Here is a 144,179-nt window from a genome sequence, read left to right as displayed (position 1 = left end):
TTTCATTATGCAGCAGAACATAACAATGTAGAAGTACTAAGGATGTTGCTCAGTAAGGGTGCAGACATCAATATCAAGTCCTCAAACAATATGAATGCACTCCACTTTGCTGCATTGCTGGGAAGTAATGATGCTTTAGAATATCTTCTGCAGGAGGGGGCAGACATAAATGCACAAACAAAACAGCTTGGGTGGTCTCCATTGCACATTACTGTTTCCAATGATAACTTAGAAGCTACACAAATTCTTCTGGAAAACAATGCATTTATTAACATCAAAGACAACATGGGGTTAACTCCCCTTCATGCCTCTATTCTTGGAAGCGGAGAAACAATGAAAATTCTGTTGGATACAATGACTATAGATGTTAATGCTAAAGATATTGATGGTTTAACTCCTCTTCACCATGCTGCAAGAGGTTCCACAGCGATATTTGCAAAACAGCTTCTGCAACATTATAAAACAGACGTTAATGCCTTGAGTAATAGTCAGATGTCACCACTCCATTATGCAGCAATAACGGGAAATGTGGAAATAAGTAGACTACTCATAGAACACAAGGCCTCTCTGACCACTACTGATTCAAGTGGTTCGACCCCGTTACACTATGCAGCTTTTTATGGTAATACTGAAGTTGCACTGTTGATGATTAAGGCAGATGAATCACTTCCCTCAATTAAATCTTCAAAAGGTCATACAGCACTTGATCTTGCAAATGCAAATAACAATGCTGAAGTTGCTTTGTTGCTGAATGATGGAAAGGAAGTAATTGAAGACATTGAAGTAATAATACAAAGAGGATTCCCGAATACCTCTGCTTCAGCAAACGTACTTCATTCACAATATTTCATCAAAGCAACTAACTGTGCACAACACACCATGGAAGAAATTGGTGAACACTCAGAGGATGCTTGCTCTCAGGTTGATAAAATATCAAATTATGTTCAGATGGTAATGTCAATGGTTCCCATACCAGTGAGAGGAGAAAGGGAAGAAGTATTTCTAGATATAAAGAACAACTATAACACTGTCCTGCAAGAAGCACTAACTCATGTTAGGCTGTGGGGCAATGGGAATAGTATACTTGGGGCAGTTCAACAAACGTTCGCGCTAACAAAGAGCTTTGAAGCACATTTTAACAAAAAGTATAATACATATCAAACAAGAGCCTCTGAAATATCCAGTGAGATAAACACAAATGACTTCATAATCAAAATTCAAGGAGATATTTCAGATCTAGAGAGTGATCTTCAGAAAACACAGGCTGCACTTGCACTGGCAGTTTCGGCAGTTACAAAACAATATTTACAGAAGAGAACACGTCAAATTGAACTCTTGTTAGAAAATAAAAGACAAGCACGTTCAGTTGACCTTTTAACTGCAAAGATATATGGAGAATTACTCTACTTCCTTGGTGAAGTAGGTAAAGATACTGATAATATCAAAGACACAGCTGCAAATGCTGTAAAACAAATTCAGATTTTCCAAGCTCACGTAGGTGAGGATAAGCAAAAATTTAACCGCATAGCACAACAGGCCAAAAGTAACCTTAGAAGGATTCAACAACAGAGTATAGAAAAAAATGCAGAGTTGAAAATCATTCAGGAGAGACAAGAACGTTTACAAGCAGAAGTTGATGGCCTACATCAAGATGTTAACTCCCTATATAACACTATCTATGAAACAAAGAGGAAACTAAGGGAACAGAGAAAGGAAATACTAAGGAAATATGAGAAAACTAGTACATTTGGTTATTTCGCTTCAGCTGCCTTGGGAATTATAAATAAGTTTGCGCCATTCGTTATACCACCACAGCTATTACAATTCGTTGATGTGCAACAACAATCGATTGTGGAAAAGTGGCAGTTGAACTTACAAGAGAGTCATGAACAAGACGAACTAATTAGAAGCATGATCAGAAATAAGGAAAAAAGTATCATGCAGCTAAGGGAGGAAATAATAAATGGTTCAAGGAACTCACAGTCAGTTACAACAGAGTTGAAAGCATTGAACAAAGTTGATTTCTACCTGAAAGATGTTACTAATGAGCTGCCATCTGTGCACAGATCTATAGCAAGTGTTCTTGGTGGACTACGAAATGTGGATAATGTATTTACGCATATCAAATCTAAAATCCAAGAAATGATTGACGCGGGAAAGTTGGCAAAAACGACAAAAGAAATCGAAGCTGCTTTGAAGCAAACCTTTGAAATGCTGACCACTCTGCAGTGCTACTGGAAGGATAGCACTCTTTATGTAATGAACTTGAGGCTCTGTTCAACACACGATTATCAACCATGAACATGAAAAATTCCTCTCTCCAAGAGATCTCATTTATCAGTTACAAGTACAAAGTGTAAATAGAAGAATTTCTTATTTTCTTTTCACCACTATTTAATCTCTAATTTTTTCTAAACTTTTCACTGTGAGGAGAAGCAGTCCTCAGTGTGTTAATAATTTATTAAGTAATGTGTGGAATTTCTTGTATTCAGCAGCACTACATAAAAACTCTCTCGAGTTTCGAAATAAGCGAATGTTGTCAGGTGTTCATACTTATATGTAAACGATGAAAGCCATTGACTTGAATCATTGTCATAACCTAAAATAAAGTAGAAAGTTTCATACGTCAGAGTATTCATTACCAAAGTCAACCATATTTTTTCTTTCTCTCCTCAATTAGATGTTATAGTCTCATTCATATTTCGAGTCTATACTAACACTACCATAACCCGATGCTGACGGGAAATCCCAAAAATATCTGGCAAGAGACATACAGAATGGCTCTGCCACTAACATCCATGCCGCCCTCCCTAATGCTGAGGGCATGCCGATGGCAAACTTCCTGAAGAAGGCTGACGAGATGCTGGAGGCCTCCAAGGCCTTGCAACGTACCACCCACAGCATCTGCTAAGCCCGGGAAGGCCAGGACCAGTACCAAGATATCTATAATCAAGCCAGCACTGCGCCGAAGTGCCACTACCCAGACAGATGCCAGCTCTACCAGGTTCTACATCACCAACCATGCATTCAGCAGGAAGTTCCTGGTAGACACGGTGTCTTCCAGTCCGAGGACCTTGGTAAAGTCCCGGCCTGCAGCCTATACCAAGAAGCTGGCAACGGCACCCCATCATATCATACGGCCATCAGACTCTCACCCTCCACCTACTGGAGAAGAAATTCTTCCGCACCGTAATGAAAAGCTGGGGGGAGGGGGTCTGTCCCTCTCGATAGGTAACAAAATCTGTTAACCAACGATCACTGGCATAATGCATACATAACAGAGTACCCTGGAGCAACTTACTAAGCTTAGTGTGCACCAATTCCTCATAAATTAATTAACAGCCTATTCAAACTGGTATTTTGTAATTTTCGTTTAATTTAAAATATTAATTTAACTATCATTCAATTTCATAAAAATATCTGCAAAATGAATTGCTTCTAAAAATATATGCAATACAGTACATTACAGTTTAGATGAAAAAAGTAACTGACTGAAGTTCTACCTACTTGCCAAGTACGCTTACTAGTTATGTAAAGTACACAAAATTCATACAATATAAAAAAAGTAGATGATAAATATCTTTGAGAGTCTGTTTTAACATTATTATTAGTTGCAAAACACTTCACACTTACTGTGGCCCACCCCCAACCCCCTCTCTCTGGTACAGTGTTTTTGCTGACATGTAATTACTGCTTTAGAGTATTGTTAAGCAGTGTTACATACTTATATCTATACATATGCATTGCGTTCAGGTAAACTTCGCAAGTACTGTGCTCACTCTCTCTCTCTCTAAATTAAGGGCAAATACACAAAGGGCACAGTTTTTGTTTACCTGATGCAAGATGTACATGCAAGCATAAACACACTGAAAAATATATATAAATAACGTAACATTACTGTATTAAGTACAATACCGTAATGCATTGAATAAATGTCAATAAATATCTTGTACCAGAGAGAGAGAGAGAGAGAGAGAGAGAGAGAGAGAGAGAGAGAGAGAGAGAGACGACGGCGTTACAGTGTATAGTTTCTTAACGTGATGTTCGTGTGTGTATAGTTACCCGCACGCAGGCAGACTAACAAATAATTTCATACAGCACAAAACGTTATCTTGAAGACAACAAAATATAAAAAACAAGGCATTACGTACAGTGCATGCCAATCAAAATACCAAACTCTAGTAGAGACATGCTCAGTAAATTTCGTGTATTCTAAACTTGAAGATGACAATTAAAGAGTAGTGAGGCCCCAGTGCAGTTGTGGTGACGCGGGACTTTTAGTCAGAGTCAGAATAGCTGAATTCCATTGGTATGTAATGAAATACAAAGCAATGTTTCAAGCTCATGGGGTGTGAAGCAGTAGTCTGAGGCAAATGTACTGTTTTTAAGCGCAGATCTTAAGAGCTCCCATACACATTCCGGCCACTGGAATCTCAAGTAAAAACGACTAAGTATGGTGGAGTCATACTGCGAAAGTGAGCGGAGTCCGATCAAGGTGACAGGTCGAGGGAAAAGCCAGCACGGCAGAGCTCAAGATCTGCCAACGCCAGATGTTTGGTGTCCAGCTCGACATCTAACCTGGAGAGGAACTATCAAGGCTCCAAAGAATAGCTGGAAATCAACACCTATGCATACAAACCTTCAGAGAATGAATGCAAGATATGTACGGAAACGCCTCCACCTGAGATACTTTATGTTTATGGGAACGAAGGTCCCCAAGCCTTCACTAACGGCCCCATACAGGCCCCACGTTCAAGCTTCAACTCCATGGACAACACGACTGGCCTTCCATTGACAGGCTTAAACCTGCCAACGAAGACTCCATCACCCTATCCAACTTAGGCAGTCAAGCCCGATGTCCTTGGAAACTTGATCTGTGAAGTGTCTGTGCAACTAAAAACTTAGAAGCTTATCAGTATACTGAAAAGCACCTGGCTAGTAAGGATGTGGAATAGTTGCATACCTTATATTGTATCTGCAAAGCGTAATAGTCTTGCCTTTAAAGCAAATTATTATCTTAATAACAGCATCCTGAACAGCATCTGCATAGTAAGGGTGTGGAATAGTGTAATTTCCATATCTTGTACCCAAAAAAAGTAACGTTAATACTTTTGTTCCATTTCTAACAACCTAGTACCTTATCAGCACACCAAAGAGCACCAACAAAGTAGGGATGTGGAACAGTGGGGTATTTATTATAACACATGATATTTGTAAAAACTATATAAATTTTTGTAATCTATATTTTGTTTTTTCTTTGTCCCTTTTGAGGGGGAGCCCTGTGAAGCACTGAAGGTTTGCTGTAAAATTGTAAAATTCTGGCTGGGCTGCCAGATTTTGGCAGCCAATCATGAAGCAACCTTGTGATCAATCATACCTGCTTTCCCCCTGCATGTCCTGTCACTAGTTTTCCACTAAATTCTGTAATGAATATTTTTAAAAAATGCCTACAACCTCAAGAATACTTCCCAGACAATGGCTAAACATGTACTTACAGCAGCTCTAGTCTACAAGAAAAAAATAACATGTTGAAACCAATGTCCAACTCCAAAGGAAACCATACACCCACTCCCCAGAGTGAAAGCTTTCAACAGCTGGGAAGAGGGTAATGAGAAAGAAGTGTAAAATTGCTGGTTAAGTATAGAAAAAGTCAACAAAACAAGCTATCTGGGGACTTGATTACCGTACAAATAAGGAATCTGGTGGCCTGGCAAATGATTTGGATTCTTTTACCTTAAGTAAAATATTTTATATAAGGTTAAAAAGCTAATCTTTATATCTCTTGTTTCTTAAGATTTAACAGTGGCCCTGGTTAGATGGATCAATTTTAAGCAACTTACGGTAATATTTGAAAGATTGTAAACTTCTGAAGTTTGTTCCATCCAGATAACTGATGCTGCCTACATAAATATACCCTCAGTCTCATAACTTGACACTCAAATATAAAATTGACAATACATATCCCGGGCTCTCTAACAAAATAGGAAGGTTAAAACTATTAATGAGAATATCTGATTCATTTTTCCTCTGAAGCAGTGTCTGGCAGATATTTTTCTATTTAATCACAATATCTCTGTCAATCAAGTCAAGTAATGAATGTTTATTTTATATTACCATATTATTTTTGGTCATATAATATCAATATTCTTCTAAATTACCCCACATTTCACTAAATAAATATATTCTCAATAAAATACAGTATCATAAAATAATAGAAGTTAAATAAAGTTCTAGAATATAAGGGCAAATAAGTCTAAACTTTTTGAACCTCGTACTGTACTTCTCCACTGTTACCTTAGCAGCACAGAAAACAGTACAGTACTAGGAAGGGCAATAAAAAATTATCCTAAACAAAAATAAAATGGGAAAATCACATAAAATCATACTTTGACAACACACCCCTTAAAAAAATTCTCATATTTCTTAATTCAGTTTCATATGCATCAGCGTAGAGCTTTTCTGGGATGCTCTCCACTTGAAACTTGTTAGCTCTGGAGTCTATTGTCCACCTCATAATCCTCAGACTTTCACTCTTGTATCTTTGTATGTAAGCAAGTGGAATGTGGTCTGTCTGTATCATAAACCCACTCCATACATGTAAAGCTGAGATCTCTTAACTGCAAATACTGTGGTTGGAGATTCTTCTTCAACTGTGCATATGTTGCATTGTTTTTACTAAGATTTCTACTTGCTTATGCAATTATGAAAATGCCATTGGCAAACACTTGCAGGAATATGCCTCGCAGTCCTTCATTCGATACATCTGTCCTCGTGATGAGGGTCTTATTGATGGCAGGTACTTTCAGTATCAGTGCATTTCCTAAAGCTTGCTTCAATACATCAAATGCTTTCTGCTGAGTTTTTTCCATTCTACTTTTTTTTTGGTCATCCCTTCCTCACCAGGTTGGTCAAAGGAGCTGCAAGATTTGTGTAGCTGTATACAAGTTCCTTATAGTAGCCTGTTAATCCTAATCTGAATTGTGTCTTGGTCTCTTGTGGTGATTTATATTGAAGCTTCATCAGTTTCACTTCATCCACTGCAACATTATTACAGCTGACCTTGTGTCACATGAATTCTACTTTACTGTAGCCAATGTACTGCTTAGAAGGTCTGATAGTCAGTCCTCCTTCCCTCACTCTCTCGGATAGGTCTTTCAAGGTCCCTGAGATGTGTACTTCTCATGATGCTGTATGAGTTGGCATGTCCATAAAATGGTGTTCTTAGCTCTTGTCAGCATTTTCCTCATCACTCTCATGAAAGTTGCTGCTTGAGTTAATTAATCCAAATGACATCTTGAACTAAAAGCATCCACTCAGCACTGTGAAAGCTACCTTTCCCACTGATGCTTCCCTGACATGGGTCTGCCACTATCCCTTCATCAAGTCCACCTCTGTGGAAATTTTTCATTAAACTGTTTCACCATCACAACCTCTGGATCTACCATCAACTCACTGCCATATTTGGTTATTATGTTTGGTCTGTGGTAATCCAACCAGAATTAGATCCATCCTTGGTCTGTTGTAATCCAACCAGAATTAGATCCATCCCTTTTTACTGTGAACCATATGTAGAAGTTGACCTTTCAATGTTTCCTGTTTCTAATAACTCAACTTCTTTCTGGATGAGTTCCCTGGCAGCATATGATAAAAGATACATTTTTGTTCTGACTGGCTACTCTGTTATCATTTTCATGTAATGTTCTCTCAAAATTTTTCATGGATTGCTTATTGATATGTCTTGATATTCTTTCAGTAACTATAATAACTGCTACTTCTGCTGCCTGCTTAGGTCACTGCTAATGTTGACATCTTAATGTCTCCTCTTCCTTCTGTAGTTGAAATTCTAGCTAGCCCTCATCTGGAATTACCTGGTCCTCATCCACTACTCCCTTATGACTATTGCACCCAGACATCTTTCTTCTTCAAAGACAGTTTCTGCTGCTTCATTCACTTACCTCAGTACTTTAAGTGATCAGTGCCTTTCCATGAAGAGTCTTTAAATCTCCAAAACTTCAACTGTGTAGTTTGGATGATTAATTCCTTTCTTGACTTCATATGGTTCTCTCCACTGCAACATGAGCTTGTGAATGACACTAGTACTTTTTGTCCCACCCTGAACGGACAACCTCTGGTCCTCTTGTCATAGTGATGCTTCTGGCTCTCTCCCTAGCAAGCTGATACATCTCTTCAATGCAACTACTTAGCCCAAACACATAATAGTAGGTGCTGCATATTTCATCATCAGTCTCTGGTCCAAAACTCCTTGAGACTCTGCAACAGCCCTCTCACCATCCTTCCTCACAATAGCTCAAACAGTGAAAATCTGGCAAAACAACTGTGTACTTCTTGAAGTACCACTACTTGACATACTTTTAAACAACTAAATGCATCAGTTAAATTAACATTTCATCAAATAAATTCATTTTCAATACTATATATCTTTACAAAATAACACACCTTAATGCAAATTCTAGAATATCACAGTAAATAATTAACTACTCTTTAACACTGTACACTGCACCTTACCTTAGGAAAATGGAAGATGGTTCTAAAGGAACTATACAAGACTGTTCTACAGGAAGTATAATGTGAAAATCAGATAATTTATACTTGACTGAATTAGTCATCAAACTTTTAATACTGAATGCAAATTGCTGATTATTATTTTTACATGAATACATATATGACTGCTGTCTGAGTATATATTCAAGATATCAGTCCCTCAGTAACAAATTAATTACTTGAAACTGCTTTTCTCCCTTGCTCTCCTCATTTGTTAAATCCCAAGTAACCTTCCATACAATTTGTCAAGTAAAAATTGTTGCCATTCTGTATGCATTTTTATCATTTGTATGGACACACGTTGCTTAATGCCCTTTATCAGTTCTATCAGAGATAACAGAATAACTTGAGTTTCTCCAAACACACGCTGCATGTCCTCTCAATGTTATCATTAATAAAAGCCTTGTTTTTGAGTTCTGGCTCTATCTAAGAAGAGTCTCACATCAAGTGTTGTAAAACTCCAATAGCTTTGCTGACAAGATCAGGTTTAGCTGCCAATCATGAAGCTATCCTGTAGTTACATGTTTACATCCTAGATTTACTTTTCACTAGTTTTGTACCTGCATGCACCATCAACTACCTGTCATTAGCTTCCAATCTGCATGTCCAATCAAGACAGATCAATTTCTGGGAACAACGTTTCTCACTCTGAATTTATGTATGTCTTTCATTTACAATGGTGACCTCTCAGAGTGCCCAGCAGTATTGCCAAGCCCTACTGCTAATGAACTAGATATGCAGCTCAAGTTCTGATTTCACTCTCTCTCAAAAGCTCAAAGTTGTCCTCCATTAACCTGGGAGACCCAGTATGGTTTTTGCCCATGTGAATAATGGACTCTATACAGTCATACCTACCAACCACTACAAAACACTACTAACAGACTCAACACAGCACTCAAGTTCTGGCTCTGCTCTCCCTTGAGAGCCCAAGATGATCATCTTCTAGCCCAATGGACCCAGCATGGCATTTGCATAAAGCCCATGGCAATTAATAGGCTCAATACAGCCATATCTACGCTAACAATGCCATTAACAGACTAATTATAGCACACCAATTTTGGCCTCGTTCCCCAAGGACATAAAGACAAATCATCAGAGTACTGTAAAATAATTGAATGGATAAATCACACAGAATGACAATGGTCTAATAACCAAGCACAAACACCACCAACCTCTATCTGCCTCCATTCTAAATGACAGTACAATGTGCCTGGTTCCAAAGGGGGGACATACAATTCTGCCTCCGTGACATTACAAGTTCCACAAAGAAGGCAGATTACACATCAGAGTTGCTCCTGGATCATGCTGGGATGATACTCAAAGCAAGAGAATATCATATGAGGGTCTGTACAAATATCTGATTATCAAATTCTCCATGCCTACACCCACCTGCACCCTGTGGGCCTTCAACCTGCTAAACACTTCACTGGGGAACACGACAGTAAACACAGCTGGGGATGAAAAAGAAACACTCTCAGAATACAATGCTGACAGAGGACCCAAGAAGGTCAACTATGGAAGAGAAATTTGGCATTTTTGTTTCCCATCCAACATCCAAGCAGCACTCCCCTACAGAGGGCATATCAATGGTGAACCTCCTGAAGATGATGGCTGAGTTGCTGGAGGGCTCAAATGCCCTGCAACATTCTACCCAAAGCATCTCGCAAGTCAAGGATGACCAAACCCAATACAATAGAAACTAAGCCAACACTGTGCAGAAGCACCCTTATAAGCCAAGACAAAAGGGTGTCCCCATTCAAAATCATTATCTGTGTATACCACCAAAGATTCGGAGAAGCTGGAAAGAACTCCAACCCAGGCTGGAACTGAGAAAAAGAGAATAAGGCAGCCACCCAAGAAAGTAATGGTGGTCACCACAGCCCCAACAGGTGCCCACTCCACCAGGTTCTACACTGTCAACTGCACCTCAAGCAGGAAGTTCCTGGTAGACATTGGCACCAAGTCAATCCCCTCACATCACCAGACAGTGGCCTACACCTATTGGCTGCCATTACCAGCACATGGCAACTAAACCCTCACCCTCCTACTACTAGGAAAGAAATAGTGGAGGGAGTTCACTGTCACCAACATCCAGACACATTTACTCAGCGCCAACTTACTTGGGCACTTCAGCCTGCTGGTGGATGTCACCCATCCCCAAGTTTTGGACCTAGCACCAGCTCCAAACAATTGTTAATCTCTTCATATGGTACCACAGGCCTCCAAACCCTCTTCCAGGAGGTTCTGTTTTTTTTATTTGACTGCACATAAACAAGAAGAACCAATTTCTTTTAATAGTGCCAATAATGCAAGGCTAAACTTAAGACAAAATTAAGGTGTTAAATATGATTTTAGCACAAAAAAGGTATACAGACAGGTATTAACTACATTATTATAATACTGCAGATAGTTTTCTTCTATGCAACTAAATGCAGCATCCATTCCTTCTTGGGATTCTTGAGAAATAAAAGTTTTCCAATATGCCCTCAAAAACAAATTTTATGCTCACAGAAAAGAAAAAATATGAGCTACATAATTGCAGATGGCATGTTGGAGCAAAATCACGAAAAGCCAGAGAAAAGCGGCAGGCATGCAATACAAAAACAGTATTTAGAGCTCGAAATCTACACTTACAGGACATTTTAAAAGAAGGAAAGTGTGACAAGAACTGTGGGCACGGGTGAAAGCGTTTGAAAGATAAAAGCTAAAATTAATCACGGGGAGTTAGATGTGAATGGCTCTTATTTCTCTTAAGTGGTATCTCTCCAGATTACAGCAGCAGAGTAGTTTTTAAAGATGTATACATTTAACCACTCCGAGCCGTGCACTTGGTTATGCAAAGTAATTGTTTGTTCATTTAAAGATAACAAAGAATATACCTGATAGACATTATTGTCATACACGGCAAGGAAACATAATAATACTTTGTTTTCTCTTTCCTAATGTTTCCCGAGATGCTTCCTCTAAAAGGAAAAGAGAATCAAAATGCTTTCAAATCAAGGTTCATATAGAATAAGTAAACAGACCTTTTATCAAATCTGCCAATCTGCCTGAAAGCTCATTTTACAATATTTCTTTACAAGTGTTTTAAAGACCAACTTAGAATACAATCTGAAATTCTTCAAATGACCTGAATCAACATTTTCTCAGTGTCACATTCTTACCTTCAATGTCAAGTACAATACTAAAGTTTTGAAACAAATGTTTTATTAACCCAATAGACATTCTAACTTTGCACTCTGACATTTCCATTTACCAACAAATAGTCCCATAGGGCAAGTAGGCCAATCAAAAGGTGATAACAGTGAAGGCAATAGAAATTACAGGCGGTGTTAGTGAAACTACGTAGAAGTCATTATATTATTATTCACTAAAATTCAGCAGCATTCATTATGCTATATTTCTCAAAACACATTCCCCACCTTTCAAGCATTACAAATCATGAAATCATAAAATCTAGCTCAAAACAACGTACTACATTACAATATAACTTTAAATACCATAAATCTTCACTGTAATGCTTACACAGTGAATAAATAACGACTTCATTACAGCAATACCATACTCCACAATAATGACAGTCAAAAACACAATTCTGAATAACATGATCACCATCATTCCCTCAAATACCACGTGACAATAAGGTCCTCTGTAAAAATCCTACAGCTCATAGTCTTCCTTGTGCTTTATTTTCCACAATTATCTGCTCATCTCCAGTCTCACGATACACAGTTCTCAACTAAGTAGGTATGAGTCTTCCAACTCGTAAGCTGCTCCCTGGAGGCCATTTGACACTATCAAATACTATTCTACCTTGATTCTACCCCCGGAGGTATGAAGGACATATCCAAGCCATCTCCATCTTCCCTTCGCCTATAAATTTTTCTGTAGAATTACCAAAGAGATGGCGAGATCTTAGAATTTAATGAAATGAGTACAACTTATTGCAGGAGAAACTAAGCTATTTTCTATGAAATTTGTTGTGTATCTTTTGATTATCCGGATTCACCTTATCAGGGCCTTGACATTATCCGACACAACTTGACCCCAGGGACTCTATATGATTCCAGAAAATACAAAAAAAACTCTCTCCAATGACTGGCAATGCTGCACAGTCTAAGGAAATGTTGGTAACGGTGCAGGTGGCTGGGCGCCGTGGGAGAGCAGCGGCAATAAGGCTGTTTACAAGAAGACACCAGAGAAAGATTGTTTTGGAAGGTGGGTGCACAGGGAAGGTGCTTCCCCACCTTGGAGGTGGGTGGGGAAAGCCATGTCAGATGGTTGGAAAAGGGTAAGTAGGAGTTAGACTTCACCTGGGTTTTTTTTTTTTTTTTAATGTTTTTAATGTTTATGTTTTTTCCACAATTTATTAAAGGATATTGCAGTACTGTACTGCAACATGTAAAGAAATAATCATGCACGACACAAAAGACAGAAAGAGAGAGCAATTCATATGCATAAGTTAAGGCCTATAACAAACACGAGCACAAACACACTCCTCTCTTTTTTTATTTTCATATTACATTATTCCCATCTTTATTTTTACTGTAATTCCTCATTTATTTTATTTTTGTGTCTTTTCATAACTTTACTGCAAGAAAACTGAAAAATGAATAATATTTACATCCCAAAAGAGACAGAGAAACGTATTCAATATCCCCTAGTGTGTGCGTGTGTAGTTATGCTCACATTCCTTTCCTTCGGTTGAGGGAAGCGAAAAAGAGTTATACAAAGCTCTGTGTGTCTCCAACATCTAAGCAAAATTCATGACAAATTTCGCATTGGTGTAAAATTATTTTCAATTATTATTTTACTGTGAATGTGGACATTACATCTGAGATGAAATATATGACCAGTGATGAAATATCTTATGTGTGATAATCATATTAATCAACCAAAAAAAAAAAAAAAAAAAGAGCTCAACGATGACGTCAAAAATGATGAAATGCCACTCGTAGATGTCGTTCAACAAACACACAAGTAAAGCTTCTGTGATATTATGAAGTGAAATGACAAATAATTAATTCCATTAAAAATAAAATGATTACCATAATTACTTTTAGTAGTGTTCTTAAAATGAATTTGCTTTGGACACATCATCACTAAGAAATGCCATTCGTACTGAAGATGTGAACACAGGGTGTTTTACACACACACACACACAGTTTCTAAGATAAGGCAAAAGGAAAAATCAATGACCTTAATGACACAGAAGATGAATGATAACCTCTTACAAGTCTAAAATTAAGATATTGAAAGTCTTTGAAAGAGCCCAATCTACAATGCAATATGAATGATGCAATACTTGGCACAATTCAGGGCAAGGGATTTAAGTAACACTACGAATTAATTTTAAATGTATCAAATTATGAGTAAAACAAATAAAATATATCATATATACTCATGTATCATCTGACCTCATGCATCATGCGACCCTTAAAATTTTGTCCATAAAATGTTTTCATTACACTGTGTAGTGTGTAGCTACATATCTCATGTATCATGCGAGTTGCATTTTCGATAGCCCAGATAACATTAAGCTAACCCCTTTTCCTCTATAATCTCAACATCTTGTTAAATAAATAAAAGTAAAATAATAAAACTAGTTGTTACTTATTGAGCAAATTTCATTTTCAATAGACAAAAACTGTACTAGGCTATGTTTGTAGAGCAAATTTCACTTTTGGTAGATTATGCTAGGCTGGGCTTTCAAACAAGATTTCCACACTTGTGGCTTGTGCATCAATTCATAATTATCTCTCATAATTAACAACCAATTACTGTTGCATGAGCACCCCTTACCTAGAATATGGACATAAACATCAAGAAACAGCTGTTTCACCGTTTTCTGTTGTAAGCCTCAATCGGCTGATTTTGAGAACATTAACAACTTTGCTTAGCCTACTTAAATGCACATAGCGGATGATCAATTTTTTTTTTTATGTAACGATGATGATGTAACACGATCACAGTACAGTATAAATGGATCCAGTAAGCAAAATATATTAAACACAGCTGTAATAGTCTATCTGACTTATGCCAAGGGATGCTATGAATGCAAGACCCTACCTAGGCCAACAGTTAACAGTTCACACATATACATTTTATATCTCATGTTTGGCTTTACAATATGGTAACAACTGGTAAGAAAGTTGCTGTATCAAAATAAATAAATGGTGATAAAACCACAGTAAGCAGTGGGTAAACACAGGTAGGCCATTTACCTACGAAATGTGTTATTTACAAGAGAGAAAAAGGGGTCTGCTATTTTTTCAAAGTGCATTTACACAGTATATGTTGTTATAAATATCATAAAAAAGGTAGGTAATTGCCTTTTGCATACAGTTTTCAGTTTAAAGTGTGATGGTTGTTGTGTACAAGCATACTGAGTGTTTATAGTTATGCGATGTTGACACGGCAGGTGGAGTGAGGGTACGGAGTTAGTGTTTTACACTCGTAGAGTTTTCTACTTGCACTTATCCAGATCTCACTCTTATCCAACGAAGTCTTAGCTCTATCAGTCTGGATTACTATTGAAGTAAATCAGTCACACTGGAAAGTGAAAAGAAAAATACGAAAGTTCTGCTCTACAGAAGTGGAACATGTGCTCTACACATAAAAATAAAGTCACTTCCCTAATAGAGGAAAGAACCCAAAGCAAATCCAGGTCAAGGGGACTTTATTCACTCAGAATCACGTAAATAAGAGGGAGTGGGAGGCTAACTCACACTGCGAGTTAGATCATGACTGATCTCCCGCAAACAGCAATGGGGAGGAAATAGTACAATCTTACAAAGACAATGATTTGGCAAAAGGAGACTGGAAACCAAGCACCTTCAGCAGGGAGCAGAGAAAATACAGTAAAGAATGGCAATAAACATGAAAAAATTATTATCATGGCCATTTTAAAACAAACACATTGCTTACAGTAAATCCTAGGCCTGTCTTCTGCTGGTAAAGCAAGCAGTCAATGAGGAACAAGATTCTTCAAAGTTTCACAAGCATAAAAAAAAACCCATTAACCCATCAATTCAAATTGATCAATAATTTACACAGTAATAACTACTAATTCTCAAAAGTCTTGTGCTTATTCCAACCCAGCACACACCTAAATCCCTACAAGACCAAAACAAGCCAGGTTGTCCTTTTGAGTGTCACACCTAGCATGTGGCGAAACAGCATATTTTTGAAACACCTGTAACAGGATGCAACCTCTCGAAAAAAATTCTTGCTCAGTGAAAGTGAAAATGGAGTACGCTCTCACCACTTTACACCATAACCCACTTTCATGCACTAAACTAATAACTTGAATGCTGCAGCTCATAGAGTAAAAATTCGAACTTTAGTACTCTGAATGCATATTTTATTGGACCCATCTAGGTTATTTATGCTTAACTAACTAGCCTAGCATGCATCTCACATATGAACTGATTATGAAAACATTAAATACTTGGAAATAATACTCATCATAACATTTGGTCAGTCAAGGGAAATGACAGGCCATGCACATAAGGTATATCAGGAATGAAGTTCCACTAACTTTTTCAGGTGTGGCATAACTTTCTCTCTCTCTCTCTCTCTCTCTCTCTCTCTCTCTCTCTCTCTCTCTCTCTCTCTCTCTCTCTCTCTCAAACAAAGTTGCTTTTAGCTGTCAAATAACAGCAAAATAGTAAGTTACCTTCAAAATTTTTTCCAAGCTTCTGGTCCATGCTTTTCTAGGATTGACACTACGGGCAAACTAAGAATGTCTATGTTACTTCAAAAACTCACTGAAAGGAAACTTGATCTGCATGAGTTACTAGACAAATATCTAGAAATCTAAATGAATTGCAAACGAGCTCTACGGCTAAAGGATGACTACTACTACAAACTGGCAGTCCGTTACTGGTCAATTTCTATCCCAGTGATGAAAGACCAGCTGGAATGCAACTAAAAATAACGCCAGTGACTTTGCTCTTACGACAATGACAACTCTGTAACTATAGTAACAATGTATCGGTCATGTGGGGGCAAAGTTTAAAAAAAATTACAAAGAATCATGCAAGAAAAGACAACCTCTGAGGTGAAAACAATGGATAGTGACCTACCTATATCTTGTGTTAGCAAGGGCTCTTGCTCCTTGATAGCCCATAGCATAGTGGCCTGTGCAAAGGGAGATGCTTCTTCAACGAGATTTCTAGAAACAATTACATCTTGTTACTATGGGACCAATCAGTTTGATGTGACTTTGCACTTAGGTGCACAAAAAGAACATTATTATTTTGGCTATTTCTAACTGAATATTTATGTACATGTATGAAAGTATATATATATATATATATATATATATATATATATATATATATATATGTATATATATATATATATATATATATATATATATATATATATATATATATATATATATATATATATATATATATATATATATATATATATATATATAAAGTGAATTTAGTTGATGGTGCTAATTCATTTTACTTGTCAAAGAAATTATTTACATTTTCGTTCTCTAGCCATATACAAATCATACCATCAACATACCTGAACCATACTACAACACATGCACATAATCTTATCTTCACTGTTAAGTGATTTGCATAAGGGATTTCTTTAAAGTAAAATAAACAAAATTTGACATATGGGCATGTGACTGAGAGAGTGCTTTGTGAGAGGCTGCAAAACTGGCATATAAACCAGGATCTGTCTGGAAAGCTTACAGGGCTCCCCTACCAAAAGAGGCAGCAAACAGAAAAAGGTAAGTGTGCTCATATGTCAGTGAGAGTGTTATATGACATATACATGTGATTTTTTTTATGAAATGCATGACAATTTCACATTCTTATAGGCTGGCATCTTCCAGGATACCGACAGGGTACTAGGTCATGCAGAAGAATAAAATAACATATAAATTTAAAATGTAACATAAATACATATAGGTACAACATATGAATTGGCACAACTGTTCCACTTTTTTGCACAGGGTTGCTTGTAAGGTACTTGGTTGCAAGTATATAAAACATTTTACAAACAGGCTGTGGGGTTTGAGACAACTGATAAGGTACAAAGTTTTTTTTTTTTACATTCAGTTCTGTCACAGAGAGAGTTTTCTTGGCGGCTGGATTTGACGGTTTAACTTTGATAGGTTTGGTGGGGGCGAGTTGTTGTCATCTTCTAGGTATGACGGTTTTAGCCCGTTGATGGAGGTCAAGTTCTTGTGCCCATGTAGCTATATTTTGAACGTTTTATTTGCTCATTCAAAGATGGGGTAGGGGGTCCTGTATGGGGGGCGGTCAGAGGGAGGTTTGTTGGCGTCATTTTGTTGGAATACAAATCAGCAAGTATGCAGTCTTCTGGTTGCCTTATTTCTTTGTATCTTTCTATATTTGTGTACAAGGGTAGACTTTTTTTTGACTTCATGAAGTCTTGATAGGTCTTCTTTTTGTTGGCCAGTGTTGCCATCAGAGAAAGATGCCTACAGAATGCAGATGGTTTCACCAAATACCATTTCTGTGGGAGAGGAATAAGTTCTTTCTTTGGGTGCTTTGTGTAACCCAAGGAGGATCAAGGATAATTGTGACTTCCAGTCATGTCAGCTTTCTACCACGTCTTGGAGATGAATGCCAGACCTCTGTTGGATGTTATATCGTCAGACACATTAAAATGTTTGATCCAACCCTTGAGGAGTGCCTCAGCAGAGGCATGCTCTGTTCCTTCCAGCATAACCATTATTTTCAGCCATCTTGTACATCATTCCATCGCTGTGAACATGTATCTGCATCTTTTGGTTGGGGATGGGCACCAACAATGTTGATGTGTAAGTGATCATATGTCACTGAAGTTGGGGGAAATTGCCAGTGCCAGATTCTATGTATTGGGTAATTTTGCTTCTTTGGCACTTTATGCACTATTTAGTCCATAATTTCGAGTCTTTTTGCTCTGTCCTAGACGAATTCCTGTCATAAACTCTGTTGTGGTTCTCTTGGAGGGGTGGGAAAGGCTGAGGATGAGACTAAATAATTTTTCCCAGAAGGCTCTGGCACCACAGAGTGTGGGCAGCTAGTGCTGGTGTCACAGAGGACTGTCCATTCTGTTACCAAATGGGCCAAATTCCTATTGTAGATCTGGCCATGCGACTGTCATTTGTTTTGGTGTCATGGAGTCTTGTATTGGTCAATTCATAATTAATCATTGGCTGGACACTGTTGATCTGTTTTGGTAGTGCATCTGCTAGGAGGTATTTCTTGCCTAGTACACAGTGTACAGTACAAGCATATTTGGCAATTGCTTAAAGTTGATGTACTGGCGAATGGACTTATGTGTCATGATTCTTGGTGAGGGCATGTATGAGTGGGTGATGATCTATTCAGATCATTAACTACTCGTACATACCCTTGCAGGAGTACAGTACCTTCAAGGAGGTGTCTGAAGTGTCTGATACTCATATGAAGTTAGTTTTCTGCTCAAGAAAACCTAAAGACTGAGATGCTCTGTTAAATTAATATACTATTACAACAACTGTTGCAACAGTGCTTACATCTGTTGTGAACGTAAGTCTGATCCAGAGGTTGGAGGATGCCAGAGTGGTTGCATTTGTTAGGTTATCTTTAGCAAGGAGCAAATTAATTCCTGCTTTTTATTGTCTCCTGAAGGCTGCATAGTAGCTATAGGTGATCTTGACCACAAGAGTGGTCAAAAACGCATCCTGGCAACAAGTTACATATGGAAATATGGCTATGGGAGCACTTTGTGAGAGGCTGCCAAACCCGAGTTTGGCAGTGAAGCTGGGAAGCTTACAAGGTATTCTTTGTGACACCATTCACACAGTTTGATCTTATACTGAGGAAGGTGCAATCAAAGGCATAGTGTGGATTGAGGAAATTCATATATATATATATATATATATATATATATATATATATATATATATATATATATATATATATATATAGTGTAAACCTCCCGGATTCGCAGACTCAGCAATTTGTGGGATTTTCTGTGGAGCTTATCTAAAAATTATTCGCTGGAAAACTCGCCCATTCTTGGGTTTTTCTGTGGGGCGTATCTATAAAAATATTCACAGGAACTCGCTATTCGTGAATTTTTTCATAGAGCAATATTCTGTATTTTCATATTATTTACTGTATAATAACATTAAATAATAGTGTACAGAAATAATAATACTACAGTACATAATAGTAATAAGATTAAATAAAAATAGTACAGTAATACTAAATAACAAGATTTTAAATAATAATATTTAATACTGTACTATACACTGGGTACTACCTGTAATAATAATACATAATAATAATAAGATTAAATCATATGGGTACTCACCGGTGATGAATGTTGATAATAGATGACAATGATGGATTAGCTGTGCAGTTCGATGAATAACGATGAAGATATGACTGCTCAGCAAAGTAGAGGAGTGACACCTCCTCTGAGGGCACCTCTTCACCTTCTTCAAGAGGCGCTTTGTCTGGGGTTTTGGGAGGCGCCGTCATGTTAAGGTATTTGAACATGGCAATGAAGGTGGTATGTTAGGGCTACATGAGCTCATTAATGGCATTGGAAACATTTGTGGCTCTTTCTTCATTATCATTCTACGCCTTTATCATTGTCTGAAGCTACCTGGCTTTAAGAAATTTGTACAGACCATGAAATTCTTCATCATCATGGTCTGTTGGTGGGACAGAGAGGGCGGCGAGGTCTTCTCCATTAAAGGCCATCACAAGGTTTCTACCATCTTCATATTCCTTCTTGATGAAGGCGATTGCACTTGAAGTCACGCCATAACAAGCTGCTACTTCTCCATAACTTTTGCTTTCATGTAACATTATAATAATGTCTGCCCTCTCCTCGAGTGTCGTGACCTTCTTCTGGCGCTCAGGCTCTTTGTCAGAAGCCTTAGAAGGAGTAGGGCATTTATAAGGCATCTTAAGGCACGATTCCAAAAAGTATGCTTAGTCTGTAGTACCCTACACAAAACACTCACAGCCGAGAGATAGCAGTGAACTGAGATGCTAGGTCATTTGCCAAATATCAGTAAACACGTACGTTGGCATGTACACACGGCACTAATGCACATACGTATAACATTGATATTCTGTACATACTGTACATTTTATTAGATGTTTTGTTGTAGTATGATTTTTAAATATTACATACATAAAGTGTTTTAGGATGATGGGACTAGCAGGGAACGAATGTTTATGTACGTCTGCGGAGTGTATGTACTAAGTATATTTTTGTGACTAATGTAAATACATTTTTCATGATAAAAAAAGACTTACTAATTGTAAATATTACATTACTGTAATATATTAGTGTAAACACAGTAAAATTTCAGTAACATGTATTTTTTTCTTAAAAGGTGCTTTACCCAAGCCAGGATCTGCAGAGAAAGAAAATGCATCCTGGGATGCTGTATACCAGGCGCAATGATACTTAACACGTTATTGGCTGTCGTCTGCAAAGCAGCCAGTCCAGGCGCACCATTCATTTTCCTTGGTGCTCATTGGCTGTACACTTGGTGTTGATTGGCTGGATCCTCAATCCCATCTTGCGGAAGGTGGAATTGTGGGAGCCGTACCACCGCATCTCAGCCACTGCTCTGCATAGTACATAGCATCTTTTCATTGGGTGTAATCGTGGATCTTTATGTGTCAGTTTAAATCTCTGTGTATCAGTGCTATTTGTGCCCTAAAATGCCTCCTAAAAAATGCCCTGCTCCTTCTAAGGCTTCTGACAAAGAGTCTAGATGCAGGAAGCTTGATGAGGAGGTAAAACTTCTCGATATATTAAAGGAAGAGAAGAGTTACGCCACGGTAGGCCGCCAATTTAATGTCAATGAAAGTACAGTAAGGTACATAAAGAAGAAAGAGGCTCAGATGTGTAAGGCTGTAAGTATGAGCTTCTTCGGTTGTGCAAAAACAGTTTCGACAGTGCGGCATAAGACAATCTTTAAAACTGAATCTGCACTGGCGTTTTGGATAAAGGACTCTTGTAAGAACATCTCCCTCCACTCCAACATCATCTGTGAAAAAGCGCGACAAGTACACCAGCAGTATTCAACTGCTGCAGAAGGTGACGAAGTACAGGCACAGGAAAGCAGCGACAGACAGGCACAGGAAGGTGATGACCAAGGGGAATTAGAATTCTTAGGCTTCAATGAACCCGTGCCAGAAGAAGAAGAAGAGGAGGAGGAGGAAGAGCCACAAGCAGGACCATCATCAGTTCCTCAAGGTTTCCAGGCCAGCAAGGGTGGTTCAACCAATTCCAGAAGCGGTTCCACCTCAATTCTGTTTCTCTGTATGGGGGAAGCAGCATCTGCAGATAAGGAAGCCGACACAAAATATCCGGAGACCTTCAAGAAACTCATAAAGGAGAAGGGCTACCATCCACAACAGGTCTTCAATATGGGAGAGACTGGCCTGTTCTGGAAAAGGATGCAATCCCGTGCATACCTCATGAAGGACGAAGCCAAAAGGATAGGGTTACCCTCCTAATGGGTGGGAATGCAGCTGGCTTCATGTTGCAACCAGGCTTTATTTACAAGGCTGTAAACTCCAGAGCCCTCAAGAATAAGAACAAGGCATTGCTGCTTGTGTTCTGGATGCACAACCCCAAGGCCTGGATCAACAAAGCCCTTACGGATCAATGGTTCCATCAAAGCTTCATCCCTCAAGTTAGGAAATACCTGAGCAACTTGGGCATGGAGTTCAAGGTGTTGCTGATTATGGATAATGCTGGTGGCCACCCTCTCTATCTTTATTACCAGGGAGTCCAGCTCGAGTTCCTCCCTCCCAACACCACCTCTCTCCTCCAGCCTATGGACCAGGCGTGATCCATGCCTTTAACGGCACTCTACACCCAGAACTCCCTCGAGCACCTTGTGAATGCAATGAATGCTGACAGTGAATTTACGCTGAAGGCTATTGGCACAAATTCACAAGTACCACATCTGTCCATCATCGATCGATCATTGAAGGAAATGAAGAAGGAGACCTTGAATGCAGTTGTGGCCGGAGTGTGTTCATGATTATAAAGGCTTATCTCCCGAACAAATTCAACATTTGGCCATTGGTAAGGCGGTCCTCTTGGCGAGGATTCTAGGTGGAGAAGGCATTGAGGACATCACCAAGGATGAAGTCGGCACCCTCACTGATGCCTACTCTGACCTGATGGACCAGGATTTGGAAGAGCTAACGAAGCCTGCCAGTGAGGAAGAAAACACACCAGGTTCAGGGGAGGAGGAGGAGGAGGAGGGCCTGACTTTGGAACATCTGTCCCAAATTAAGAGGATAATTAAGAAGGTGCAGGAGATGGTTTCAACATGGGATCCTTATATGGAATGCTTCTTAAAGTTGTCAAATATCCTTGATTCAGCATTGGAGCCCTATAATCAAACCCTCATCAGCATGAAGAAGCAGTGACAGCAGCTGTCTATCACTATGTTTAATAAACATATGAAGAAGGACCCTCCAAAGGCTCCCCAACCCTCCAAAGCAGTGCCTCCCCAATCGCCTGAAGTAGTGCCTCCCCAAGCCCCTGAAGAAGTGCCTTCTGAAACCCCTGACAAAGCACCTCCTAAAGTTGAAGAGGCACCCTCAAAGGATATGTAACTCCTCTGCTTTGCTGTGCAGTCATATCTTCATTGTCATTCATCTGGCTGCAACACTAATTCATCATCATCATCTTTAATCAATATTCATCACTGGTGAGTACCCGTAAGATTTACATAATTTTAATATATACGTATTAAATTTTTTTTAATGTGCATACATATTTTTGTTCTCTCTCTCTCTCTTGTGAATTACCAATGTTTCCCCTGTAAAAGAAAATGGGATGGCTTGAATAGTAACTGTCAGAAAGAAAATGTGCATGTTGAATATGTAGGGAGGACTGGATTATTTTCACATGTAGCTGTAAGCCATACAGCACGTAAGTATATTTCTAAGGGTAAAATGTTTAAGATGACTTTAAAATTATATTAATAATATCATATCAATGATTAATACAGTAATAGGATAATAGTTTAAGGTATATTTGATGTAGGATGATATTTTTAGGTATAAATTTGGTGTCTGAACTTTTAAGATAGGCAGTTATAAGTGTTTTTAGAGGGGGGTTTTAAGTATTTGTGGCTTTTAACTATACGAGGAGAGTCTGGTATGCATCCCCCCTGTGAATACGGGGTTTTACTGTATGTATGCATGTGTGTGTGTGTATATATATATATATATATATATATATATATATATATATATATATATATATATATATATATATATATATATATTTTCTTAAAAATATTTATAATGTTTGACCTCTTCCTTTATCTAGTAGAAATATATATATATATATATATATATATATATATATATATATATATATATATATATATATATATATATATATATATATATATATATAAATTCCTTTAAAAATATTAATAATGTTCGACCTCTCTTCCTTTATCTAGTAGAAATATAAAAAAATTAAAAACCAAAGCTTCCCCTTTGTAAAGCAGTTTAAGGAGGCAAGCCACAGAGCTGGCTGTTTTTCAAAAACACCAACCGTCATCGAAGGATTTGAAGTTAAGTTTAAGGACCTATTCAACATGGTAGGTTTTACATGAGCCACCTTTAGTTAGCATGTACCTTAAGCTCACTTTTCTATGCTCTTAGTACTGGCGAGTTTTTTGTCATTTTTCAGACGCTGCCGCAGCCCATCCAGTGGGAGGAGTCTTCCAAGCAAGCACCCACGCATTTTGACCCAGCTTGTCAGTTCAGAGATACTCTTGAGTGAGAGCACAAGCACTGTGTGTTTCTCTGGGCCTCCTCCCTTTGTTCTTCCCCCTCTTGTGGAACAGCCAGAGAAATTGCCTTTTCAATGGACCCCGGGGCTTCTGATGCAATTGATCGTTGCATTATCTACTCCAATGGTAAGTCTGAAGATGACAATTACTCCCAGTTCCTTCGTTTAGACTTCCCCCTTATTTCCTGTTTCAAGTTTCTCTCTTGAACAGTCACTGACTAAGGAAAATCCTAGTAAAACCATATCTTATTTGTGAAGTCAAATATATGAAGTACAATTATTGTTGCCTAGTGAGATTGCATAAATTATCTTCCATGGTGTTAACGTAATATCCTTGATCTAAGGTACATCCTTGCAGCCAATTAATAAGTGAGAGGTCTTTGAATTCGAAGTTTTATCTGGATACATCTCTTCCAGAATTGGGCCATAATCTTATTTGGAGAAGGATTAGCACAACACTGTACTCGAGCCCTGCGCTTGAAATTGCTTTTATACGCATCACAAAAGTTTTCCCAGCCGCTCCGCCATCCACTAACTTATGTTGAAACATCTTGTGTCCAAAGTGGGACGAAGTTGGAGCTGTAATTAGCTCCCGTAAAATATCAGCTCACGTTTTTATTTCTTTTTCTTTTCGCTGAACTAGTTGTTTGAGCAATGTTATTTATTTTGATTCATGTGTTCAGAATAAATCAATATATTCAGTAACCTAGTTTCAACTGGAGACCGAATCTAATAAGTTAATTATCTGTCCTTTTTGGTAACTTTTAGCTTTAATTGATAGGATTACGAGGGTCTTAGATAAAGCAAGGCTATATAAATCACAGCAATTAATAATCAAACTCATCAGCCAAATGACCCACATAACAGCGGTCGATCTTGCCACCATCTCTAATTAATTCACAGAGATAAAGAACTTGGAATAAAATTAAATACGAATTAATTCACACAGATAAAGTCAGATCATATTAATTTCGTGCTAAATGGATACAGGCCAAGGTAAGTAATATTAAGAAAACCAATGTTATAAGAATAAGAAAAGTAGGAAGGAAAGTGTGCATTAGATGCGAGTAGCTATAATTTACAATTTACAATAAAAAGGAAACGTTTACCGCGTTTGGATACCAAGCCAGCCACTTTCCAGCCAAGGCCATGTAAGTTACCACGTCAAGATTTAATATTTTGCTATTTACTGGCCAATGATTAATGCATGATATTAATTTTTGAACTAGTTAGCTACTGCATGACAGTACTGGGAGGGCGTGTATCTAGCGCTTCTCTCATAGGATAGGACAGACAAATTTACACAAGTCCATCAGATTTCTTGCAAAACAGCAATGTGTCAGCCATAGAGAGAAGGCAGCCAAGTATGTGTTACAAAGAGAATTACTTTCCCTCATGCAAAATCATATAAAATTTCCTTGCCATTAATATCGCAAATGAACTGTAACAGTGTTAATTTCATAATTTGCCTTTTACATTAACGTAAATCAGGCCAGTAAGGACGTCACAGGTCCATTCCTATGTATCTTGAACGGCCCCACAGTAAGCATGGCAGATGCTTGTTGTGTCTAGTTCGGCACTGAAAAGGAAAACACATAAGGGCAAATCATACCAAATTCGTTTTCTGTCCTCATAATGTAAAATAACTTGAATTTCTGGTATATTAAGTTAAAACTTGTATTCCCACATTAACTTCATTTGTTTTGTAAGAGGAATTCGAGTGTTTTGTGGTTTTTTTTATCGTAATAACATCGTGGAGACGGGAGGCTGTGTATTCCTCCGCCAGTCGGTCTCCCGCATTTTGCGTCCAGTAAGGCGTTGTGTTTGAATCATCAGCTGTGTGATCGTGTGACCCATCCAACATTTTGGGGAACGGGTTGCCTGTGAGCCAGTAGCTGCCATCTTAATACCTCGTTATTGTTTGTTACTGTTTACCTGTGTGCTGTCATGAGTCACGAGTAACGACTGCCTCATCTGCTCCACTTAGCGAATTACTTTGTCTCGCGCATTACCATACTCGCAAATCTTAGAAAGAAAAAAAAAATATACTTCAATTATAGAGAAACTAGGTATAGGATTTAATGCAACAGATAAAAGAAAGTTAATAATTTAGACAGGGAATAACTTATTTAGGAAATATAACAAAAAAGTTCCTACACAAAATACATGTCCGCAAGGAATTATATAAAAAGAAAGAAAAAAGAACTTCATAATTTAACCATACTTATCATTATAAGACGTAAGACGCAATGGTAATAGGGCAAGATAAGATTGGCAAGACAATCCATTACTAACATAGCCCAAGTATGAAGTATTTCAAAAAGAAGAAACCTGCTAGTGTGCATTTACAACTTTACTTATTTACTCAGGCAGTGCAAACTTTTGCTGGATACTTTCTTCTCTCTCTCTCTCTCTTCCACTTCTTTTATCCATTCACATAAGCTTTTAAGACATCTTTGAAGGTGTGTGCACTGTCTTCATTGAAAGAACGGGCTGACATAGGAATAATTAACTGAAATAAAACAAATAAAAAGAAACATCTCTGTCCCACAGATGGATGTGGATAAGATTAACCACAGTGTCTCCATGGATCTGGGGAAGGAAGCAGATCTCAAGGGACCAGAACTCACCAAGGAACTGTTGGTTACGAGTGGGGTCTGTTATCCAGACCTAAGCATAAAAATTAGCCTTCCTCCCTCCACATGAAAGGAAGTAGCACAGCTGGTACTAGGAATTAGTCACCTACGAGGGCCAAAGCAACCAAAACTTGATTTTCCTTTTCCACAGTGCCACTAATCTGAGGCACTGTCACAAACTGAAGAGCTTACCTATCTCTTTCTTCTTACCTTCCCTTTTTCTTCTACTTATTAGTTACACTCTGCTTGGGCAGAGTGCATTTGCCTCTTAGTACAATTAATTTAGTTGTACTCCAAGTCATGTGTTGATTCCTAGGAATGCACTGGCACCATAGTGCCACCAAAGAAAAAAAAGAGAAAAAAGTTCTTTTGTGACTACATAAGCTACACCTGTACCTAGAGATACAGAGTGCCATCAGTGTGCCCTTTGCATGGCACACTCAGCCACAGTGCCACCTCACTGAAAAGGTGCCACACCACTGAAGTGTCACCCAAATCTGAGGGGGCACTTCCTCAATTCCCAAGTATGTCCAGTCAACCCAAAAAGACGCCCTTACCTACCAGGACCATGGCGACAGAACATTACAGTGTCTTCATGGATCTGGGGAAGGAAGCAGATCTCAAGGGACCAGAACTCACCAAGGAACAGATGGATGACTTGGCCGGGCAAGAGAGGGAAGAAAGAGAGGAACAGAGGAGGTATGAAGAAGAACAAAGGCAGCTGGAAGATGCAAGAGAAGAACGGAGAAGACAGCATGAATTAGCCCTCAAGGAAAGTGAGCTGGTTCTCAAAGAAAATGAGCTAGAGCTGGAGAAGGCTCAAAGGGAAAGTACTGAAGCTATGGCTATCCAACAAGCCTTCAACCCCACAATTGTAGTGCCAAATGCTCCAATCTCAAGTATTAATTCCCTAGTCCCCAAGTGGACTGAGGAAGAGCTAGAAGCACGGTTGGAGGAAATAGAGTCGCTCTTTGAAAACTACAACACCACCAAGGCAGAGAGGGCCTTAGTGCTTGCCAAGCACATGGAAGGAAAAGCTAAGGCAGCCCTCCGCTCACTGGAGAAAAGTCAAAGAGGTGACATGGTAGAAGTTCGTAGGGCCATGACGAAAGCCTACGATATCACCCCAGAGAAATGGAGACAGCAGTTCTGAGGTCTTGACAAGGAAGTTGGCTGGTCCTGGACTGAATGGGCCTGTCACAAGACCCAGTCTGGTACCCGCTGGTTCGACTCCCTGCCATGCACTATAGTCGAGTACCTAATCAATCGGACCATGCTGGAGGATCTTTTCCAATGTGTGCTTAGGCCCCTTGCTGTGTATCTCAGTGATAAGCAGCCCACCACACTGATGGAAGCCTGCCGTACGGCTGATTCATGGGAAACCTACAACCAGTCCCACAGCACATCTTAGCAGTGCATAGTGCCACCCGGATACCTCTCTGGCTCGAATCAACTGAAGAATGGACTGCCTAGCAAGCCTACGTGCACCCACTGTAGGAAGTTGGGGCACACCAAATCTGAGTGCTGCTACAAGCTGGGCAACAATAAGGAGCCTTCTACTAACAACCAGAACTCCTCTCCCTCTACGTCCACTCAATCCTCTCCACCAACAGTCACTGCAGGTCACCGAGCCCCTACAAAGGGGTCTTGCCAATCCTGTGGTGCTGCCAGCCACTATAGTACTGGACATCCGGCCTGCCCAAATCATGTCCCAGCCACCAAGTTCGTCAACTTAATTAGCACCTCATTCTCCGCGGGCAGGCCGCAGAAGATGCTTCACCCCGAGAGGCTGGATACCCAGTTCATCTCGGTGGCACCCCTTAATGGCTCTAGCCTGCCCGTGGCTCTACCAGTCATGGTAGACACTGCAGCCTATGTTAGCCTGATCACCAGGGTCCCAGTGCCAGCCAGTGCTACAGTTACCGAGCAAACTCAGTGGGAGATGAAATGGGTAGAGGGCCAAACCACAACCGTTCCCACAACCAAGCTCCATCGCCTTGGTGTGGTGAGCGGAATTAGTCCTGGAGTGGATTTCCTGTTGGGTTGGGACCTCCTCTGGGGAAACCCTTCCCCAACGCCACTTTGCAGCCATGCTACCTCCTCCATGGAGGCCTCGACTGTAGGATCACCAAATCAAGGCACAGCCACTTTGACTGGAGTGCCACCAAAAGAAGAACCACCTTCCCCCAGCTGAAGTGGTCAGCGAAAGGGGCACACACAAAACAATTCTAGACCTAGTCCTCCCTCTCCACAAAAGGACACTCCAGAGAAGCAGCCCCACTGTAGAGCATGTAAGGTGACAGGCCACTCCAATAATTGGGAGGGCTGCCCAAATAAGCAACGCCCAGCGGACGCTCCCAATCAAGACTCTCCAGGACAGGAATCTCTGTCTCATACCAACTCAAGCCATCTGCGAGGTATTGCACCTCCGGATCCCTCATCAGGCATGCCTGACCAACAATCGCTGCCAGTGCTATGCTCCGTCCGTCTTGGACGTTGAGCCACCACTAGAAGAAGACCCTGTGCCAGATCCAGATCATGAGACGGATCCTCCTCCGGGAGATCCAGGACCCATCACTGCACTAATCTTAGCAACCTGTGAGCTTCCGGCACCCGACACTTCTTCCTCAGCAAATCCGTCCCCAGAGGATGAACCCCTGGTGGATCAAACTGCTACACCTTCTCTGGGAGACCAGGACCTGGCCTCCCCAGATGCAGAGGTCGAGACTGCTCTTACTCCGGTTGTCGCAGCAGCCGGAGTGGGGAGACCTCCTGTAGCCTCTGAGGTTACCCCTGACTTTGCACCTGCTGGCCCTTCTGGCCTTTCCCCAGAGTTGTTGCCCTCACCACCTCCTAGGACTGACATAGATAGGCCTTGGAGGGACCCGAAGAAGAAGAAGAAGGGCCAGAAGAGAGCCAAGTAGTTGCAAAAGTCACGAGCTCATCCTGGCACTCGTGCCCTCTTGGCACAGTGCCTTTCCCTCTCAGAATGATCCTGGCTCCTGTACAAAGGAGGCAGCTGGCATGATCTCTATCCTAGTAACAGCCTAGACTAGATTGAGTACATAGGAATAGTAACCTTGTCACTTGCACCTTGCAACGAGCAGCAGTGACCAGTAAGTATGTTGTAATTGTGAAGCCAATAATCCTAACTACTGTGAATAGAGCCACTGAGCTCATGACATGCATGGCATAATACCTCAGTTGAGGCAAGCATTTACCATATGAGGCAAACCTCATTTAAGGAATGCAAGTTATATTTTTGTTTATTGTGATTGCAAATTCTAGTGTAAGACATTGCATACTTGTAAGATTGTAACTTAGCTAGTTCATTGTCCTTTACATTTGTGTTACGGCAGTGCTCTAATAGGTTATGTCATAGAAGATACCATTGAATATGCCATTTGGCTAGGACTGAATATCACGATCATCAGAGGTAACACGTAAATATCCGTAAACACCTTTAAGCAGTATTAGGAGTCTGTATAAATAAGTGAGTTGATGTCGCCAGACAATGCCTCCTCGACACAGGGACGTGCCATTCCCGTCAGCTCTCCATCGGACCCGGGATGCTCTCCATCTGCTCCACAGCCCCCAACAGCTACACGTCCTTCCTACAGGAGTTCCCGGACGTGTTCAAACCAGAACTGCGCCAGTCACCTGGGGCTTCAGCAAAGCATGGCATCTTCCACCACATCCCCACGACGGGCACACCAACCCATGCCAAGTTCCGTCGTGTCCCCCCAGGAAGTTACAAGATGCCAAACGGGCCTTCACAGAAATGGAACGCATGGGCGTCTGTAAAAAGGCATCAAGCCCGTGGGCATCCCCCCTCCACATGGTAAAGAAATCCAATAGTTCATGGAGGCCCTGTGGGGACTATCGGCGCCTGAATTTGGCAATAACACCAGACCACTACCCCCTCCCTGACATGCAAGACCTGACAGGCACCCTCCAAGGAGCGAAAATTTTCTCCAAGATGGACCTACTGAAGTCGTACTTCCAAGTCCCTGTACATCCCGACGACGTCCCAAAGACTGCCATCATCATGCCCTTCGGAAGCTACACATTTTCCTATTCCACCTTTGGTCTCAGGAACGCAGGCACCACTTTCCCACGCCTGATGGATACCATCTTGGGAGATCTGCGCTTCTGCATCTGCTGTGTCAACGATATCCTCATTTTTTCCAGGTCCCCTGAGGAACACCTTCAACACGTCCATGCTGTCATGAAACGCCTACAGGACAGCAGATTAGTTGTCAGGTTTGACAAGTGCATTTTCAGCAAAGAAAAAGTAGACCACGAGATTTCCCCAGCAGGAGTGCGCCCCACATGCACAGCCTCTAAAGTAAAAGCTATAGAAAATTTCCCGGAACCCCAAACCATCAAGTCCCTTCAGGAGTTTCTCGGGATGATAAACTACTACCAGCGCTTCATCCCAGATGTTGCCCACATCATGTACCCCCTGACATCAATCCTGAAGGGGAAACCAAAAACACTAACGTGGGAAGCTCTGCAGCAACAGGCTATCATTCAGACAAAATGGGCCCTCTCCACCTTAACTCACCACAACCCCACACGTTTGCAAAGCAAGGCAACAGCGTGGTCGCCATCTCCGAGAGGGCACCACACCGTCCCTGGCAAGAAAAAAAAAAGCAGCTCTCATGGCACGCTGCACCCATGGGAAGAGGTGGAAGGAACAGCTGCCCTGGGATGAAGCATCAACAACATCTGCTGGGTCTCCATACTGCACTAGACAGCATCAATGGCGATCAGAGCTTCCCCTGCTGAGAGAGCACTGGCATACGGGAAACATTGGCCGTTCCTGGAGAACATTCTGGGTTCTGCTGGGTCCAGCCGATGGCTACGGGGAAACATTGGCGTTCCCGGAGAACCGATGGCGCCAACCCTCCCAAGGTTGAGGAAACTCGCACAAAAGTTCGCGCCCTGCCACAAGACCTTCACCGACAGAATCATCACCTACAGCCCACCTGCCTTACACTCCTGCGCCTTCGTCTTCGTCAGGGTGGACGCCCGCTGCCCACCCTTAACCAGGCCCCACTGGACATCCACGGGCGGGAAGACTGGATCACCATCGACAGACTGAAACCCGCATTCCTGTTGGACAGCAAAGTTTGCGAAGAACTACGCAGGCACCCCAGAGTTCCCCCACAATACCTGCCTGCAGACGTACCTGCTTCCCCACCAAGGTGGGGCCCGGGCAGCCCAGGAAACAGATCCAGCCAACCCCAGATGTCAGCTCCACCCTGCATCCACAGTTCTCCAGAAGCAGGGGCCCACTCCGACTGGCCCAGCGCCTCCATGATTAATATTGTTTCATCCAATAATTGCTCCTCTAATTATTGTCTTGGGGGGGGGAGAGTATTTGTAAGGGTGACAAATCACGCCTCTCCTTCCTTGTGTTTCTCCTTTCAGATGTACACTCGGCAAGAAAAGTGAAGATACAGTTTTCTTTAGATTTCGTTCATCGAATTTTTATTTTTTTCTTACAGAAAACACATAATATCGGTAAGTTTACCCTAGAATATGAAAATACAATGCAAATTATATCATATATGTTAAACTTGCAAAACAAAAACGTTCAGATACTTAAAAACACCATGCATGTCCGAAGTAATCAGAATTTCTCAGATGACTTCGTTCATAGAGATCTAAAAGATAGTGTGTGGATATCTCGGTGTAGTACTATTTATCAGAACGGCAATATTTACTCGTTTTCCGTTATGGACAGGCTTATTATTGCATCATCATACGAGATAATGATAATTTCTTTAATTTTTACACATTCATATTTGTATTTCACGGTGTTAAAAGTCAGCTGGAATTAATGGCAGTAAATGTTGCGACAGCTACGGTAAGTTGACCAAATCTATTTAAATCCGCAAGAGCGTTCTCTATGATGTGTGGAGCGATTCGGCGCGAAAACACAAGTAACTGGATGTTTCTTGACGTTACCATAGTCTCTCTCTCTCTCCATTGCTAAAACATACTATACAAATATAGTATCGCTCAATCTCTAAAAGAAAAAAAATAATGAAAAGAGTAGCTCTACATATACTGTAGGCCTAGGCTTACACAACAGCAACTCTCTCTCTCTCACCGTAACATTGCATTCGTTCCTTTATTGTTCCCCACGTTTTTCCTTGGACATTGCTCAAATTTAACTCTTGATTTCACTATGGAAGATCGCGTTTCCGATTATGCAAGCATTCCGTTCATTGTGGTGTCATAAATTTCATTTGTGTAAGGTTAATTGGTAGGTAAAGTCGAAAAATGTTTAGTTTGCTCAGAACTGTCGCTGCAAATTACAACTTGAACGAATACTGTAAAGCTTACTACTGCATTTAAGTATCAATGATGAGAATCGTAGAATATGATTGAAAGTTATAGGAGGTCAAGCAAAAACCAACACACCAAGACTGAAGCTCCCCCCTTTCTAAAGTTGCCAGATGTCGCATTATTGAGCAATATATGTCCGAAGATTTAAAAAAACTGTATCTTCACTTTTCTTGCCGTGTGTACATTAATCACATCATGTATTTTACCTGCCTTTATTTCAGATTCTTTATGCACCTCATCTTATGTATCATTGTACGACCTTTCTGCCGATATGTATATCTACCTTTTATGTGCCGTGTAACGATTATTGTATGTATTTTTATGCTTGCCAGAAAACAAATTCTGTATGGACGCAGTGGGGGACCTCTGGTCACCTGCTACCTTTCCGTCTGCTTTTTGTCTTATAAACACCTGTCGAGAATAATAAAGAATCAGTCTTTCACCCCTGACATTTCTTGAACCTCACAGCAGAAATTTTGAGGGTAAACTTCATCCAACAGCTTTTTTTTTTTTTTAGCAAGAAGTTCAAAACACGTGGAGATAACGAGAGATTAATGGCGACGGTGGACAAAGAGGCTTTTGCAGTAGTGTCTGGTTTGGTTCGTTTTAAGATGCTGCTTATGGGGAATAACGTGGAGGTTCTTACGGATCATAAGCCATTGTTGGATCTTTTTAATAAGCCTGATCTTTCTCCTAAGAGGGCTAGGTGGTTTCTGACAACTAGAGATTTTGATGCCAAGCTTCAGTACATTGAAAGTAAACATAACGTGGTGCCGGATGCTCTTAGTAGGAATTTTGTGGACACGGATGGTGAACATGTGTGCAAGTGGTGAGTGTGTGGATTGGGATATTAATATGGTGGTGAAGAAACAAAATGAAGATGAGGTTTTAGCGGAAGCAAGGGTGTTTCTTAAAGGTGAATTAGTGAGAAAGGGTTGTAGGTTGCCTTATTCAGGTTTAGAATTAGAGGGTAATTTGTTGGTGAGGGAAACAAAATATAAGTTGAGGAGTAGTGAGGATACTGGGGATACAATACAGACTGTGCTACCAAAAGAGTTGATGCCGGTGGTTTTAGAGATTACACATTGAAAATTTGGTAGTCCACATCTGGGGATTGAGAAGAAGTATCAGAGGGTATGTAATAAATTTTTCTAGAAAATATGTTTTCTTCAGTGGAGAAATTTGTGAAAGAATGTTCTGTGTGTAATTCATGCAAACTGGCAAGGGTGCCATTGTGTAAATATGGGTCTTTTCCTATCCCAAGTAGGCCTTTTCAGAGGCTGCATATGGATCTGCTAACAATCTTTTATGAATAGGGGTTCGGTCACAGACATTTGTTGGTGATTATAATGAAGTTAACGAGGTTCATGGAGATTTTCCCGTTAAGGAATAAGATGGCAGAATAGCTTGCGGTTACATTTTTCAATAAATATACATGCAGATACGGAGTACCAGAGATACTTATCACAGATAATGGGAGAGTGTTTGTGAATAGAACGTTAGAGTGTCTTGCAGAAGTTATGGGGATACAGAAAGTAAATAATCTTTCTTATAGGCCGGAAACTAATGGGTTGTGTGAGTGAGCTAATAGGAAAGTGCTCGAAGCTCTTAGGGTAACAATGGGTGGTAATGATGCTAACTGGGATAGATATTTGGAAATGGTCAGGCATAGCATAAATACAATGGTTAGTGACGCCACTGGTATGTCACCTGTGGAAGCATTATTTGGTTACCCCGTTAGGGGCATGTTTGATTTATTGTCAATTCCTTCATGTTGCGATGTTACGATTAAATTATTAGTTGCTACAGCTAAAGAAAGACATGCACGTCTTAGAAGCAAACTTGAGTCGAAGACACAAGAGGTGGTCGAGAGACGTAACATGAACTCATACGGTGCAAGAGTTGCAGTTGGGGATAAAGTGTTTCTGGAGATTAATGTCAAGAATGACTTAAATTATAAGTTGGGTTTTAAGTTTGAAGGGCCGTTTCGTGTTATAAAAGAGAAAAGGGGAAATAGGTTCAGAGCTCTGAATGAAGAAATGGGAGCAATGAAGTTAACACACATATCTAAAATTAAAAGTACAACTTGTTTGGGTTTTGGGGGGTTTATTATTTTTTTTTGGGGGTCTTTTCGTCGGGGTTAGCAATCATTTATGTTCTTTTTTTTCTCTCTTTCTTCTGTTTTCAGATGTGGGGATTTAGCATACTTTTTGCCTTCGTGGCAGCTGTGAATGCAGTAGGAAAAGTTTATTTAGGACCTAGTGTGATAATTGAAGAGGACCATGAAGCTTAGCTGGATGACAACAAAATTGTGATGAGTGTCGAGTTCGAGGATCTTGCATCAGCCAGGACAGAATTGGAGTGTTCTCAGGATAGTGTTGAAACACTAATGAGGACATTAGAGGAGGCAAAGCAGCTTAAGAGTGGGGGTCCTACATAATTTTCACAGGTAGTGAATTATGTAGATATTATGGGATAATAAGGGTATATTTGTAAGGCAGAGGGTTGATTGTTGAAATTCCAACAAGCAATAAAGAACCGTTTCATAGTTATATATTCAAACCTTTTCCTAGTACATATAATAACATGGTAGTGATGTTAGAGAGGACAGAGACTATGTACGTTATGGGCAAAAAGTTTCAATCTTCAGCTATAGATTACACAGATGTACATTGGTACGTAATAAATATATTTGTGATAATACGGGTTTTCATTAAGAGATATAGCTTTATGGGGTTGTGAGTTTCAGTTGACACATGACGTGACAGTTATGAAGTGTAACTTTAAGCCAGTTCCTAACGACTACATGGTGATGCCGTTGCAAACGTCTACAGCAGTCTTTTGCAGGAGCTACAAAATCACGAAGGTCTGTGAGAACACATCTACATCGTTACTTTTGGAGGGGTCCCTGTTGTTTGACGGTGGATGCAAGGTAGTCTCCACGGAGTGCATCGTTCTCAGCAGGAGGGTTTATAATTCAATGGCAAATGCCTTTCCTCAACATTTTCGTTATCATCATGATATAGTGGAATTACCAGCTGCAGCAGAGATTACAACATTGCCAGCATTAAAAGAAGAGGAAGAAATTAACTATATTGAACTGTGATAATGGCTGTTGCTATTTTTCTGAGGTGCAGGTGCATGTGCTGTTTTAGGGAGAAACAATCTCTAAGTGTGCAAGTGACACTGAATCATGAAGCAGCTTGAATAGGCATGGTTTGTGTTGAGGTCAACGCAATGTGGTGGCCGGGCCCTGTTTCTATGATTCGTGTCACTATGAGTCAATGTAAGATTTTTGTGGAATTCAGTGCATTCCAGTGCGGAGATGAACACTTGATGATCTGCGAGTTCAGCACAAAGTGCCCGGACAAAAGTCTCTTGGTTACAGCTCTGGGAACGGAAGTGCCATCAGCATTCTGTATCAAAAGTTCTAGAAGCTTCTGCCCAGGCATAACCAGAATCTAGGTGTGTCGGGAGAAGTTATTTGTGTGTTATGTACAATGGCTCATAGGCTAAGTGAAGGAAGCTTTTATGAAAAGCCTTTTATTCGGTTTGGAAAAGCCAAGTGAGAAAGGACTCCTTAGGACTCTGGGATCAGATTCCCTTGCTGTATGGCGAGTGTTACGTTTAAACAGTACTTATACTGAGGTGGCTATCATTTTATTTTTTTCAACATTTATTTCTATGTCATGAAATGTTGTGGGTGTGAGCTAAGTTGGCTTTAAAATTAATGAGAGATAATTTCTCTCTTTACAGATGTTTCATGGACAGCCATAGGTAGTCATGGCATACAGCCACTTAAGTGAATTGGTGACTCACAGACTCTGAAATAATAAGGGTATTTAGTGACTGGATGGGGACTGGGAGTTAATCCCACATTTATTATCATTTATGACTGTCTTATGCTTTGAGGGAAGTGGTTCAATAATTTGCTATTACCATATCTTTCACTTAACCTGTCATGCTGTTGGATTTACAGAATAAACTTTATTTTTGTAAACACAGTTTAATTTACACACACTAGATTAAATGTGGGATTCTGAGAGAAGGAGAGAGAGAGGGAGAGGAATGCCAGATCACTCGAGAGAAAGGGTGAGAGAGCGAGAGAAGTAAAGTCACAGCTACCAACACTTTAGGGTAAGTGTTTTACAATGTTTTTTGTGTAACATATACTGTATATGTAGAATCTACTGGTCACTTTTTATCAGATACATATGTAATCAGAAGAGCCACAGTGCCCCCTTAACTTCACGAATTCTTCACACTTTTTTTGGATATGCTTGTCACTACAAAGCCTTAAGATCCAAGTGCAAGAAATTTGAAGTGGAGGGAAATGAACTCGTGTTACCATAATCGTAAGCGTATCCAAAAAACGGTGTGAATAATTCAAGAAGTTAAAAAGTCATTGTGGCTATTACAATTACATACCTATCTGGTAAAAAGTGACCAGTAGATTCTACATACAGACTTTTATCCTTCTCATAGTCTGGTCGGCAATGTCACCTCGTTATGCTTTTGGTGACGCTGGTTCGTTTCCCGCTACCTTTCATCATAATCACGCCTTGCACTTGGATCTTAAGGCTTTGTAGTGACAAGCATATCCAAAAAGGCATGAAGAAAATTCAAGAAGTTAAGAGGGCATTGCGTCTATTACAATTAGATATATATGTATGGATGTATATATATATATATATATATATATATATATATATATATATATATATATATATATACATATATATATATATACATATGCATATATATATATATATATACAATATATATATATATATATATATATATATATATATATATATATATATATATATATATATATATATATATATATATATATATATGCATATACTGTATATGTATGTGTGTGCTTATCCACTTATGCAAGGGTAACCAAATGAGGAAAAATTTTTTTAAAACGAAATTCAAACTGCACACACCATATCAACAAATGCACCTTACCTTTTGCTCTGCTCAGCATCTACCCATGCATCACCAATTGTCTCCCAAGCTTGAAGCACCACTCTCCATACTCAGTGCAGTCTGTGTGCCCCATTGTTTCTTTGTTAAACTTATTGTTTTGCTCTTCAGGCCACAGAAGTACACGTTTCATGAATGCTTATCCTATGTTTGAAGATTGTGTGAATCAATGGTTCAATCTTCTTTAATTTCATAGCAATCTCGGAAAGATTTCTTTTCAATATCAATCATATCTAACACCATCACTTTTTCTTCTAGAGTAGTGACGTCATGTGCCTTCTTGGGCTTGGGCACACTACCACTAGCAACACGTCTAACATGCTTTGGAACTACTGTATGGTTTCAGTATAAACTAAAGCCATGCAATGGCTCCAAAGTGTGTTAGACATGTTTCTAGTGGTTGTGAGAGCACGCCCAAAGGGGATCGTGATATGAATACTTTAGTAGAAAAAGTGAAGGTGTTAGATATGATTGAAATTGAAACTTGCGCTCACAACCCCTAGAAACACTTCTAGCATGCTTTGGTTTACCATAAAGTATGTAAGAAGTGTTTCTAGTGGTAGTGAGAGCATGCACTAATTTAGTAGAAAAAGTGAAGGTGTTAGATATGATTGAAATTGTGAAGAATTGTTTTGTTGAGATTGCTAGGAAATTGAAGAAGATTGAATAACCGATTCACACATTCTTCAAAGATAGGAAAAGCATTCCTAAAAGGTTTTCTACAGCAGCCAAGTGCAAAAGAGGGTTCCACAGTGTGGGATAAAGTGTTGGTTAAGATGGAAAAAGCATTATGCATGTGGATAGAAGACATAACAAAAAAGACGGTCCCTATTGATAGAAACATTCTACGGCAGAATGCCTTATCCTTGTATGAGTAATTCAGAGATAAGGCTAATATTAAATAGGGACTCAAGGTATTTGCAGCCAGGATGGATTGGTTAAAACAACCCATATATAAATTTTAAATGAATTATATATAAATTACAAGAAAAGCAGTCTCTGCAAATAAAAAGTCTGCCAATATGTTTCCTGCCTAAGTGGAATAGCTGGCCATATGATAGTCTGGCAATGTGTGCGAACAAAAAATCCCTTCCCTCTAAAGAACAAGAAATAGGGGTTTCTTCCCATTTACTGGCAACACAACATCAATTCATGGATCACTGCTTTATCCCTGAAGTCAGAGTTATTTATAAAAGGAAGGTCTCTCTTAGAAAGTCCTCTTAATAAATGATAATGATCCTGGCCATCCTCAGTCCGTCAATATCGAAGACCCAGATGTGCAGGTCATGTTTTTGCCTTCCATCACGACCACGCTTCTCCAGCCTCTTGACCAAGGCTTCATTCACTGTGTCAAGGGCCAGTCATGGACTGCTGACAAACATTCACCACTGCAGATGCAATAACATTTATATGGGGGACAGTGAATGAACTGAAACCGAAAACGGGAAATGCTTGCTGGAAGAATCTGTGAGGTGAGGTTGTGAATGATTTCGAGGGCTTCAACTGCTTGGGTGCCGCAAGGAAGAATGAACAGCGTAAGGGAAGTTGCATGCAAAATACAGAAGGAATAATGAATAAAAAAAGGCAGAGGAGCATTAAACAACGAAGAATGGATTCAGACACATGAAACTAAATATATAAAATTAAACAGATATATAGACACGAGTTTCTCCTAGAAAAACAAGTATACCATACAAAAAAGCCACAAATAAAAGGTGTAAAAATGAATAACCTAAAATGCCTTATAAATAAAAAACAATAGACCCAAACGGAATAAACCCAATACTATACAAAGCAATAAGCTAATATTGCATATGCACAGAAACATTTACTAAAAGCCTGCAAAGCTACACAGACAAGATGAGGAAGATAGCAAAAGCAAAGTGTCTGGAAGAAAAACAATGCAAAAATTCAGAAACCCTACACTGAAAGACATAGATAGAGAGCACTTACAAGCATATTATATAAAATACAATAGTGGCGATGATGAAGGATAAAACAGAGGAATGCCTTGAATGGAATATGTAAGTAAACAAATTATAACAGGAGGCAGACACAAGATCATTTGCGTATACTGCAACACTATGTTGAGACATACATAGGGTTTAGCAGTAACATCAACAATGGGAGACAAAAATAATTGATGTCACAAAAGAATATAAAATACATCCAAGCGCAATTGGTACAATTGCAGATAAATCACAACTGATACTAGCAAAAATTGATATAGGGTATGGACCATGAAAGAGACAGGAACCAGTGTTGCACAGGCTCAACAGCCTAGCTAAAATTGATACCAGAAGAGTTAGAGGAGCAGGGAAGAGTGTTTAAAAATAGGATAATAAAAATGTGCATACTATACTTCACAAACGATGGGCTAATAATTACTAAACATACTGAAAAGGCTAAAGAAACTTGAAAACAGTAATATAAGCAAGTAAAGACTGGTTAGGAATAAAGATAAGTTTATGGAAGGAACAAACGATGAAATTATAAAAGGAGAAAACAGCTAGCATGGCATTTTTGGTAATGACTAAAAGCTTCCATAAAGTACTAGCTGGAATTCACACGAGGAAAAATTAGTGTACCGAAAACACTACACAGTACGGCAGTAATGAACAATATAGAAACAGAAGTAAAAAGGCCCAGAGTCAGTTATGGAGTAGGAAGAACAATTTCATGGGCTCCAAAGAATGCAGAAGAACCTATACTTCAGAAAGGAAATAAACAGGTTAAGATAGTGAGCAAGAACAAAAAAGCTTTTTCGACGCCTACATGGAAAGAAACACAGCATACAAAACCACCTAACGTTAAACATATTAACAATCAAAATTTAAGATCAATATTGAGTCTTAAAGTCCATAACAAGAGGTAAGGGATGACCTAGCTTGCTTCACAGATTTGCACTGAGAAAAGACATAGAAAGTTACCTGGACCTAGAGTTAGCTAGACTGCAAAAACTGGTGTTTTCAGAGAGAACGCTAACTATACTAATGACTTGAAACAGTTAACTTGCTATAAACCTAGAAAATCTACACTGAAAACACTGCCAAGAAACACCAAAGAAACATAATTGGATAATCGCCATGCGTTCTTCTCTTGACAGAAGGAAATACTGGTGCTTACATACTCTTCAGTCCAATTACTGGATGGGAATCGAAACCATTCATCTTTAGCCTACAGTCTTAAAACTGGATATTATTGCGTGAATTATAATAAATTAAGAGCACAAAAAATCAAAGAACAAACAGAGAAATTAGTGGACAATCAATGCATACGTGTGCTTGCACTTCTGCCGAACAACAAATGGGCTTTTGTCCTACGACAAATCTAAAATTACTACAGTTCTTATATTCATATGTGTTTTACTGCACATTATATGGTTACTCAAGTTACTAAAAACAATGCAAAGTAGTGGTTAACATTGCATTATCCATCATTCTAAAAACGTAGCAATACCGTATCTCTACCAGCAGCACTTTACCAAGCTTGAGGTGTCTTCAAAACTAATCTTAAAAGAGCACTAATCAATACACTTTAGTCACTCACTGAATATGCAGTCACATACTAAAGACAATTCACTGGACAAGAAAGACACTAAGCAAATAAGAACTTTGGTTCAACTATTAATCAGTCACTATAAACAAGAATAATCCGAGAAATTCAAAACCTCCATTTTGTTACAAAACTAGTTTGTAAGATGACTCGAGAGATTATTCCTCATCCACCATACAAGGTGGTTTCTTTTGATCTATTTTGGCTTTATACTTCTGCCACTGGCTCTTTACTGTACTGCCATTTGCCTCTTTAGTATTTTCAGGATTGTGAATAACCTAAAGGTTTTATTGCCTACCTGTCACGATAGATTTTCATAGACGATGGTTACAATAATTCTGTATGTCTTCACTTATAGCCTGAATCATAAATTTACAACAAGCACATCTGATTAAATTTGCAAATAACAATCACATTGATCATTCATTAAAATTTTTTTTTTCATAAGTTTTAAAATGTTGCATTTTCACATAAAGGCAAAATCAGAACACCAAATGCCACAGGTACAATTTTCCTTACTTTCAGCATTGTAACGCTCGAATCCTGCTTGACAAGACATACATGATAAATTACTATTGGATATTTTAATAATGGACTGAGCCATCTTTTACTGTGATGTTATACATTCAAAATTTGTTTTACTAATGATAACTGTATGCATATATCTGACTTTAAAGATGAACATGTTCGTTAATTTTGAAATTATATATAGGTTTTAGAACAGTAGTACTCATCAGAACAATCGTAACAATCATAGAATCCATCACAAACCTGGTAGCCCCTAATCCACCAACCATCCCAACACTGCCACATCCTTGGAACTATACGAAACAAGAAAGGAAAACTTATATTCAATGACTCTGTCTGCAGAAAACTTATAAATTATGAACATATTACAAAAATATACTGTGGTAATGAGTTTTATATAAAATAAAGTCTCACCAATTTGGTACTGATTAAAATGCCGTTAACTCACGAAAGCTAAAGCTACTCACCCATACAATAATTTTCATCAGAGGCATAAGGGCAGTGAGGCACTCCATCACATACAAATTTTGCAGGGATGCAGCATTTCTCGCAGCAAGGCCACATTCCAGTTGTACACTCTAAAAGATACGATAAAATAATAAATGTAAATAAAAAATAAATTACTGCTACATATAACTGGATATATCACAACATTAGTGCCCTAAAATACTGTTTGTAAACAAACTCCGTGGCCTTGTTATTTCTGTGTTCAGCATAAATTTCTTGAAATGAGAATACTATCACAAGAAGAAGCACAAAGAAATGGAACTTTGAATAATTAGATATGGCTTTCCTGAACGAGAATTCTGAGTTTCAATAGGTAAAAGATTAAGTATTTGGATCTGGGCCCATTAGATATATGATTGTTACGTGTAAAGAAGTCAAAAGCATTGAGACTAACCAACATGTAAAGACCTCAGAATAATGAGCTATTATAAACCGCGTCAGATTTGTGAAGGAAAGACACCTCAAGGTATGGGTGAAAGGGTAGCATTATGAACTGCTCAAACAATTGTGCCAAAAAATACTCTGCTTCAGGACTCAAAGTCTCCATTTTGACACAATGATCTAGTGGGTATCAAACATGTCACAAATAAGAAGCTGTATGGAAGGTGAAAGGAAGTCCCATGGGTTGAGACCGTAGTAATATCTAAGATACAACAATGCTGAGTAATACCAGCAATACTATGACAATTAAAAAAAGAGCAGAAAAAATGGAAATAAAGACAGAAGAGGCTTGTCCAATGTGAGAAAATGTGATGGGAGCTTGGACAATAATTCTCTACATATAAAGCAATTTGTTCAAGCCCATTCAGCCGCACATGTTACTGAGGATTCCATATTAAAGAGGAAGCCTCCCAAATAGATATTCCACAAGAGAACCCCTAGGAAGTGACTGCCTGTAACCGTCACCAGATGTCAACCCACTTACTAAGTCAGAGGATGGGAAGCTACAAGTTAAGTTAAGTATACCTTAGTTTTACCAGACCACTGAGCTGATTAACAGCTCTCCTCGGGCTGGCCCGAAGGATTAGACTTATTTTACGTGGCTAAGAACCAATTGGTTACTTAGCAACGGGACCTACAGATTACTGTGGAATCCGAATCACATTATAGCGAGAAATGAATTTCTATCACCAGAAATAAATTCCTCTAACTCTTCATCAGCTGGCCGGAGACTCGAACTCAGGCCTAGCGAGTGCTAGTCCACAGCTCTACCGACTTTCCCAACGAAGAGCTTAATCATCAGAGTTATCTGGAACAAGGAGAGGATTATTTGCTCTATAGCTTCTTTTGGTATTCCTAAACAAGGACTAAAACTTACCTAGTTCTGATCTTTTACCTGGGTCTATGAAAGGTAAAGATTTTTTTTTGTGACCCCTAGGAAAATGTTCCTTTTGCAGAAAAATATCATCATCTATGTTACTGGAAACTGATTTGGTATATATGTCAAGTTCCTCAAGGCTTCAGCACAGGACACAGCTTTTGAGAGATACAGTGGAAAATTAGACTAATTGTCAATCTACCCATGGGTTGCAGCATGACTATGGTAAGTACTCACAGCCTTGGTAAAAATACTTGATTTCTAGTAAACACTCAGAACTGGAAAGATCTTACCCCATATGGTTTGAGCACGGGGTGGCAGGATACCCAAAAAAGTTAACAATGCCTTCCAAATCACTGAATTATCTATTTGACAAGCAAAAGGCACAGGTACTTAAGTGTTATTATTTGAAAATGTACTGGATTCATGACTTGTTACAATGACACTGGTGTTGAATAGCTCCTACTGATGAACTCCTAAGAACTGTGTGCGCTAAGAGATGCTGATGCTGATCTGAAAATCATTTATCCAGCCTCTGAAGAGGCAGAGGTACCATCAGTCATTGGTTCTTCCTCATACATCAAGGATACTGTCTCAAATGAGGATTTTCCTGTTACCTGTCTTAAATGAGGATTTTCCTATTACGTGATTTTCTGCCATTGAATGATTCTAATATCTCTTGAACTAAACGTCTTTTATTTGACTCTTCATGATTCATAATTGACTTCCTTTAGCAAGTAGTTTAGTGTCAGCCTTCTGCCTTGCTATTGTAAATGTTTAACTTATTCCTGCTGCCTGGATTCTCTTTCAGACAGATGTTGCACTGGATTTAAAAGATGGGATGACCCCCACTACAGTGTCGGCACTCAAGAATTCCCAGTTATATATAACTACGTTCTTTGACAAAATTTATATCCTTGTGCCCTAGGCATGCATGAGGGTTCTGGATGCCTGTGGTCTTGGTAACAATGCATCTAAGTCCAGAGATATGTTATTTTTTTTCATGTGTCTCAGGTTGCTACATGTATAAGGATTTGGGATTATTTAGTGCCAAAACATTACTAGGATTTCCAAGGATACACTGCATTATCTACCTTTGCCACACATTTAACCTTTGTAGCTTCAATCAATTTCTCAGCATAATTCATGAAATCTGAAACATATCAAATCTTAAGAAGTGTTTAAACTAAGAAGTGGAGGTTTTGATTTGATTTTAAGCTTTTGGCATCATGACATGAAAAGATCATTAACTTGTTATATATATATATATATATATATATATATATATATATATATATATATATATATATATATATATATATATATATATATATATATGTATATATATATATATTGTAATGCCAGTGTCGTATCATTATTCTTTTATTATAATAATTTTTGCTGTAGGAATAGCATGTGGGAGGCCGTGGTTGTTTTGAAATCATGTGGCAATGAACAAATGAGAAGACAACAACCCTTGTTGACTGGTCAGAGCAGGTAAAAAGAGATAATTTAACCGGAGCCTTCAGTTAACCTTTCCCTCAAAACTTTTTCCTCTCTGTTCTTATATAATTCCTTCGAAGCAACACCACAACTGCTCGACTATGTTCTAATCCTCAGATACTCTAACAAGAATGATGGCTGTCTGCTCACGTGGTGATAACAGGCATAATAATTAAGAGTAGCAAGGAGCCAAAACAGCGGAAACTTTTAGCAAGAGTCATGTCTCGACTGGATGAGGGAGGACACTTTCTCTAATAGGGCTGAATGTCTCTCAGAACCTGACGAGTATGCTGTCAATGTGATTGGAGAGGTGACTAATGGGGGGCTCTCCAAGAATGGGATGACACAGCCCTCCTTCAAAACACTGATAATCCAGGGCTCCGGTCCTCTTCAAAACACTGATAATTGAGGGCTCCGCTCCTCTTATCAGCCACTTCTCCCAAAACTCTAGAAGTCTGGCTCCTACAGGTACATGAAGGACTTCTGTCTCACTTTTTCTGCACTGGCTTGGAAGAGCTTTCTTGATGGCCCAGATATTTGCACGGAACCTAAATGGCGTTTGAGATCTCCCTCCATGAAAGGGCTGTTGCTGGAGAGGGGAGGTGGTCCTAGATTGAAAAGAAGACGAGTCCTAAGGGCGCTGAGAAGACTGGGTCAACAAGTCTTATGTCGTCTTCTTCTGCAAGCCTGAAGCTATATCCTTCACCATGTCTTGAGGGAAGAGATGATTTTTGTCCAGGGGCGAGAGCATCAAAGCTGACTTTTGAGTCTGGGTAACTCCCTTGGAAGTGAGAGCACCAGAGCTCTTGTTTCTTTAGTACCCCAAAAGTAACGAGGGTAAAAAGCTCTAGAGAGCCATCTCTAATGGCTTTGTCTGCAAATGAAAAAACTCCCGAGCCAGTCAGAGGCAATATCCACAGCAAGATTTTGATGGTCTTCGATTTTCTTGGCCAGTGTGCCCACAACCCAATCAAGGAAACTGAGGACTTCAAAAACTTTAAACATGTCCTTGACCTGATGACCCAGTTCTGTGGATGAAAACATGATCTTGGCGACGAGAAAGCAGAACGACGAGACACATCGATTACCAGAGAAATCCCCTTGGCAGGAGGCAGCGACTCCCAAAGAAGGGCCTTCTCCAGTCACATAGGACAGGTACCTCCTGTGAACCAGACGAGAAGGAGGAAAGGTGAAAGACGCTTTACCCTGTTCTCTTTTGGCAGAAAGCTAGTCTCTCATCTTAAATCCTTCTTAGAGGAGGATGAAAGGGCAATTTTGGGGATGCGTGTCCTGTCATCCAGCTGGTTCCTCATTTAAAATGTCGAAGCAGGTGAAAACAGGGCAGCTGAGGCGAAAAAGGAGGGAAAATTCACCATCAAGTACCGCAATAAGGCAATATATGCCAAAAGAGCAGCAGGTTCTTGGTTGCTCTCTTCCTCCGAGGAAATCAGAGACAGGATGTCATCCTGAGCAGGCTTTGGAGAGGAAGGAGCTTTCTTCAGTAAGTCCATAATTAGAGCTACAGTAACTGTTGTTTAAAAGGAGCCAGAGCAGACTTGTCAGGGAGACAACACTGGAGGTCTAACTGGGGGAGGCAAATGAGACCGTGGCCTCTGAGAAGATGAAACAGGTGATGGGTGCCTTGGAGTGGGCGCTGGGCACTCGGGATGGGGCGCCAGGTGCTCGGGATGGGGCACCAGATGCTTGGAAGCGGACGTTGAGCGCTTATGAGTAGACACTGGGCACTTGGGAGCCAAGTGTGTGCACTCAGGGTCATAAGTCAAGTGTTCAGGTGAGAAGGTCTCTGGACTATCCAAAGGAGACAGAGGTGGGTGCTGATGGACAGGAGCAGGAACAGAAGGGTTCACAGAGCAACTGCAAGAAGGTCTGGAACTGTGTAGAGACTGCGTGTACCACTTAACAGGTAGTGGATCTGGACGCTGACCAAGGTTTTCAGAAGGGCACTTAAGAGGTCAGGAAGAGTCCAGGAAATGTTTGCGGCACTTCCAGCCCACACAGTAGTCGTCGGAAGAGCTTGAAGACAAATGATGGATATCCCTGGACAAGCCTTTCCAATGGCTGCCTGCCAACATCTGGGACTGGACAACAGGTGTGGCTGAGGGGGTGACTACCTGTGGGCAAACCCCATCGGCCTCTCTTGGACTTTTGGTATGTCTTCTCCCAGGTTTTGGGGAGCAGGGCAGGGACCTCAGTCTAGGAGAACCGACAGGACAAATAACCACCTCCTCCAGTTGCATTGTAATATCACTTTGCACTTTTTCCATAATCACTTTAAGGGAAGCCCCCAAATCAGCAAGTTTTTACAACCAGATTAATTTTCTTATCAAATCTAGACTCGAGACTGGCGACGGCATTAGGATTGGAAACAAGGGAGCCAGGCACAGGAGTAGAAGGTTATTCAGTATGAGGGCCAGTAGCAGGAGAAACAGTTGGAATATAGGAGTAGAAGGGAGAGTAATAGAGCTAACCTCTAAACTTGGTGTAGCCTCTAAACCATGAGAGCATTTTTCAGCTCCAGAAGCTGCTTTCCTCTTTCTATCTCTCTCTAACTTGTCTAAATGAGACTTAAGAACCTTCCACTCTTTATTATCCCATGTTGAACATTCACTGCAGGTCTTATCAATACTACAATCTTGCCCCCTGCACCTAGTACAGATCATATGAGAATCATAGCAAGCTTTAGTTAGCCTAGCCTAACAGCCTAACTCACTGCAATAGAGAATACTAGAACTACTAGAATCCGACATAATTCTAACTAATCTGTTTTAAACTAATAAAAATTATAACAATAAACTGCCTATAGCCTGAGCACAACCAGAACAAAACAATTGTACTTCACCAAATACGAAATAACAACTGGAAAAGGCCAACAAAGCTGCTGCAAATGGCGCGATGTTTACACCACAGCCGGCAGAAACAAATTGAGTAATGGCTACCAGGTTCTTCCTGTGTTCCCCAAAAGTGGGCGGGGCCATCACCTAGATATAAACAAAAATAAGTGCTACGGCTAATTCAAAAAGTTGCCACACAAGGTAGATACATTAGCTATGTAATTACTTGGTAAGTTACTTATATGAAAAATGACACTACTACTTTGATTAAAAGTTTTATGAGGCACATTACTAACTTTTTTCTATTTCTTTAAATTTTTCCTTCCATAGGGTGTCCACTTTTGTCAACACATGGGTTTCCTAGTGGGAGAATTTTGGGATAACTATCTAACAATTTACACCCTCTGTATACACTTCAAGGACACAACAACCTTCTGTTAACTCATGAAATCTAAAGTTGGCAATTTTACATAAGAAGCAGGCTCCAACACTCCTAGCTTGACTTCTGTTTCCTCCATAACATTTTTCTCCCTTCCAGTATTCTTAATCATAAGGTCCAAACCTTAACTGGTTTGGATCAGGAGCATAAAGGGCCCATCACCATCAATGATTACTTTGCATTATTCTGTACCAATTTAACCTGACCTGCACCAGTGGTCATCAACTGAATAGTGATTTTGTCATGGGGCCTAGGTGTACAATCCTTAACAGAATTATACAGAGATAAAATAATAAATGCAAGCTCTGAAGGACATTCATATTAAATTACCTTAGGTCCTAACATTTACAGGTGGATGACAATCCCCCACAACAGCTTGAAAATGGAATGCATTCTTAGCAACAACACCGCTTTTTAATAGACAGTCTAAAGAGAAGCTATGTGAATTAAGTTAAATAAAAGGGGGTTACAACAGCAACTGGGGGAAAACCATGCAGATGCACTTTGAAGTGATAAGATTGGTTGGGCAGCAAGAAGGGAAAGAACTGATAGAGTATGAAAACGGCTGAAGTAATATTGAAAAAGAGTTGAGAGATATTTAGGTCTGAACTGGGGGAGAAGAGATTCCTACGTTCAAGAACCCTCTTGCCTGTCACGCATCTTCACCACCATCAATGAATATTCCATCAATGAATATTCTATGGTGAAGCCAGGTGACTTCATCAAGGCACTCTCTCAATTAGGAGGACATCAACATAAAAGAAATAATAACTTTCCTACGATAATTGCAGATGGCACAGTCCAAGGTACTAATGATGTATTAGTAAAAAATTGCTATCTTAATCGCTATTGTATTTTTAATGGTAGATAATATTTGGGCTTCCTTTGGTCTTCAAATGGTGTTTTTTAGTCAAAATACTTATTCCCAAAACAAAGTGATCGGTATGAAAACTTGAGTTAAAATAAAAAATAAAATTGCAATGCCTAATGATAGTATAACGGCAAAGGTAAAAATTCACCTGGATAGGATGAATACTTTTTAATGAAATAACCTGAGTCAAGAAGGATGCCCATTAATCTTTACTGTTACCTAATGTTATAAATAATACATACCACTTCTACAGTATTTCTCATCCGAAAAATCTTCACAGTCGGCGCTCCCATCACATCGATTATGAATTTCGATGCAATGACCATTGTTGCATTGCCATTCTCCCACTTTACAACCTAGAAAAATCAAAATACAGTACATGTACGAGGAAAAGTGTTTGTCAGTATTTAAATTTACTAAAACTCACTAAGGAATACATATTTGGGAAGTTAAGTGTAATATTGTGATTCTGAGGCAGATAAACTTTAAACATATATACAGGCTGTATTTTAATGCACACTTCTATATACTGATTTCACTGTAGTGCAAGAGAGTGAAACTTGTTTAATGTTCAACAATCGAATTCAGTTAGCATCAGTACAGATAATTCATTAATGTTAATTTCTTTTTATTTTGAAACAATAAATACTTAGAGCACTGATAGTCACAAAATTCACTATAATTTTGTGTCTACTTATTTAAGCTCTCTGATTAGAGATCTTTTGTTGAAGGAAAACATTAACACTTCTGAACTGGAACTGACCTGAGAAAACAAGCTTTTTGCAGTGTTGTTAATTCTTTATAGATAAAACAATTAGATCCTGATAACTACTAACAAAATAATTCTCTTAGGAGCATCAGAGGAACAATGGCAGCCTGCACCATTACTTAGTACCTTTATGGAACATCCAAGCACCCTAAATGGCATTCGTATCTGAAAAATTTGCTGTTCATCCTAGTAATGAAAACTACAAAGAAGTGCAGGAAAGAATGATAGTAGCTGCTATATGAAGGATCTGAGGATGAGATTGTGGAAATGTTTCAAAGGTGGAAGAGTGGAATAAAGAGGAAAGGACTGAAAAGGAGGAGAGAACCGGCAATTAAAACGAGGAAAACGTGGCTGCTATGGAAGGTGTTGGGTTGAACTCTGAACCTTGCACTAAATGCATCAGAGGATGCCACAGGAGATACTCAAGATTGCAAAATACATTTGAAGTAAATGACTTCTGATGCCCAATATATATTAAAAGAGCAAATGGGGAAGAGAACTAAGCAGAAACTATGTTGTGGTAGACGGAAAAATCTTAGAAGAGGTTATCTTAGGGAGACATTAACTGTAAAGCAAGAATTGAAGGGGCAGTAGGAAACAGAATAGCTGCATCCTAGATGAAATGGAAAAAGATAGCTAGACTACCGGTAAAAATATTGCTTTATTAGAGAGAGCAAACAATTATGACTGGCATATAAAGCCTGTACTACTCTACGTTAAGATTAATGGTCAAAGGGGAGCGGAAAGATTGCATTACAAATGAAAAAAGCGGCAAGAATGGAGTGAGGCCCAGAGGCTGGAAAATATATTGTTACGAATTAGAAAAGTGATGAGGAGGGATGAACACCACTTGGTCAGATAAACAGTAGGTTTGGAAGTAGCAGAACTAAGACCTGTAAAATGGCCTACTGAAACACGAATGAGGGAATAGATGAAGACTAAAACTAATGGGAGATCAGGCAGAAAATGCACAGGACAGAGGCGAGTGGAGGAACTTTGTTCATGTATGAAATTATAAAGGGAAAAGCGGATGTAAAAATGCTTTATGATCTCCCCTTTAACGATTCCTTCATTTTCTTTTATTACGAAGGCAGTTGAGTAGATGCCACACATAAAGGACTATGTACAGTACACTCAAACTGTTGCTTAATACATCCTTATTTGATGTGAAGCAAAGAGTTCTGAATTTTTAAATTGGCGTTATATACCACTAAGCATAGGCAACCCCCACTGGTGATACAGCTATATGATAATTCTTTGGTCATTTTGTACCTGAAGACCAGGTATAGTCTTCAATCAGTAAAAAGACGTACACTAGAAAAAAGCCGTTTAATATGTTTTACAGAGATTATAACTATTACTTGATTGAGGATGACTGATCGATTCCTTAGCCCTCCATGTCTCCATTAAGAAAGTCGTCTCAGTTACTGGGAAGATACATCAAATGTTTTATGAATGTCTGACAGTTCAACCTCTACAGAGGCAAGAGCACTAACAAATGTTATTGCTGGTAGGCCACCTTCTGTTGGTTTTACCTCTAAAGAGGTACAACAACCAACGAATGTTGGCACAAGACCAAAAGTCTTTGGCCCAGCCTTTAAATAGACAAAGGCACCAACAAGTATCCCATTCACTGAGTGATGACACCAGATTTGCTATGGAACTTCTTTCATCCTCCTTTTATACGTTGAATATTTTGTTTTAATATGCCTACTATTCTCTCAGTTTTTCTTTTCTAATGAGTTACATTTTTCAAATATATCTGCAAAAGGCAATCCCAGTAAAATAATTCTATCCCATGTCTTCTGTACTGTCTCTCTAAAGGAAGTTCTTCAGTTATTCACACTGCCTAAATTTCCCTCTCATATGGTACATGCCACAGTTATTTAATGAAGGGTACCCCCTCACCACAGTGAACACACTTAGATTCTACAGTACAAATACCATGCTCTTATTAGCCACTTCATGCATGATGCTGGCTTTCCCCTGGCTTTTTTTTAACCTAAAGATTACAGTTATGGTATGCAAAATGTTTTGACAACAAAAGCACCTTCTAGGTCTAGGTATATACTGATCAATACAATATGGCAGGCTTTATACAGGAATCCTGGAAGTCAGTGTTAAAAAAATATGATGAGGGTGGGCTGTGGACTGAGGTAAAATAACCACAATCACCTTCTCCCTCATCCTTTCAAATGTAGCATTGCTTTGGTCCTGAAAATCCTTCAGTAGTTTATCTTCTGCATACGTCAAACCCTTGGAGACTTTCACGCTTGAACATGATGTGCATCCAACGAAGGCCAGATCAAGAGCAGACAAGCCCAACAACTTCACGCTTTCTTCAGGTCTACTTGATTGAATGTCTCTATTAAAACACCTAGGTTATTGACGCCGTAATAAAAATTGAATAGGAAACTAAAAATAAAATACAGTAATTGTTTAAAAGAATTTCATATAAAAAATATCTATAAATATATATGTATATAATCATATCTGTTCGAGTATATCAATACTTACATATACTTTATATGCATAACCTGAGTTTTGTTGAGGAGGCCAGCCTCCCTCACAAAGATATGTAACTGCTCTATAATACAATCCTCACCGAGAATTTCGTCTAGGATAAAATGTCCTTCTCTGTCCCATCCCCAAGAGAGGAACCTATATCTAAGATTCCCAACACTGGGGCATTCGACCAGCAAATGTCTCAGAGTCAAGGGCACAATACAGTTACCACAGAATGGAAGATTTTCGCTGGATACCAAGAACCCATGAGTGAGTCTTGTATGTCCAATCCTAAGCATGTACAACATCGTTTCTTGTCTCCTTGGCCTATAAGGATATGACCAAGGAGACACTGATGACGTTATACTGCGCATTTTTTTTATTCTTTAAAATATTTTCCCAAAGGGACTGCCAAAGCATTTTAATTTTCTGACCTCCTAGAGGATATATATCTGGGCTCTGGAGAGGTGACTGCTGACTCTGCAAGTTAATCAACTTGCTCGTTTCCAACCACCCCAACATGGGAAGGTACCCAGCAAAAATCCACTTCTCTACCTCTTCTCTTCACTAAAAGCAGCCATTCCAATATCTCTAAAATCAGTGGGTTTAAAGTTAAATGATTCTGATAACCGAAGAACACTTCTTGAGTCACAATATATGGTGAAACTATTTCCATTCGGAGTTGACATTTCCTTTAAAGTCTTTAAAATTGCGTGCAGTTCTGCTGTAAAAATAGGTGCAACAGATCGTAATCTCTTGCTTCTTTCCATACTAGGGAAGGCCACTCCAAAGCCGATGCCAGCACCTGACTTTGGGGCATCCGTGAAAACTGCAACAGAGTTATCATGTTGCAAGGAATGATTTAAAAATATTGACCACATGGGCTGATTAGACAATTCTGTCTTGGTAAAATGGAAATATCTACAAAATTTTACCTCTGGAAGGTTCCAGTAGGGGCTAACTGAATACCTTGCTGGTAAAATCTCCATCCTTGGCATGTTTAATTCCTTGACATAGAATTTATACTAAAAGCAAATGATTGAGGTTGCTTGGAGTGATTTTCATAAAACTGCCAAAACCTTTCATTTCTTATACAAATGCTAGATAAAGACTTAGGGAGTCTTTGAAATCTGTACCAGCTCCGAACCAGCAGATGCTGGTAAAGAAGATCCAGAGGCATCTCACCAGCATCTACAAGCATGCTCTTAGTGGGAGATGATTTAAATGTTCCTGTACACAATCTTACTCCATGATGAATTGAACTGAGCATTTTGAGACTATTAGGCTTCGCTGAAGTATACAGGCACACCCTTAAGTTAATTTTGAAAAGACCAAGGCTTTGTATAGTCTCAACATCTGAGTTCGGTCTGCACCCCACGAAATATGAGACAGAACTTTCAGGACATTCATTGCTTTCAACCATTTTGTCTTAATATATTTCATATGTGGAATCCAGGTCAGCTTGCTATCAAAAATCAACCCAAGAAACCTTGTTACAACAACACATGAAATTTTATGATTATGTATGAACAGCTCCGGATCAGGATGGGATCCTCTTATACGGCAGAAGTGCATGGTTACCGTTTTACTGGCAGAGAATCTAGAACCATTCATCTCAGACCACTTTACTATACTGTATTATCATTGCACAGCCGAAGGCGGAGTTCAGCCACTGCCATCCTTGTTGCTACAAAAGATATTGAAAGGTCATCAACAAAAAGAATATATGTTAAATCTGGGAGAATTATTTTTGAAACCACATTGCTAAGGCGAACAAGGTTATGCTTAGAATACTACCTAGTAGCACTCCATTTTCTGGGCTGAATACATTTGTCACTGTTGCCCCCTACCTGAACCTGAAATAAACTATTTTTTAAAAATGCCTTGATAAAAAGAGGCAAATTGCCTCAGGTTACATTCATAAAGAACCCTCAGAATGCCATATCTCCAAGTTGTATCATAAACCTTCTCAAGATCAAAGAAAACAGTGGCGTGATGCTGTTTGTTAGCAAAAGCACTACACATTGAAGATTCCATTCAAACCAACACATCAGTTGTGGAGTGCATACTTCGAAAACCACATTGTGCAAGTGATACATATTTACCACTCTCCAAGTACCACATCACACGTGTGTTATCATTTTTTCTATGATCTTACACAGACATGATGTCAGTGCAATGGGACGATAGTTTTCTGTCTGGAATGGGTCTTTCCCCGGTTTCACAAATGGCAGTAATTTTAACGTCTATAGCTTAGGGAAGATAATGTTCTCAGAACATTCTGTTACTGAGGCTTAATATGAAAAATCTGGTATTTTCGGGGGTATGCTTAATCACTGAATGTTATATTATCCAGTCCTGGAGCTGATTCACTACATTTACTTAAGGCTGATTCAAATTCTCTCATAGTAAAAGGTACACTTTATTGTTCATTCCTTGATGTATTAAAATCAATTTCAATCTGTTCCATTAGCCTTCTTTGAGCTGAATAGGGTCTGTCATAATTTATCTTTGCAATATTAGCAAAATGTTTACCAAACTCATTTGCCACTAATCAAGGATCTGCTTCTTCACAACCACTGATCTTGATAACTGGAGGTTGACAAGGAGTAAATTTGCCTGCTATTTTTTTAATTCTCTTCCAAACTAAAGTCAAGGGTGTTTTCGAATTTAGTGAAGATATTAAAATTGTCCAAGATTCCTTTCGTGCTTTTTTTACTTTCCATGCAGAAATGAACCCTTGCTTTTCGAAATTCAATATGGTACTCACATTTTCGTCCGAGATATCTGGTGAAAGTTGATTTCAGAGTTCTATGAGTTTCCTGACATTTACGAGTCCATCAGGGAACTGGTCAGTGGATAAATATGCCCAAAGTCCTATGTATTGACTGTAACCCAGCCAAAAATATAATCGTATTCAAGAAGTCACGAGCATCATCTACACAGGGAAAGTCATCAGCCAAGTCTTCTATTGAACTGTGTTCCTGGAATGTTGACCAATCAGCTTTACCAATGTTCTATTTAGGAAGCCTTGAAGATGGAGGATTTGAAGCTACATTCACCACTATTGGAATATGGTTGCTGGTAAATCTATCATTTATCACTCTCCAATTAAAATCAATAAGGCAGTCATCACTATACAGCGATAAATCAACTGTAGATAATGTGCCTGTCTGAACTTGAAAATGTGTAGACTTCCCCGTGTTGAGGATTCCCACATTTTCACTTTCTATGATGGAACACAGGCAACTTCCTCTTTGATTGGTGATGATGTCACCCTAAAGAGGGTTTCTACTATTCACATTTCTCAGAATAACAAAGGGACATGGTAGCTGTTGAGTGAGGGATTAAATTCATCAATAGGGTAGACTTCACTAGGTGGTAGATAGAGAGAGCATATTGCATATTTTCTTTGCAAATGGACCTGCACACCTATTACTTGCAATGCAGACTGGATACTCATAGGATTAGGTGGGGTGTCGTTAAGAACATAAAAACTAACCCCCATGGCTTCCTATATTTATGTCACAGGTGGAATGATAGGCCGTATACTCTCGTGGGCTCGGACATGTATTATTGACAATCATAGCCTCCTGCAAAGCTATACATACAGGAGACACATCTGATATGAGCAGACTTAGTTCTTCCCATTTAGCTCTTAATCCCTGACAGTTCCACTGGAGAAAATTAATGAATTCTACTTTCCTTGTGAGGCCATTAACTGGAGCCTCTTAAAGGTGCTTTCAACTTACTGCCTTGCTCCTTCTTTTTCCCAGAAGGAGACTGATTATTTATGGCTATTTCCCTTTTCAGAGGGTTATCAATCTCAGGAACACCAGACAAAGCTGGCGCTGCCTGAGGATGGGTGTGAGGGTCAGACAAAACTGATGTATCCTCCATAGCATCAGGAGAACCAGTTACAGCTAGTGCAGGCTCCAAGGAGACACAAGCACCAGATACTGATAATACAGCTGCCAACGAGGAGCAGCCCTCAAAGAAGCCGACACATTAGGTATAGCTGCAAATGTGAGGTGTAACCATAATGTGAGGTGTAACTATAATGTTGCAAATGATACTTCAGATACATCTGAATGAGAATTTCGTCACACTAAAGGGTGACACCAAGCATCTTTAAAATCTTGCGTTCATTTCAGGCTTAAAAAATGATAATGAGACAGTGCTCGAACATAGTTAAGATACTTTGTTGTCATACTCCATTATAATCCTGCGCTTGTATACTTTTCAGTAGCATTATGGTGTCCCTTTCCAAGATGTAATATTGATAATAGCCCAACAGAAATGCTAGCAACAGATTCTCTGGCCTCACAAATGTAGGCATAGATAAAAAGTTCATGTCTCTATCTTTCTTAGTTGCAGAGCTATCAAGCAAAATGTTTCATGGCAGCCATTTTGTACGCCATCTTTATCACAATGGTAAATATAGTAGTAGGAGCTCTGGTGGTATCTTCAATTAACCCTTCTACCCAGGAAGACATTATCTGAATAATGATCAATGTATTTATTTCGACAATGATTTACTCAGAGTGTCAGAAATCGAAACAACTAGCAGCTATCTTGAAAAGTGGCAGCCATATAGAAATTTTGCGTGGACACCCAGACTTTTCAAAAGAGGGTGTTAAAATGAGCACTTGTGCCATATTTCATACTTGTATCACAAACTGAAGTATTTTTATACTTACCTGCTGCACTAATGCTGCTTTCATTACATCAGGTAACTGTGTTGAATTAAATGTAATAATTAAATTTGGAAGTGGAACTATGGCTCCACTGATCATCTTCTTCATTCTTTCAACTCTAATTTTACCTAGATCCTTTAATTCTTTTACCAGCTTCTCTTCTGAGTACGTCATCAGTTGGGGTGCAAATATTATTTTCTTGGTGTGATTCCAAAAAGCATGTACTGAGCAGTCTACTTTAACTCCTCAAGATGCGGTAATGCTTTTAATTTTTCATTTTCATTTGCTGAAGTTGATTCTACTGTCACTTTACCCTCACCTTCAGATATCTTAGGCTCTCAGGCACAACACTTCACAATCTATCTATCTATATATTATATATATATATATATATATATATATATATATATATATATATATATATATATATATATATATATATATATATATATATAAATGGATGTATGTGTGTGTATTCCAGCATAACTCTGAAATACATTAAGCAATTTCAACCAAACTTAGTATATGTATGACTTACTATCTGGGAAAGAATACTGTGGGGTTAAGACATCACTGGCACCAAAGGGGGTGGGGGTGGGAAGGGGGTAACATGTAAAAATAACTGAAAACGACAGATATTACTGTCTAATCCATAGTTTTCAAGGTTGCTGAGATGGACAGTGACACTCTTGGTGCCCTTTCAGTCCAAGTTCAGCCCCGATAGGAAGGGGGGTGAGAAGGGGTGGGAAGGTGGTGACATGTAAAAATAACAGAAAACGACAAATGTTACTGTCTAATCCACAGTTTTCAAGGTCGGTGAGATTGAGAGTGACACTCCAAATGCCCTTTCAGTCCAAGTTCAGCCCCACTAGGCATGGGAGTAAAAAGGAGTGGGAAGGGGTTGACATGTAAAAATAACTGAAAACGACAGACGTTAATGTCTAACGGTCTAATCCATAGTTTTCGAGGTTGCTGAGATGAACAGCGACACTCCTGATGTCTTATTAATCCAAGTTCAGCCCCAATAGGGAGGATGGGTGAGAATGGGTGAAAAATAAAATTTCAAAAATGACAGATATTAGTGTCTAATCCATAGTTTTCGAGATCGGAGATGAATAGTGACACTCCTGATGTCCTTTCAATCTAAGTTCAGCCCCGATAAGAATGGGGGGTGAAAAGGGGTGAAATATAAAATGTCAAAAATGCTGGGCAATGTAATTGAAGCAACTATCTTAACAAGAGAGAGAGAGAGAGAGAGAGAGAGAGAGAGAGAGAGAGAGAGAGAGAGAGAGAGAGAGAGAGAGAGAGAGAGAGTTTATTGGTTGTCATTCAGAGTTTTCCCAGGCATCACTGGGTTGGTCAGCTAGTATCTCTATGTACATTAAAAGTATCACAATCAGAATCTTCCAGATTAAAGGTTGAATACTTATCAAAAGAGGTTTCAAATATTTCTGGTCCTATTTTGCATACATTTCTAGTAAATTTCCCTTTGCTCCATGCTGGAGAATAGGGTTCCAGTGTAATAATTACACTATAAAGTTTCCTAGTCTTTTCCAAAGAAAGGTCGCCAGAGGAAGTTGAAGTGGTCGTCAACTGTGCCGAAATGGTATCATCAGAGGGTCCAGGGGTACTCAAATCTCTATTCCTACTATTCATAAAGATCAAATATAAAAAAAAAGAAAAATTAAACTTGAAAACTTTAAAAAGATATCATTAGCCTTTCATGGAGTTTATTCTTTTACCAATGGCACAGGTGAGAGCCAACTCCCAAATCTCTGCCCCCTACCCTACCCCACAGGGGATGGCACAGCACAATTTGAGTTGCCCAAGTGTAAGCCAAAGAATACAATCATCCCCACCTTAATCATATTGTGGGCAAACTGGACAGAATGTTGAGAGTCCTATCCCCAGAACCAGGCACTCCTCGAATCTGTGGCCCAGCCCTAAAGAATAGCTGTAAAGATACAGCACAGGTGTGGTGGAGTGGACGAAGGCTGAATTCCGCAGCATAGACCAGAAAACTAGAAAGTACATGACAATACACAAAGCACTACACCCAAGAGCAAATACAGACAGACTATACATAACATGAAAGGATGGGGTGAGATGGCTACTAGGCACAGAGGACTGTGTCAACATCGAGAGCAGAGCACTGGGGCAATATCTGAAAACCAGTGAAGATGAGTTGCTAAAGTGTGCATGGACTGATAAAAGTAGATGAAGACACAGAAATATACAGAGACAGAAGAATGAAAAACAGAACAGAGGAATGGTACAACAAACCAATGCCCGGACAGTACATGAGACAGACAAAAGAACTGGCCAGTGATGAAACATGGCAATGGCTACAGAGGGGAAAACTCAAGAAGGAACAGAAGGAAATGCTAACAGCGTCACAAGATCAGGCCCTAAGAACCGGATATGTCCAAAGAACAATAGATGGAAATAACATCTCACCCATACGCAGGAAGTGCAATATGAAAGATGAGGCCATAAATCACATAGGAAGCAAATGTCCGGCGCTTGCACAGAACCAGTATAAAAAGAGGCGCGATTCAGTAGCAAAAGCCCTCCACTGGAGCCTGTGCAAGAAACACCAGCTAGCTTGCAGTAATAAGTGGTACGAATACCAACCTGAGGGAGTGATAAAAAATTATCTCGCAAAGATCCCCTGGAACTATGGTATCCGAACAGATAGGGTGATACGTGCCAATAGACCAGACGTGACGTTGATTGACAAAATCAAGAAGAAAGTATCACTCACTGATGTCGCAATACCATGGGATACCAGAGTAGATGAGAAAGAAAGAGAAAAAACTGATAAGTATCAAGACCTGAAAATCAAAATAAGAAGGATATGAAATATGCCAGTGGAAATTGTACCTATAATCACAGGAACACTAAGCACAATCCCAAGATCCCTGAAAAGGAATCTGGAAAAACTAGATGCCGAAGTAGCTCCAGGACTCCTGCAGAAAAGTGTGCTACTAGAAGCAGCGCACATAGTGAGAAAAGTGATGGACTCCTAAGGAGACAGGATGCAACCTGGAACCCTACACTATAAAAACCACCCAGTCGAATAGGATGACTGTGAGGGACAAAAAAAAAAGTAGTAGTAGTAGCAGTAATGATGACAACCTATTTTAGCAAACACCAGGAATATGTAGTATTATGGAGTTTGGTTAGGTACAAGTACTGGTAGTCTACAGTGCCTGGGTAAACAATAGGCTACTGGATATCTTAATTCTGTAAATAAGACCCTAGTGTACCATAAAAAATGGTAATCAAAAAAGTATATTCACTGGTAGGGCACTTGGATAGCATAGCAACTAATTCCTCACTGGTAGGGCACTTGGATAGCATAGCAACTAATTCCAAGTGCTCAAGAGTCCCTCACCACAACTTAGTCAGTTGCCAAGTTGGTATTTAATATCAGGAAACTGACAGCAGGGTTATAATCCTGACAAACAATTCTGAGTGTACTGTAAGCTGGTAATGATCTATCTTCTGTTATAATGGAATCATGCATGTACTTACTCTGAGCCCTGGTTCAGTAATTGTTCTATCAATTGCTACCTGAAAGATTGACAGTAATCTTGAGAGGGTAGGTACATTAGTCTATGCTCTAGTCCATGTTCTCTGGGCATGCTCCCTGGTGTAAAGATAACCTTGGTTCTGACTGACTGGGAAGTCTATCCTTTTTGCCTGAGCAGCTAAGTAATTTAGGTTCTGCTATGGTGTTTCTGCCTTACATAAGTTCCCTCCCATGGGATTTGGGATTGTCCTGAGACTAAGCCAGGCAATGAAGGAAGTACAGTACTGCCTGTTCGGGTTAATTTTGTCTGGCCAACATAATCAACCTATACTTCATTTCTCAGTTGATGACTCTCTAAGTACCTCTGATACGGTCCTTCATTTTTCAGAGTAAGCTGTTAGTCTTTTTTTTTTTAATAGCTGGCCAGAGACATTGCAGATCAGGATATGTCTCCCTAAATCTTATGGTATCCTTTCATTTCCCAGTTAAAAAAATGTCCCAGCCAAGTAATCACTTCCATTGTTACACTTCTATCCAATGTCAATATTTTATTTGTCCTCTTCTATGAAAATAATCTATTTCTTGGCCATGAAATGTTATAAGATTTAAGGAACACAAAAAACCAGAGATTCCATGGTTTTATGGTAAAGAGATATGTCACCTCATGGTAAAGTAAATATTTCATAGGCAAAACTAAAATGTATTTTATTCTGTCTGACTTTAATACAATTACCAATTAAAGTCCCTTTTCATTAGCAATCTGCCATAAAAATCACCTTACCTAATGTTTGATACACAGAAATAAATGCTGTGTACAAAACAATAAAAGTAAACACTACAGAACAAAACTCATCATATACCACAACATGTTAAAAATTTATCCTGCACTACTTGAAAAGGCTTGCAACTATTCAGCTGCAAGATTATTATGACTGATATTGAAAATATTGATTATTTATAAGTAACCCAATAATACTTAAAATGTAGGACTTAGTTTTTGCAGACTGACTTATTACTGCATATGGAATTTCATCAGGGCCTGAGGCTGTATTTTTCCAAATACCCAGAGCTGAATAAAACTCTTTTGGTAAAGGGAAGGATATAAATTTCCTCCTTTTATGCTAGAAAATCCAATGGTTTCTGTTCTTGCATATGTACAAGTCACCTGGGTCAACGTCCAATTCACATGATATGCTTGAGAGGTGTTCAGACGTTTGCACTGCCCATATAATGAACATTCATTTTCAAGTAATTTCCATTCTATCGTTCTAACTTTCTCCCAAACAGAAGATTGTGGTGTTCTACTGTCTACTGAGGAAATAGAGGATCGCCAAGACTGATTTCTAGCAGCTTTTATGCAATAAAAGCATCCAGAAATCAGTCTTTGTCATCCTCTATTTCATCAGTATACAGGTACTTGAACTCTGCATTTCTTTTATGAAATTATATTCTTTTCACTAGTGTCTACGGGACCGAATCAGGGCCCTTCTTGTAGACCTATAGTTCTGGGGACAAATATAACTCCTGCTATATGAAGGGTACAACTGAGCAAGATAGTTGAAGGAGTCATACTTTGGAATCATCTGCAGTGCCGCCTTTGATCTCGCCTAATTCCTGATATTTTTCCAATCTGTCTTCTCAAGGTTCCATGATCACTCCCATGTCAGTCATTCAATATTCTCCCGTTAAGTCAAGAGGGAAATTGTAAATCGTAACTGAAATTTCAATACATAACAAAGTGCCTATTTAAGTATGAAATGCAAGGGTTCTACAGTATTAAGGAGTCCAACAGAATGATGTTACATTAACATTCAAATGAAATCTATCTATATTTTGGTAGACTTGTAGAAGTGTGCTTTTGATTTTGCATGAATAATAACTGATTTACTGTCAAATGTAGAAATGTCTCCTCATTCTATGACACCTACCTTCTTTTGTATAAACTTTCTGAATTTCAAGTAATTATAATTTCCCCCTCTCGCCCTTACAATAATTCACATTGGTAGCTTGGGTATTCTTTGAGATACTAATTTTATTTTTGGATCAACAGACTCTTTTCCACACTGTTTGATTATGTGATATATGTCAAGATTTATATTAATTTTCATTTTAAAATAGTGCAGCTTGCATTAAAAGCATCCTCATGGCTGCTCAAAAGAGATCCAGCCTTCCCACTTCAGCCTCCTCCTTGAAATTTTACGTGTATTTTTATTTCCAATTATTTTCATAATGACAATCAAGAGGTATTTAACAAATAGAGAATTTTAAAATCCTATACAGTACCTTATTCTCACTGTCCATCATTTTACCAGACAACTTTGGAGTCTCCTAATCCTTAGCTTTGAATAAGATTCACATAAGGCAAAGCGTTGCTTTCATTATTAACGCATTTCTTTTCAGGTTAAGTGAACCTTATGCAGTTGATTCATTGGATACATATCACTAAATTAACCTCCTAGAATTTACTACTGGGTCAGTATCATCTTTATCAGTCAAGATGTTAACCTTGTCAGCAAATTGTCACGCAGTCCAGGGGTAGGATTAGGAAGTAGAAAAAACTTTTTGGATATCTAAAAAAAAAAAAAAAAAAAAAATACCAAGCTATTCTTGGTGCTCTTTTCTCCACCAATGACACCAGCAGGAACTGACTCCCAAATGTCCACTCCCTACTATACCCCAAAGAGAGGGCACCAACATGATTAAGGTGGTGGTTGTGAAAGCCAATCCTGCATTATGAGACTGCGAGCAATACACGAACAAAACCATCTGAACTCGAATCCTTTTGGTAATCAAGCCAGATAGATTGCAGTCCTATCACCTGAGACCTCCCACCTCTGGTACCAAACGGCCAGTTCCAAAAGAAAGTCCTCTTACTAAGATAATAATATCATTAGCTTCTCAAGTCCAAATATTATAGGGTGGTTGATGAGACGTCCACAGTTCCGATTATTGGCATAAAAAATGAACTCCAATTATTATAAAGGTATTCCTTCTTTGTAATCAAGACAGTGAAGAAGTGGTTGGGTAGCAAGATGGAAAAATGATAATTGTACTGGAAAGAGGTCGCATTAATAATGAGAAAGAGTTGAGAGAGACACTTAGATTCCAACTACAGGAAAAGAAATTCCCTCAGTTCGAGAGTCCTCTCACCCATCACTAGGTTTCAACATATTAAGGCAATGCAACTTCAGCAAGATGTCTCGCTAACAGGCCTGCAAAATGGTAGAAAGATCATATAGTACAAGAGAGGTCAAAGTAATAATGAGAGAGAGATAAAAAGTATTGAGTGAGATTTAAATGGAGCTGGGAAAGAGATTACCCCGTTCTGTGGATGTGGACCCTTTTGCTTACAACACAATTTCATCAGACTATATATATTCTATGGTGACTATGGGACTTCAGCAAGGCATTTTCTCATCAAGAAGGCGGTATTTCATAATCAAGTTTTTGAGTTCTCCTCCTATAAAACTGAAATACGTATTGTAAGACACTCAATCTACAATTTTATATATTGAGCAATCTAAAAACTGCTAATCATTTCTCCGAAGTTAGATGTTTAAGCTGTCATCACTCTTGTCTTCAGATGAATGTTCTCACTTGCTGAATACGAACATTATTACCTATGGAAAACTTTAGTTTTGAGCAGAACTAGAACAGCAACTCAGTATTTAAGAGAGCAAGCCAGAGTTGCATCTAGGAGACAGCAGAGCTGAGAAGGAAAATTTAAAACGACCTAGAAATGAGCTGAACCAGCAGCTACACTAATCTCATCCATTCTGTGACTAATTCCTAGGATAAAGCATCCTGATCCTAACCTCTTAATTTATAATGAACAATGAAATGAGATGTCATTCTGATTTCCATACACAGTACTTGGTGGCCCTGTCCACAGCAAATAGGGGTTACATAAACATTGGGTTTTAATTAGTTATAACTATATTTACAACAGCAGATAGTAGATAATTCACATAGATAACTTTGTCTAAAATGATTTGCACCACATGTAAATGGATTTGAACTCTAAGTCTTGCAAACCATCCATTTTCAGATACATGAGATAGGTGTCTCATGAAGAATACAATTACTGATTAGTACGTAGTAACTGTCTTTAGGTTTTGCTGGTTGTTCCGCCAGATTAGGACACGGTTTCATTGTTTTGAACTTTGCCTCCTTATCATTGTGTACTGTCCAAGCTTACTGATTCATGCTCAAGAAGATTCGAGACAAGGTATGAAGACTCCATTGTTACCCTTCTTACCTTGGTTATATCAGTCATATCTATATACCATACACATAAAATGACTGAAGCTAAAGTAACTAGTCTGATTTATGTTCCTATAACACACAGCACTGTTCACACTAGTTCTATAAAAATGCAGGATTCTGATAAAAAGCATCAACATAATACAATATGCATACCTGCTGAACATCCTTCTTCATCAGAGTTATCAGAGCAATGACTTAGGCCATCACAGCGGTTGACCTCCGGTATGCAAGAACTATCACGGCACTGCCATGAACATGGTCCACAGTTACCTAAATAAGAAAGCAATGCAAATTTGATCATGTTTTCTTCATAACAAAAGGCTCTTATTATTTTAAAGGGTAAGGTAAAAATCAAGATCACTATTTGAATTTAATATGATATATAGGCAAAACTCTTCCTCCTCTTCCTTGATAGCAAGATGACTAAGCTTTAATGCTTGCAATGTATGAAGTGTTCACTGAATCTTCCAGCATTGCTAAATTATTACTATATTGAAACTGATACTGAGTAATGTTATGTACGTATGACCATTAGTAATAGTTTACCACTGAAATTGATACACTAAGTAATGTTATACTGAGCAATCTAAAAACGGCTAATCATTTCTACGAAGATAGATGTTGAAGCTGTCATTACTCTTGTCTTCAGATGAATCTTCTCACTTGCTCAATACTTACATTATTGCCCATGGAAAACTTTAGTTTTGAGCACAACTAGAACAACAACTCAGTATTTAAGAGGGCAAGCCAGAGTGGCATCTAGGAGACAGCAGAGCTGAGAAGGAAAATTTTAAAACGACCTAGAAATGAACTGAACCAGCAGCTACACTAATCTCATCCATCCTATGACTAATTCCTAGGATAAAGCATCCTGAGCCTAACCTCTTAATTTATAATGAATAATGAAATGGGATGTCATTCTGATTTCAATATACAGTATTTGGTGACCCTGTCCACAGCAAGTAGGGGTTACATAAACGTTGGGTTTTTAATTAGTTAGAACTATATTTACAACAGTAGATAGCAGATAATTCACATAGATAACTTTATCTAAAATGATTTGCACCACATGTAAATGGATTGGAACTCTAAGTCTTGCAAACCATCCATTGTATTGAAGAATACAATTACTGATTAGTTCCTCGCTGGGTGAGCGGGTTCCGTTCTCAGCTACCACTCTGTTGGTCGCGAGTTCGAATCTCCGACCGGCCAGTGAAGAACAAGAGGAATTTGTTTCTGGTGATAGAAATTCATTTCTCGCTATAATGTGGTTCGGATTCCACAATAAGCTGTAGGTCCCGATGCTAGGTAACCAACTGGTTCTTAGCCACGTAAAAGTAAATCTAATCCTTCGGGCCAGCCCTAGGAGAGCTGTTAATCAGCTAAGTGGTCTGGTTAAACTAAGATATACTTAGTACATAGTAATTGTCTTTAGGTTTTGCTGGTTGTTCCGCCAGATTAGGACACGGTTTCATTGTTTTGAACTTTGACTCCTTATCACTGTGCACTGTCTAAGCTAACTGATTTATGTTCAAGAAGATTCGAGACAAGGTATGAAGACTCCATTGTTACACTTCTTACCTTGGTTATATCAGTCATACCTGCATACCATACATATAAAATGACTGAAGCCAAAATAACTACAGTCTGATTTATGTTCTTATAACACAGCACTATTCACACTAGTTCTATAAAAATGTAAGATTCTAATAAAAAACATCAATATAATACAATATGCATACCTATTGGACATCCTTCTTCATCAGAGTTATCAGGGCAATGATCTAGGCCATCACAGCGATTGACCTCCGGTATGCAAGAACTATCACGACATTGCCATGAATATGGTCCACAATTACCTAAATAAGAAAGAAATGCAAATTTGATAATGTTTCCTTCATAATAAAAGGCTCTTATTATTTTAAAGGGTAAGGCAAGAATCAAGATCACTATTTGAATTTAATCTGATATACAGGAAAAACTCTTCCTCCTCTTCCTTAGTGGCAAGATGACTAAACTGTGGGCAAGTATGGTGGCTTTAACTGCTTGCAGTGAATAAAACTGTCCACTGAATCTCCCGCCATTACCAGATTATTGCCATACTGATATTGGCTGGGTAATGTTATGTACATCTGAACATTTGGAATACACTAAGTAATGTTATACATGTACAGAGATTTGTAATAGACCATAATACATCCCGTTACAACACCAGTTCATAATGTCCTCAGTAGTTCCCCTTATGGGGCATACGACAAAATTTTAAACATCAAAATAAGTAATATATGTAAATAGATGGATGAATATATAAATAGACGACTACAAGGATCATCCAGTTCTATTAAAGTACCTAGTAAGATTTATCATTTCATTTTATTGCTGTTATGTATCCTTTTCTGCAATACGAGGAATACCAGGTACGGAAAACTAAGGTTGAACAATCATCCATCAGAAATGGAAACGTAACCTTAAGAGATAAGAGGAAACTAACTTGAAAAGCAGTGGGAGCAAAAACTATATGAAAGGGTAAGACTGGCTTAGGCATCCCAGCAAGTTCACTGCAGTAAACAAGAAGTGCACAAATACAAGATTACAAATGGGTAGCAGGAAGAATGGTCACCATCTGCATAATGTGCCTGCATCAGAAATATTTCATGCTGCTGAATACTAGTCCTCATCCTGGTTTCGTTAGAGAATGGTATGAAAATAAATAAAAAAATTTAATTATAAAACTATATTGCAGCTATAAAATGTAGTAATAACATGCAGATGAATGATTGGAATTTATCTTGCATCATTCTATCTACCTGAGCTTGGAAGCCAGTGTAGCCTATAACAGTATGTAATCACAGCCAACTTATGATAGGGGTCCAAAGGCAATTGCAGAAACAAGACGACTAGGAATGGGAGAAAACTTAAAAGCACTCAGTGTAATTATAAAGGCACTGGACTTACATCAGTTGTCATGAAAATATTCAGTATGTTTATTATGAATAGGCTCGAGAAAAAAAATGCTAATAAGCTTAGAGATGAAAAAACTGGTTTTAGAAAAGGCACAAGCTGCACAGATCAAATATTTGTGTTAAGACATATTGTGCAGCAATGTATAGAATTTAAGTAAAGGCATTTGACAGTGTTCACAAACCAATACAGTATTATTGAAGGTCTTGCACCATTATGGAATTCCTGTTAAATACGTATAGATAACTGAATATCTCCATGGATCAGGTAGATGCGAAGCTGATGTTAATGGGGTTTTGTCAAATGAATTGGTAGTAAATAGCGGGGTGCTACAAGGGAATGTTATTTCACCTTTGTGTTTGCCATTCTCATAATGTTTTATAATGAAAACTGTGTTCTGAGATGGAAGAGGTTTAGAATGAAGTAACACTAGAAACTGGACAGCCTTTAAATATGCAGCTAAAGCTGTTGTAATCAGCTCCTATTTCAAATATAACTAATAAGGGCAAAGTGTGCACAAAAGGATAAAATAACATTAGATGGAAAAAAGATTAATCATTAGTATCATATTTTGCTGTGAATTGCCTTCTGTCAGGTAACCAACAGACGAGAACTATGTTGTTTGTATCTATTATTCATGTGAAATCCAAATATATCTGCATATCTATGAGTTTTGTAGAAATATGCACGTCTCTATTGCATGATACTAAGGGTAAAGGAACCACGTCTATTCGAGAATGACACTCCTTGCATTATTTTGTTTGATTTCTCTGTGATACTGATTAAATAATTTCCGTATTAACTACTGAAGAAGCCAAAAGGAAGAGTTGGAGGGGAGTTCAGTGGTGTGTTTATGAAATGCTTACGTCTGCATCAGAGAGTTGAGTGATGCCCATATGGTTGTCACTTTGCAGCTTTCAGGCATTACATTTCAGAATGCGCGTATGCGTAGTTGTATGTACTGTATGGGTATGACATCATCCAAAATTGTATTGTCACACACCACCAGTTAATTCACTACGTTTAACAAATATGTTGAAATTTCTGAATATTATGTTTTCAAACTCATTTTTGATAAACTTGAAAATTATCTTAAAGTTTTTTTTATGTTAAATGTGAACTTTGTTGAGTCAGTTCTGCATTTGCATCAACTGTTTAACCTGTCTCATTTTCCCCAACAAAACCCAAATGCAAAACAGAAAGAACTGCTTCTTGGTTCATTTGTTGAGTTGACTTGTTATCTGGTGTCGTGTTGTGATTGCATTTTAGAAAGGGCGATTACCCTTATTCTTTGAACCTTGTAACTTTGGTTCATTTGACTGCCTTTGAATTGTAATTCCCTTTGAGTAATTTGTTCATTTATCTCTTATATAATTACCCATTTGATATGTTTAACCTTTAGTTATCAAATAAATTTTATGTTTAAATTCAACAAGTGCGTTGATGAACTTTGTATAGTAAGCATACTTTGAAGTTACGACTTTGGTTAAGCATACTGTATATGAAACACTGCTTCCTCTGTTTCTCAAAAAGTTGCTATCTTGCAGAAATGTTTAAGAATGTTTCTGTCTGAAGCTATTATTTCTGATAGGTTAAACTTCTTCCTTCTTCCTTGTTTGATGTATCGTTCTCCAGTTTGGGGGTCCAATGCCGACTCGCATCTCAAACTCCTGGATGGAGTTATGTCATCAGTCAAGTTTATTTTGCCAACTCTTTATGGTGACTTTGGCTGGACGCAAAGTGAGTTCATTATGTTTGTTGCATAAAATGTAATACAACACCAAACATCCTCTGCACTCTTCTTTACCTAATCTGGCAGTTTTTGTTTCCAACAATAAGCTTGGTGCTACTGCAAACAGTTTGTCGTTTTCTGGCATCAGGTTTAATACTACTCAGTTTTCCATAATTTTTTTCTTAGCTACAACTAAAATATGGAAGAGTTTGCCTGGTGCACTTGTGTAATCAACTGATCTCCAAATGTTTAAGCAAGGAGCAAATTCATCCCTGCTTTCTGATGATGTCTCCTGAATTTAAGTGTATCACTTTAAAATTTATTTATTTATTTATCACCTTTTCCTATAACTTGTGTTTCTCTACAGGATGATTTTCCTTTCGAGCCCTCTTGGTTTTACAGTTTGTTAACTGTCCATAAGGGTTTTCAGCTGAATACTTAAAGAAAGGAAATAAACTTCAGGATGTATCCAGTTTTAAAGGGTCGTTATTCATATTAGAAACTTCTAGTACTCTGGACTAAAACATGGAATAATATTTACCTGTTATTTAATGACAACAGATCATCTATAAATTTATATGTACTTCTATATCTAGGTCTACCTTCTCAGGGATTATTTTGCAAGAATTTGGATTCATAAAAAGAAAAATATAAACGGGTAATGTTAGGGATAATATACACTGACCTGATAAAGGTATACTCCTTCCTTGTTTCTAATCGCAGAAGAGAAACTGAAAAAGTTCTATTTGTCTAAAGGAACTGTTTAAAAATAATTTTACTTATTTACAAGCAAAGTGTAATGCTTTTGAAGTCCAGAAGTTAAGTTACTGCAGGACTTAGATTTAAAATTGGATGAATTCCAATCACTAGCTTGCATAACAGAATCATTAAGCGTATTAGGTATTGTAGGTAAAAGGGGGTAGGTCTCTTCAAAAATTACCACCTGCGACTTGCTTGTAACTAACAAGATCCTTTCTTTAGACAGAGGGTTTAAACAAACAAGCTTGGGAGCCAGTTGATAACGACAGACAAATGTTCTGCCAAAGAAAAGAAACCTAACATTTCCTAGAATGCAGTGTCCTGACCTAACCAGACCTTACCTTCCTAACCTGACTTAGGGTGCTGTGCCATCGAGAGAGAGAGAGAGAGAGAGAGAGAGAGAGAGAGAGAGAGAGAGAGAGAGAGAGAGAGACACATCTGCCCCCAAGTAACACTAAACATCAAAAGCATGGATTAAGCTTCCGCTCAGATGTTGTTAGGACCTCCTCCCGTGGTTCTGCAAACTACCCCTAGTTGTACTTAGTATCTACTTGCCTAATTAGGAATCACCTTAATGAATGCAAAGTCATAGGTTACATTGGCCATACATTACACTCTGAATTCTTCTCTAGTTTGGCATTTCCTATGCTAGTCCTTCCGATTGAGAAGTTTTGGTAAAAAAAAAAAAATGCTCTATAAACAAGAAATCTTTTCCTCTGTGGCATCAGGATAATTTGCTGTTGCAGCGGCATTTCTAGTAGAAATGATGTACCACCCATCCTGTCTAAGTTGGGATGTCATTTGGTTTAGGCTTTGTATGGTATTTTTCCTGTACCTTTACCTAAGGAGTTGGGATGGCCATTAGGATTTTGCTCTGTATATCATTATTTATGGGCTAAATTCCCATCACACAAATCTTCTTGTACCCTTACTTAAGGAATCCTGGTAATAAATAGCATCTGTCTTTACTTTTCCTTTTCCTACATACTCGGAAATAGGCAACATGGGCGAGTCTGAGTTATCATGGTAACAAGTATCTTTGTAAAATCAAAATGGCTGGTTCTAATTGGCAAAACAACCCTCCTAATACCACCAATGCAGTGACAGCATAAATAACTACTATAATGTTTTGTAAGTGCAAAGCCCCTTTCATACAGTATAACCTCAAGAAAAAAAGTTTCATTTACCATTGCTTAACCGTGGTGCTTGTGTTTAGCTTCAGTAAAAAAAAATAACCAAAAATCATACTACTGCACAACACCAAAATGGATTGTCATCATACATTTACAAAGAGCACTTATATTATTTAAGCTAGGCTTTGATACATTAACCCACCAGGAACTGGAGTAACAGTTGATGAAGATGCTGTTGTATGAGTTGTAACTACTGGGTTGCTAGTAGAAGCTGCAGTTGGAATTGTGGATGAGATTGCAGATGTCAAAGTTGTAGTTGAATATGTACTAGTGGTGTCTGCAAATGCAGAAGAACCACTTGAAGTGCTTGTAGGTGAAGAGTATCCACTCAAAGGTAAAGTTGAAGGGTTTACAGGATTGGTTGTTGTTGACAGGGTAGATGTAGGATTTCTGGGTGAAGATGGAACAAAAGAAGATGCGGTTTCAATTGTAGTGGTCGAAGCTTGTAGCGGTGAAAGAGATGTACATCCAAGTTCATCAAAACCATCCAAGCAATCTTCCACACCATCGCATTTCTTGCTATTTGAAATGCATATTCCAGAGTCACATTCAAAGTTATCTCCAGTACAACCTGCAATTGTATCAAATATAAGATTGTGCATATCTTCATAAGGCATAAAGCAATGTTCCTTATTTTAGAATAGCTTTAAAATTTGAGCAAAACTTGTATTAACATGAAAATAATATTCTAAGCAATAATGTAGCATCTCTCTCTCTCTTATCTGCAGTAAAATGCAAACCTAATTCAATGGAAGACAAATATAGTAGAGTTGTGATTTTATTATAACACTGCACAATCAATACATTGAATGTGGCAACGGGTATAATAAAGTACTGAGTAAACTGCACACAATAGAACAAAGTCGCTTGCATTGGTCATGAGAAACAAGGTTTATAAAAGCTGAGCATTTCATAAGCATACATAACATGAACAGGATATGTTTGGTGGCAATGACTTACACCATTATTCTGCGTCACACTCGAAGTTGGAAATTTACTTATTGTGTTAAGGAAAAGTACTGGTCAAATGAATTTCAGACAAAATCCAAAGAAAATGACACAGCTGCTATTGGTTAAGGTGAATTGTATGGGGTCTTTACTGAAGTCCTGCACTGTCTAGGGGTCTTTACTGAAGTCCTGCACTGCCTATCAAAATGTACACTCCTGTTTCAGCATAAGGATAAACAGCAACTCATCTGATTGATTTAACGCACTCTGGAAGCTTCACAGACTGTAAATCGGCACAAACACTTAAGGTTAAAAAATATCAGACTATGTTTGCGATATATTAGCCATTCCTCCAAAAAAGTGCTTTTGTCAAAGTTAAAACTAGCTTATATCTTCATGCACTAGATGCAACTGGCATTTAAAATAAGGAAAAATATCGCTTGGACTGTCTCCATAGTCACCTGTTTCCAACCACGTGGTACTAGAGTGTATGTTCTTGTCAGAATTCTTCATAACCACCCACTAAGATGTGGGGAGGGTGGGTGGGTTTCCACTTCAACAGTAGATAAGTATCCAAATAATTAATTCTATCAAATTTTCAGTATTTGGAAAGAAAATTGCCTATTGTTAAAGTTTGCTGGCTACTGGCACGCTGTTGGCTCCGCGTTCGACTCTCCGAGCCGCCAATGAAGAATTAGAGGAATTTATTTCTGGAGATAGAAATTCATTTCTCGTCATAATATGGTTCGGATTCCACAATAATCTGTAGGTCTCGTTGCTAGGTAACCAGTTGGTTCTTAGCCACGTAAAAATAAATCTAATCCTTCGGGCAAGCCCTAGGAGAGCTGTTAACTAGCTCAGTGGTCTGGTTAAACTAAGATATACTTAACTTTACTACATTGAACGAGGACGGTGGTTGAGTGCAGCCAAAGGAACAACTGTTCAGCCAGGCAATGTAAAAGCTTTTTAACGAGGGGAAAAAGCTTCTGAACATCCCTGCCTTTTGTGTGATCCTGACTAGTAAGGATCACACAACAGCTGGTTGCTTACCAAAATGGCAGTATTTCGGGAAGCTAAGTCCACGGATTGTTTCATTTTTGTTGATTACAATCCTCACTACAATGAATGCCTGAGCTCAATTACTGCCTCAGATAATCATAGTGTTGCTGCTCTGGAGTTTTCCACTATTTCTGGTTGTGAGCAGTTAATAAATGAACCTGTGCACCAATCTCGCAACCGTCTTGACCTTGTATTCACATCTGTTACAAGGATCGTGGATGGATGTATGATACTCAGGGCAAAAGCCCAGGCACTGGGGCCAAGAAGGCTATTCAGCGCCTAATGAAGAGAAAATAAATTAAGGTAAATGAATTTATGAATTGGTGAAGGAAATGATTAATAAATAAAATGAAGTGACGTGACAAATAAATAAAGATATGATGTTTAATGAATGATGTGATATATACATAATAAAAAAATTAATGTCATTAAAATTCTGTGTGATGTAATAAATATATTAAGAAAAAAATTAAATATCGTTAAAATTTTTATATACTTTAAAAAAGAGATGATAGCTCAAATATCTGCTTCATCTCCCAAAATATCCGAGAGGGATTTACCCTGGAAATATCTTTTTCTTGGTTAAAATATCAGGGGCAGACCACCAGAATGTGCTCCAATGTTAGTGTCTCGTCGCAGTAAGCACACTCTGGAGGGCTGCTCCCTTCTAAAATAAACTGATGGGTTAAACGAGTGTGCCAAATCCTTAATCTGGTTAAAATAACCTCTATTCGTCTGTCATTTACTTAAAACATAAGATCTAACAGGACCTTTTAGGTCTGTATGAGGCACTTTTCTGAAAGGGGTTTCTGATAAAATACTAGCAGCTTTCGCTTTCCTGTCTGCCATCTCGTTTCGGCGAATCTCCACGTGAGGAGGGACCCAACAGAAAGAGGACAATTTACGCCGACAATAGATAAGAAAAAGCCACTCCTAAACTTTTTGAATTAATGGATGAAAGCTATTAAATTTTTTAATAGCTTCTAAAGTGCTTTTAGAATCTGAGTATATGACAAAATTAGTGTCACTACTTTGAAAAACTAAATCTAGGGCAGTAAATATTGATGCAGAGTCAGGTAATTTACCTGTGCACGCTGTATTACCAAGGATAACAGCGTAACCAACACCGCTATCCGACTTTGATCCATCTGTATAGATCTTTGTATAATTAGCATGGGTAATGTCGTGCTCTAAGAATTTTCCCCTAATCTCTTCTTCAGTGCAGTCCTTTTTGTTAAGCAATCTCTTACATACTAATGCTTCTGGAATAAGTCATGGAGGATTTACAGGATATCCTACTTCCAGGACTTTCTGGGATTTAAGATGATTATTCCTAACATCCTCATTCAGTCGAATTTGGAATGGTTTAGAAGCTCTTGTACACCCACCAAAGAAACCTATGTCGCCTCGCCAGACCTGGCTGGAGAGAGAATGCCCTTTTTGCCCTGAAAGATGTCTTGTGTTCCAACTACCAGGACGTAGTTAAATGGCTGTTCAGGACAATATTGATACGAATAGTCAGTTTCATCAATATTTATGGATTTTTCTTATAAATATGATACGAAATTAAAATAAAACAAGGTCATGAAATTTCTTGGTGATTACTTTCAAAACAATATGCGATTACATTTATTAAAAGAATAAAAGGGCTGGCTCTCTCTCTCTCTCTCTCTCTCTCTCTCTCTCTCTCTCTCTCTCTCTCTCTCTCTCTCTCTCTCTCTCCCTTTAGTGTGCACCCTTTCCAAATCAGCAGTCCGTTTTCGCACCCTCAGAATTGAAAAATAGGAAAAAAAAATATTAAAGAAATGTTAAGAAACAAAATCGATGTGATGTGTATTGATAATTTTTTTTTTTTGTTTTTCATTCACAAAGCTAGCGTTATTACTATTTTCGTTTTGAGAAAAAAAGTAATATGCATATAAAGAAATATATATTTGTCTTAATTATTCATATTCATCCTCGCACCCGTTAGGCACCTTCTAGACGAACGGGCAAGTGTCTGGGGGAAAACATGGTTACTATATCTGATAGTCAACAAAATGACGTCAGTAGCGAGGAAATAAAAATATCCCTGTCACACAACTCCTGTTGAAGTGTTACCAGAATTTTTACGAGTATTTCCTGGCTTCTGGCGTTATTTTGTTCGTCTGGAAGGTCCCCTAGGAATCGGCCTTACATCCCATAGAGGAGCGAGCACCCCTGATTAAGAACACCTGAGGTTAATCATACTATTGTTGATAACTATGTCTCGAGTGGTGGCTATTTGGGACGGTTCGGCCATCTGCTATTATGGTTCTGTTCTCCGTTCAGTTTGCAAAGAACGAAGCTACTTTTTTATTATATTTGATGCAGCATATTTCGACGGTTTTTACTCTCAAATTATGGAAACTGATATCCATAATCACCATAACTTTTGCCAATGACGATTTTGGAAAAATATCCTTCACCCTCGAGGCTCGAACCCGTAAGCATCAGAATACCAGTTAGTGATCTTATCGGTTCAGCCATCAACTCTCATAAAAGTGTTGCACGGGGGTGTTCAGTGCTACTGCGCCTATACTCAGGGTTTTACACAACACCAGAGCCATACTAGACTTTATCTAATTAGTTCACCCACGTACGGCTCTGGTGTTGTGTAAAACCCTGGGTATAGGCGCAGTAGCACTCCACGAGCTCGAGGAAGACTTCGAGGACGACCTTTAGGACGACATCGAGGACGAGCTCGAGGACGGCATAGAGGACTTCGAGGACGAGCTCGAGAACGACTTCGAGGATGGGCTCGAGTACGACTTCGAGGTCGTCGACCTCGAGGTCGGATTCGAGGTCGACTTCGAGGACGACCTCGAGGTCGACTTCGAGGACGTCCTCGAGGATGACTTCGATTATGAGCTGTAGGACGAGCTCGAGGAAGACTTCGAGGAAGACATCAAGGACGACCTCGAGGTTGACTTCGAGGACGACCTCGAGGTCGACTTCAAGGACGTCCTCGAGGGCGAGCTCGAGGATGACTTCGATTATGAGCTGTAGGACGAGCTCGAGGAAGACTTCGAGGACGACATCAAGGACGACCTCGAGGTCGATTTCGAGGACGACCTCGAGGTCGACTTCAAGGACGTCCTCGAGGCCGAGCTCGAGGATGACTTCGATTATGAGCCGTAGGACGAGCTCGAGGAAGACTTCGAGGACGACATCAAGGACGACCTCGAGGTCGACTTCGAGGACAACTTCAAGGACGTCCTTGAGGACGCGCTCGAGGCTGACTTCGATTATGAGCTGTAGGACGACCTCAAGGTCGACTTCAAGTACGTCCTCGAGGACGAGCTCGAGGGTGACTTCGATTATGAGCTGTAGGACGAGCTCGAGGAAGACTTCGAGGGAGGATGACCTCGAGGTCGACCTCGAGGACGACTCGAGGTCGGAGACGACCTCGAGGACGAGCTCGAGGATGACCTCGATTATGAGCGAGCTCGAGGAAGACTTCGAAGACGACATCAAGGACGACTTCGAGGACGACCTCGAGGTCGACTTCAAGGACGTCCTCGAGGACGAGCTCGAGGGTGACTTCGATTATGAGCTATAGGACGAGCTCGAGGAAGACTTCGAGGACGACATCAAGGACGACCTCGAGGTTGACTTCGAGGACGACCTCGAGGACGACATCGAGGACGAGCTCGAGGATGATTTCGAGGACGAGCTCGAGGACGACTTCGAGGATGGGCTCGAGTACGACTTCGAGGTCGTCGACCTCGACCGACCTCGAGGTCGACTTCGAGGATGACCTCGAGGTCGACTTCGAGGATGACCTCGAGGACGACTTCGAGGATGACTTCGATTATGAGCTCGAGGACGAGCTCAAGGAAGACTTCGAGGACGTCTTCGAGGACGAGCTCGAGGTCGACTTCGAGGACGACTTCGAGGACGAGCTCGGGGACGGCTTCGAGGACGAGCTCGAGGACGGCTTCCAGGACGACTTCGAGCACGACCTCGAGGTCGACTTCGAGGTCGACGTCGAGTACGACTTCGAGGTCGACCACGAGGTCGACTTCAAGGACGACGTCGAGGACGACCTGGAGGTCGACTTCGAGGACGACCTTGTTGATGTCGTCGTGGTCGACTTTGGACGACCTCCCACTCCTAGCTCTCTCCTGAATATTTCTAGCATCGTATCTTGTGCCGATGCGTCGCCAGACGTGCATTGCTCTGGACTATCGATGTAAAGTAAGTTTCATCACTGAAGATTACATTTTTCCAGTCATCGATATCGTAAACAACATGTTGCAGAGCAAAGCCCAGACGAGTGTCACGATGCCATTCCTTTAACTCCTCTTTGACCGCCGGAAGATGACACCTGATCCCATGCTCCCTCAGTCGCTGTCTGGTTACCTGTGGATTGCACGAGAGATGCAATTCTTGTGTGATAGTTACTGAGGTTTTCAGGGGGTCGTCTATGGATGCTGCAATGATTTGTTCCTCTTGTTGTCGTGTTGTTATGCGTGGGCGTCCTCTCCTAGGTCTATTTGCCATGTTCCCTCTTCCCGCCATCTTGATATCCACCTTTGGACTATGCGAGTTGACACTCCAACGCTCACGGCAATATCTCGTGTTGGAACACCATGCTCCCACTTACCAATGATCCGACCTCTTTGAGTTATATGCTCAACAGAGTTGTCTTTGTTTTCCGCCGCCATCTCTACAAAAAATGACATATATAAGTATATATTATATAGACTAAAGAAGACAACAATATGGTGGAGATTGCCGTAATATAGATAATCGTGTTTACCAGCTAATAAAGTTACACAGAGGCTGCAAATCCCCAGCCGTCAAAACTACTCAGCTACTGGCTTTTGGGATACGCATCGTCCATGGCTGTGTCACAAACTCCCTCGTCGGAAAACCAGGTCCCCCCACTTTCCCTCAAAACTATTCAGAATGTAAACGATGATATAAGTAATACTATAATGATACATATCTATGTCTTCATGGCGAATTGGAATAATTGATATTAACTGTTATCAATAAGGGTATTAATATCGCCACTTCAAATATGTTGCTAATCGAATCTCATCAAGCCCTACATTAACATCACCCCATTGCTCATCACCTTTAACCTCCTTATCATATCCTCCTACCCCCCACCCCCACGTGCTCGGTGCTTAAAAGAGATAATTAATATCGAAACAAAATACGATTACATTTCTTAAAAGAATAAAATTTCTCTCTCTCTCTCTCCTTGAAATATATTTCAGTCATTATTGCACTTTTTTGTCTGAATTTCGTAATTTCCCTCCTCCTCTCATTCGAACCATCTTAACTATGCATTGGTAGTTGGAACTTCAGCTACTGTTCAGAGCAAGAAGGACATGATCTCTCCCAGCAAGGTTTGGCGAGGCGACATCGGTTTCTTTGGTGGGTGTACAAGAAAAACTTCGAGAGTCTGTTTCCTTTAGTACTTGAAAGGAGGGATTTTTGGGAGCACCTCTCATTCTAGCCACGTATCGCAACCTTAGCTCTTGCCTTCTTAGATCAAGGGGAAAATGATATGTATTGACGTATATGCTTTCAACAGGTGAAGTTCTAAAAGCCCCGGAGCATATTCTCAACCCCATGTTGTGTACAACATCCAGTTCCTTTAGCTTCATTTTACAAGCTGAGGAATAAATTTGACAGCCATAGTCTAGCTCAGATCGACACAAAAAGTCATATAGCCTCAGAAGGGATTTCTTATTAGCCCCCAACTAAATCCAGAAACAACCTTTAAAATATTCAAAGACTGTTTAATATTAATCTTTAGGGCGCATATGTGGCTGGCCCATGTTAATTTATGGTCTATAGTCATCCCCAGAAATTTTCTTCATTTTCATAAGGAAGGATAGACCCTCTTAGACTAAGTGTGGGAACCTCTTCCACACGCCGGCACCTGGTAAATCTTACTGCAACTGTTTTGGAAGAGGAGAATTTAAAACTATTCTCATCAGCCCACTTAGTAATAGCATTAATAGGTCTTTGCAAATGTTTACATATAGACAAGGAATCATATCCTGTGCAGTATATTGCAAGATCATCGACAAAAAGCGAGCATTTAACAGGGGGCAAGATTTTTTCAACCACACAATTTATTGCCACTGAAAAGAGTGTTACACTTAAAATGCTTCCTTGGGGAACTCCTTCCTCCTGCATAAAAGGTTGGGAGAGGGAGTTTCCCACTCTTACCTTAAAAAATCTCTGTTACAAAGGAATATATAAACCTGATATTCTTCTACATATGCCCATCTTGTGCAATTGCTTCATGATGCCAATTCTCCAGGTAGTGTCATATGCTTTCTCTAAGTAAAAAAATATGCCAATGGTCTGACACTGTTTGGCGAATCCTTGTTGGATTTGGTTGGTCAGCCTCAGCAAGGGATCAAGGGTGGAGTGGGTTTTCCTGAAACCAAATTGAAACGGCGATATTAATCCTTTGGTTTCCAGGTGCCAAACTAGTCCAGTATTTATCATTTTCTCCATCAGCTTACACACACAGCTGGTAAGAGCTATTGGTCTATAGCTGGTGGCTTTCGAAGCATCTTTATTAGGCTTTTTAATACGAACAATTATGGATATTTTCCAGTCCTTGGGTAAAATTCCTGTTTCCCATATTTTGTTTATAATCTTGAGTAAATATTTTTTGGCATCATCTGGGAGGTGTTTCAGCATTTCATATATGATTGTATCCTCACCTGCAGCTGTGGGTTCACTTGAGAGCGCCTAACGAAATTCTCTTAGGGAAAATTTATAATTGTATGGTTCAGATTTTCCCGAATCAAATTTTAGAGTAATTTCAGAATTCCTAGTTCTTTGAAATTCTGGAGAATAATTGCTAGGGCTGGAAACTTTAGAATTGTGTTTTCCTAGCTCATTGGCAACTTCAGTGGACTCTGTGATTAGTGTCATTTATTTTTAATGAGGGTAATGGTGACGCAACAAATTTTCCATTCAGTTTCCTTATTTTGCGCCACACCACTCTTAGTGGGGCCTTGGAGTTTATTCAATTAATACAGTAAAGCCAACATTCTCTTTTGGCTTTCTTATAAAAGCGCTGCTGCTTGGCTAAAGCCTGTTTGTAGATTAATTTAGACTGAGGGGAGCCACTAGTTTTGTAACATCTGTAGCACTTCCTAGTCACTTTCCTCAGAATACCAGGTCTTATTCCACCAGGGAACTGCAGGTCTACAAGGTTTGAAGGTTTGCCTTTTGCTTTTGGAATCCAGCCTTCAGCACTCTTCAAAGTAGATTCAATAAAGTAATCATAGGCATCTACATGAGAATGAAAGGACTCGAACTCCCTATCTAGATTGACACCCCTACTGAATTTATCCCAGTCTGCATCATCTACCTTCCACTTAGGTACAACTTCAGATGGAGCATTTTGAGCATATTTCAAATGGATCGGGTAGTGACCACTTCCATTTAAATCTTCATTAACAGATCAATTAAAATCAAGGTGGATACTTGTTGAAGAAATGCTAAGGTCCAGTGCAGAGAAATGATTATCATGAATGTTGTGGAAAGTCACTGACCCATTATTATAGAGGGTAACATCATTCCTGTTAATAAGGTCTTCCATTAATTTCCCTTGACTGTCTAAAAACCGACTTCCCCAAAGGGGGTTGTGGGCACTAAAATCACCTAGAAGTAAAGGAGCTGGAAGTTGATTAATTAAGGACTGAATATCTCCAATGTTAAAAGCAAGGTCTGGTGGAAGGTATAAGAAGCAGATTGTTATCCTCTTTTCCAAAATGACTGAAATAGCGACAGCTTGTAGAGTTGTTTAATTGTATTGTGGAGTGCTGTAGAGGGTTATTAATAATAATTGCAGCTCCTCCATAGGCACGATCACCAATTGGGGGATATGACTTAAATATTGAATAATTTAGCCCAGAATTATAAGGAGAGTTACCTAACATTGTTTCCCACAGGAATATGATCCCTGGATTGAATTCATGCATTAAAACTTTAAGGTCTTCTGTACAGGCTCTGAGACCTTTACAGTTCAAATCTATGTCTGGGGCGAGCCCTAGAATTTGGTGTGTGATCACCCTTACATAGAAAACAGTATCAGGCTGCTTCGCACTCGTCAAAGTTATCGTACTCTGCAGAGCACACAGAACATCTTTTACTGTTATCACAAGAGTTTTGAATGTGGCCATATTTAAAGCATTTGCGATACTATTTGGGATTTCTTTTGTATTTTTTAACCTGCATCCTCTCATAGCCAACAATGATGGTATCAGGTAGGTAATTGGAGGAGAAGGTCAAAAGGATAGCTGCATCCCCACCCAGTTTTTTTTACATGAGATACACAATGAGGACATCGATGGAGAATCTCCTCCTCTTTAAAAACTTGCAAGTCTTTTGAGTAAACTACCCCTTTCAGTGTGTTAAAGAATCTGTGAGATGAAACACATTCAATATTTCCAATTTAAGTTTTTCACTGAAAACACTCGTGCTGAGAATGGAGTCATTTAGAATGTGGCCATGGAGTCTTTGTTGTGCCTCACTAGCTTCCAAGGGAGGGGAAAATTTAACAAATGCAGAAAATGACTGCTTATCTTTTTCTAGAATTAATTTCATTCTTTCCATTTTGCCAAATTGTTTTACTACACTATATAAACATTCATAATCTAATGACAAGCCTACAATAGTGCAATAAAGGACTCTACTATTTGAATCAAATCCACCAGGTTTACTAACACCCTGGTGTCTCAGTGTTTGGTTCTGTCTGACAGCCAAGCTTGTATCCATGTTCATGCCAGAAGTCGTTGCCAGTGCCGTTAAGTCATCGGATCCAGGGGAGGGAAAACTAATAGCCAAATCCATAAATTTAAACCAGTCAGTATGCAGAAGTCCAAAAAGTAAACACCCGACAACCAAGAGCCCCCGCACAGACCCCGACAGCACATTAGAAAGGGAAAACCAGGCAGCTTCTACTACCCAACTTCCCCACCCCAACACACTACCAAAGCCTGCGAAGAGACCCCAAGATGCCAAGCATGCACACATCAGACCACCACGCACAAAGCGGCTCATCCACCCACCCAAAACTGCTTGGTTATATCAAGAAAGTATCGTGGATCAGTCAGGTATTCACATTCTCCACCAATGGCACAAGTGAGAGTTGACTCCAAACAGTCCACTCCATACCCTAACCTTTTGGGAAGGCACCAATATGCTTGCAGTGGCCCAAGTATAAGCCAACCCATCTGCTGGGAGTTCTGCCCCCACTAATGGGGACTGACTCCCCACTCCAAACGTACTGGTGGGCTTCCAAACAAAAGCCAGAAGTCCCACCTCCAAAAACCAGCCCCCCCCTGGATCCCGATGGGCCGATCCCTGGAGATGGTTCCACCCCCAAGATAGCAATGGGAGAATCCCATCACTATCTCTTAGGTCCAAACCATATTAGGTGGCGACTCAACCACCACAACTCCCACAATTAGCTTCGGACGCGAACCCCTTCCAAGAAATGATCCCTTCTCAGATTCACCTAAGCAGTAAAATTTTGTTAATGTGGAAATGCCCACGCCATTTCAACCTAAAACTACGTAGGATGATTTGTCAGGACCCAGGCCCAAAGGCCAGGGGTCCCTTAGCCCCTCACCTCTTCAAGGCATCCTACTCGAGGGGTTTACAAGGATTGTATCTTATGCAGTAGGTTCGCTGGTGGGCTCATCTGATAATAACTTAAGGTTAATGCAGATGGATCAGGTTGTTCCCGATGTTAGCTTTTCAAAAAAAGATATACTTGAAATGTCTGGCCAACTGAAATAGTATCCACCATGATCTTATTGAGCTTAGATGGAGTACTATTTACATTATTCTAAACATTACTGAAGGTTTAAATGGTCACCATATGACTATTATTGACAGGAGAATTCTTTCTAAAATCCTCTACTTTTCTCTTAAAGCATGAAAAACAAGAAGCTTATTTTTTATGGAGGAACAATCACGTGGTCTTTTGTGGTGTAATTTCATTGAGCTTATAAGTTAAGCTTAGGTTGTCTATGAGAGAGCTGAGAAAGCTTATCATGAGGGTGTGAAGGAGATCTTACTCTCCAGTAGTTGAAGAAAACTGCTGTATATTGCCCTAAACAGAAGGCAGATATTTTGAGTCAATTCTTTGTGAGTAAACAGTGTGGTGAGTAACTGGTGTTGTCTCAGTCATGCTTTCCAGGTCTAGAGGAGTCAAAACTTTGCGTCTGAGCCTTGACAGTTATGGCGGCATAGACTGTAACAGAATCTTTCAATAATTTTTTTTAAAAAGAATGATGATTCATTGTCCTTAATATTATTACTATTTTCAGAAGATCAGTTGGACATGCAAGTTTTCCTTGTTTGAAAGAAGGGAAACATTGCTGCATTACTTAAGGGACTAAATTCATCTATGGTTTTTGAAAAGCTGCTCTCTAAGTGTCTTTGCAGGTTTGTTGAAGAAAATAACCTACAACCACCATTGCATTTTGAGTTTTTAGAGACCTTGGTGCTTGTGTTGCACTTTTGTTAATACCAACCATCTTGAAGATTGCTCTTGATGAGAGTGCAGAGGCAAGCACGGTCGATCTAAATTTTAGTGCAGCCTTTGACCATGTGAATCATGAAGCACTTATGTACAAGCAAAGATTATTGGGAATTGTTGGAACTTTTATTAATATTTCAAATGAATCTTTCATACCAGAACCCAAAGGGTCTGTTTATGGCCAGTGTAGTAGGTTTAGTAATGCCTTCTCAGGTGTTCCTTGTTAGAACTTTGTTCTTTTTTTTTTTAGCTTTAGTTTACCCTATTTTGTTGTTTATTTTAGTTTCCCCATCAGGGTTTTGAGTTTTCTTCCTCCACATTATTTTGAGTTTCTGTTTCTGTTTTGATCCTTGGCCTGTTTTTTCTCAGAGTCCTGTTTTCGGTTTCCTTGGAATGCCGAGGTGTAATCGGAAGTCCCTGAGCTCTAGTAGAGCAGTCTAGTTCTGGCCACCATGTTCGTACGTTTGGATTACAGCAAGTTTGCTCCTGTATTCTGCATCTATTCGCTTTTTCCTTGCAGTGGTATCCTGCTGCAACGCTGCTGCCTCAACTTGCTGTAGCCTTGGGCCAGTATCTGCCAGGGGAACCTCGCTGTGAGCAGGTACAAGTTTTCCTTAATTTCGGTTTCGTAAGAGAGACATGGACCTTCCGTGTGGAGATCGTTCTGTTGATCTGCAGACCTTTAAAGAATAGTGGGGAATACCTTCCCACCTCTTTGAGTAACGTTCAGCCATTGGAGTGTTGTGGGGAACCCCTTCTCGATTTGCCTTACTCCGTTATGTCTCCTTGCGTCAACCTGCAGTTCCTCATATAAGGATTTGTTTTGTGGAGCTTAAAACTTTTTGTGGCCACTTTGTTTTTTTGTTAGGGCAACTTAGTTTTGTAAATTGTTAGACTTCATTCTGGCCGTTATTTTCTCCTTTTGGGACCCCCTTATTTTTGAGAATGCATGTTTTTTGGTTTCTCTAATTAATGGTGTGGGTGTGTTTGCTGAAACTATTGTATACTTAGTAATTGTGTGAATGTTATTTATATATTGATGTATTTGTAGTGGCTCCGGCAATCATTTCTATCTGTATCGTGCTTGTAAATATATTATATTTTTACTTTTGGTATTTGTATCCCTCTGTTAATATTTGCACACTGACTGTTATCTAACCTATCATGACTTTAACTTTGGAGAACACCGGTTGAAATTTATTTTTTCTGCAAAGTCTTGTATATGTATGTTAGCCCTCAGAGAAGGGTCCTGACATCCTAAAGTTAGCGTTCTTGAATTTCTGCTATTTATCATCTACGTTAGTGACATGTGACAAGGTCTGGAGAACAAAATTCCATATGCCAATAATGCTACTTTTCTAGCTGCTGTTCCTTCTCCATACCTTAGGTCTGTGGTTGCAGAATCCTTGAATAGAGATCTGGCATGTATTCATTAGTGGAGCAGACTTTGGGATATGAAACTTAACGCTTCTCAAACTCAAAGCATGATAGATAATCATCCAGAACACTTTTACTTTTGAATTCTGATTTACATTTAAACATTATGGGTTTAAATGTCAGTGACTCAAGATTTTAGGTTTAACTTTTAGGTTTAACTTTTGATATAAAACTGACTCTGGATAAGCATATATGTAACACTGCTTCCTTTGTTTCTCAATAAGTTGGTATCTTGCTGAAATGTTACAGAATGTTTCCGGTTGAAGCTATTATCTTTTATAGGTTAAACCCTTTCCTTCATTGTTTGATGTAATGTAACTTCAAAAAAGTGTGTTCTTCCGGTGCTGACTCTCATCTCAACCTTCTGGATGGAGTTAAATCATCAGTTAAGTTTTAGCCAACTCTTAATGTTAATTTGTGGCACAGACGTAAAGTGAGTTCATTGTTTGTTGCATAAAATGTAATACAACAACAAACATCCTCTGCACTCTTCTTTACCTAATCTGGCAGTTTTTGTTTCCAACAATAGGCTTGGTGCTACTGCAAACAGTTTGTCGTTTTCTGGTATCGGGTTTAATACCACTGTACTCAGTTTTCAGTAAGTTTTTTCTTAGCTACAACTACTAAGCTAAAACTACTGAAATATGGAAGAGTTTGCCTAGTGCACTTGTGTAATCAACTGATCTCCAAATGTTTAAGCAAGGAGCAAATTCATTCCTGCTTTCTGATGTCTCCTGAATTTAAGAGTGTCACTTTAAAATCTATTTCCTCAAATGTATTTATTTATTTATCACCTTTTCCCGTAACTTGTGTTTCTCTACAGGATGACTTCCCTTTCGAGCCATCTTGCGTTTATAGTCTGTTGACTGTCCATAAGGGTTTTCAGCAGAATATTTAAAGAATGAGAATAAACTTCAGTTTTAAATTTATTATTATTGATTTTAACATCAATATCTAAGATTGATCCAGTTTTAAAGGGTCATTATTAATATTAGAAACTTCCTACATGGAATAATATTTATGTTATTTAATAATAGATCACCTATAAATTTATGCGTACTTTTATATCTAGGTCTACCTTCTCAGGGATTATTTTGCAAGAATTTAGATTCACAAAAATGTATATATAAATTGGCAATGTTAATGGTAATTATTATTACTAATAATAAAATCCACTGACCTGATAAGGGCATATTCCTTCCTTTTTTACTAATCAAAGATGAGGAACTGAAAAACTGCTGTTTGTGTATGGGAACTGTCTAAAAATAATTTTACCGATATACAAGCTATGTGTAACTCTTCTGAACTCCAGAAGTTGAGTTACTGCCTGACTCCGATTTAAAATTGGACAAATTCCAATCATTAGCTTGCATAATAGAATAAAGTGTATTAGGTACAGTAAGTAAAGGACGTAGGTCTCTTCATAAGTTACAACCTGCAACTTTCTTGTAACTGACAAGATCCTTTTTTTAGACAGGGTTTAGATAAACAAACTTGGGGGCCAGTTGCGAATGGTAAAGGTTCCGCCGACGAAAAGGAACCTAACCTTTCCTAGAATGCAGTGTCCTGACCTAACCAGACCTTGCCTAATAACTGGTGTGTGTGTGTGGGGTGGGGGGAAGACCCCCGCCCACAAGTAACACCAAACATAAGAAACACAGATTAAGCTTCCACTTACAGGTGGTGTTGGAGCCTCCTCCCTTCGATCTGCAAACTACTCCTAGTTGCACTTAGTATCCAACTACTTGCCTGGTTAGGAATCACCTTAATGAGTGTAAAGCCATAGGTTACATTGCCCATACATTATACACAACATTCTGCTCTGGTATGGTATTTCCTATGCTAGTCTTGCAGATGGATAAGTTTTGGTAAAAAGATGTTCTGTTAACAACAAATCTTTTCCCTCTATGACATCAGGATAATTTGCTGTTGCAGCGGCATTTCTAGCAGAAAATGATGTATCATCCATCCTGTCTAAGTTGGGATGTCATTTGGGTTAGGCTTTGTGTGGTATTTTTATGGGCCAACCTTCCTGTACCTTTACCTAAGGAGTTGGGATGGCCATTAGGATTTTGCTTTGTATAGCATTATTTATAGGCTAAATTCCCATCACACAAATCTTCTTGTACCTTTACCTAAGGAATCCTGGTAATAACTAGCATCTGATTTTACTTTTCCTTTTCCTACATACTCGGAAATAGGCAACATGGGCGAGTCTGAGTTATCATGGTAAAAGGTATCTTTGTAAAATCAAAATGGCTGGTTCTAACTTGCAAAACAATCCTCCTAATACCACCAATGCTGTGACAGCATAAATAACTACTCCTATGTTTTGGTACTGCAAAGTCCCATTCATAAATTACTATTTTGTGAAAAAATTTCATTTATTATTGCTTAACCATGGTGCTTGAGTTTACCTTCAGTAAAAAAAATAAAAACCAAAAATCAACCAAAATGGATTGTCATCATGCATTTACATAAAGTACTGTAATGATCTTATTTAAGCTACGCTTTGATACAAAACCCCACTAGGAACTGGAAGGTGATGAAGATGCTGTTCTATGAGTTGTAACTTGTACCTTTACCTAAGGAATCCCTGGTAATAACTAGCATCTGTCTTTACTTTTCCTTTTCCTACATGAGTTATTATGGTAAAAGATATCTTGGTAAAATCAAAATGGCTGATTTTAACTGGCAAAACAACCCTCCTAATACCACCAATGAAGTGACAGCACAAATAACTACTCCTACGTTTTGGGAGTGCAAAACCCCTTACATGCAGTATAACTTCAAGAAAAAAGTTTCATTGACCACTGCTTAACCGTGGTGCTTGTGTTTAGCTTCAGTAAAAAAAAAAAATCATACTACTGCACAACACCAAAATGGGTTGTCATCATGCATTTACAAAGAGCACTTGTCTTATTTAAGTTAGGTTTTGATACATTAACCCACCAGGAACTGGAGTAACAGTTGATGAAGATGCTGTTGTATGAGTTGTAACTACTGGGTTGCTAGTAGAAGCTGCAGTTGGAATTGTGGATGAGATTGCAGATGTCAAAGTTGTAGTTGAATATGTACTAGTGGTGTCTGCAAATGCAGAAGAACCACTTGAAGTGCTTGTAGGTGAAGAGTATCCACTCAAAGGTAAAGTTGAAGGGTTTACAGGATTGGTTGTTGTTGACAGGGTAGATGTAGGATTTCTGGGTGAAGATGGAACAAAAGATGTGGTTTCAATTGTAGTGGTCGAAGCTTGCGGTGGTGAAAGAGATGTACATCCAAGTTCATCAAAACCATCCAAGCAATCTTCCACACCATCGCATTTCTTGCTATTTGAAATGCATATTCCAGAGTCACATTCAAAGTTATCTCCAGTACAACCTGCAATTATATCAAATATATAAGATTGTGCTTATCTTCATAAGGCATAAAGCAATGTTCCTTATTTTAGAATAGCTTTACAATTTGAGCAAAACTTGTATTAACATAGAACTAATATTCTGAGCAACAATGAAGCATTTCTCTCTCTCTCTCTCTCTCTCTCTCTCTCTCTCTCTCTCTCTCTCTCTCTCTCTCTCTCTCTAATCTTCAGTAAATGCAAAACTGATTCAATAGTAGAAAAATATAGTAGAGCTATGACTTTATTATAACACTGCACAACCAATACAATGAACGTGGTAACGGGTATAAAAAAGTACAGAGTAAACTGCATGCGCTAGGAACAAAGTAGCTTGCATTGGTCATGAGAAACAAAGTTTATAAAACTAAGCATTTCATATGCAAACCCCACTTGAACAGGATATATTTAGTGGCAATGACTTACATCGCTGTTCTGTGTCACACTCAAAGTTGGAAATTTACTTTTTTATTAAGAAGCACTGGTCAAATGGATGTCAGATGAAATCCTAAGTGACACAGCTGTTATTGGTCAAGGTGAATTGTATGGGGTCTTTACTGCCTATCAAAATCAAAATATACACTCCTGTTTTATTATAAGGATGCACAGCAACTCAGCTGATTAATTCAACTCGGCTTCACAGACTGCAAACTGGCACAAACACTACAGGTCAAATATTTGACCGTGTTAGCAACATATTAGTTATGCCTCCAAAAAGTGCTCTTGTCAAAGCTATTTGTCATATTGACCTTACAATGCATTAGAAGTATCATAATACCCATTTAGGCAACTGAAGATCTCTGCAGTAACGGAATTCTTTGTCTTGATTTATAAAACAGCATACAGTTTAGTAAAGTTACAGTTTAGCGAAGGAATTCAACAAACCCATTGAGATGTTACCACTATAGGAAAAAGGGACCTTTTAAGACAGGCCAGGCTGTCTGATGAAAGACCCCTTACATTAAGTAGGGCACTTTCCCTTTGATTACGCATGCATCAAATAGTCTGGCATATTCTCTATACTTCTTTCTTTCTCTACACATCATATAGCACGGAATATACTAAATTTTTCCTTTTTCCAAGCCTGTGGGCTATAATAATTAAATTAATCACCAGTCCATTACCAGTCACAAGCTTGGAGTAAATTTGGATGGTTGAGTTCATCAGCAAGGCAGTACAGAACTTATACAAAGATAAAAAATGGGTGTATGAAACTGGGGTCATAGGGCAGAACTGTGGCCTGGAAAGCCATTCAGTACTGCATGGCAGTGAATCCTGAGAGGCAGAGCTACAAGTGATACACATCCGAGACTGCCTTTGCTGGTTGGCTCCCTAAGCACTCATTGCAAAAACAGTTTTGGATACATCACAATGTTTATGTGTAGGTGCATAGCTATTTAACTTTAAACAGTAATAGATTTTCTCTCAACTGTTAATCCCAATTTCCAATTGGCACCGACTTTCTAGAAAATATGCCTTACCAGTATGTGTTTTAACTTCTCACTCATTTAAACAGGAACCGAGGTAGAAACATCCAAAAGAGCACATATCAATGGATTCACCTTCGGCAAAAGGAGTGAAAACAGAATGCGAACCATGAATCGCTTAGAATCTAAAGGAGAATCAACCAAATCAGTGTTGAAAACCGTCAAGTTTAAAGAAAGAACCAAGACGGTAAGAAATGGCAAATCTGCATACGAAGTCAGTAATGCAATAAACACCAGAGAAGGAGACATACCCCGGAACATCAACAATAACGTCACAGGATGTCGGTAATGGCATGTCCGAGATTTCTTAGCCTAGTTGGCATGTGCCAGGGCCAGCGAGCGTTAACAGCTCCCCCAAGCTGCTGTTCGGCCGCCAACCTTGGGTGGTCCTTTGGCCTGTCTGAGCTTTCTTAGCCTAGTTGGCATGTGCCACGGCCAGCGGGCGTTAACGGCTCCCCCAAGCCGCTGTAGGCCCGCCAACCTTGGGTGGTCCTTTGGCATGTCCGAGATTTGTTAGCCTAGCTGGTACGGCGTGTCCGAGATTTGTTAGCCTAGCTGAATGTGCCACGGCTACATGCTAGTCAGCTCCCCCAAGCCGCTGTTGGCCCACCAACCTTGGTGGTCCTTCGGCTTGTACGATATTTCTTAGCCTAGTTGGCATGGCGTGTCCGAGATTTCTTAGCCTAGTTAGCATGTGCCAGGGCCAGCGGGCGTTAACGGCTCCTCCAAGCCGCTGTTGGCCCGGTCAACCTGGTGGTCCTCCGGCTTGTCCGAGATTTCTAGCCTAGTTAGCATGTGCCAGGGCCAGTGAGGCAACTGCTCCCTCAAGCCGCTGTGGGCCTGTCAACCTTGGATGGTCCTTCGGCTTGTCTGAGATTTCTTAGCATAGTTGGCATGTCGTGTCCGAGATTTCTTAGCCTAGTTGGCATGTGCCAGGGCCAGCGGGCGTTAACGGCTCCTCCAAGCCGCTGTGGGCCTGTCAACCTTGGATGGTCCTTCGGCTTGTCTGAGATTTTTAGCAGGCTGGCATGTCGTGTCCGAGATTCTTAGCCTAGCTGGCATGTGCCAGGGCCAGCGTGGCGTTAACGGCTCCTCCAAGTCACTGTGGGCCTGTCAACCTGGATGGTCCTTCCTCGGCTTGTCTGAGATTTCAGCATAGCTGGCATGTCGTCCTAGATTTCAGCTTCAGTTGGCATGTGCCAGGGCCAGCGGGCGTTAACGGCCCTCCAAGCCGGCCAGGGCCTGTCAACTTTGGATGGTCCTTCTCGCTTGTCTTTCGGAGATTTCTTAGCATAGTTGGCATGTCGTGGTCCGAGATTTAGCCTAGTTGGCATGTGCCAGGGCCATGGCGTTAACGGGCTCCTCCAAGCCGCTGTGGGCCTGTCAACCTTGGATGGTCCTTCGCTTGTCTGAGATTTCTAGCATAGTTGGCATGTCGTGTCCGAGATTTCAGCTTCAGTTGGCATGTGCCAGGCCAGCGGCTGCTAACGTGCTCCTCCAAGCCGCTGTGGGCCCGTCAACCTTGGATGGTCCTTCGCTTGTCTGAGGCCATTACATTGATATATATTTTATCACTGTATGTTTTATTATGTCTCTCACAATCGACATCTGTTTGTCTGCCGACAAACACAGATGTCCGAAACATTACCTCTGTTTTGCCCTGCCTGTGTGTAGATGCTACTTTGGGGCTCGCACCAGCCAATAACAACTTCGAAGATTCTGTACATTATCCAGTAAGGAACCACCAATAAACCAGTCAACACCCAGCCAGTATGTCACTCAATCCCGTCCTTACAGAGTAACCACCAGTAACTCTGAGGAAATCACAGTTTGGGTTGAACCTGCAGAAGATCCAACTGCAGAGGAGGAACTTGAGCATTCCTCTTCAGAAACCAAAGATGACCAATGAGCCTTCTTCCGAGTGATTTGTTGTTCTACATTAACCACCAGTATTCCTTTCTTTGATTGACTGGTACAGTAGACTGATTTCATATTAAGTTATCTGGTGCAACAAAAACAAGGTCACTGACACTAAATGAATTTTCTCTAAAAGCTATAAAATGTAACATTTATAAAGTTCACAAGCCATAAAACTAAAAATCATAAAAGCTCTTATGTCGTGCCATTAAAAATATATCATATTTTGTTACGGAGCCCAGTTTCTTCGATAATCTTAAAAATATCACGATGCTTAAAATTTACATCCTCTACGAGTATTCTGGAGGTGTCGTAATTGCCACAGCCATCCTGACATTCTAAAAGGAAATATCTTCTCAGGCTGCCATGACTGGGATACTCTACCAGGATGTGTCATACAGTCAACAGGACTGAACAGATCACAGGAGGGGAAATCCATGGGTCAAACACACGTGACCAATCCCCTAACAAAACACAGCAGTTTCCCTCTCTGAGCATATTACTGTGAACCATGGGGATATGACTTGGTAATTTCCAACATCTTCTGGTCACTGCTAATCAGACTTTCCCATAAGACTGGCAAAGCCTCCTTTATTCACATCCTGATTACTGGGAAAAAGTCTCCAAAGAGGAAAGTATTCAGTCTCTATGCATTTCTGCCCATTTCACTTTTCTTTTTATTAAACTGAAGCTGATGTTCTGCCACAATCATTCTTGATGCTGGAAGTGATATTGAGTGATCATCCACATATGTGTACATTAAATCCTTTGGGATTACATTTGCAATGTCACTGACAGCTAGAGCAAAAAGGATAGCACTTAATATATTATCTTGCGGAACACCCTCTTTTTGACACCTCACACTCAGTAGCATAGCTCCTGTTTGTACTTGAAATCTCCAAAATCTTAAAAATGTTTTAATAAAACGGGGTAGTTCCCCACTCAGATTGCAACTGTAGAGGTCCTGTAAAATACTATGCCTCCATGTGGTGACTTTGCTTTCTGAAAATAAAAATAAACTAACATGGTGTTATTTAGACGTGAATGCCTCACATACAGATGATTCCATATGGATTAGCGCAACTGTGGTGGAATGCATATTTCTGAATCCTCACTGGGCAAGTGCTAGATAATGGTTATGCTCTTTTATCACAAAGACGAACATTTATTATCCCCTCCATAATTTAACAAAGGCACGAGGTTAAAGTAAGGAACTGATAGCTGGTCATTGTCCAGCTGTCTTTACTTGGTTTATGAGCTTGTAGCTGGTCATTGTCCAGCCATCTTTTCTTGGTTTAACATATGTTAGTACTTGCAAATGTTTCCCAGATATGTGGGAATGTATGTTCAATATATATCTGATTTAGGATACTTAAAATGAATGTTTTTGTGTTTTCTGCATATTATTTAGTCATTATATATAGGACTCCATCTGGGCCAACTGCACTCTTCAGCATTTGCTAAAGCTAATTCAAATTCTCTCATGGAAAAGGTACATTGTAAGGTTCTTGTTTTTAAAGAGTCAAATCAGTAATTTTCTGTTCTCTATGGTGATACCCTGCAGTTTGTCATGGGAATGCTTTGGTACATCAGCAATGTGACTGGAAAGTGTGTCTGCCACTATCTGGGGATCAGCAACTTTTTCATTTTTTATCTTCAGTACTGGTAGTTAACTCGGAACAAATTTGCCTGCTTTTTTTTCCAACCTTTTCCCAGACCAAAGTAAGCTGTATTTAGTTGAAAGAAATAAATACCAACATATTTCACAAAATTTCTTAAATTTCAGCCACACCTGTGCTCTCGTCTTGGGATATTCAACCCGTTGATCATCGAACCTGGGTCTCCTATACAGTGTTTTACTGGTTCACATGATTCTATGGGCTATAGCATTTATTATTCCTCCAAGGCACAACTTGGCAAACAAACATACCTGTACTTCCACGAACAGAATGGAGACCTGCTGTAAAAAGGGTGGGGTTATGCAGTTCTATGTCATCATCTATAACAATGAACTCAATAGCAGTAACATCTACTGTAGTACAGAACTTTTTTTCTGAATATAAAACCCAATTAGCTTTTTGTATATTTCACTTTGGTAGCTTTTGGACTGTTAGACTTTGAGATGCATTCATGATAATTAACTAGTGATCACTAGTGTACCTAGTGTCCATCATCTCCCAGCTAAAATCAATAAATGAGTCTTCATTAAGCAAAGAGGGGTCAATTGCTGATAATGTATCATTAGAAACATAAAAATGAGTTGAATAACCCGTATTTAATATTCCTATGTTCAAAGTTTCAGCAATCAAGATTTTACAGGAAATGAGTTTGTGGGTTATCATACTGAACATGGAGTAATGTTACACCATGAATGTATGTCAAGTGGTATGACAAATATTCCCTTGGGCAAGGAATATTGGCATTACCCATCATATTCGCCTGCAGTCAAAAAAAAGTTAAGTACACCTTAGTTTAACCAGACCGCTGAGCTGATTAACAGCTCTCCTAGGGCTGTCCTGAAGGATTAGATTTATTTTACGTGGTTAAGAGCCAATTGGTTACGTAGCAACGGGACCTACAGCTTATTATGGAATCCGAACCACATTATAGCAAGAAATGAATTTCTATCACCAGAAATAAATTCCTCTTATTCTTCATTGGCCGGTCGGAGATTCGAACTCGCAGCCAGCAGAGTGCTAGCTGAAAACGGAACCCACTCGCCCAATGAAGAACTTCACCTGCAGTGCAATGCAAATAGGGGATATCTCAGATAATAATTTTAACTTGCAACCCTTGGCAGTTCTAACATATTATGGAAAAGAATTTATGAGTTTTTGTAACCACTAGTAAGGTTTGGTCTCAAAATTTTAGGCCTAGTTTTTCTCGTGGTCAGGTTTTTGGAGTTTTCGGAGGTATTCTTCCTGGATTTTTGGGAAGCTTTTTAATTTTCTAAATTCCAGCATCGTTGTAATCAGCTGCTAAAACAGCCTTCTCTGTTGAAGGCTTCCACCAGCTGCTTCTTTTATCCCCATGGACACAAAGGAGCCTTGGCCACTCTTGGTATGTTTTCCAAGCATGATGGGATACCTACTTGTTTTGTCAAGCCAGCATCTACTGGCTCTACCTCCCAAAAGGTATAAGAACCAACAGAAGTTGGTGCTAAAGGACTAGCATCTATCAGTCGAGTCTCTGGAGATGCAGAATTGCCAGTAGGTGCTGGCAATGAACCAGCACTCACAGGTCCAGCCCTTCTAGAGGCTGCTGGTACTCCCATGCATAATAGGAGATGTCTCTCAGCTGACAATTTGTCTTTTGGTCTTTTTGCTGAGTGCCTGGTTTTTATCAGTAAAAATAAACTTTGCTTTTGACAGACCTATCGCTTACAGATTCATTTTAAGCAATTTATATGCTTCTCTACTTCTAATGTTTCTATTTGCATAGCTACATCAAGTATTATGTAATGAATTACATTTTGCAACTATGGTAGAATAACTTAGAGCTGGTCTTGTACTTACTTAAGGCTTTTTCCCTTGCTTCCCTGAATGTGGTCTTTTCTCTTACCACCTAAATTGTCTTCTCTGGTAAATGTCCACTAATTTGAAGTAGATGAGTGATCTCTACAATGCAAACATCTGGGTTCCTTGCTGCACATACCATTGTCTTCCTCACTACAATTTATGCATACTGTTCATATACATAGTATCTTTGATCTACATACTATAAGTGTATGCCAAAAATTCTGGCAGAGGAATGAACGAATGAATGTTCAGAAGTTTTATGGCATCGTGGCTACCAGGGTCATTGATGCCAATGTCATTTCTTAAAAAGCTAAAAATAAAAGAAATTATGTAAATTTAAAACCATTTGCATCTCACTATAAAAATAGCAACAACAGAATAAAGATCAGATTTCTTCCAGACGATGAGCTTCTGAAATAAAGCTAAGAATACCCCTGGTATCATATGTAACATCCTCTATAGGAACCCCAGGATAAATCTACCACCCTTACAAGCCAGAGAAGTATCAATTACTCAGATTCCTAAGACTGAGGCATTCACCCAGTAAATGCCTCCCAGTCAAGGGGACCCTGTTCTCATTACAAAAAGGCTGGAGATCATTATTTACCAAATATTTATAGGTTAAGTGGGCATAATACTGTCTCCCATCTTAGCTATAGTTATTTTTTCAAGCTTTTGATGTACCATACAACTCTGCTGTAAAAACTGAGGGCTCTTGAGGAAATGCACCTTGACTATAAAACAAGCTGTAATAAACTCCAGATTTACAGATATCAGTGAGGAAAAAGTCAGAATCATGATTTTCCTCAGCATGAGCCATAAAAATCCAGTAAGCTTCAGCCTCTGTCATACTACATTTATTTTTTTTTTTATATTTACAAAAATTTACTTCTAGCAAATTCCATAAGAGGATTACTGATATCTTGAAAGGAAGGATTTCATCACTAATTAAATCAAAATCCCTTATTATTTGACCCTGAATCTGTAAGTCTGGGGAGAGTTAGAAAATACCTCATAACATCTAAAATAATTCTTGCTGTTAGCAGTTTCAAAGACAAAACATCTGGAATTCTTTGCAGCCTATACCAATACTTGAGGTAGGACTGGTAACAGAGATCTAGAGGGAGCTTCCCAGCATCAATCAGAAGACTGGATATTGGTGATGATTTAAAACTCCCTGTAGCTATCCTAATTCCAGCATGGTGTATGGAATCTAGGATCTTCAGCCATCTAGGGGTAGCTGATGAATATATCTTGCAATTATACAAGAGCTAAGATAAAACAAGTGATTTTATATATATATATATATATATATATATATATATATATATATATATATATATATATATATATATATATATATACATATATACTTCAGCAGTGTTCTACAACCTGTGTCCAATGGATTATTTATTTAATAAATTTATTACACCCAAAGACGTCAAACAAAGTTACATATTAGCAGTTACTTACAGTACATCAGAAATCAACAGAAAAAAAAATTACAGCATTGAATTATCAGTATATCAGTTACAAAAATAACATATATGAGATCGTATTCCATTATCACAACAACTGCAACAGACAGTTTAGCAGCCACCAAAGTGTGGATGACGAGTCAAAATTAAGTCTAGGTGGTCATCTTTGAGTAAATATTGGCAGGTTTGAAGTAAATTTTGTCCTTGAGGTAACAGATTCCTGACAGTGGGGCAAAGAAGGCAGTAGTGTTCAAGGTTATTGGCATTAGCAAGGTTACACAGTTTACATGAGGTGTAGTGTGGTATATCTAGTGTCTGTCCAACCTGCCACACAGGACGATATCCCAACCTTATCCTGGCACTTACGACATTATGCCTACGCACCATGAGTCCACGTCACCGGTACTTGTGACGGCTCTGCAGAAAGTTATCATGATGTTGTATGGAAACACTAGTGCCCCTCTCTGCATCCCTACGCTGTACTGTACAGGCAAAAGCTGCTGAATATATTCTATGTTTAAGGCAGCGAAGTGAGGGCTCAACATTTCTGTCATCAGGTTCAAGCGTGCAGGCAGCTTTAGCATGACTGTCCACCATGTCATTCCCAGCAAGCCCAATATGGGAAGGCATCCACATGAAGGACAAGACAAGCGAGGCATTGTAAGCAGCAGCGAGTTGACACAATATGTCTCGCACAACACGGCCACAGCTGGGCCTAGAAGATGTCAGTGCCTGGAGTGCAGATTTGAGTCACAGATCACCAATCCATTCACATTTCTTCTAACAAGTAGGGTTACTGCATCCCATATACCTTGAAGTTCGCAATAAGTGGAACTGGATGAGTTTGGCAACCTGCGACCATGCCACCCACCCTCAGGAGAGTCTAAAGTGGGGGAGAACATAGCACATGCTGCACTTCCATCTGCCTGTACTGAGCCTTCCACGTAGATGTGGTGTCCTGCAGGAACTGAAATTGACACTTTGGCTATTGTTTCCAAAACCAACTGCTTCTGTAGACTGGTATGGGCATCTTTAGAGGTTGGTGTGAAAGCGACAGCAGGAATAGGAACCCGCCATGGTGGCAAATCTTGGATGACTGCTTGCTCAGGTACACCGATATCAAGGTGTCGAAGATTTTCACATACTGCCCTAACTAGGTTATGGCCCCCTGGCCGGAGTTGAGGTCTTGGTGCATCTTCGTCAAGTGATGCTCTGAGTACAGCAGAGAAGTTTGGAGTAAATTGTGGAAAGTGTAGACATTTAACAGAAAACAAAGTTACATTGGCATAAATTCTCTCTATTAATGGAGGTAACATGAGTTCGGTCTGCATGTTGACTATCCGAGTGGAAGGAGGGCATCCTAGGATAAACCCCATTACTCTATTTTGGAACTGTTCCAGAGTTTGTAACGCTTGTCTGGGTAATTGAATTAAAGCAGGAGATAAATAGTCAACAACTGACCTTAGGAAGAGGATATAGAGGGTTCTAGCCACGGGGATAGATATACCTGTGGTCCTGGAGGCAAGCCACTTGATGGGAGTGAAGCGAGGCTCCAGTCGATCAAGAAGGTTTTTCACCATGGGGTGGATTCGTTGGCGTGCAGGTATAGCAGGGGTGATCCTGACTGGTGCACCTAGATATGTATACTGTGTGCAGTGAGGTATAATATTCCCACCCATAATGAACACTGGCAGGTCTCGGAGATTCCGGGCAGAGAAGATTCTGCTTTTTTCTGGGGAGAGTATGAGGCCACAGGAGGTACAGGACCTGTAGAATTCTTGAAGGACACGCTGAAGGTCTCGAGGGGTAGTGGAGTGGATGCAGACATCATCAGCATAGCAGGTTACAGTGGTTCCAGGGATAGCAGGGAGGAGAGACAGTACACAGTGCATAAGAATATTAAAAAGAAATGGGCTCAATACACCGCCCTGAGGTGTGCCAAGCTCAAAATTTTCATAGGAGCTACGCACACCCTTAAAGAAAACACGTGATTTTCTGTTACTGAGATAACCGTTTATCCACTTCAGAAGGTTTCCTCTGACACCAAATTCGACAAGCTGATCAAGAATTATATCCCTGTTGGCTATATCAAAAGCACTTTTGAGGTCAAGGAAGGCAACTACACTGTTGGGGGACAATTGGGAGTAGAGTTCAGCTAAACAGTGATGAGTACTCCTCTGTGGAAGAAAGCCATACAAATGGGGAGAGAGTTTTTCTTGTAACCGGTGCATTAGCCTGGTTAGTAATATACACTCAAACACTTTACTAAAACATGAGGTGAGGGAGATAGGCCGGTATTTATCAGTTCCAGGCTTTGGGATAGGAATAATTGTGCTAATGATCCAGGCAGCAGGTACATATCCATGTTGGTAGCAAAGATTATACAATTGTAGAAGAGGATTTCCAGGAACCTTCTGAAGGAGACGAAGCACTTGATAAGTAAGGCCATCATCTCCAGGAGCAGAATTCTTATTTCCCATAAGAGCGCGTCGCAGCTCATCCTCGGTGATCAGCTCTTTGTCCTCCTTGTCTGATTCCAACAACGCAGCCATCAGTCGAAGGTTGCATAAGTTGCTCTGGGAAGAAAGTGCTTCTTGGATTTGTACAGGGAGACTACTGGACCGTGACTGGGTTGACCAAGTAGTGATGAGATCCTGGGCATATGCTTGTGGACTGTGATGAAGTGCACATGTGGTTTTTTTCTTGACAGTCCTTTCGATGAGATGCCACATGGTCCCAATGCTAGTCTGGTGGTTAACTAGGTCAGTGTATTTATACCATGACTCAGTGTAGACACACTTCTGGAGAGCAACTAAATCATCCCTCGCCTGCTGATATTGAAGTAGATGATTGGGTGTCGGTTGTGTCTGAAAGGCAAGGCCAGCATCGGCCGCAACTCTCTCTGCTTGCATAATGTGTTGATCCAAGGTCCACGCATGGGCAACAAGATGACTTTTAATGTGAGGTCTGACAATATATAGTTGATAGAAGTCATGGGTAGCTTTTATCAAAGAATTATACAGGTGTTCTGGAGAGTGTTTATAAAAGGGTGTCCAATGGAGATTGAGCCAAAAGTTTTAATCCCTGTCAGTCTCTAATCATCAAATATTAACCCCAAGGAACGATTATTCTCCTATACATGATGAATCCAATGACCTTTTAATATAGACATCAGGATCTGGATGCACTCCCCTAATATGGGAAAAATGCATTACAACCATTTTGCTCATAGTAACTTAAAACCATTCAGAGCAGCCCATCTGATGATTTTGTCAATTGCGAGTTGAAGTTTTCTCTCCAGTACTGACATTCTCGCTCCAGCATAAGGTATAAGAATATGAAGAATGTCATGAGGAATAACAGATGTTATCCCATTTACAGTAAGAGCATATAAAAGTTACATTCATCACACTCCCTTGGGGAAGCCCTCCTTCCAGACATTTTCTGTTGAACAAGGTCTTCCTAGCCTTAACAGTCAAGAATCATGAATAGTTTTAAGCATTCAATGTCTCCAGGTGGCGTAGCAAGCCTTTCAAGGTCAAAGAATACTGTGACATGGTGCTGTTTAGAACGGCAGACTCATATCTAACAGCAGACTCCAGATTTATTAATTTGTCCACTGCTGAATGCATCCTACTAAAGCCACAATGGGTCAGTGACAAAATGCCCCTTTTTTTCTAAGTACTATACAAATCTAGCATTGACCAGCTTCATGATTTTACACAGACAACATGTCAATGTAATTGGGCAGAAAATTCCTGCCAATAACTTGTCCTTGTCTGGCTTTAATATGCTAAAATTATACCATTTCCATACAACTGGGCAACTGTGGTCTTGCCATATTCTATAAATAATATTTAAAACAAGTTTTTCTGTGCTGGATGATATGTGTTTCAGCACTGCATATGGAATTTCATCAGGACCTCAAGCAGCATCACTACAAGTTGAAAGAGCCACATCATATTCTCCAGTGATTCGTTGATTATAGGACTCCATTTTGTTTGTTGTAATGTCTAATCATTTTTGCTCTTCCCTTTATAGATAATGGTACATTGAAATGGTTTCAGGCTTGCCTGACACACTGGCAAAGTGTTTTGCCAAACCATCACTTACTTTTGAGGCTCTAGTAATAAAGTGATAATTTACTTTTAATACAGCAGATGGTGGAGTTCTACTACTGATGGAGGATGCAAAACAAGACTAGGAATTATGTCTGGCAGCTTTTACTGCTTGACAAAACATGGCTCTAAATTTCTTGTATGGGATTATGTTTTCTTCCGTGAGGCGTCTACGACATCTGGTCAATTATATTCTGGTTAATCTATGAAATACCAGCATTTCGGAAAACTAGCAAAGAATTGATCATCGTTGGAATATCCTTGCATATTTGAGTATAGAATTTATGCCTGAAGTATGAAGAGTTCCAATCAAAAGGTCTGAAATTTTAGCCAGTCAGCTTTTTCAAGAATCCACCTCAGTGATCTTTGTACTGGAGGATCATTGTTGGTGTTAATTATAATAGGTGCATGATCACTTGTATGCCAGTCATCCACCATTTGCCAGTTAAGATCACTAAGGAAGTTAAGAGCTAGAATCAAAATATCTGTGCATGACAGAGTGTCTGTTTGAATCTAGAAATGGGTGGCTTTGCTTGTTCTGAGCGGTCCAGTATCCTCATTTTCCATAAGCAATGCTATGAGGTTAACTTTCACTGTTGCTAATTACCCAACAAGGGCGTCAACTATTAGCATCTCCAAGCAAGAGCAATAGCAGAGCTGATTCATCAGCTCTGCCATGTCATCCTAAGATACATTATTGTTTGGAAGTAAAGCAACTAAGAACACCATATAGCTCGTTCCCAGATCAACTTGTACTTCTACAGCTTGGAGATAGGTGCATGATTTTACAATTATTTGAGGTGTGTCATGGCAAACACAAATTACTTCCCCCTTGACATCCTATTGGAGAATTATATGTTGTGACATAACTTACATATTCCCTGGGACAAGAGTATTGCTGTCTAGCATCCTGTCTTGTAAACAAATCAAATGAGGGTGAAAATTCATGAATTAGGCAAGGGTTTGAGCTCTTTGTATTTTACCCTTAGACCCTGACAATTCCTTTGGGGAATGGAAGTGAAAACTGAAAATTATTTTTTGGGAGAATCCTCGGGCAAGGTCTTCCCAGTATGAGCTTTGAATTATGGTGTTTGACAACTTCCATTTTATTCTTCTGTGGTCTTGAGATGTGGGGCTCGGTGCCACTGCCTCTAATTTTGTCGATTTTCTTATCTGAATGTCGAGGAGTTGGACGACTTCGACAATGACTTCAAAATCCTTTTAGCATACCCAACACTTGCTGTGTTGGATTTGTTCATAGCTGCTTCGTCTAATTTATATTGTTGGCAGATTTTATCACTAGGTTTATGGTTCATATTACAACTCAAGCACTTAGCCTACAATAAGTCTTCATGATCAGGTTTTGAATGTATCTTGAAGATCTTTTAATTCTTGCATATTTAATATGGGTGGCCAACCTTGAAACAATTGTAGCACTGCAGTGGCTTACTCACTTTGCCTGAAATGTAGTCTCCATGATCAGGTTTTGAACATATCTTGCAGATCTTTCCATTCTTGCATACACGATATGGGTGCCCAGACTTAAAACAACTGCAGCACTGCAGTGGCTTTTGTTTGAATGGATGAACTTTTTTCATTTTCAACATTTATGTGCGAAGGTACATCCAGCTCTCTTAAGTGAGAATGATCACTGATGTCCTCTTCAGTGAAGCCATATACGTCTCTATCAAATATCACTCCTGTACCATAGCTGAAGTCTAGATGAGGTTTGACTTCTAATTCAATTTCACTATCATTTGACTTTAAATTTCAGCACGTGTAAGACTGTTAGCAAGTAAACAATTCTTTCCCAAGTAAGAAATGTCTCCTGATCTGACTGTACACAAAGCAAGAAATGTCTCCCAATCTAAGTGAACAGACTCCTTTTTTACAAGAATTTGGATAACCTACAATAATTTCCAATATCACCCTTAGTTGTCGAGTCAATAACTGTGGTCGTTTGCACTTTCTCTGGGAATTGGTATTTGGATGAAAGTCATATTTCCTAATTCAGTCTGCAGGCCATAGACATCCAAGTTATTTGTTACTTGGTGCAAAGAGCACCAATCATACTGAAAGTATTGAGTTTAAAATTCTTTTATGTTAGACCTTGCCTTAAAAGCTTCCTCGTGGTGTCTGAATGAAAGTCTCCAAATTATTAATCTAATCTCTAAGTCTCATTCTAATTTTTACAATATCCCAAACGATTCAAAAACGATTCATAATTTGTTTTCAATGACAATTTCGTAATATGGAGGATCCACAGCTTTTGAATACTTTTTACGTCAACCAACCAATAGCTTCACTCCATGTTAGAATCGGCTTCTTTGTCAATACAGGAGCTTGAATCACCATTACCATTTTGATTTCGACCAGGTTCATCATAAAAGTTAGGCCCAAGAGTCATCATCTTTGCTGTGTTGTCGTCAAAGGGTCCTGGGGTACTGCCTTCCTTTGCAAGGGTAGCCGTGACGTCTATAAAAAAAAACCCTGCCCGAAAATTCATGGAGTTCAATCCTTAAATAATGGCACCAACAAGAGTTGACCCCCAAATGTCCACTCCTTACCCTACCCCGAAGGGATGACATCAGATATAATTAGAAAGGCTCAAGGGTAAAAAAAGCCCCACTTGACAGGACCAGTTATAAAAATGGGCAAACCTGACAGAATGCAATGACTCCTATCTCTAGAATCAGACCACCCAAGGAACCCAGGAGTCAATTCCAAATGATAGTGCCGCCCTTGACACATGAACATATCTATGCTTATCTCTCTCAGGTCCAAACATAATTGGGTGGCAGACAGTCCCACCACAAATCTCTATATTAGCTTTGGATATGAACTCCAATCCCAGCAACAGCACCCGTTCTCATAAATCAGGACAGCTAAAGAAGAAGAGGTGGGACATTAATATTTAGATAATACCAGTAAACTGAATATAATAATAGTCTCCAAAGATGCAACTAGTTAAAAACAGTGCACCAGAGTTGCATTAGGCAATCAGAGATATACAGGATGGACAAGATGAAAGAAAGCAAACAAAATATGTATTACTTTGGAAAATAGCAAAAAAATGAGAGAGAGAGAGAGAGAGAGAGAGAGAGAGAGAGAGAGAGAGAGAGAGAGAGAGAGTATCTCTCTCTCTCAACCTTTACTACAACCTGATCTTCAAATTCTTTTTTAAATTTTCCTCACAGAGTACTTCATCAGTTATGGAGCAAAATTCAAACCCTTGGTAGAGTTCCAGCTGGAATGTAGCGTTCACTCTACAGAAACTCAACTCAGTGATGACAAACCCAGTAATTTTGAGCTTTCTTATGGTGATCCTACTTCCACCAGCAAATTGTTTCCCTTCTGGGGAGAGATTTTTGGGTCTGCCACCACATCTGATTATATTTCTATTAACTTCAAAGTCATCTGCACTACTGTCATTCTAAGTTTAGATTCAAGTACAGATATTTATTATAAGAACAGGGTACAAAGATCCTAGAGATTATTTCTTACTTTTCTTTGTCTTATTATATGGTTCTGCTTTACTACTAGAAACAGATAGGAGAGAGGGAGAAGTTTTGTGGTTTCATCCTTAGCCTCACTTTGTCTAAAAGCCCATGAGTGCTGTATTTATAGAGCCCAGGTATATAATGTTCATCATGGGACCTTTCCGAGGAAAATATATATTTAAAAAAGGTGCCTGAAAATATAAAACAGGTATCACAGACATTTCATGGAGGATAATTTCTCCATAATGACACCAGTACGAACTGACCCCCAAACGTCCACCTCGATCCTACCCCAAAAGGGATGGCATCAACACCATTAGAGAGACAAGTGTAGGATTGGCATTGGGACAACTAAGGTCACTGGCATCAGTGTAGGTCTGACCCCGTTGTTAGGACCAAGTCAATTACATGACTGCAATCATCCTGCCCCTCTCTAATTATGTTAGGGGGATAACTGGATAGAATGCTGGGAGTCCTAACCCAAACACCCTACTTTGAGGGGGTTTGTTTCTTTTCTCACACTCTATGCTTAACTATTCGATGGTGCAAATCAGTCATCACTACGCTACCATTTGGTTGCTAAAAGAATGTCTGATTTTGATGCAGTGTTATTTTAAGTTCTCATTAATTCTTTTCCATTTAGTACCACTGCATACTTGAATATTTGCTACTGAAGCTGTTAGTCAATCTTTGCTTTGCCTTAAAAAATATCTTTTCTTTTGTACTTAGTTTCAATCAGTCTCTCTCAAAAAGCTATTTATCACACCTGTCTGATGGAGTATTTTCTTTACCACAACTGGAAGTGGGGTTGTCTGCTATTCACTTGAGCTTCTTGACCACAGTTCATACGCACTTCTGGCTCCACTCCAGTCTCCTTCAGAGGAGGAATTTACAAGATCATACATCTGATAGTATTAGTAACAGCAAAGTGAAGGGATATTGGATCTAACTTTTAAATCATACTGCAACTGATATAGCTGTTGGGAGTTTCAAGAGGGTAAATAGCTTAGGATACAGAACTCCATGCTCCTTTATCATTATTCGTTCATGTCAACTCCATTTTGATCTTTCAATTCACTCAACCATTTTTCTTCTATTTATTCTACGAAGTGTAATAGTTCCTTGGAAAATATTACCCCTCAAGTATGTTGAAGTTTCAGTTAGGTGTGCATTTAACTTTATTGCCTTCAAGTTCCTACAATTTCTGTACCTTTTCACCTCTCAGGTTTTTGCTCCACAAGGTTTCCCTTACCTAATGAAGAAATATTTGGCTCTATACCTATATGTCTTTAAAATCATGATGGACTTAAAGTGTGTTAAAAATTTACTAAATGACACTGACTCCAATAATCTAGGCAAGACTTTAAATTCTATTTTTCTCTTCAAATGTTTTCTCTTGTATCCAGATCCGGACTGATTTGGATCACTAAGAATATGCGGGGCCACGACAGCAATCATTTGTGTTATCCAGCACCATGTTACCCATCATTCATGCCTTTGGTCATAAAGTCTGCCAATTTTACATCACGGGACCTGGGAGTAAGTCTCTCTTAACAAAAACCATAATGACACCAATGAGAGTTGACTTCTAAATGTCCTCTTCCTACCTAAGCTAAACAGATTGCAGACAATCCCACTCTCAATTGTGGTGGAGAACATGCTCAATCTGATAGAAGGTGTAATCAATACCTTTCTGAGAGAGACTGGTTGAAATTAAGTACAACATGATCAAGGAGGCTCACATTATGGCCAAACCTATTTGATGGACCTGAGAGCATTAGATGAAAAAAGTCATCCCCACCCTTTTCAACTTCGCAGTCAAGGCATAGAGTCCTATCCCAAAACCAACACATATATGGAATCCATGGGCCAGTTATGAAAGATGGTATTTCCAACAATGAGATATCAGCATGATTAATATTGTATGCTGATAATTCTCAGGTCCAAACATTGTTGGGTTGTTGGCAAGTACACAAAAGCTCCAACTATTCGCTTCATAAATGAACTCCAGCAATTTCCTCTTTTTTTGGTAATAAATTGATTGAAAAGAGGGAGTTGGAGAAGTACAGCAAGATAAAATGAAGCAAAGTGAATTGAGTACAAGGTTTATGGGTGCACTGGGAGAAAAACCGAGCAGTAACACTATGAAGTAGTAGTTAAAGAGTTAGACAGCTAGGTGGAAGAAAGCTGATTAAAAATGAAAAATGCTGAATAATACGAGCGAGTTTAGAAAGGTATTTAGATATGACATGCAAGAAAAGATGTCCCGTTTGAAAGCCTCTCACTTGTCAGAAGTTTTCAACACAGAATATAAGTATCCTAAGATGAAGTCATGTGCCTTCAGTAAGGCATGGAAGAGACCAGGAGTAATAATTGTTGTAAAGTTGTGTGAGCAATGATAGCAGCACTGCCTTTAAGCATAGTCACTGACAGGAAGAAATCCTTGCACTATAAGCTCCAACACCTAACTTGATTTCTTTAAGACAAACAATACCTGGGTTGCAGTAACCAAGGATAACTTTAACTTCCCCAGTTCAAGCTCATAAAATTTTACAGGTACACTGGCAGATCCTGGTCATCTTTGTTGGAGCCTGTTTTCGTCTGGAGATTTCTCTATCCTTCCAGTTTTGGACTCAGAATGTTTTCCATTGAACTAAAAACCATAATTTCCTTTAGAAACGTTTCCTTTCCTATGCCACTCCAAAAAGATTTTGGGTTAAGATAATGAGGAAAGAATCTATTTTTCATTTTCCTTGTTTTATTCTTCAACTTAGTTACTTAGCTTTCATTCATTATTGTTTACAGTGATATCCAATTTCTGAGTCTCAAGGCTGGATATGGGAGGTAAAATTCTCATGATCATATCTCGAAATGGATTCTTTCCTCAAAATTTTTGCATCATCTAAAACAGAAAAATAATTTGATGACTTAATCTCAGAAGTGCCGAGATCTGGGGCTGCTTTTCTAAATTATTTCCTCTGGTTTGTTTGCGAGGCGGCGGCTTTGTCTCAATGTTAATTTTATCTCTCTTACTTTCGGGACTGATGCTGGACTCAAACTCGCAGTTTAACCATTTCTTAAGAGAGGTCTGTCTCATTTGGGTTTTCTCCAAGGGCCCCTGTTCAAAGTTAACTTTCCATACTAGCAACTATTTTTACAGTTTTGGGCACTGGAAGTGAAGTACATCTATTAATCCTTCCAACCTCTGGACAGTGGGGGTTGTCTAGTTACTAACAGGAGCTTTCTTTTTATTTTCTTCATTTCCTTCACAACAGAAGCATAGGAGTCATCAAAGCTTCTATTTGCATTTGCCAAGTCAATATATTCGGAGTGTGGCTTTTCTATTAACTCCTTTTCAAATCTTCTCCTTGAACATATCCTGAAGTTTGGTGAAAAATAGTCTTGATAGTGATAATGAATGTATGATTATAAGTTATCTGGCATCCTAACAGCATTGGTCATTAATAACAATATCAGTTAAAGCCCATGTTAATGTAATATATCCTTAACATCACAAAGATTATAGACAAAAATTAAAAATAAAATCTACATCTTTTCTATGTTGCTAAGGCTGAATTAAATTCTCTCTCCATTAAACAGGGATTTAAAATAAAATCTACATCTTTTCCCTGTTGCTAAGGCTGAATCAAACTCTCTCTCCATTAAAGAGAGATTGTAAGATTCTTCCTTGTTGATGTAATGTCAAGTGGTATTCACTGTTGCCTCGAAAGGCTTCTGATTTGAGGTACTTTGACAACGTGTTCAGTTAAGGCATTAGTTACTTCTAAGAAGACTTTGAAATAACTTTTCACACTGAGCACTTGAGGACAGAGTATATTTCCTTGCTATCATCTTGATTGTCTTCCAGTGAAGAACATGGGGTTCTGCTGTTAATGGTTGAAACAAAAGATTCCAAGACTGATGTCTAGCTGCCTTTAGTAACCTATGAAACTGGAATCTACACATTTTTTGGATATTAAATTTTCTAGAATATGGTGACATGATCATAGACGTAAAGCTTTCTTTGTAGCACAAAGTAGAACCAGAAGTTCCTATGACTACCAAAGAACTGGTCATGTGAATAAATCAGTATTTTTGGAACAGACTTAATACCAACTGTATGTAAGGTTCCACTGAGAACACCTGTGAAATCTACAATTTAGAATTATTCAAACTGTATATCTCCTACTTTGCTCAATTCCTTAAATTTCTTTCAATCAGCTTTTCAAAGGCACCAACATGGTGGTCCCTGTGCTGGTAAAAAGTCACTAGTGTTAATATTATAGGGAAGTGGTCACTTTTATGGCAATCATCCAGTGTTTGCCAACTGAAATCTACCAAGCGATTTGAGCCAGCTAACTGCAAATCAGATTATGATAAAGTGCCTGTCTTATGTGGAAATGTGTAGGACCACTCACAATTACAAACTCAATTATCTTGATTCTGTATTGACAATACTTTAAGCTTCGTGCTTCGCTGCTGAACCATGGTATTGGCAATGCTTTAAGATTTGTGTTTCACTGCTAAATCATGGTTTAACTAGTAAGTTCGGCTGCAATTACAGAGCACCCTCCAAATCACATGCTTGTGTTCCAATGGCATCTTAACTCACTTGGCCTGGGTCACCACCAGGCTTACTTTTGCAACCACGTTTCCGTCTACGTGCTGTATCACAAGTAGATCAATCATGAGTTAATCTTCACAATGTTATGAAATTCAATTTTGTATTTGACAAAACATTTCAACGAAAAGTATGTCCACTTTTCAGATTAATATGTACTTTACTGTTACTCCTTGTATAGGACTGTGACTTTCTACTTGCGCATTGTATAGAGTCCTACAGCAGATAATTCCTGGAACAAGGATTACATACACACACATATAAATAATATATATATATATATATATATATATATATATATATATATATATATATATATATATATATATATATATATATATATTTTTACATTTATGTACAAACAGACATTTGTTTATTTGTACCGTTTACATATGTTATAAATTTTATTTATTTCTGTACCTTATTTTCTGTATTTGCAAACTAACATTTAAGACTTTACTACGCTTTAAACTCAAATTTTAGGAAACACTAGCACATGGGATTATATTTTGTTAAACTTTCAGTTTTGTAGTCATACATGTTCTCTGTACCAAAACAACGCCCTGAAATGGTTAAGCTGTTAATACCTTAATCAACCAGTACCCCAGAACTCAAGGTCATTCTCCCCACACGATGATATAAAAGGTCAAAAGGCCGCATTGTAAGCCAATAGTCGCTTGATAAGACCATAAAGGCGAAACAGCTGTCGCGAAAAAAATCAATAAATGGAAGAAGGAAGTTTGCATATTTTTCACCAGAAATTGACGAACGAGAATCTGAAAAAACTCAGACGGTATGAAGATACCTGCAAGAAACTTATTGATGCCACTAAGGCAATTGCTTCCAATGAAAATATAATGCATTGTCTAAGATGGCCTCCTGTTAACATATGGTTATAAGGAATGTTCATAAATTAAAAACTTCGGTTCTATATATATTGCGTTAAATCTTGATTGTTCCACTGCGTGCACTGGAGGATTTATGTGGACATATTATTTCAGAGATTTTTCTTCATAAGCATTTTTCAATTTCTTGCCCCAACTGTTTAGGTTACCTCCCAGTTCTGAGGATGGTATTGTAGTATATGGCTTACATTAATAGTATTTGCAATGTCCTCAGCAACTTAAGGGGGCTGCTGGATTTCAGCAGTTATTTTATAGTTTTCTGTAAAAGAAAACTATTGTGATGGCTTTGTTTGTCCGTCTGCACTTTTTTCTGTCTGCCCTCAGATCTTAAAAACTACTGAGGCTAGAGGGCAGCAAATTGGTATGTTGATCATCCACTCTCCAATCATCAAACATACCAAACTGCAACCCTCTAGCCTTAGTAATTTTATTTTATTTAAGGTTAAGGTTAGCCATGGATCTTTTGTCTGGCAGTGCTTTCCGGAAGCAGCGTGAGACTCCTTTACTTGACTGCATCTAGGGAGCGACTGAGTGCTGGCCAGTCGTATAGTCATACCAGATAGTTTTATACAGCATTATACGTTTTACATTAAACTTGATTGCGCCGAAGAAACTTCGGCACATTTTTTACTTGTTTATTTTGTGTAAATCTTCAGTGTTCTGTACTGTTGGCTCAGCAGCATATTCTTCAACTGGTTTCTGGGGTGACATTATATATCAATTGTGGATAGGCATTCCAACTATTCATCTTGTAGGAAGACAAAATTATTGTTTCCTCTCTTTACTAATTATGTTGAGAGGACTTCGGATGATGCATTTTTTCCTTGGTTGGCACAGTATTGGGAGGTCTTCCTCGAATAAGGAAAGAAGTTGCCTGTTTTATTTTAAAGCTACTGGTGAAGCAGAATATTTGCCTTTCCTGGAGACAATCTCAAAGATAAAAGCACAGATGGAACCAGGTTTTGCTTTTTCTGTAGAGCTAAAATATGCCTCAGAAGGTTACTAAAAGCAGGGTTGACATTCTGTTTTGTATTTATCTCGTAGGATTTTACAGCTTTAGCTAAATGTTTTCCCTTGTTTAAAGGTTTTCTGGCATAACCCACACTAATATGCTGTGTGTGTGATTTATAGATATAAACCTCTTCATTTTGATACAACTGGAAGTTCTAGATAGCACGTTTATGACCCATTTTACAGTTAATACAGTAATCAGGCGAAGTGCATACATCATGTTCTTGAGATGAGCATTCGTTACATACATGGGACAGGTAGCCAATTTATAACAATAATAGCACTGCAAAAATTTTGTCTTGAGACTATTAACCAGCATTCTTTTGTTTTATATCTGTAAAAGGAAGGGTACTTAAGGATGCTCCAGGGTCTTTCAATGTTAGGATGATCACTATAGTGTTGTAAAGTGCCTGGAGCATTATGTACTTTCCAAACACTTCTAGGACACACATGTAATATTTCTGCTTTAGCAAAGTCATGAAGACCTTTAAATATGGCTCTTCTATCATAACTATAATTCAAATTTTAACATTTCCTCTTCTTAACATTTTCTCTTAATTTATTTTCATAAGACTAAGCATGTAAGACTGATTCTTAGATCTTGCATGAATAAGAACACTGTTTTCAGCTACTCCCAAAAGAAATTATATCGACAGCATGGTTCTAGCCTTCTTTTACAAGATTATTTGCATAATTTGAAAAAATCATACTATTCTTTTTGCCTCGGCAGTCGGCAGCATTGGGGGTTCGGTAACCTCCATGAAGGGAAGTTTCTTTCTTCTTGTACCCCAGTCTGGAGATCAATACACATCAAGTCTAATATACATCACCTCCATTAGGCGTTTTCTCATAAAGAAAGCCCTACACTTTTGAGTTACGAACTAACATTTGCTACCAGACAACAGGCTTATAATTCTTTGGGTAGTAACTTGTTGTATTTACAGTCGGTGAGGCAATGCCCAATTGTTCCAGGCAATTCTGGTATAATTGGGATATGTCTGCAAGAGGAAATACGGCAGGACCATCAGAACTCAAGCTGGTTTCAATGATATAATTAACAAGCTCTGACAGAACCAGTGAATATACATTTGGTTCTTCACTGTGACATTATTCTTTCTCAAGATTTCTAAGATGGGACCTCTCCCTATTGTAAAGGCCAGTGAGACATAAAAGATGGTATTTCAGCTTTTGTGCAATTGCATCACCTGCAACTAGTTTTGCCAATAATTTACCATAATTAAGTGTGTGAGCACACTCATGTAGTCTCTTATTGAGATTCATGGTCATTATTTGTCGAAGATCTGATACATGCGCCACATTTTCACAAAAAATGCATGCTTCATTGTCATGGCTCATTCGACGCTGTTTAGCATGCTTTTCCTGTGGTTCACCACCTTCAACTGTAGATCTTCGCTTTCTTGCACGATCAAGTTTTGCAATATTAAACATGATCCTACAGCTCTTGGGGTATTTTGCCATTTTTTTTTTTTTTTTTTTTTGCAGTGTTACCTCTATGCCACTGCCATCATCCATCCTTGCTGGATCAAAGTTAAGCGGCATTTCACTAACCTCCTGGAACAATGGCATATTGATTAAAATCATTACGTGCCCATCATGTTCAGGATTATGATGTGCAGAGGCCGAGGGTGAAGTTAGACCTTCATTTTTCTTGTCTTCCTGGCAAAGACAACATTTGCTCCAGTCGGTCTGCATTTTGCCTGTGAAAGAATTTACATTTACCATTATGAACTCTTGACTAAGGCCGAGGGGCTATCCTTTTACCATTCATAATCTGCATATTGATGATGCATACTGATGTATGGGATACAACTAGGTTCGGTTACCCTACATCTAGCCCGATCATTCATCCACTGCCATCTAAGTCCCGTGTGATCTGTACACCATCCAGGTAAGTACATGGGCAAGCCATGTAGAGCCCCACTTACCCCTGGCTCGGCTCTCTTATGCTAGCACATCCTGTCAATTCAGGCGCGGCTATCTAACTAGATCTACGAACTATATATACACTTTCTACCAGCTAACTGACATGGGGCTATTAGACAGTATTTGGGATACTAAACTATTAAACTACACTAAAGCAAAGCTAGGTACAGCATAAGTAAAGCAAGATTAGCTGACACTGAACCCCATGCTGAGTTACACAACAGTGAAGTCACCAATGTGCCCTGGTTGTGCGCTGACATTCACTCTTTTAAACTAAAACTAAAGATAAACCACCACCCAAATTATATATAGACTTGCAAACTATTATATTGAACAAGAAGACATTTTTCCATGCCTACTGAATCCTGAGAAGCAATTATTTAAGGTTTTTGCTGCCATATTGAATGTCATCTTTCTTTATATATGATATATGAAATCTTTAATGGAAATACATTTTTACTTTTGCTTGGTGACTCTGCCTAAAATGTGTATAACCAAAACAAAGGCATGAAAACAACCAGAGGCACATGAGTCCCATGTTAAAACCTTGACTAGTGGCCATCTTGAAAAAGGCAGCCACTTTGAAATTTTGAGTGGAAACCCAGTAATTCTCAAAAGGTGGCCTATGGAGAAGATATGTACCAAATTTCATGCTTGTAACATCAACTGATGTATTTTAGTGAAAAAATTATTTTACCTGCTGCACTATAAGTATTGCCTACTGCACACAGTGTGAGGTGCACTGATGACACTATCATCCTACGGGGCTCGGGTATAACTAAGTCCACTCGATAGGCTGAGCTTTAAATATAATCATCCTCACTCCGGTCATCTTGCACGCAAACCAGACAGAATGCCAAAAGTTCTTCACCCAGAACCAGTCCGCCCCTGGAATCAATGGTCCAGTTCTAATTCAGCCATCATTTCCCCTAGTTCAAAGATTAAGAACCTCAAGTAGCTTTATGACAGCCACGATACTTGTATAGAATACTTTGATGATGCTCTGAAATGATCTTCCTATTTCCATTTTATACTCTTCAAGATGCAGGCTACTCCTCTAGGTTAGGTCAAACAAACTTCTTCGGTCCCTTTTCTTGCCTTTCTTTTTCAGGCTTGGGGCAAATATGGGCTTCAACTATACTGTCATGTGTTCTTATGAAGTCAAGAACATATATGACGGGTTGGCGATCATCCAGTGTTAATCTTGAATTATAAGTATGATTTATTACTAAGCAAATACACACTGCGTTGTCGCACAGAGTTCTCTTTATACGAATCTCTCTCCAATCAATATCCCCTTCTGCTCTGTCAACCTTCATTTTCACGAAACTTTTCACGAGAACACACGAACCCACGCAAAACACGAGTTGCCAAGCACAGCTTAAATCTTTTTTCAAAGTTCACAAGTACGAAAAGATGTTTTAACACTACTACAACAAAACAATGATACATATTTTTGAAAAAAAAAAAAAAAAAAAAAAAAAAAACATACAAAAGGCAGACTGATAACAATGGAATCTGGCTATCCATGGTCATCATTTATACTGTCTTGTTTGTTATGGTGTCATCATAAATTTCCAGAACATCGATCACCACAAACTCTCGCTTGCACTGCACAGTATCTTATTGGATTTCCTTTCTATATTCACTATTAGTATAATTATGCTTATGAATATTAGTTAAGAAAGAATATAATTAACGTTATACAACCCCAACTTTAGATGTTTGACTTTCCTTGATTCCTTACACATCCAACATTCACGATGCTTTTACAACACATCTCCACAAGAATCTATCCATTCCCATTTTGTCCAGGCACCACTAACCAACAGATCCCATCTCTCTGCCATCATCCATGCATTCAGAACGTCCATCACAAAACACAAGATAGATAAAAGTTTCTAGTGGAGCTATCTCTTTCCTCCCCCTTTCCTCCACTCGCCAAATGCCAAAACATCCAGATGCTTCCCTTTAAAACATGTCACTCCAATACTTTTCTTCCAATTTTCCCATGACTATTCAAAATCTCAAGACCAAATAAATGTCTTCAGAATTTTTCAAACAGTAACGGACGCAAAGGCCCTACTTCTAATATTTTCATACTTTAAGTGACTGCATTTGCTATTAAATGATAAGAGGTCCTTCCTCCTGTAAAAGTAGATCCATAACCCTCTACTAAGCGCCCTGTTACAATACCTTCTACGGCAACACTTTTCACTACAACAATGCGATTATTGATATTTAACTAAAATTGTTTCCTTGGGTGGCAATTACCGTACTAACTTCTACAATAGGATAATCATTAATGCGCTGATGCCAAGTCCATTCATCTAGTTATCAAATATACATACGTGTTCATGTTCAGGGTGATAGCTCACTTTAGGGGTCTAATTTTAGCACGAATGCAAAACGTAATGCAAAATATTAATTTCTGAAACTCAATTCTGAAAAGAACTGAAACTTCTTTTAACTCACATGTCCATTAAAACAGTGAGGTGAAGGCATTAAATGTCTAAATCTTCATACAGATTTTTTTTTTTTTTGGCGAAAACTAGAAACCACTGTTGTGTTAAACCCGTACATTCTTCATACATAAAAAACACTATTTGTATATTTAACTTTTCTTCTCAACATTCTGTAAGTGTTCATGTAATTATTTTCTAGTCTTCCAATATTTTAGCCATGATTTGGGTATAATTAACTTCAGCTGTTCTGACCTTCCGTTTTCATGTTCTTATGTGCTGTTTTGGCTCTATCTTATCCTGGTTACATTTCATCTGTCTTTTTGTTACTTGACATGAAAGGCTCATATTATCTAGATCTAAATTTTCAAATCATCATCATCAAAGCATCACCTCTCAAACTTTAACATGACTACTGCACGTATTCAGCTGTTTAATGTCACTAATAGCGACGGGAACTAACAATGCATAGTCGCCATGTTGTCGTTATCGCCATTTTTATTAACTTTGCGACAGCTGGCATCATACTTCACCGTACAAACCTTAATAAACACGTATTATTATTCACGCTGTTCTTCAAATCTCAGATGACAAACGGAAGTAGCATCAAACTTTGTTTCTACCAAGCGAGGGCCTTAGACAAGAACTAGCTACAGAACATGAAAAACAAGCATTCATACATACCGCAGCCGGCTTCATCATCTTCTTCCTCACAGTCAGGGTAGCCATCACATCGCTGATCTGCACAAATGATACCTCCTCCAAGGCATATAAACTGGTCATCTCCGGCGCAACCTTGTCCATCAGGGATGAATTGTCAGTATAATTTTAAAAGTAAAATAATGAAAAAATTAAAGGTGGATGTGTTATCACGGTGTATGCTCCTACAAAGTTTACAACATAAAACTGTATATTTGAGCAAATATTGCAGAAAAATTAATATTTTAGAAAGTTTATATTGTATTTTTCAAGCTGTGCCCTACAGACTTGTCCATACCATCACACGCTCAGTCAGCATGGCATAATCTACTGTACTCTATTATGAAAGCAAGTAAGTTAGTAAGTGGCTGTTGTATGGTGTTGTGAATGCCTCAGTCACTGACATCGAGCAGCAAATAAAAATATACAGACGGTAAAACTTACAACATATTGAAAAGTAATAAAAGAATATGTAATCAAATATATCACTCAACTTAAAATAATATGACTATTTCATTCCATTGCAGTATCTGCCAAAAATAAATATCATTCCATTGCAGTATCTGCCAAAAATAAATAGAAGTAAAATTATAGCTTAAAATTTTTTGCTGTATACCAGTTTCTGTTGCAAATTTCAAAACACCACTATAGTTATACATAAGAGTAAGAATAATGGTGAGGCTATATTTTCTCTCCTCACTATGAGCCTCAGTTCTTCTTTGGAGGGGTGGTAGAGCTTTCGACTGGCACGCTGTTAACCCAGCGTTCGACTCTCCGAGCCGCCAATGAAGAATTAGAGCAATTTATTTCTGGTGACAGAAATTCATTTCTCGTCATAATGTGGTTCGGATTCCACAATAAGCTGTAGGTCCCGTTGCTAGGTAACCAGTTGGTTCTTAGCCACGTAAAAATAAGTCTAATCCTTCGGGCCAGCCCTTGGAGAGCTGTTAACCAGCTCAGTGGTCTGGTTAAACTAAGATATACTTAACTATGAGCCTCGGCGAGAAATAACTCTCTGGTCCCGAGACTCAGGCAGTCATTTAAAAAATGCCTTACAGTCAAGGGGACTAGGCAATGCTTGCTAAAAGGCAGGTGGGCCCCAACTATCTGGAAATCATGTGTGAGTCGCGTTTGTCTAACCTGCAGACAGCAATTCAAAGCCACCTAGCGTCAGTTCGTCACGTTCGTCACGAACACAGCTACCATCGAGTCTCCAAACTGAGCCACTTCTTCTCCTAGAGCTGCATTTACATCTCTGGCCAGTCTGATTACGTAGGCTACATATTCCCGCATAGACGTTTCTTCAGTTTTTCTGCATCTACACAGTTCTTCTAGCAAATCACCTATTTGAAATGTATCCATTTTTGTGTGGATATCTCTCAAAATTTCCCAAGCTTCTTTTGCTTTGGTGCATTCAATGATGCTGTCCAGATCCAAAGTATCCACTCTTTGTGTGATATAACTGAGTGCGTTGTTATTTCTTTGAAGTTGCAGTTGCGCCCAGTCGTCTGGATCTTCAGCATACGGTATCCTGGATCTATACATTCCCACCACCTTTTCTGGGTGAGCGTGGCTCTAGATCTCTCTCATGTCTTTTCCTTTCTCTGTCCTCACTCGCCACTTTGTGTATCTCGCTGTGTCATGGCACCCTTGTAGTCGTAGGGCTTAGTACTCGATGTCGTTCGACTTCCTCCAAAGTTTTTCCCCCTCACTTTGACAACCTTATTTCACTGTTCGCTCATTTTTGGCGGTCTGTGCGTATCCTGGGCCCATAACCTTTTAAAGTGGTTATGTGTTAGTGTGGTATTCTTCGTTAATTCGACATCTACATTCTTTTCTACCTTATGTTCTTCGTGAGTGGGAGCAATAAAAACGCACCTTTGCTTTATGTTTTAATGTCCAACTAACTACAGAGTCTACAGTGTCTCGCCAATGCGGGCAGGTTTGTTTATATTCTGGTATGCAACTAACTTCTCATTTACTGATGCCAGGTGATAAATTTAAAATTGAACAAATTATAAAGGAGACAAAACTGAAAATCAAATGTTTAGAAGCCAGAAACAGATGTCTCTGGATAGTTTTGTGGTGCGACAGGGGTCCAGTGACTCTCAAGCTGGTCCTAGTGCCAGTAAAAAATGAGGAGGGGGAAGTAACCCCAGACAGTGCCAGTAAAAAACTAAGAGGGGAAGTAACCCCAGATAGTGCCAGTAAAAAACTAAGAGGGGAAGTAACCCCAGATAGTGTCTTGATACCTGAAGCCCTTATGGAGGGGGATTCTCCCTCCAAACAATAACCTTTCCTCCTCCCTCTCCGTCTTCCATATGCTAACAAGAATCTTTAACAAAGATAGGAGTGATGTTATACGTTCATTTATCCATTTCATTAGTTTATATTTATTTCTCATTGTTTTCTGCATGTACAGCTATTTATTCTCTATAAAATGTATTTTTTGTTAATATTTTTGGGTGTCTGGAACGGATTAACTGGATTCACATTACTCCTTATGAGACTTATTGCTTCAGCTTTCATATGATTCGGAATCTGTTAGACTTTCTGGAATGGATTACATACGAAATCCGAGGTTCCACTCCACTTCCAAGGATGTATTTTTGACGTGATTTCTTTTACCCTACTTGGGATTACTTCTTGCCATTGATGTTGCCAAAAATTCTTGATTGATTTCGATATGTAATATTAAAAGTCATGATGGGGGACTAGGAATTTTCTTGGAATTAAGCTTACTGCTGCTGATAGCTAGCTGGTCTGTCTTTTCATTCGCATAAATGTTTACATGAGCAGGAACCCAACAAAAATACACTATGCTTCCTCTACAACGTGTAAATATTCACTGCTAAATCTTCAATAGTAGTTGATGCTACATCTTCAATACTAGTGTTGAAGACTTCCAAGGACTGCAGTGCACTACTGTAGTCACAAAATACTGGGAGAGTTGTAGTAAGTCCCAGTGCAGTTAAAATACCATATGGTTCAGCTGCAACACTACAGGTTACATTGGGAAGTGCACCTCACAGCTAAAAACTATCACAAAAAATAAAACTCATACTCAATACCAGTAAGAGATTTGGAGCCATTTGTAAAAATAAATGTTGTTTATACATGTTCTGTTGTATGCTCTAAAACATACACCTTAGTTCATCAGATTTTTTCTTTTGTCCTTTATCCTGTAAAGTCTCTGCTGAGCAAGTTTTCTATGGTGATGTCCCATTTTCTTTGCCTCTACAATTCGTCACACCTGGCGTGACGGGTCACGCAGACCCAATCATTTAAACTATATATATAATTATTTACCTGTCTCCAATTTGTATATCATGTATTCTTCTTTCGCAGGCATCAGATTGTACTCAACTCCATTTCTGTCCATTTGTATGATTCAAAGTGTATTTGTTCACTGTATTTATTGTGTTCCGCGGCGTGACGTCAGTCTGCCACTATATAAACCGCCTGGGTCACCAATAAATCAGCAGTAAATTTTTCCTGCTCGTTTCTTTTGCACCTCTTAAAATCCCACTAAAGTACCTACAGAATTTAACTACAATTAACTTCTAAGCAGGTGTGGTGGGAAAAATTGAAGGGACACAATTTCTTTAAATAGCCAGTTTCTAAATTCTTTATTCTAAAGCTAAAAGGTTGGGAAAGCTGGTATGATTTTCACAGAATTTGTCAAAACAGTTTCTGTTTGCAAAAGGAAAAGCCATGTAATGAGAAGCCGTGGTATCTTAAACCAGAAATAGATGATAGAAAGCCTCCAGCTCATATACAATTATCACCATGGTGGACAGAATTAAAATTTTAAGCTGGTTAAGGGTTGCTTAAGAATATATGTTGCATCCATATGAAAGCTTTGACATGATTAGAGCTTTCTGGAACTTCAATATGTTCCTGTCAGCTCGCAAGTTAGTACTGTACGGGACAATACTTTCTGAATGTGCATAGCTTCTAGGCATTTAGTTTTGATGTGCTTCAAGGGTCCCGACCTAAACTAGTTTTATCATCAAAGAATATGCCTAGTAAGCATGCTTGCTCAATGTACAGGATTCTATGACCACAAAGGTAAAGGACTGAGTCTGGATGAACAACTCAAATAGGAGAAAAATGGATAATGGTATTCATACTCATGGCGATTCAGAAACATTGCTTCACAGCCCAGCTTACAATTTTATTTATGACTTATTGCATCTTTCTTCATTCTACTACTATCAGTGAGGCATCAAAGGAAATTGATTGGTCATCTACAAATGATGTACTCAAAACCTCACTTAGAATGACTGCTGCTGCTACACCATTTATCGCAAGAGCAAGGAACGCTTATGCCACACACAGTATCCTGAGGAACATTTTCTTTCTGATATTTTTTAGCAGATAGTGTGTTACCAACTTTCTCAGGAAAATATCGCGTAGAAAAGCACTTTGATAAATAGATATTACTCCTTGTACACCAATATCATGCAATGTCTTGAGAATTCTGTTTCTATATAGTGCCATATGCTTTCTCCGCATGATGCTGTTTGGGCAATAGCTTCACAGGCAGAGATCTCTAGCTGCATTAAGATGCTGATGAAGTACAGAATTTTTCAGAATCCACATTGCAAACGTGATAGAATATTATGGTGTCCTAGATACCTTCCCAACCTAACATTAACCATTTTTTCCATTAGCCTGCAAAAGCAAAGTCAGTGCAATCAGGAAGTAACTTTCAGCTGATAATGGGTCTTTTCCAGGTTTAAGGAATAGTAACATAGCAGCTAATTCCTATATGATGGAATGGCGGCTTTCATACCATATTCTATGGAGGCTAGAAAAAAATGAGTATTTCTTGAAATAAGCTTGAACATTTCACAGGAAATCTCATCTGGACTTGGGGCAGTACTGCTGCCTCCAGCTTGACCAGAGTCAAGCTTTCTCACATAAAGGGCATACTATACGACTCTGCTTTAACTGTAAAAAGTCAAGCGTTTGTTGTTCTTCCTAAAACTGACACCCCAAAGAACTGTTTGACTTCCTAGGGACTTGAGAACAATGATCTGCAGATATACTGCAAACTTCTTTGGCATCAGTTATATGTACATTATAGTACCTGCTCTGAGAAATGGTTGAGGATTGGGTATAAATTTCCCAGATATTTTTATAATTTTCTTCATATATTACAGACTGGAGTTCTGCAAGTGATGGATGATACAAAAGATGTCCAAGCCTGTCTTCTAGCCACTTTCATCACTCTATGAAATTGTGCCTTACTGTGATTGTAAATGACAACTTTTTCCTCAGTGATGTCTAAGGCACAAGGTTAAAGATGTTCTTGCAGCACAATGCAGGAGTCGCCATTCTTCTGTCCACCGTAGGACTGGTCATCTTCTACACAGTCTTGTGGATTCTGGTCAGGACTGTAAACAGCTGAGTGAAATGTCCCAATCAATGCACCAATAGCATCATCTACCGTTGGAAATTCATTGTCATCTCCCTCTATTTCACTTAGGGTCTTTAAATTTTTCCCAATCTGATTTTTCCTGTGGCAATCTTTGCATAGGAAAGCCATCAGTAGTGATGATCATAATTGATCAAAACTGGAGCATGGTCACTGCTGTGCCAATCATCACCTGGCCTCCAATTAAAATCAACACTGCAGTTGCTGCTGCAAACTGACAGGTCTATTCATGAAACAGTGCTTGTTTTCATCTTCTATAAATGATACCAACATATTCAATTTTTGGTTGGATGCAACATCACCAATGTTGGCTATTTAAGTCACCGATAATGGTAAAATTTTGCAGAAGTAGATGAATTTCGTTGATTAGATCCTCTTGGGTAAAATGGCTATTTTGGGGAAGATAATGGGAACATAAAAGTATTTCCTTCTTATTTGTACTATTTGTACTACTACAGCTTGCAGTGCAGTGCTTAGATGGATTTGGAAGTGTGGGACATCATGTCAAATGTAAAGTAGACATCCTCTGTCACTTCCCACTTCCACATCAATTTTAATTCTATCATGAACAAACTCCCTTGGACAAAGGTGTATATTCATTTAGCATTGCTCCCTACAAACATAAGCCTACTGGAGTTGTTTCATGAATTAATACCCTCAATTCCTCATATTTTGCTCCAATTCCCTGACAGTTCCATTGTGGAGAATTCATTTTGGGAGGGCTTTTGTCTTTGCCCCCAAATGCAGATGATTTATTAGACGGTCTTAATCTATTGTCTGAATTTATTGAGGAATCAGGTAAGACATCCATCTCAACTGAAACAGGTTCTTGTATAATGGGTTGGTCATCTAATGAGGAAACCCCGACAGATTATGGTGGGATATGTACTTCTACAGTAGTAACTCCTGATTTGATGAAACCAGGTTCCATAATAATCATCTCTGCCTCTGCCGAGGCAGGGGAATCAGAAATAACTGGTCCAATCTCTAAAAATGCTAAAGCACTGGCATTAGGTGGTGTTGCCTCAAGAGAGGCAGATGCACCAACCAGAGATGGAGCAGTTTTCATCAAAATTGTGTTTAAATGATCAATGTAGTCTTTTTTTGGTTTGGTATTGGGTTTCATTTTCCCATAGTATCCACTTCTAAGTCAGGTAGTTGGGATAATGTTACAGAATTTGTTTTGGATACTTGTAATTTGGAAGGCAGTTTTTCACAATAGTGATTCCTAGTTTAAAGACCTCAGAATTTTATTCAGATGTTTATTAAGATGATGAGACTTGTTGTGAAGATTGCAATTTGAAACTACATTTGAGAATTACACCAGGCATAATAAATTTACTCATTACCCTTGATATGGTTTCTGTAAAGGTTACTCTTTCCACAACCTGTACTACTTAATTTCCTGTTCCATAACAAATTCACCACATTTACTATAAGGAATGGGCTTTTGCCTCCACAGTGTACACATCTGGGATCTTCTGACAAGGACCAAGCTCACTGTCACTATAATTTATGCACTGGCTCTTTTCCCTGTTCTTTATGTCTAAAGGATGTTGAACATGGCCCATCTCTTGAGAGTAAAAGCATCCCCTGGATCAAGGTATATATTGCCTCACTTTGAATATATAAGAGATAGTGCTGACTAACTCTTGGAGCCTTGTTGAAGTAGTGTAACAATAACACCTGACTGAAGAGTGAGTATACCTTCAATTTTCTTCATTCTTTCTACTTTTATTACTCCTTCAGCTTCAAATTCTATATGACGAAACCCACTAACTCGTGTTTAGATGAAGCCCTTAGCATGATTAAGATTAAATGAGGCTTACAATCCAAAGGGACTCCCCCAAAAAACAAGAAGCTCTTTAACTTTTGCCTTTCTTCAGTGAAATCTTAAATGTCCTACCCGAATACCTGACTACTTTTCTATGCAATTGGAAGATGTCTAACATCCTTAGCACAAATTTCTATACTAAATGTTTATCATAATTATCAGGTACATAAACTCCAGGAACAACTCCAGTTGAGTAAGAGGGGGGTATAGGGTTCCAATGTATAGATAATGGACGGGGCAGGGTTCAAAGAAGCCTTGACCATGCAAGAATCATCAACTAGGGACCCATGGTCAGATTTTGGTGCTTCTATCACGACTGATGACAAGGATTAGGGTCACTAAGTTGCCAAAAGTAAAAGAGAGTTATCCCAAAGCTGTCACCATAGAAGAAATCTGGAAGAAAAATCTGCATAGAAGAGGATGCTACAGGAGACTGGTGGAGTGTGTGTATATACACACACACACACACACACACACACACACACACATATATATATATATATATATATATATATATATATATATATATATATATATGTGTATGTATATATATATATATATATATATATATATATGTGTGTGTGTGTGTGTGTGTGTGTGTGTGTGTGTGTGTGTGTGTGTATGTCTTGGTTCTCTTTGGACAACAGTGGAGGACAATGTGGTGACCTATCAGTGGCACTTTGCTGCAGGTGCATTTATGATGACAGTGGGAATGTGCTCAGGTGTGACAGAGAGTTATTTGATCATGGTCCGAGTGCATGGAAACAGCATGATAGAACGTTGAACTGATGTGCTCGAAGTGCCCAGGTTCTGGTGGGGTATGTGCGTATGTGTGTGCAATCTCCCATGAGATATTTATGAGAAGAACAGTGACTCTCACGGGAAGACTGCCTCGATCTGGAGTGGCTGATATGAGTTTTTAGCCTGGTGTAGTGCTTCAAGAAACTGCCACTATGAAGATACATCATTCGTGGCCATAGAAAAAAGTCTTTTCCAGACTTTAGAGGGGAAACCCACGGTTGGAAAGCAGTGAAACTGATTGCTGTCTACATAATGAATTTTCCCATTTGTGCATTTTTCTGTTTTGAATATGTACATTTATTAACACCATTTCAGGTTTTAATATAATGATATGTTTCTTTCAACAGGAATTCTCGAGTATCGTCCTGAGAGGACAAATATTTGGAAGTGGTGTTTTCACTCTTATTTTGGTCTTGAATAAATATGACCATATTACTGTATTTGATGACCAGGGTTATTCACGAGTATTGCTTGGTATAGAATTGTTAATAGGCTTGTGTATGAAGCAGTATTTCCTTTAGTTATGTTTTCCCTTGATAGGGGTGTGAATCACTCCATTTCATGACCGTACGTTTTGCAGAGTTACTTTCGTTAAATTTGCAAATAAAGTCTACTTTTGTATAGTAGTGTCTCATTTCCGTAGGCCTTTGTTTTAAGATAGATGCAGTGAGAGAAGTTGACAAAGGGAAGGAATTTGCTGACGCAAGGGGCCACGGCTACCAAAGACATCTCAGGAAAAGTGAGATGTTTGTTTCTGTCTTCAAACAGATACAACAATAAAAGATGGCCCTTCTATGACCCGGGAGAGTCATTAACATATATGTGTGTGTGTGTATATATATCATTAACATATATGTGTATATATATGTATATATATATATATATATATATATATATATATATATATATATATATATATATATATATATACATATGTGATGTGTGGTGTATATATATATACATACATACATATATATATATATATATATATATATATATATATATATATATATATATATATATATACATATATATATACATACATACATACATATAACACATATATATACATATAATATTATACATATATATATATATACATACATATATATATATATACATATAAATTATATATATAGTGTATATATATAAATATATATATATATATATATATATATATATATATATATATATATATATATATATATATATATATATATATATATATATATATATATATATATATATATATATATATATATATATGGAGATATTTGTAACATACGAACGCTTGCTGTGTCAAGCGATTTTGCAGATGTCTTAAGTGTTTATTCAGCGCCTAGCATAGTGACTTGAGATTCAGCTGTGTCAGTCTTTTTGAAGGCGGTTGGAAACCACGGAGATTCCGTCTACATGAGAACAAAATAAATTCAGCAACTGATCGATTGATGACCTGAACATTGTTCGGAGGGCGCTCAGATATAGCATCACGTGTAAATGATGGAAATTTCCATCATTAAGGCATGGAATATTTTGGTCCAGTTAAAATCAGAATCTGGGGTTTGTAAACAGAAATGTAGGTTCAAACGTGCATTACGAAAACGCTTTGTGCAAATAGGCTTGTGATAGATTGCTCACTCTGGTGTGACTGCCCATTCAAAAAGGACGTGTTGGACACGGTGGGAATCGAGATTCCCATTCGCTTAAGAGTAAGTAGATTCTTAGAAGAATTACTAACCTTTACAAAACTGTTTATTTAGTGACTGTTTTTGACATTATTTAGCATTTATCTCATGTGTTTTGGTGTGTTTATAAACTGGATTTTAATAAGAGATGGTTCCATTCTTCGCCAGGAATGTTTCAATGGACCCATCATTAATTAGAGTGGATATCGCTCCTGTCTAACTGAGTATTTAAAACGGCCGGTGTGGGAAGTGGTCATTTAAAATGGAACCAATGACAGAAATGACTTTGAAAGTTATGTGTAACAGACTTCACTGAAATGGGAGTTGGTTTGGAGACTTGGTGGGGGACAGGAAATAATCCCACGTATTATGTCTGACATGCAATTATTTATTTTGTTTTGGGGTAATGCTTAACCTCTTCTTTACTGACGATCTGTTTAGGGGTGCGGGGAGTACTACCATTCAAGACTATTGCAAATTACCATGTCCATGAAGCTGGTACTGTACATGCGTATTACCAACATTCCTCTTTTCAGCTCTAGACCTCTTATGATTTCGTAAATTCAGTTTGAAGGGTTTGGAGCAAAACAAACTATTGGTACTTCCAGGCGTATGATGAAGCAAAACAAACATTATTGCTAGTTATAGATTCAGACATTCGGATATATAATGTGTATACATACATGCACACACATATACATTATGTCTCTCTCTCTCTCTTTCAAATAGATGTTAAAAAAATTTAGTATAGTATTTGGAAACTAGAGTAATTTCTCTCTGAAATAGTTGAAAAAGTTTTACATGGCAACACTCACTGTATATTCATGATTGGCGAGTGGAAAAGAATGTCATTTCGCTTTGTGCATCTGGGCATTATAGATGGAGTATCTAGTAGGCTCTGAGCACCGTGTTTAGTACCAGCCCCTTGGGGATGTACGTTAAAAACATAAATGTGTTATATGTATGTATGTATATACATGTACGTTTTGTTAAGCTTCTCGGTAAAGAGGAGGTTAATGGGTTGAATATCTTTCTTCCATAATTTCATTACATGATTCGTTGTTAGACTTGCTTAACAAATTTTAGTTTTGTAATTTTAGGATTTGATTTACACACCTTAGACAGAATAGGATAGCCAACTGAACTCAGGTAAGGCCAAAGGCCCTTTGTCAAGGTTTGACAAGGACCTTTAACAGTGGTGGACAGCGGTATAGGCGCTAAGGAACAGTGCCACAAATTCATGCCGAAGAAGGAATGTGTGCAGGGTTTTGGTTCTTGCAATTAGGTAGACAGAAGACTTATTGTATGAGGTGTTACCAGGAGATGTTGGTATTGGTGGTTACTAAGGGGGTAGATTGCAAGCTTGCAAAATTGTGAGGCGCTTCACCGAGTTCTCAGCTTGACACTCAGTTTTGATTAGTGAGTGATTTAGAGCGGAGCACCGATTATCGGGTATCGTGTGATTTACTGTTCTTAAAGGTGATGGTGTATTTGGGGTATTATTTTACGTGAAATGCAGTTATATCTGAGAGCAGTGCTGGGATGCAAGTGGAAAAAAAGTGTTTGTTATCATTTGTGTTACAGTTACTTTGAGATTCTCTTTTCCTCTCCTTTTCTTTCTTTTTCTCCACTTACTGAATTGTTGTGGGGTGAATTGTGTGGGAATCTGTAATGGGTTGTACTGTGGGGGAAGAAGCATGTAAAGTCCCCGCTCAACGCGTTCTCTATAGTGAACATCCCGTTTTCTGTGGTGCCTTCACATCGACCTAGGGTCGACCAGAATATATGTTTATCACCATAACTGTAAATTGCATATTTATTGTCTTTCTAAATAATCATGCTTTGTGTACAAGTAACGAATTATTTATGTTATGTGTCAGACATTATTGATCACTATGTTTTCTGTATGAACCTGTCCTGCTTCTGTAAAGAATTAGTTTGACAGTACTGTAATATATTAATGTAAACACAGCAAAATTTCAATGACATGTATTTTTTTTCTTAAAGATGATCTACCCAAGCCAGAGATCCACAGAGAAAGAAAATGAGTCCTGGGATGCTGTATTCCCAGGTGCAATGATGCTTGACACATTATCGGCTGTCGTCTGCAAAGCAGCCAATCCAGGAGCGCCATTCTTTTTCCTTGGTGCTCATTGGCTGTACACTTGGCACCGATTGGCTGGAACCTCAATCCCATCTAGCGGGGCTACTGCCGGAGGTCCGTGGGCAGATCAAACAGAAAAGGCCGTCCCACCAGCAGAAGAGGGAGGGGCTGGGGCTTTGCTATTACCACTGGAGGTTCGGGAGAGCTGCCCGGAGGTGCGAAGCCCCCTGCCCTTTCTTCCCTTCAAAAAACGGAGGCGGCAGCGGCCAACCACACAGGCCGCCATGGCAGCAGCAGCAAAAACACCCAGGGGCCCCTTACCATTAAGGTTCTACGTCTGCGACACCTTCTCCGGCAGGATGATGTTGGTCGACACTGGAACCATGCGTTCAGTGTTTCCGCCTTCAGGAGAGGACCGCAGACGTCCGCTGGACCCGACTACCTCCCTGACGGCAGCAAACGGGTCCCCCATCCTCTCCTACGGCACCAAGCTCCTGTAGATCTCCATCCTTGGCCGAAGGTACAGCTGGGAATTCATCATTGCAGATGTCAGGGCCCCACTCCTGGGGACGGACTTCCTCGCCCACTTCAGACTGGCAGTCGACGTCGGTCACGAACGCCTGCTGGACACTGAGTCCTGCCAGTCCCTGCCCTTGTTGCCAGGCAACAGGGAACCCGCCATCTGTTCCATCGCGCCCCACCAGTACAGTTCCCTCCTGAAGGAGTTCCCGGAGGTCTTCAAACCCAAGCTACGCTAGATGCCCGGAACTCCTGCCAAACACGGGATATACCACTACATCAAGACGAAGGGCCCCCGACGCACGCGAAGTTCCGATAGCTTCCCCCACAGCGCCTTCAGGAGGCTAAAAAGGCCTCCACTGAGTTGGAAAGAATGGGCATATGCAGAAAGGCTCCCATCCCGTGGGCCTCCCCTCTTCACATGGTACAGAAAGCGGACGGCACCTGGAGGCCCTGCGGCGACCACAGGTGGCTGAACCTTGCAACAGAGCCCAACCACTATCCCTGCTGAAGATGCAGGACCTGACGGCCTCTTTTCATGGGGCCAAAATATTCTCCAAAATGGATCTTTTAAAGTCTTATTTTCAGGTACCAGTAGCGCCGGAGGACGTCCCCAAAACTGCCATCGTCACACCCTTTGGCTCCTACGCCTTCACCTTCTCCACCTTCGGCCTGAGGAACACGGGCGCGACCTTCCAGAGGTTGATGGACAGCATCCTGGGGGACCTGGACTTCTGCGTCTGCTACGTCAACGATATCCTAATCTTTTCCAGATCCCGGGAGGAACACCTGCGACACATCCGGAAGGTCCTGCAGTGCCTGCAGGAAAGTGGCCTCGTCGTCAGGTCTGACAAATGCACCTTCGGCGTCGAGAAGGTGGAGTTCCTGGGCCACGAAATATCCCCAGAGGGCGTCCACCCAATGTTGTCGAAGGTCGAAGCCGTCGAGAAGTTCCCCACCCCTACCTCCATGAGGGCTGTACAAGAATTCCTCAGGATGGTCAACTACTACAGAAGATTCATCCCAAGGATTGCTTACACCATGGCCCCTCTGACAGAGGTCCTCAAGGGACGTCCAAAGACCTTAGTGTGGAGCCCTGACCAGCAAAAGGCCTTCCTCCTGACGAAGGCTGCCCTCAACAAAGCAACATCTTTGGTCCACCAGGACCCCAACGCTCCCCTCTAGCTGACGACGGACGCCAGGAACGTTGCCTGCGGAGCTATCCTGGAGCAAGTCATCAGGGGGACCCCTCAGCCCATCGCCTTCTTCAGTAGGAGGCTAAACCCCTACGAGTCCCGCTACAGCACCTTCGACAGGGAATTCTTCACAGCATACCAGTGGTACGGCACTTCAAGTTCCTCCTGGAGGGGACGCCCTTCACAATTTGGACCAACCACCAGCCACTGGTCTACGCCTTCACGAAGCTGGGGGACGCATGGTCCTCTAGGCAGCAGCGGCACCTCGCAGTCATCGCGGAGTTCACTTGCACCATCAAAAACCTCCCCGGCAGGAAGAACCCGGTAGCTGACGCCCTTGCGAGGATCAAGATCAACTCAGTACAGCTCGGGATCGACTACGAGAACCTCGCCTGCGAACAGGCTGCTGACCCTGAGACCCCAGCCTACCATACAGGCGTCACTTTGCTGAAGTGGAGGGACGTGCCCTTCGGCTCAGGAGGATCAACATTAATGAGCAATGTCAGTACCGGACACCCCCGCCACCTGGTGCCTGCTTCTTGACGTCGGCTGGTCTTCAACGTCATCCATGGACTGTCCCACCCCTCCGGAAGGACAACAGCCAGGCTGCTGATGGAGAAGTTCGTCTGGCACAGCATACGGGAAGACACAATGGCCTGGGCAAGGCAGTGTATGCAGTGTCAGGCAAGCAAAATAGTATGGCACACCGAATCAGGAGTGGGAGAGTTCCCCCAGCCAAAGAGACGCTTTGGGCTCATCGACGTCAACATGGTGGGTCCTCTTCCCCCATCAGGAGGAGCCAGATACCTTCTGACAGTCGTCAACCGCTCCACCAGGTGGCCCGAAGCTACGCCCATGGAAGAAGCCACCTCCAGTGCGTGAGCGGAAGCCCTCCTCTCCAGCCGGATCAGCCAGTTCGGTGTCCCAGACGAGATAACAACAGAGAGGGGACCCGCTTTCCTGTCCGAGCTGTGGACCGCCCTGGCACACCTGCTGGGGACCACTCACCACAGCACCACCACCTACAACCCCGCAGCCAACGGAATGGTGGAAAGATTCCACAGGTCTCTGAAGGTGTCCCTCATGGCTTGTTGCTCCTCCGAAAATTGGAAATACCAGCTGCCCTGGGTCCTCCTCAAGTTGAGAACTGCCCCCAGAGCCAACAGCGACCCCTTCTCAGCGGAAAAAGTCTACGGGGAAACTCTGGTAGTTCTGGGGGAACTCGTCACAGAGGACAGGAATGACATAGGGATGCAGAGGCTCCGTGATAGGGTTAGAAAATTCGCCCCCTGCCAAAGGACATTCACCAACAGGACGTCCCCCTTCATGCCCCCTGGGCTATCCTCCGCCACCCACGTCTTCATCAGGGATGACGCCATATGCCCACCCTTAACTAGACCCTACAGAGGACCTTTCCTTGTACTAGAAAGGAACAAGATGGCATTCTGAATAGCCATCCACGGGTGGGAAGGCTGGATATCTATAGATCGTCTCAAACCCACATTCCTGGAGGAGGGCAACGGAGGCGGACCCCAAAGCCTCCCACAGGATGTGGAACCCCCTTGGACAGCCCCAGGCGCAGGAAGGAGGCATGGCATCCCCAGAAAACCCAGAAACCAGACAGAAAGGTACCCCATCAAACCGCCCCAGAGGACACCGAGGAAGGCGACCACCCTCTCCAGTTGACATTGAGAAAGCGAGGTCCCTTCATCGCCCCAGCAGATACTTACTTTGATCAGACATTGCCTCCGTCTTGGGGGGGGGGGGAGTATTGTAAAGTTCCCGCTCAACGTGTTCTCTATAGAGAACATCCCGTTTTCTGCAGTGCCTTCACATCGACCTAGGGTCGGTCAGGATATATGTTTATCACCATAATTGTAAATTGTATATCTACTGTCTTTCTAAACAATCATGCTTCATGTACAAGTAACGAATTATTTATGTTAAGTGTCAGACATTATTGATCACTATGTTTTCTGTATGAACCTGTCCTGTTTTTGTAAAGAATTAGTTTGACCTCAGGTCACCTGTAAATCTTTGTACCGGCGGTCTCTGCGAAGTACGCAGACATCCGCGTCCCGCTTAAAAGTGGCTCGCTTCATCAATAAACCAGCAGTACTTGTCTTCCTGCTCATTATTTCACACCTCTCTCACAGGACAAAGGACTGCTGTAAGAAGAACATCCCCCTCAACTCTAACATCATTCGCGAAAAAGCATGATAACTGTACCAGCAGTATTTGACTGCTAAAGAAGGCAGCAACATACAGGCACAGGAAGGCAGCAATGTACAGGCATAGGAAGGCGATGACGAAGGGGAATTACAATTCTTAGGCTTCAACGAACCCGCGCCAGAAGAAGAAAAAAGGAGGAGGAAGAGCCACAAGCAGGACCATCATCAGCTCCTCAAGGTTTTCAGGCCATGAAAGGGGTGGTTTCACTGCTTTCTGAGGCAGTTCAAACTCAACAATGTTTCTCTGCATGGGGAAGCTACCTCTGCTGATACAGAAGCAGCTGTGAAATATCCGGAGACCTTCAAGAAAATTGTCAGGGACAAGGGCTACCATCCATAACAGGTGTTCAGTGTGGACAAGACTGGCCTGTTCTGGAAGAAGATGCCATCCCGGACATACCTCATGAAGGATGAAGCCAAAGCCTCCGGATTCAAGACCTAGAAGGATAGGGTTACCCTCATAATGTGTGGGAAGGCGGCTGGCTTCATGCTGAAACCAGGCCTCATTTACGCAGCTGCAAACCCCAGGAACCTCAAGAATAAGAACAAGGCACTGCTGCCTGTGTTTTGGATGCACAACCCCAAGGCCTGGATCACCAAAGTCCTTACATCTAACTGGTTCATTCAAAGCTTCACCCCTCAAGTTAGGCAATACCTGAGCGGCTTGTGCATGGAGTTCAAGGTGTTGCTGATTATGGATAATGCTGCTGGCCACCCTGTGGATCTTTATTACGAGGAAGTCTAACTCGAGTTCCTCCCTGACAACACCACCTCTCTCTCCTCCAGCCTATGGACCAGGGCCTGATCCATGCCTTCAAGGCACTCTACACCCGGAACTCCCTCAAGCACCTTGTAAATGCAATGGACACTGACCGTGAATTTACACTGAAGGAGTATTGGCATATATTCGCGATTGCCATGTCTATCCGTCATCTACCAGTCGTTGAACAACATGAAGGAGACCTTTAATGCCTGATGGAAGAAGTTGTGGCCGGAGTGTGTCCCCCTGAAGAAATTCAACATTCGGCCATTGATACGGTGGTCCAGTTGGCGAGGGTTCTTGGTGGAGAAGGCTTCGAGAACATCAACCACTCTGACCCCCTGACGGACCAGGATTTGGAAGAGCTGACAAAGTCTGCCAGTGAGGAAGAAGACACGCCAGGTTCAGGAGACGAGGGGGAGGATGAGGGACTGTCTCTGGAACGTCTGTCCCAACTTAAGAGGATGATTAAGGAGGTGCAGGATGTGGCTTCATTATGGGATCCTTATATGGAACACTCAAAGTTTTCAAATGCCTTTGATGCAGTGCTGGCACCCTATAATCAAGCCCTCACTGGCATGAAGCAGCAGCAATAGCAGCTGACTATCACTATGTTTATTAAACGTACAAAGAAGGACCCTCCAAAGCCACCCCAAACCCCCGAAGAAGTGCCTCCCCAATAACCTGAAGTAGTGCCTCTCCAAGCCCCTTAGGTAGTGCCTCCCAAGCACCAGTAGAAGTGCCTCCTGAAACGCTTGATGAAGCAACTCCTGAAGAAGGGGAAGAGGCGCCCTCAGAGGAGATTAACTCCTCCGCTTTGCTGTGCAGCCATATCTTCATCATCATTCAGCTGATTCACCACCATTTATCATCTTTAATCAACATCCATCACTGGTGAGTACCCGTATGATTTACGTAATCTTAATTTGTACGTAGTATTAAAATTTTTTTAATGTTCATACGTATTTTTGTCTCTCTCTCTCTCTCTCTCTTTTGTGAATTACATACATATCAATGTTTCTCCTGTAAAAGAAAACGGGACAGCTTGAATAGTAACTGTATGAAACCCACTCGTAGCTGTAAGCCATACAGTACATACATATATTTTTAAGGGTAAAATGTTTAAGATGACTTTGAAGTGATATTAATAATATAATTTCAAAGATTAATACAGTAATAGGATAATAGTTTAAGGTGTATTTGATGTAGGATGATAGTTTAAGGTATACATTTGGTGTTTGAATTTTCAAGATAGGCAGTTATAGGCATTTTTAGAGGGGGTTTAAGTATTCACAGATTTTAACCATTCGTGGGGGGTTGTGGTACACATCCCCAGCGAATATGGGGGTTGAATGTATATATATAATATATATATATAATATATATATATATATATATATATATATATATATATATATATATATATATATATATATATATATATATATATATATATATATATATATATATATATATATATATATTATATTCTTAAGAATTTATACCTGGACCTCATGTAGTGCAGCCAGTGCATCATTTATCCTTTGACGCATTTTCTCCTTTCATTTGACTATGGGGACAGGAAAAACATGGCAGTTGTGATAGAATCGAGCATATTTTGAACCAGAGAAAAGCAGTTAAAGCCAGTTTTCCACTCCTGTAGGGCTAGGCTCCCACCTTAGCTGACCTGGGATAAACAATGGGGACCCCCCTTTCACCCCATCATGTGATGTGGGAGTAGCTAGGCACTGCGGGCATGGGGAACATAGTCGGGCTGGGAGATAGGTAGGACCTTAACCTCTGCCCAGGCTTAGGTGCAGTTGCTCTCAGGTTCGACTTCTTTTGCATGGGTAATCTTAACGACCCTTTCCTGGAAATGTTGTCCCGTTCCTTTGCTGGCTGTATGACTTTGACCAGGTCGACGGTAGGCCTACATCTCGAGTGCATCATTTATCCTTTGACGCATTTTCTCCTTTCACGACAACCACGGAAACAGCACAGTTTTCCCTCCTGTAGGGCTAGGATAGCGAGCAGAGGCCTAAACCAGACCCCCGCTTCACGAACGCATGTCCAACGCTTCCTTCCTTCTACGCTGGTGAACGCTTTAACATTAATCTTGGTAACCGGCCGAGTCGATCATATTTGGTGCCCACATCTGTAGATCAGGTTCGTTGATCGCAAGTAGTCACTAAGCCAGCCCTTTCCCTTCTCCCCTGAAATTCCTTGATTTTTCCATTCCTTCAAACTTCAATTTCTTCCTCCACAAACTCATCCCCTTGGTTTAAGTCACTCTACTTCGAGCAGCCCGTAAATCATCCCATGACTTGCTTTGAAATCAACTTAAAATGATTCAGTGATAAGTATTCCAATATCCCTTCCCCAGTGCAAATTAAGGGCAAATTAGTCTAAGTGATATAAGTGTTTATTTCCTCCCCATGCAGAGAGTTATGGTTCAATGAATAACAGGGGACTTCCTTGCTTTTCTGTGCTGTACTAACTCCGGACCTCTCTTCCAGGAGTCATCATATCTTGCCCAGTTCGCAAATCTATGTTCCACTAGTGATAACTGCCATTCAAACCTCGCAACCATTCCTGGTCGCAGCCTGATCATACGCACCCGTTGCCCAACCAGCCAGCATCTTAATTAACTGATTTCCATTACCCTGGAATTCACCCCTTCCAATGTATTACCGTCTGTGACGACTTGATGCAATTTTAACATAACAGAGTTATTTGTTATAATGGGGATTGTTGTACCTGTGGCCCCTCATATTTACATTGTTCATTTGCCAGGTACTGCATTATTGCTCTACCGTATGTAATTGATGTGGTTGTAATCGGTTTGCATTTTACATTCTTTTGGTCTTGCATATTTGCCCCATTATCTGTAAATAAACCCCTTTTAAATTGTCAAAGAATTCTAATTCCAAATGGCGATCTTTCAGTAGTTACTTAAATCCAAGAAGTTCTAAGGTGAGTTTCCCATAATTTTTCTCTTTTGTTCATAAACTCGGGGCCCCCTTGGTCCATCGGCAGGATGATGCTGATCAACACTGGGGCCATGCTGTCAGTATTCCCGCCTTCCAGAGAGGACCGCAGACGTCCACCGGACCCAGCTGCCTCCCAGACAGCCGCCAACGGGTCCCCCATCCCCTCCTACGGCACCAGGCTCCTGTCGTTTTCCATCCTTGGCCGGAGGTACAAGTGGGACTTCATCGTCGCGGACGTTAGGACCCTGCTCATGGGTGCGGACTTCTTCGCCCACTTCAGACTGGCAGTCGACATCGGCCGCAAGTGCCTGCTGGACACTGAGTCTTGCCACTCCCTGCCTTTGTCGCCGGGCCCCAGGAAGCCCACAATCTGTTCTGTCGCTCCACACCAGTACGGCTCCCTCCTGAAGGAATTCCCGGAGGTGTTCAAACCCGCGCTTCATCAGGTGCCTGGGGCCCCTACCAAACACGGGATATATCATCACATCAAGACAAGAGGCCCCCTGATGCACGCAAAGTTCCGAAGACTTCCCCCACAGCACCTTCAGGAGGCCAAGAAGGCCTTTGCCGAGATGGAACGGATGGGCATATGCAAGAAGGCTCCCAGCCCATGGGCCTCCCCCCTTCACATGATACAGAAAGCAGATGGCACCTGGAGACCCTGCGGCGACTACAGGCGGCTCAACCTCACTACACAACCTGACCACTACCCTCTACCAAACACGCAGGACCTAACAGACTCCTTCCACGGGGCCAAAATATTCTCAAAATTAGATCTCTTGAAATCATATTTTCAGGTACCAGTAGCTCCAGAGGACATCCCCAAAACTGCCATTGTCACGTCTTTCGGGTCCTACATCTTTGCCTTCTGTACCTTCGGCCTGAGGAACGCAGGGGCACCCTTTCAGAGACTGATGGACAGCATCCTGGGGGACCTGAACTTCTGCGCCTGCTACGTTGATGATATCCTAATTTTTCTCAGATCCCACAAGAAACACCTACGGCACATCTGGAACGTCCTGCAGCGCCTGCAGGAGAGTGGCCTCGTCTTCAGGTTCGACAAGTGCACCTTCGGCGTCGATAAGGTGGAATTCCTAGGCTGCGAGATATCCCAGGGAGGCGTCCGCCCAGTTTCATCGAAAGTTGAGGCTGTCGTCAGGTTCCCCACCCCTACCTCCGTCAGGGCCGTACAAGAATTCATTGGAATGGTCAATACTACAGGAGATTCATCGTGGCGATCGCACACACATCCTCAAGGGCCGTCCCAAGACCTTGGAGTGGGGCCCCGACTAGCAAAAGGCCTTCTTTCTGACGGAGGCCGCCCTCACCCAGGCAACAGCTTTGGCCCACCAGGACCCCAGCGCTCCCCTCCAGCTGACAACGGACGCCAGCAACATCGCCTGCGGGGCCTTCCTAGAACGAGTCATCAACAGAACCCCTCAGCCCATTGCCTTCTTCAACAGAAAGCTCAGCCCCACCGAGTCTCGCTACAGCACCTTCGACAGGGAACTCTTCGCGGTGTACCAGGCTGTACACCACTTCAAATTTCTCCTGGAGGGTATGCCCTTCACAGTTTGGATGGACCGCCAGCGGCTGGTCCATGCCTTCACAAACCTGGGGGATGCATGGTCCTCCAGGCAGCAGTGGCACCTTGTGGCCATCGTGGAGTTCACCTGCACCATCAAATACCTCCCCAGCAGGAAGAATCCAGTAGCCGACGCCCTCTCAAGGATCGAAATTGACGCAGTGCAGCCCGGGATCGTCTATGAGGACCTCACCTGTGAACAAACCGCCGACCCAGAGACTCCAGCTTACCGCACCGCCATCACGTCGTTGAAGTGGAAGGACATGCCCCTCGGCCCTGGAGGGCCAACACTGCTGAGCGACGTAAGCACTGGCCAACCCCAATGGTGCCCGCCTCCTGTCGTTGGCTGGTCTTCGACATCATCCACGGACTGTCCCACCCCTCTGCCAGAACAACGGCCAGGTTACTGGTGGAGAAGTTCGTCTGGCACGGCATACGGAGGGATGCAACGGCCTGGGCAAGGCAGTGCATACAGTGCCAGGCCAGCAAGATAGGGTGGCACACAGAATCGGGGGTGGGCGACTTTCCCCAGCCGGGGAGACGTTTCGGGCACATCCACGTCGATGCAGTGGGTTCTCTTCCCCCAACAGGAAGAGCAAGGTACCTTCTAACAGTTGTCGACTGCTCCACCAGGTGGCCCGAAGCTACACCCATGGAAGAAGCCACCTCCAGTGCATGCGCAGAAGCCCTCCTCTCCAGCTGGATCAGCCGGTTTGGTGTCCAGGACCATATAACCACGGACAGGGGCCCCTCCTTCCTGTCTGAGCTGTGGACCGCCCTGGCACGCTTGCTGGGGACCACTCACCACAGCACCACCACCTACAACCCCGCAGCCAATGGAATGGTGGAAAGATTCCACAGGTCCCTGAAGGTGTCCCTCATGGCTCGTTGCACCTCCGAGAACTGGAAGTACCAGCTGCCCTGGGTCCTCCTCAGGCTGAGGACTGCCCCCAGAGCCAAGGGCGACCTGTCCGCAAAAGAAAAGGTCTTCAGGGAGACCCTCGTAGTCCCGGGGGAAGTAATCACAGAGGACCGGGACGACTTAACAATGCAGAGGCTCCGTGACAGGGTTGGGAAGTTCGCCCCCTGCCGGCGGACATATACCGACAGCACGTACCATTTCATGCCCCCCGGTCTGTCCTCCGCCACCCACGTCTTCGTCAGGAACGATGCCGTACGTCCACCCTTAACCAGGCCCTACAGGGGGCCTTTCCTTGTACTTGAGAGAAACCAGAAGGCATTCCATGTGCCCATCCACAGGAAGGAATACTGGGTATCAACAGACCGCCCCAAGCCCGCATTCCTGGAGGAAGACGTTGGGGCCACTTCCCAAAGGCCCTCACAGGAGGTGGCGCCCCCACTGCCAGCCCCATCTGCAAGAAAACCTCGTGGGCGCCCCCGGAAGGCCCCAGGTCTGGGCAGGTGGGCAAACACATCCACAGGGCACCGAGGAAGACGAACACCCACCCCCCACCTGGCATCGAGTATGCAGGGCTCCCTCTGTCGCCCCAGCAGATACCTGCTTTGATCAGGCATTACCTACGTCTTGGGGGGGGGGGAGTATTGTAAAGTCCCCGCTCAACAGGTTATCTATGATGAACATCCCATTTTCTGTGGTGCCTTCACAGCCGACCTGAGGTCGCACGTACACAATCTTATTATCATTATTGTGATTTGTATATTTATTACCTGTTCATTTGCCCTTGTATCACGTATATGTGTCAGAGTATTTTTATGTCCAACCAGCTGTTGTCAATCATCATGTTTTCTATATGTACCTTTCCTGTTTTGTGTAGAGAAATAGTTTGACTCAAGGTCACTTGTAAATTTTTGTACTCGCGGTCTCTGCATATGCGCAGACGTCCGCACGCCACTTTATAAGTGGGTTGCTTTATCAATAAACCAGCAGTACTTGTCTTCCTTCTCATTATTTCGCACCCTCACACAATCGAATGCAGGAGACATTTTTTGCTTCTAAGATGAAGGAGGAAAATCTTGATGAAAACAATCCGAAAACACCATAAAAGAAAAATAAAGATTGACTTTAAATTATAAACCCTCCAATAAATATAAAGATAGATGAAAGGGCAGTGTTCAGGTTCATGGAAACAGATGGAAACAAAGTAATTAGGTTCGGGAAGGTCAAAAGTTTAAAAACTAGCAGTCAAATAAGCACTCCAGCTGATAATCAAATAAATGATGCGTGTAGAGAGAATAGCAGATGAAATAACTGTTCAATCATAGCATCTCTGAGAAAAAGGGCAGCAAAACTGCTTTCTGCTATTCGTGCATACCAAAAATGCTTTTTGAAAACAACATACATGGAAATATGGATGCATAAAGCTTTCATGTTTGAAGATGTCCATAACAGGTGGCTATGTATGAATGAGTGTTCTGGTATTAAGAGTAAAAAAAATGTTACGCAAAGTATGGATATACAATTAGCTGGTACCAAACTGAATAAAGCAGAGCACTACCTTGTTTGACTGATGGAGTAACTACCTGGCGCCGGAACCGATGGGATATTTCCTCATATGGAAAGTCATCATTCACCTATGAAAGGACAAACGAAAATCAACGAACAATCAATTTAAAAGTAAACTCGCACAATAAAATATCAATTATGGGTAAATAAAATTTCTTGAACTTTGCAAAATAGCATCTCGGAAGAATTTGGCCACATGCTCAAGTTAACACATAGAAGTTTAATTATTTTCTTAATTATAATTTACAAAAAGCACACAAAAATTATTTATCTACAACCAGACAGACCATCCCTAAAAGTTACAACCAGTCAGGCCATCCCTAAAAGTTACAATCAGTCAGACCATCCCTAAAGTTACAACCAGACAGACCATCCCTAAAATTTACAACCAGTCAGACCATCCCTAAAAGTTACAATCAGACAGACCATCCCTAAAAGTTACAACCAGTCAAACCATCCCTAAAAGTTACAACCAGTCAGACCGTTCCCAAAGTTACAACTAGACAGACCATCCCTAAAAGTTACAACCAGTCAGACCATCCATAAAAGTTACAACCAGTCAGACCATCCCTAAAAGTTACGACCAGTCAGACCATCCCTAAAAGCTACAACCAGACAGATCATCCCTAAAAGTTACAACCAAACAGATCATCCTCAAAGTTACAACCGGACAGACCATCCCTAAAGTTACAACCAGTCAGACCATCCATAAAAGTTACAACCAGACAAACCATCCCTAAAAGTTACAACCAGTCAGAACATCCCTAAAAGTTACAACCAGTCAGAACATCCCTAAAGTTACAACCAGTCAGACCATCCCTAAAAGATACAACCAGACAGACCATTCCTAAAAGTTACAACCAGAGAGACCATCCCTAAAGTTACAACCAGTCAGAACATCCCTAAAAGTTACAACCAGACAGACCATCACTAAAGTTACAACCAGTCAGACCATCCCTAAAAGTTACAACCAGACAGACCATCCCTAAAGTTACAACCAGTCAGACCATCCCTACAAGTTACAACCAGACAGACCATCACTAAAGTTACAACCAGTCAGACCATCCCTAAAAGTTACAACCAGTCAGGCCATCCCCAAAAGTTACAACCTGACAGACCATCCCTAAAAGTCACAACCAGACAGACCATCCCTAAAAGTTACAATCAGTCAGACCATCCCTAAAAGTTACAACCATTCAGACCATCCCTAAAAGATACAACCAGACAGACCAACCCTAAAAGTTACAACCAGACAGACCATCCCTAAAAGTTACAACCTGACAGACCATCCCTAAAAGTTACAACCAGACAGACCATCCCTAAAAGTTACAACCAGACAGACCATCCCTAAAAGTTACAGTCAGTCAGACCATCCCTAAAAGTTATAACCAGTCAGACCACCCCTAAAAGTTACAACCAAACTTGCAGGCACTGAAATCAGATGTTGGCCAACACGGTACATAGAGTAATTGTATGGGTCAGAATATTCTTCCTTCTACAACATATTTGATACTACAGAAAATTTTTTCGCACATGGCAGAAACTGCCTTGCAAGTATATTGTAATGTTATAGTTATGTCACCTTTTTATGTGATGTTTCTTTACCACCTTCAACTTGTTATGATTTATTTTATTTGTTGCCCATGTAAAGAAGTTTATTATTTTCTTTTATAGATGCTTTATCGTTTCTGGCTTTGTTGTTATAGCAAAATTTGAGTCCCAAGAGGCTTTAATAAGACACAGTGCAGCTTTCTTACTTCATAAACACACTAATTAAAGCAACACTGTACATATACAACTGGTGAGGCTACAACCTCACTCCACTAAGGCTCTTCAATCTTCTTTCTGCTTCTCTCTGTTCTCTTTTGTTCTCTTCCTTCTCTTTTGAAGGTTTTTCAAACGAAATTCCCATCCCACAATAGGAAGGCAATAGCTTCTGTCCCGCCCTTATTAGATGTCATAATTGTTTGGGGCTTATCTAACGAAGTCCTTTTGGGTGGATTAGTCGCATCAATCCCTCCTATGAAGGAGGGTACTTATGATGTCACGGGAAGTCTTGGTTTCCGGCCCGAGGGGACAGGTAAGCACATAGGTGTGCTGTTTAAAAATTCCTTACATGATTTTAGTAGACTAAACTCGCGCCCGTGTTTTGGCTACATGAGCATAACACATCCTGTTTCGCTATTCTCTTTCTCTCTCTGTTCATTACACTATTATTCCATTCTCTCTCTCTCTCTCTCTCTTTCTATATCACTGGTTCTATTCTCATTTCTTTTTTCTCTCTTATTTTTACGCTACTCATTACATCACTCGGTCACTTACCAAACATTGTCCTCAATGTTTAATTAAACAAAATAAAATGGATACAACAGTAATACTCAAATTGGCGATAAAACATAATAATGGATATAATAATAATTGTTTCTCCAATTGTGGAGGAAAAGACATAAGTTCATCACAACATTTACAAAAAATTAATCATATTAAAACATCATATACTATAAAAATATCGTATACTAAATGAATATATGGACAATACACATATGAACAAAAAACATCAATTTTTTATTATTGTTATTACTGAGTTCTGTCAATATCCCTTGTGTTTTTCTTGTAACAAGATTTCTCACTATTATGATAAACAAAGTAACAGTAATCAATATTACCATTAGATTTACTAATGATAAAATTGGGAAGGCAGTTTCTTTAAAGTGGAAATATTCATCAACATAGTTCAAATTTTCAAGCTTCTTTAATTCTAACTGAGACAACTTAAATTCATTTATTTTATATGAGTAATTCTTATATGGCACATGTTTGTTGAAGTTATATTTTGTGAAAAGATGAGGTTCATATCATTGGTTTGCTATCACTAACTGACATTTTTCCATAATGCAAAAACTAATAATTTCTTCCAATTCTTAAGGATTGATTAGTGTTGGGCTCAAAATACCTTTATAAGCAAGGAAAATGGCATTTAATGTGTTTTTATGTTCCTGTAATATCACTTCACTTTCTAGAGCAACTGTTAATTAAAAGCTGTATGTTTTCCAACTTATTCAGTTCTTTTGTTACATTCCGATTGACTTGATTTATAAAATTTTTTCCGGTTTTTTCTATTTGTT

General features: G+C 39.9%; 3 protein-coding genes across 4 annotated transcripts in view; 1 reads left to right on the top strand and 2 right to left on the bottom strand.

Moving 5' to 3' along the window:
• Nucleotides 1–2,624, top strand: part of LOC136853449 (uncharacterized) — a 32,640-nt gene extending 30,016 nt beyond the window's left edge. For both annotated transcript variants that reach the window (XM_067129044.1, XM_067129050.1), the window contains one exon: nucleotides 1–2,624. This exon is cut by the window's left edge and continues 1,667 nt beyond it. In XM_067129044.1, the coding sequence (XP_066985145.1) occupies nucleotides 1–2,301 (2,301 nt within the window). In that variant the 3' untranslated portion in view covers nucleotides 2,302–2,624.
• Nucleotides 2,625–26,003: 23,379 nt separating this feature from the next.
• On the bottom strand, nucleotides 26,004–98,758 carry LOC136850733 (uncharacterized). Its single transcript, XM_067124621.1, has 13 exons — nucleotides 98,650–98,758; nucleotides 97,695–97,923; nucleotides 96,257–96,497; nucleotides 95,592–95,604; nucleotides 95,096–95,218; nucleotides 89,320–89,745; nucleotides 72,511–72,939; nucleotides 67,466–67,582; nucleotides 65,877–65,993; nucleotides 50,194–50,307; nucleotides 42,929–43,039; nucleotides 42,705–42,754; nucleotides 26,004–26,412 (listed from the first exon to the last, which is right to left on the bottom strand). The coding sequence occupies exons 1-13, from the start codon at nucleotides 98,756–98,758 to the stop codon at nucleotides 26,371–26,373; spliced, it is 2,121 nt and encodes a 706-aa protein (XP_066980722.1). The 3' UTR covers nucleotides 26,004–26,370.
• A 128-nt stretch (nucleotides 98,759–98,886) lies between these two features.
• On the bottom strand, nucleotides 98,887–100,275 carry LOC136850729 (uncharacterized). Its single transcript, XM_067124606.1, has one exon. The coding sequence runs from the start codon at nucleotides 100,051–100,053 to the stop codon at nucleotides 98,887–98,889; it is 1,167 nt and encodes a 388-aa protein (XP_066980707.1). The 5' UTR covers nucleotides 100,054–100,275.
• Between the last annotated feature and the right edge of the window lie 43,904 nt (nucleotides 100,276–144,179).

Source organism: Macrobrachium rosenbergii, chromosome 3 (genome assembly GCF_040412425.1).
Source record: "Macrobrachium rosenbergii isolate ZJJX-2024 chromosome 3, ASM4041242v1, whole genome shotgun sequence".
Lineage (NCBI taxonomy): Eukaryota > Metazoa > Arthropoda > Malacostraca > Decapoda > Palaemonidae > Macrobrachium > Macrobrachium rosenbergii.
This window is presented reverse-complemented; position numbering and strand designations above follow the sequence as displayed.

What these genes read in the sequence shown, in the direction of transcription:
- LOC136850733 (XM_067124621.1), bottom strand. Translation starts at nt 98,758, where the DNA reads ATGGTGGACAGTCATGCTAAAGCTGCCTGCACGCTTGAACCTGATGAC. An exon ending in AACTGTTACTCCAGTTCCTG is followed by an intron (nt 72,940 to 89,319) that starts GTGGGTTAATGT and finishes ATACAATTGCAG; the next exon opens with GTTGTACTGGAGATAACTTT. An exon ending in GGTGGATTAGGGGCTACCAG is followed by an intron (nt 26,413 to 42,704) that starts GTTTGTGATGGA and finishes TTTCTTTCTAAG; the next exon opens with ATTTGCGAGTATGGTAATGC.
- LOC136850729 (XM_067124606.1), bottom strand. Translation starts at nt 100,053, where the DNA reads ATGCACTGTGTACTGTCTCTCCTCCCTGCTATCCCTGGAACCACTGTA.